At 32.8% G+C, this 102,759-nt stretch overlaps 12 protein-coding genes and 1 non-coding gene across 17 annotated transcripts; 7 read left to right on the forward strand and 6 right to left on the reverse strand.

Moving 5' to 3' along the window:
• The first annotated feature begins 241 nt into the window (after positions 1-241).
• LOC101259508 (protein trichome birefringence-like 19) lies at positions 242-2,112 on the forward strand. The gene is made up of 2 exons (XM_019212099.3): positions 242-817; positions 1,159-2,112. The coding sequence occupies exons 1-2, from the start codon at positions 353-355 to the stop codon at positions 1,849-1,851; spliced, it is 1,158 nt and encodes a 385-aa protein (XP_019067644.1). The 5' UTR covers positions 242-352; the 3' UTR covers positions 1,852-2,112.
• Positions 2,113-3,933: 1,821 nt separating this feature from the next.
• On the forward strand, positions 3,934-6,726 carry LOC101265981 (glucan endo-1,3-beta-D-glucosidase-like). Its single transcript, XM_004232055.5, has 2 exons — positions 3,934-4,225; positions 4,331-6,726. Exon 2 carries the CDS (start codon positions 4,356-4,358, stop codon positions 6,513-6,515), a length of 2,160 nt encoding a protein of 719 aa, XP_004232103.1. The 5' UTR covers positions 3,934-4,225; positions 4,331-4,355; the 3' UTR covers positions 6,516-6,726.
• A 3,066-nt stretch (positions 6,727-9,792) lies between these two features.
• Positions 9,793-13,061, forward strand: LOC101265693 (glucan endo-1,3-beta-D-glucosidase). The gene has a single exon (XM_004232054.5). The coding sequence runs from the start codon at positions 10,747-10,749 to the stop codon at positions 12,853-12,855; it is 2,109 nt and encodes a 702-aa protein (XP_004232102.1). The 5' UTR covers positions 9,793-10,746; the 3' UTR covers positions 12,856-13,061.
• A 2,503-nt stretch (positions 13,062-15,564) lies between these two features.
• LOC101265387 (proline-rich receptor-like protein kinase PERK8) lies at positions 15,565-20,977 on the forward strand. The gene is made up of 9 exons (XM_004232053.5): positions 15,565-15,986; positions 16,093-17,164; positions 17,570-17,983; positions 18,277-18,363; positions 18,740-18,810; positions 18,989-19,068; positions 19,599-19,746; positions 20,287-20,448; positions 20,529-20,977. Exons 2-9 carry the CDS (start codon positions 16,276-16,278, stop codon positions 20,715-20,717), a joined length of 2,040 nt encoding a protein of 679 aa, XP_004232101.1. The 5' UTR covers positions 15,565-15,986; positions 16,093-16,275; the 3' UTR covers positions 20,718-20,977.
• Positions 20,978-22,904: 1,927 nt separating this feature from the next.
• LOC101264879 (cinnamoyl-CoA reductase-like SNL6) lies at positions 22,905-28,450 on the forward strand. Of its 4 annotated transcripts, none has more exons than XR_011214955.1 (8): positions 23,037-23,425; positions 23,513-23,685; positions 25,253-25,435; positions 25,594-25,747; positions 25,886-26,256; positions 27,043-27,328; positions 27,528-27,567; positions 27,812-28,450. XR_011214955.1 is itself a non-coding variant. In XM_069293927.1 (5 exons), exons 1-5 carry the CDS (start codon positions 23,215-23,217, stop codon positions 26,197-26,199), a joined length of 1,032 nt encoding a protein of 343 aa, XP_069150028.1. In that variant the 5' UTR covers positions 22,905-23,214; the 3' UTR covers positions 26,200-26,526. The 4 variants fall into 4 exon arrangements, 2 of the variants coding, with proteins under 2 accessions (XP_069150028.1, XP_010316191.1); XR_011214956.1 differs by having other exon boundaries at positions 23,043-23,425; positions 23,516-23,685; XM_069293927.1 differs by lacking the exons at positions 27,043-27,328; positions 27,528-27,567; positions 27,812-28,450 and having other exon boundaries at positions 22,905-23,425; positions 23,516-23,685; positions 25,886-26,526.
• A 3,715-nt stretch (positions 28,451-32,165) lies between these two features.
• LOC101259213 (probable histone acetyltransferase HAC-like 1) lies at positions 32,166-42,960 on the forward strand. Its single transcript, XM_010317888.4, has 17 exons — positions 32,166-32,312; positions 33,251-33,462; positions 33,582-33,681; positions 33,909-34,080; positions 34,241-34,477; positions 34,607-35,919; positions 37,136-37,423; positions 37,509-37,781; positions 37,887-38,015; positions 38,290-38,490; positions 38,597-38,739; positions 39,801-40,104; positions 40,719-40,858; positions 41,362-41,440; positions 41,632-41,874; positions 42,137-42,360; positions 42,442-42,960. Exons 2-17 carry the CDS (start codon positions 33,272-33,274, stop codon positions 42,500-42,502), a joined length of 4,098 nt encoding a protein of 1,365 aa, XP_010316190.1. The 5' UTR covers positions 32,166-32,312; positions 33,251-33,271; the 3' UTR covers positions 42,503-42,960.
• A 265-nt stretch (positions 42,961-43,225) lies between these two features.
• LOC101264275 (nuclear matrix constituent protein 1) lies at positions 43,226-50,281 on the reverse strand. 2 transcript variants are annotated; one of them, XM_004232049.5, is made up of 9 exons: positions 49,975-50,281; positions 49,683-49,865; positions 48,705-48,914; positions 47,599-47,852; positions 47,216-47,486; positions 47,049-47,132; positions 44,606-46,632; positions 44,186-44,333; positions 43,226-43,826 (listed from the first exon to the last, which is right to left on the reverse strand). In XM_004232049.5, exons 2-9 carry the CDS (start codon positions 49,728-49,730, stop codon positions 43,608-43,610), a joined length of 3,261 nt encoding a protein of 1,086 aa, XP_004232097.1. In that variant the 5' UTR covers positions 49,731-49,865; positions 49,975-50,281; the 3' UTR covers positions 43,226-43,607. The 2 variants fall into 2 exon arrangements, with proteins under 2 accessions (XP_004232097.1, XP_010316189.1); XM_010317887.4 differs by having other exon boundaries at positions 49,683-50,257.
• A 1,399-nt stretch (positions 50,282-51,680) lies between these two features.
• LOC101263957 (translation initiation factor eIF2B subunit delta) lies at positions 51,681-56,640 on the reverse strand. The gene is made up of 7 exons (XM_004232048.5): positions 55,813-56,640; positions 55,594-55,716; positions 53,741-54,090; positions 52,629-53,373; positions 52,424-52,520; positions 52,280-52,334; positions 51,681-52,171 (listed from the first exon to the last, which is right to left on the reverse strand). Exons 1-7 carry the CDS (start codon positions 56,291-56,293, stop codon positions 52,109-52,111), a joined length of 1,914 nt encoding a protein of 637 aa, XP_004232096.1. The 5' UTR covers positions 56,294-56,640; the 3' UTR covers positions 51,681-52,108.
• Positions 56,641-57,049: 409 nt separating this feature from the next.
• Positions 57,050-59,695, reverse strand: LOC101258917 (proteasome maturation factor UMP1-like). The gene is made up of 4 exons (NM_001329870.1): positions 59,502-59,695; positions 59,324-59,424; positions 58,383-58,480; positions 57,050-57,290 (listed from the first exon to the last, which is right to left on the reverse strand). Exons 1-4 carry the CDS (start codon positions 59,625-59,627, stop codon positions 57,190-57,192), a joined length of 426 nt encoding a protein of 141 aa, NP_001316799.1. The 5' UTR covers positions 59,628-59,695; the 3' UTR covers positions 57,050-57,189.
• A 12,174-nt stretch (positions 59,696-71,869) lies between these two features.
• Positions 71,870-72,920, reverse strand: CYC1 (transcription factor TCP7). Its single transcript, NM_001246868.2, is given in 2 exon segments — positions 71,870-72,102; positions 72,185-72,920. Coding segments are annotated over 2 exon segments (726 nt in total). The 5' UTR covers positions 72,870-72,920; the 3' UTR covers positions 71,870-72,061.
• Positions 72,921-88,067: 15,147 nt separating this feature from the next.
• Positions 88,068-88,456, reverse strand: LOC112940992 (small polypeptide DEVIL 3-like). The gene has a single exon (XM_026029767.2). It carries the CDS (start codon positions 88,358-88,360, stop codon positions 88,214-88,216), a length of 147 nt encoding a protein of 48 aa, XP_025885552.1. The 5' UTR covers positions 88,361-88,456; the 3' UTR covers positions 88,068-88,213.
• A 1,795-nt stretch (positions 88,457-90,251) lies between these two features.
• On the reverse strand, positions 90,252-90,323 carry TRNAD-GUC (transfer RNA aspartic acid (anticodon GUC)). Its single transcript has one exon. It is a non-coding gene; the product is annotated as a tRNA-Asp (tRNA).
• Positions 90,324-96,947: 6,624 nt separating this feature from the next.
• LOC101262879 (calcium uniporter protein, mitochondrial-like) lies at positions 96,948-99,194 on the forward strand. Its single transcript, NM_001329873.1, has 2 exons — positions 96,948-97,593; positions 98,393-99,194. Exons 1-2 carry the CDS (start codon positions 97,006-97,008, stop codon positions 98,867-98,869), a joined length of 1,065 nt encoding a protein of 354 aa, NP_001316802.1. The 5' UTR covers positions 96,948-97,005; the 3' UTR covers positions 98,870-99,194.
• Positions 99,195-102,759: the final 3,565 nt, after the last annotated feature.

Raw genomic sequence — 102,759 nt, forward strand, 5'->3', positions numbered from 1 at the left:
GAGATAAATAAGGAAATACAATTTCCTAGTTAATGAAATTATTCCCAAAAAATGTTTCATTCCCTTAAAAGCTCTGGAAAACTTAATTGTCATTGTGCATGATTTTTATTTTTATTTTTAAAAATAATTAAAATACATTTAATCTTTTCAAAATATAATATAGGTAAGTATTTAAAAAAAGAAAAAATGAGCCATGGACTCAAGTGATGAGTTTAAATAGCCTAGTGGTTAAGATGACCCTAAGTCTATAAAACCAAACATTGTACTAAGTTTTATATAATATGTTTCCTTATATAACTTAATAAGTAATTTGCTGGTCATATAATTTTGATCTTTGAAACATCAGTTGCAGATGAAGAGTGGTCCAGCAGAGCTGTTTAAGAGCTTTAGAAAAATTGTTTTACCAATCTTAACGTTACTGTTGTTACTCAAAATCAATTTCTCTTCATTTGATACCAACACTTATTCTTTGCTTCAAAATATTAATGATAATGCCATTACCCAACTACTCTCTCCAGACAATTCAGAGAAAACAGGGCAAGTGTGTAACATCTTTGTGGGAAAATGGGTGCCAAATCCAAAGGGACCATACTATACAAATGAAACAAACTGTGTGATCGATGATCGACAGAATTGTATGAAATATGGAAGACCGGATAGTGATTTCTTACACTGGAGATGGAAGCCAAATGATTGTGAGCTTCCACTTTTTAATGCTACTCAATTTCTGCAAATTTTTCGTGGAAAGACTTTGGCTTTTGTTGGGGACTCCGTAGCAAGAAACCAAATGCAGTCACTTGTGTGCCTTCTATCTAGTGTACGTAAGCATTCATAAAACTTTCATTACTCAAATGCAAATCTCTATTGATCAGTCCACAATATATACATCTTACATAAACATAGGGTCCGGTGAAAGGCAAAACTCTAAGGAAGTGTGTAATCTAGAAAATCTAAACAAATGAAAGGATTCATCATTCACGGCTCGAACCAATAACTTATAGTTGTAATAGATAACAGAATTGGCCAAACCAAATGACTTATAGATAAGAGAATTGGCAAAATCATAGTTGTAATATATATATATATATATATATATATATTGAACTTGTTTAATTTTCCTACATTATTGTTAAACAAAATATCATGTTTACGTCTCAGGCGGCCATTCCTGTTGACGTATCAGAGACTCCGGACACAAGATTCAGGCGATGGTTGTATAAAGATTACAACTTCACAATCATGGCCCTATGGTCTCCACTGTTGATCAAATCCCATGAAACTGATCCTAGTTACAGTCTCATGAATCTGTATCTGGACAAGGCCGATGATGCCTGGGCAAGTCAGGTTGACAAAGCTGATATTGTCATAATCTCTGGAGGGCAATGGTTCTTTAGGCCATTTTTGTACTATAAAAATGATCAGCTCATTGGATGTTACCTATGCAATGATAAAAATGTTACAAAACAGAGCCATTTTTATGGATACAGAATGGCGTTTCGTACAGCTTTCAAGACCTTTTTAAACCTGAATAAATCAAAGGGTCGATTGGTAATGCTAAGGCCATACTCCCCTTCACATTTTGAGAATGGGGAATGGAATAATGGAGGGAATTGCAATAGAACAAGTCCCTACAAGAATGAAGAAATGAAATTGGAGGGATATGAATTGAAGATGTATTTGACGCAATTGGAAGAATTGAAGGCAGCAGAAAAAGAAGGTAGAAAAAGGGGTAGTGTCAAATTCAAATTGCTAGATACAACTGAAGCAATGGTAATGAGACCAGATGGACATCCAAGTCATTATGGACATTGGCCAAATGAAAAGCAAATACCTGATTGTGTGCATTGGTGAATGCCAGGCCCTGTTGATACTTGGAATGAGCTTTTGTTAGCAACTCTTAAGATGGAAGGAGATGAATTCATTCAGAGATAGAAACAGAAATATTCTTGGTACCAACCCTACAATAATAAACTTTTTAGATGTATGTGTAATAATCTTACACAAGTTCTAGTACTCCATGCAGTTTTAAGTTTTAACCATGCTTTGCAATGTCAATAATCAAATATTCAATCAATGATATGGCCTTACGAGGCATAAATTCATTCATATAAACTCATGTTCATAAAGGTTTAAGTTTTCTAAACCTTTTCCTGATAAGACAAGTATGCAACTAATGTCCTACGAAATAAAAGTTCTCAAAAAAAAAATTTATCTTAGCGTAATTAAATCATAATTAAAAATAGAGAAAAATTATGTATTGATTTAAAATAAATATCATAGATATAGTTTCTTTTAATTCTAATTCGTAGCAAACATATTGTCATTTTTGCCTCTCCCCTAAGCTCACTCACCACTCTCAAGTCTCTCCATCGCCTCTCTCACTCTTGTACAAAGAATACAAATATTTTGTGTTTGTAAAAAGCGAGACATAGTGTATATACAAATACAAATAAATATCTCTCTGTCCCATACACTTAAAGTTATACTAATACAAAATTTTCTCTTAACATTTATGTTTTGTCTCTTTCTCTCGTTTTATGCAAACACAATGTACAAGAGAGATTTGATATATTAATACAGATCTTTTAACTCAATTCAATTGTATATTAACTTGATTCAGTTGTATATAATTTCAAATTTTATGTAGGTATATAAACGCAATCATTGATACATATACATAGTAGTTAGTAGTTACATATATATCATTATCCAACCGGTATACATATACTATTTACATCTTTCTTCTCTCTCCTTATCTCACTCGCCACGTTATCCTAATACAAAGAACATAAACATATACAAACACAATTTTCATCGAAATAGAAGCCCTATTTATACAAATCATGTGCTCCATAACAAACATAATTTAGGTTTGCTATGGAGCAAAAATGGCAAAACTATAACTATAAAACGCTAAACATAATTTAGGTTTGCTATGGAGCAAAAATAGCAAAACTATAACTATAAAACGCTAACCTAATTTTTACGTTTGTTATTCCAAAAAATTTACTCAAAATACTCTGACTCAAAAAAATTTATCAAAGAAAAATATAAACAAAATTTTTGGGGCAATTCGTGCAAAAGCTTACTATTTACTTGCCAAACCAATGGGTGGATAAAAGGCTAACTTGGTCCATTTGTTATGGGCTAAATTTTCAACCCAGCCCAAGGCTGGTCCTTATTCAAAGTCCAATAAGCAGTAAGCGGGACAGGTGATTCATTGAGAAAATTAAGTTAGCGTTGGTCATAAATTTTTAAGTATTTTTGGCAAATATTATTTGGATCAAATTTTGAGTGAAATTTGACAATATATTTGGTCATAATATTCAAAAAATATAATTTATTTTTTTAGAAAAATATAATTTATACTCGTAAGTTTTAAAAACTATAAACTAACCATAAGTTTGTATTACAAGTCAATTGGATCTTCGTTGCAAAAAATAATAACTAGTGCTCATGTCACTAGAGAATGTGGTAGTTTGGAGTGAGCGCAATAAGTACTTACTTTGTCTACTCCGAGTCAATTGTTATCATTTTCATCAACAAATCATATCATCACTTTCATATTCACTGAATATTTCATCACTACTTTGGTGTTCACAAAAAAATTATATAATACAATGCAAACTATAGTGGGTATTTTTGTGAAAGACAAAAATTTAATGTAAAATTTCAATTTTCAAAAGATTCCAAATAATGAGATTTGACTCCATACTAGAAAAATTTAATATCTAGAATTTTGCTAAAAATATTTATCAAAATGATAACAAATTATATGAATAAAAATTATTTATCATTTTTTTTCCTAAATATTATTTGAAAAATCCATGGGCCAAAGAGTATCTTGATCGGTGAGCTCCAATTCCTTTAGAAATTCCCCCTCCGTAATGTGTTGACTCTCTTACCAGTTCATATTGCCTGTTAAATCGATTTGCTATCACTATAATAATAGATCGACAATAAAAATAAATAATTATGACATAAAAATATATATAAAATAATTTATTTCTCGATAACTCATTTCAACATAATTAATTATGAGATACAATTGTTCCAATCCAAATCAAATGATTGTTGCTTTCTTTGCTTCCTTAATCATCCAATTTTATTTCCTCCCTTCTCAAATGATTTAACTTACACCTACAGATATGTATGACTCTATTCATCTTTACTAGCAATCAAACAATTTCCATTCTTTCCTCTTTGCTGGCGGCTATTCGAACAAGTATGTAAATGCTTCTCAACTACTACTCCATTCTGACGTACCAAAGTTGACATTTATTTATACAGAAATATTAATGATTCAATTTGTATTTTGATAATTTTTCAGATAAGATTAACGCGCTTAAGTTTCGATGAAGAAAATCAAAAGGCAAGTTAAATCCATCATTGAAAAACCTTTTAATAATCCTACCAAACCCTATATAACCCATTCACAGCCAACTTCATCTTCCTCACAATCCTTTGCCATGGCGTCATCTTCACAGCCTTTCATCTTCCCAGGTACCCAATCCACTGTTCTACCTGACCCGTCTCCTTTTTTTGCTCCTCATCTCCTCACACACCCTTTGCCCACTAATTCTTTCTTTCAAAATTTCCTACTCAAGAACGGTGATCAACCTGAATTTATACACCCATATATCATTAAATCGTCCCTTTCATCTCTTACTCTTTGTTACCCATCTCAGTTCCACAATCCGGCTTTCATTTACCAGATTTTTATTGCTGATCTGACCATCAGCGCGTTGAATAATCCCAATCCAAATGCACCCCATGTAATTTCATCCTTTGATGATCTTAGTGTCACATTAGACCTTCCCTCTAGCAAACTTAGGTTCTTTCTTGTTAAAGGTTCTCCCTTTATTACGTGTAGTGTTATTGAAAATGTAGCCATATCGATTTCGACAATTCACGCCATTCTTGAATGTTCACCCAATGGTAATCGTACTAAATATACCATCAAGCTAAATAATGGGCAAACTTGGGTTTTGTATGCTTCATCCCCAATTGATTTGAGCAATGATGTATCGTCTATCACGTCTGGTGTGTTTTCAGGTATTATTAGGATTGCTTGTTTGCCAAGTTCTGATCAAACTAGTGAAGCAGTTCTTGATCGTTTCAGTTCTTGTTATCCTACAAGTGGTAATGCTGTTTTCAAGCAGCCATTTTGCTTGGAGTACAAGTGGGAAAAGAAGGGATGGGGTGACTTGCTTATGCTGGCTCATCCCCTCCATCTTCAGCTCCTTTCTGCTGAAGATAGCTCTGTAACTGTCTTGGAGGGATTTAAGTACAATAGTATTGATGGTGAGCTTGTGGGTGTCGTTGGAGACTCATGGATATTGAAGAGTGACCCTGTTTCTGTAACATGGCATTCCACTAAAGGTGTTAAGGAGGAGGCATTTCTAGAGATAATTGACGCATTGAATAAGGATGTTGCTTCCTTGGATTCGAAGGGAATATCTACAACATCATCTTATTTTTATGGAAAATTGATTGCAAGAGCAGCAAGGCTGGCATTGATAGCTGAAGAGGTTTGTCACCTTGATGTTATCCCTGCAATCTGCAAATTCTTGAAGGATACAGTTGAACCATGGTTGGAGGGGACTTTCCAAGCAAATGGTTTCTTTTATGAATCAAAATGGGGTGGAATTGTGACTAAGCAAGGGGCGTTGGATTCGGGAGCTGACTTTGGTTTTGGGGTCTATAATGATCACCATTTTCATATTGGTCATTTCCTTTATGCGATTGCAGTGCTAGCCAAGATAGAGCCCATCTGGGGGAGGAAGTATAAGCCACAAGCTTATGCACTTATGGCAGATTTTATGAATTTGAGCAGGCGATCAAATTCAAAGTATGCCCGCCTGAGGTGTTTTGACTTGTGGAAGTTGCATTCTTGGGCTGGGGGATTGACAGAGTTTGCAGATGGACGAAACCAAGAGAGCACAAGTGAAGCAGTTAATGCATACTATTCAGCAGCTTTGATGGGTTTGGCCTATGGGGATACCCATCTTGTTGCCATTGGATCGACCCTTTCAGCTTTAGAGATTCATTCTGCACAGACTTGGTGGCATGTGAAAGAGGGAAGCACTTTATATGGGGAAGAATTCACAAAAAACAACAGGGTGGTGGGTGTTTTATGGTCTAACAAAAGGGATAGCGGCCTTTGGTTTGCTCCACCTGAATGGAAAGAGTGTAGACTTGGAATTCAGGTCTTACCAATATTGCCCATTACTGAACTTCTGTTTTCAGACGTGCAGTTTGTGAAGCAGTTGGTCGAATGGACACTGCCAGCTCTGGCAAGGGAAGGGGTTGGAGAAGGATGGAAAGGGTTTGTGTATACTTTGGAAGCAATATATGATAAAGTGGGTGCTTTGAACAAAACTAGGAGCTTAACTGGGTTTGATGATGGAAATTCTCTTTCAAATCTTCTATGGTGGATTCATTCTAGAGATAATGAAGTGGCAGAAGGTGATAGAGGAAGCAAGTTCTGCTGGTTCCGACACTACTCTCATTGATTCTTTTACGGTGTCTTACATTTTGAGTATTCTCAATATGATCTGATGGGAACCATTAAAAAAAAAGGATACTTAGTTTGGTGATTTGGTATTTGTCTTTTCTCTTTCTGTATATAAATTTGGAGCGCTTTTTTGCAGCACAATGCTCTGTGATATGATTGCTGTAATTTTCCGCCAGATTGCTATGAATAAAAGTCCAACTTTGCCAAAATTTTGGTTACTTCAGAATGAAAAACAAAAATAATGCAATGTAATAATAATTTGCTAAGTTGATCAGCGGTTGGTACCTGTAATTTCCAAATTGAGTAGGTGAAGCCGTGAATATTGCTACTGTATTGATCTTTGGGTATCTGAGGTTGATTTCAGACATTTCTAATATTAGATGTGAATTATCAAATCACGTGAGGTGAAGGACTCTGATGTTCGTAGACATGAATGCATAATTTTGACTTCTGCTGGGATACACATTATATAGGAAGAAGAGATATGCTTGTTATGAATGGTGATGTGATCTAACCAACCAAATCTCTTATAGCACTGGAAAATTAAAGACAAATGAAAACTGATTGATCTTCTGGTTTATCTGAAAATTCCAAAGCTGCTGCTTGAAAATCCTTGCTCTTGGATCTCGACATATATGCCTGCCTCCATGTTGCTATATTCTTTGACCCCTTTTCAGATTTTCAACTAGCAGGAAGCTGCTACTCTAAATTTGTCTTGAAATCTGGGAATAGTTGGGGTTTTGTCTGTTCCTTCCCTGTGTTCCTTTAACTCAAATATTCTGTTTGTGGGAATTTTGAAAGTGAAACAATTGCAACTTTTACAATACAATGTTCTTATACATATAAGGCAAGTAAGAGGTTAGAAGCAAAGGAAAATTCATCATCGTTTAAAATGGTGTTGTGAATATGGTGTGCATAAACATGAAAGGAAATGAGTAGGCTGCGTTGAAGTGGATGTTTGAGGGAGTACTGATCTCATCTGTTTTTGGAAGTGCAATAAGAGTATAGTAAGCTGGGAAAATGCCATAAAATGGAAATGTTAAGAGTCATCGGCAAAGAGGGATATAAAGATGTAAAGGAGCTAGGTGAGTATATTCATGCATCAGATATCTGACAACTCAAGTGAAAAACTAAGTCAACTGTTGAATGTATAATTTAAAGCTAGCCTGCTTTTACCAGGCAGAAAGGTTACAATTTTGTAGTTCAAATTTTTTTTGAAGTTGCAGGATAGTTTGATAAATTTTAGAAAATGCATCAATTAGAACCCCTTCAAAGAGAGCCGTTTTGCAGATAAAGATCATTCGTGAATATTTGCTGCAACTTGTTCCACCAAAACATATACTCATAACTTAAATCCAATGTCAAAATTCTCTTCTTTTTTTTCTACGAAAAGTTTAACATTTTGAGATTGGAAATGGAAATAGAAGTATTAGCAACAGAAGTATCCCACTAAATAGTTTTTAATTTTTCTTTATTTACTCACCTCATGAGAAATTAATTATTCATATATTAATTTATGTATAAATATATAACGATTCATAAATAAATAACAAATAAAATTATATATATATATATATATATCAAGTTCTTACTTGTTATCACAACAACACGTACGTTCTGAATCAATCATTGATATCATTTTCCCAAGTGTGAATGATTTATGTAGATTGACCGCAGCCCTGCATGATGGTGACAGATTTGACAGTCAATGAAGCCTCATATTTTTGTTCCACTCTTAATATATATACACACTCGAGTATTAATTATAAATGATCTTTTATGATAAATAAATAAATATTATATGCTATCACACCCCAAGAATTCGGAAAATATAAAAGCACGCCTTCGGTATTTACGATTTATAACCGTAAAGATTACAAATTAAAGGCATGATGCATCTCTAGACTAAAACTGAGACGCCCATTTTATATTGTTTGATTTAGCCCTAACATTACGTACCAGTAAGTTATTTTTCCAGCGCTGGATAAAAAGAAGTGTTATTTTTCCGGTGAAATCTCTTTGGTTCTCAGCTCTTCATGACACCCATTTTATATCTTTATTGATTCAGCAAAAGTTACTCAATTAGTTCCAAATTAGATGTGCATTTTTTTTTAACCACAGCTATAATTATGGCGCTTCAAAAAGGCTTAAATACTAAGGAAGCTTCTGAAAGCCTTTATTAGGTCCTATATTAATAAGGAGGAGTAAATCTTAAAAAACTTTATACCTCGGTAAGGCAAGCAACCCTTAAACCCAAAAAAGAAAAAGAGTCTTTGATTTCCTTTCCTTATTTTGAAGATTTAAGAGTCAAACAACTTTCTTTCCTTTAGCTTGGCGAATCGCATCTCTACACTATGACGCTTGTGCAATTTAAAAGGTGATTAAAAAATTATTAATTATCAATTTTATTGTTCCACCCTTTGTTCGTATTAACAAGCCTCTTGAAAAAAATTCTTAAATCTTTAGAAGGCCGTATTAATTGTAGGATAAATGAAAAAATTTAATTAATATTATCTTAATTTAATAAATAATCATGTAATTTGGGATAGATAATTTTAGTAAGATATTCCATCTGAGACGATTGGGGATAAATTTTTTTCCCTTGTAAATATTCCTTCTGGTTGGATAAAGATCCGGTCAAGTTTAATTAGGTCAAGTAATGTTTAATGACCTTATAGGTTGATGTCATGTGTACTATATAATAATTTATATTAAGATTTACAGGAATTAAATATGCGAATTTCCTGACTTTTTAGCCGCCAAACTTCTTCGAAAATAATTTTACTCATGCTTTCTCCAAATTCAACCTCTAAATAGTAATTCAATTAAAGAACATGATGATACATTTAAACCAAAATTTATTTGGAGGTTTTCAAATAATTATAAAAATATATTTATTCATATTCTTCCAAAGTGTCGAATTCTTTAAAATTAGAGTACGAGGTTTGACAGGTGCCAGTGTTATTTTCTTTTTGAAAATATTAGCTAGGGTATATTTAATTATTTTATTTGATAGTTTTAGAAAATAAAAATAATGGAAGACTTTGTTGTTTTTATTATTAAAATGAGTATATAATTTAAATAAATTTCAATCATAAATTATTATATAATACACATGACATAATCTATAAAGTTACTAAACATTACTTGACCTAATTATATTTGACCGAATCTTTATCTCTCGGTTCCCCAACCCTTCATCATTCTCCCAAAAATAAATGTTACTTTTCTTGGTTCCCCAACCCTTCATCATTCTCCAAAAAAAAATGTTTACTTTTCTTATTTTAGCTGGCTCCCATAAACCCACACAAAAAATAAATAAATAATACTCCTTTTATTTTTCATGTCGTCCATGCTAAGTACTATAAATAAATAGATAGTTTTTAATATTGGTTACTTCGTAAAATTAATATATACATGATATTATTTTTTTTTTTTGTGAATTATTAATTTTTAAAAATATATAAATTAATTAATTAAAATAAATTAATTCATGTTCATAGATTGTTTAAAAATAAATAAAAAAATAAAAAAAAATAATAAACTTAATTTATTAATACATGTGAAAAATAAATGATAACATATAAATAGAAACGGAAGAAGTAACAATTATATAATAATAATAAAGTGGGTGGGTGGGTGATGTTTTGTTTTGTTTTTAGCTTAGCAACTTTGAACTTACCGTTTCTTGAAGCACTTTCTGATCATGATGTGCTAATCAAAATATAACCAACCACCATCTTCACTCTAATAGTATACATTGACCTCAGCAGTCAGCACCCAACGGCACAAAATGTGTACCAAATCTTTGTAACGTTCACTATGATTTGTTCTATTATATCTGCCTCTCATTAGTTAATGTCAAAAACCAGAGAAGTAGGTCAATATGTTTTGTCCTTCTGTAACGTTAATATTCACGTATTAACTTTAATTGCACAAGAAATTAAGCAATTAGAGCCCCTTTTCTCTCTTTCATCTCCTCTTTTTTCTCATTTTTGTTCCCTTAAATTTGCAGAAATCTTGGACTTTTCAGCAACTATTCTTGACGACTTCATTGACACGAAGATGTCACGTTCTGAATTTCTCACTTATTCAAAGTCAACTAGACAATAGAGAATCTCCAGATTCAGATTTTCTATCTATTCCTAATCCACCTTCTCTTTAAATTAAACCAAGTAGCCAATATATTAAAAAGGGTCTTCTAAAAATCTCTTCTTTAATCATCTTGAATGGGAGCTGGTCCTCCAAAACCTCTGTACAGTGAGTATTCAATCCTCAACAGCATGAAAATGGTGCCACTTTTACTGTTTTATGCATTTTCTGTTTTTGTACAGGGTTATAATGCTGAATTAACCTTGCACCAAAGCACTCAGTTTCTCTTCCCTCAAGGAAAATCTTTAGTCTTGCCTGAACCATCAGATTACTTTTCTAGTCATCTTGTATCTACCCCTTTGCCCACTAATTCATTTTTTCAAAATTTTGTACTCAAGAATGGTGATCAGCCTGAGTATATCCAACCTTATCTTATTCGCTCTGCTAACTCATCCATTTCTATTTCTTATCCATCTCAGAACATTACCTCTGATTTCATTGAACAGATTTTTCGACCCGATTTAACTATATCTGCTTCCAACAATCCTAAGCCAAATCATCGCCATGTAATCTCATCATACAGTGATCTTAGTGTTACTTTGGACTTGCCATCGAGTAACCTTAGATTCTTTCTTGTAAGAGGTAGTCCTTATTTGACTTTTGCTGTCAATGGGAGGAACACTTCAATTTCAATCTCAACGGTGGATCCAATTCGCAAGCTCTCCTGTGATAGTTCTTTTACTAAGTACACTATCAGACTCCGGAATCGTCAATCGTGGATCCTATATGCGTCTGCACCGATTCATTTGACTAATAATGTATCCACCATTAAGTCTGGTGGGTTCTCAGGTGTTATTCGTATTGCTCTACTGGCTGATTCTGATTCCCAATTTGAGAAAATACTTGATACGTATAGCTCGGCTTATCCCGTGTCTGGAAGTGCCATTTTGGGGTCTTTTGCTCTCAAGTATAAGTGGGATGTGAAGGGTGCGGGGAAGTTGCTAATGCTTGCTCACCCCCTCCATTGTCGACTTCTTTCAAAAGCAGATGCTTCAGTAACTGTGCTGGAGGATGTCAAGTATAGTAGCATGGATGGTGAGCTTGTTGGTGTAATTGGAGATACATGGGATCTTAAAACAGAGTCAATCCCAGTATCATGGCATTCGATTAAAGGTTTGAATAAAAAATCAATCCCTGAAATTATTCGTGCACTTGGTAACGATGTTAAGACTTTGAATGCATCAAACATATCTGCTACATCGTCTTACTTTTATGGGAAATTGGTTGCTAGAGCAGCAAGATTGGCACTGATTGCAGAAGAGGTTTCTTATCCCAAGGTAACACCGGTAGTTGTTCAATTCTTGAAGGATATGATAGAGCCTTGGTTAAACGGAACATTTGGTGCCAATGGCTTCTTCTATGACAATAAATGGGGTGGACTTGTGACTGAACATGGGTTAAATGACACAACAGGTGATTTTGGTTTTGGAATTTACAATGACCATCATTTTCATTTGGGATACTATATATATGGCATTTCAGTGCTTACAAGATTTGATCCTGCATGGGGAAAGCAGTACAGGAGTCGAGCGTATTCTTTAGTGGAAGATTACACGAACTTGGGACCGAAGAAGAACCAGCATTACACGCGTCTTAGGTGTTTTGACTTATGGAAACTACATTCTTGGGCTGCAGGGCTGACTGAGTTTCCATTTGGAAGAAATCAAGAGAGCACAAGTGAAGCAATTAATGCATATTATTCAGCAGCATTGATGGGATCCGCATATGGAGATGCAGATCTTGTTTCGCTTGGCTCCACTCTAACAGCCTTTGAAATCCAGTCAGCACAGACTTGGTGGCATGTAAAAAGAGATAACAAAATATATGCACCAAGATTTGTGAAGAAGAATAAGGTTGTTGGTATATTATGGTCTAGAAAAAGAGACAGCATTCTCTGGTTTGCTCCAGCTGAGAGGAAAGACATTAGGCTTGGAATTCAAGTTCTACCAATATTGCCAATCACTGAGGTTGTGTTTTCTGATGTTGATTATGTGAAGGAGCTCGTAAAATGGGCATTCACTAGCGTACCCAAAAACAGAACTGAGGAAGGATGGAAAGGATTTGTTTATGCCTTGGAAGCAATTTATAAGCAGAAGCAAGCTCTAAAAGAAGTGAGGGACCTTAGCAGTCATGATGATGGAAATTCACTCTCAAATCTTTTGTGGTGGATTCATAGCAGAAAATGATCAGCTTTAAACTTGAGAATTCACTAATTATGCTTGTTACATTGTTTATTCTTGATGGATTGAACAATTCCATTTGTTAACTTCATATCATACCAATGTGTTTAATAACCAATATGTCACAAAGTTCATGTTTTTACACTGGACCATTATTTGAAGCTCTTTTACATGAATAAATAAATATGCACCATAATCTATTGAGTTCCTAAGTAGAATCTTGTTGCTGCTACATTCTGTTTCTGTTACCTATCTTGAGATACTACGCTATTGACACTTATCCACCTAGCCAAATGTCACTTGAACGACCACCTGTGGAACCAAGTGGGCTGATTCACTGAGTTGCATCAGTTGGTTCGTGCAAACAATGGCATATATGCTAAATGAATTTTTTACACAAGTTGTATCGGCCTATTATTACAACTGTGTCTGTCTTGTATGAATTTAAGTCCGAAAATGTATACGTTAAGACTTCATTTTGTTGTCCCAATTTGATGTTTATTTTACACACATATATATAAAGTAATGTTGGATGATACCCTTTGTAGGAAGGTGTGCATTGCGTGCAAATATGTTGCCTCCATTGAAGAAGACGAGTATATACATATGTTTGATTTTAACCTTTTGATGCAAGAAAAAGTAGGCCTTCAGGGACCTAAACTAAAACATTAGTTGGTGCCTATAGTTTCCTAGCTGTGACTAGGCATGTTATATTGTCAGAGTTCTGGTGCAACTGCCTAGTTTGCTACTATGTCATTAGTTTTTTTTTTTTTCTCCCATACAATAACTTGTAAACCACGAAGGAGAGGTGATCTGTACTATGCAAATTCAATGCGACGAGCTCAATTCAGAAGGCGAACTCTTTACTTTCATTGATAAGGAATTTTAAAATTTGAGATCTCCAACATAAAAGTTCAAGTCCAAACCACTGAACTACTCCGAAGAATTATTAATTTTATATTTTTGGGTGAGATCTTTTCAGATATTCATGTGCTTTGTAATTATATTGTTCTTTGAAGCGTTTGCATTTCAATTTCCTTTTTTAATAATGGTTTGGTGGACAGCGCGTCCAGCGAAGTGACAACAAATAAAAGGGGTGCCATCTGAACTCTTTGTATTGACTCGAGCTATTTTTTTGGTTTTTCTTTTTTTTTCTAATGAAACAAAGATTTTATTGATTAAATATTTGTAAATATAACTTTTATTTACGTTTTTAATTCCTCTCGCTAAATATTCCCCTCGACATGAAAAAAAAATTACTACAGTATTTTTTTGCCAAATGTTCGTTAATTACGAATAGAAAGAAATGTCATGCTACACGCTCATTACCACATTGTTTTTTTCTTATATATTTTTATATTAAGTAGAAAATCTTTGAAAAGGATAGTGAAAATTATTTAATTATGCAAATAATAATTTTTTTTTGGAAGGGAGGGGGGTTAAATTAGATAATTAATAATTATTGATGCAATAACGATAATGGAATAACTTAACGACAAACAAAGAGATAATCTATACAATTAGCATGTATTCATTTTCATAAGCATATTTTTGAAACAATTCTATAGGATGAGGAGTTCAATGATTTCTTATTGCATGAACTATAAATTGGGGCTCGAATGAAAGGTTTCAAACTTTTTGACTAGTAGTTGTTTGATTCGTTCTAACTAAATTTAATAAGTAATTTTCTGTTTCAATTTATTTGTTGTATTTTTGCTATTATTATCTATAAAATTATATAATTAATTTTAATTTTTATATGACACGTATAAAATCACAATATTAAATAATGTTTTGATATAATTCATGACATTTTTAGTTTCTTATTTTTTAAAAAGAATTATACAGAGTCAAACTCAAAAAAAAATCGAAATAAAAGAAAATATTTATAATTTCACGGGGAGGAAGAAGTCATATTTTTTTCAAAAAGTGTAGTATGACAAAACAAAGGTCACCAAAATGGAAATCAACTTTGCCTTTCGCCATCAACCTGCAAAATTCACTCTTACCTTTAATTTGTTCAAGTAAAATCATTATTACTTCTTGTTTGTTCAACAAACTTTTATAGTATTCTGATACGTTAGTTTAGACTTCAAATTTGATATTCCACTTGCCTAAACACAGAGTCTTTTATCACAGGTAGTCCTATTTTATTTTTGGGTTAAAAAGTATTTTCTTTGTTTCAATAAATACAAAATACATATATTAACACTTCTATTATTAAATCATAATTAACTAACATATATAAATTAATTTTAATTTCTTATTACTTAACCATAACATAATTATCATTCAATATAAATAACAAATGTGAATAAATTTTTACACTACTTTTAAAGTTATAATTTCATTTATTACGAATAATATACTACAAATTAAATATATAAATTTTTACCCTACTTTTAAACTTATAATATCATATATTACGAACAATGTACTACAAATTAAAAATAAAAAATACTTATTATTTGACTAATCACTTTCATCGAAGTAAAAAAGAATAAAAGAGAACGGACGAAAAGAAAAGAAAAGTGAAAGACACTAAAGCAGCAAGCGAAAAAGGAAACGTAGCGCAGCAGAGCCGATGTTCACGCGTGCCCGCTAATTAGGGAATTGAATACTACTAATATATACTATTACTAAATTACTGTTAATAGCAACAACGTATATTTGTTGTGGTATATCGATATATAATGACAGTTATAAACTGACAAAGGAATGAAATCGGAGAAGACAATTACTACTACTCTATTTTAATACATGCTTAACTTAGTGTTGATTTAGGGTGTATGATTGTTTGTTAGCAATTGTGTGCAGAGACCACAAAACCATTAGCCTATCTTGAACATGGGCTTCATGATGTTTTCTTTGACTTAGCTTCTTGATAACGTTCTTTCACACACACACATATTAATTTATTTTGTCTGACGTAAATGCTGAGTTCATCAGTTATGTAAACTCTGAGGCCTCCCCATGTTGTTCAAGATTCTGATTTTACTCGCTCTCTTTTGACATTACCAAATCAAGAACCGAAGTGGCAACCACGTTCCCATTACCCCTCATTTCATGCCTGGTTTAGTACAGCTTTACCATTCTTCATGTTCCAACATTCCTACCTGTAACCCACACTCTTTCAGGTAACTTCACTTTTGAATTACTAACATTACATTCCTATGTCTTTTTGTGGGATCTGGGTATGTTTCAACTGCTGACTTTGGTAGTTGTTTGTACTTCTGATTTTAGGGTTTAATTTTGAATAGTTTTGGGCTGATTCCAAGCAACTTCATTTTGAGGATTTAGTTTTTGGGAAGAAGGGATTTTGCATTCTTGGATTTGTGTGCAAATGAGAGGTTTTTGAGAAATTGTAATGTGGGTTTGGGAGGTTTACTGTATAATTCTTGATCAAAATTGAGACCTTTACTGAAAATGGCCTCTCCAGATTCTCCCTCTTCTTTTTTTCCATTCCCATCTTTCCCTACAGCTACACCTTCAAATTCTACTCCTGATTCACCTCCTGCTCCTCCTCCTGACTCTTCATCTCCTCCTCCTCCACCACTTGACTCTTCAGCTCCACCTCCTTCTCCACCAGCTCCAGATTCTCCTCCTCCATCAGAGTCAAAATCACCTCCACCCGCAGAATCTCCTCCACCTCCACCTCCTACACCTGCGGCGCCACCACCTTCAGCGCCTCCTCCAAAGCCATCAGCGTCACCACCACCACCACCTTCTCCTAAGGCTCCTCCACCAGCTAATTCTCCACCTCCAGCTTCATCTCCACCCCCACCATCAAAAGAATCTCCTCCTCCTTCCCCACCTCCTCCCCCTCCAGCAGTTTCACCTTCTCCTCCACCTCCAGTGAAAAATCAATCACCACCCCCTGATTCTCCACCTCCTGCACCTGTTGCAAATCCGCCACAAAACTCCCCTCCACCTCCTGCATTGGCGCCTCCTCCAGCCTCACTGCCATCCGCCCCTCCACCTAACCCCTTAACATCTCCACCCCCTTCTATCTCACCTCCTGCTCCCCCAAATAATACTTCTCCAGCTGGAGCTCCCCCTCCATTGCCTGTGACTCGCCTTCCTACAGAGAAGCCCACTGCTATCCCTAAACCTGCTATCACTGCAGATTCAAGTGCCAGAAATGGTGGGGGAAATAAGGCAGGAAGTGTGGTGGCAATTGGTGTTGTTGCTGGGTTTTTGGCCCTTAGCTTGGTGATTGTTGCTGTCTGGTTTACACGTAGGCGAAAGAAAAGAGAGAGTGCATTTAATCTCAATTACCTGGGACCCTCTCCATTTGCTTCCTCACCAAATTCAGGTATTGCTTTCAAGGTTCTTGAATTTCCTTATTAATTTTGATGTATTGAATTTGTTTATTGCTAGAAAATTCCAATTTTCCAGAGTGATAAAATGCATTCATCCTTTTCCAAAATCAAGCTTGCATGGATTACTGTAGTGATGACAAAGAACTATAGAATGTTAACCATAATGATCATGGAATAAATGTTTAATAAGCTCTATTTTTCGAAGTTACAGATGGCCCATCTGTATTACTGAACTTTAGATGCATACTTTTGTTTCGTTTGAATGATAATTCACACTGCTTCTTTCCCTTTGTCAATTTTGCAAACTTATCTCGAGTATTGTTAATGATTATAATAGAACTATAACAACCTACCCCCTTCCCAGCTTTTGGAGTCTTAATGAAATACTATTTTTCCAGATACATCATTCCTGAGATCAAGGTCTCAAAATTCCACTTATCTAGCTCCAGCTGGCTCGCAAAGCAATTTTATGTACTCTCCGGACCATGGGGGTATTGGAAATTCAAGATCATGGTTCACTTACGAAGAATTATCTGAGGCAACAAATGGTTTTTCTCCTGATAGTGTATTGGGTGAAGGTGGGTTTGGATGTGTCTACAAAGGTGTTCTTAATGACGGAAGAGAAGTCGCTGTCAAACAGCTGAAAAGTGGAAGTGGACAAGGGGAGCGTGAGTTCAGAGCAGAAGTTGAGATTATCAGCCGTGTGCACCATCGCCATTTGGTTTCACTTGTTGGTTACTGTATCTCAGAGCAGCAAAGGTTACTTGTCTACGACTATGTGCCAAATGACACGCTTGACTATCATCTTCATGGTAAGACAGGTTTGAGATAAATGAACTAATGAATTGAAGTACTTGGATTACTGTAGTCCAGATTTTGTTCTCTATGTTGAATTCTCCAACTCCACAATTCCAAGATGAGTTGCATATTTTTCTTATCATGGCTGGTAATGACCATTATGACATGAATAGCTGCTAACAACGGCTACAACCAATTGGCCTTATACTGTGCCACATTTCTATGAACATAAGTGAAACTGAGAAGGATGTTTTCTAGTCTCAGATATGATGCTAACGTAACTTCTATTGGTGATTAAATACTGCAGGTAAAGGCATGCCAACTATGGATTGGGCTACCCGAGTAAAAGTAGCTGCTGGTGCAGCACGTGGACTTGCTTATCTGCATGAAGACTGTAATTTTCTTATTATGTTTATATTTACTCTTGTCCACATTAGTTAAACCTAGGGCTTCTGGAGACTTAATAAAAGGAATAATGGGGACAAAGTGGCTTAAAGACTGGTTGAATTTCTCCAAAGAAGCTCAGATGCAGTATCCAATGTTGTTTTCTTAGCATGTGTTTTCATCAATGATAAAACCATGACTTGTCAATGTAATTGGTAACTGCACTGTTTATTAATGAGAACTAATGCTAAAATGGGAAAATCTTTTCTGTTGTAATGTCGGCAAGCTGAATGGACTTTCTTAGGGAATAGAGCACATTTTAAATGTTTTGCAATTTTCCTTTACTGATTTATCCTCTGAAATTCTGCTAATTATGTTGTTCTCAGGTCATCCCCGCATTATCCATAGGGATATCAAAACATCAAACATTCTCTTGGATATCAATTTTGAGGCACAGGTATATGACAGTATATCCTACCTAAATTTATGTCTGTGACTTGGTGTTTGTCATTGTTTGTTGAACTTAGGCATCTGAACCAAAAAAATCTCATATTCCGTGCTTGTAATGGTGTATAGGAAATTATATGTGTTATGGCTTATAGTTTATGCAATTTGACTATGTTTCGTCCTTTCAGGTTGCTGATTTTGGCCTTGCAAGGTTAGCAGGTGATGCCAGTAGTACACACGTGACAACTCGTGTGATGGGAACCTTTGGGTAGGTCATACATGTGCTAAGTCTTAAATTAGAAGAAATCTTAGTTGGCCTCTTTCTGTTGCAATATCACATTATCTGTCAACATCATCAACACCATGGTCAGTTGCACCATAAATAATCTCCAAAAACTTTTATCCTAAAGCTGCTTTTCCTTCTAAAACTTTTATAGTATTACTTTTTGTCACTTCCATTTCACTTTGAACCTCAGGGGAGAGAGTAAATTGACCTTTATTTAACATATATTGATTCCTCACTTGTAAGAACAACCTTCAGTCGGTATCAGCCTCGAGTTGTGGTAACTTTGTACTCTTGTATGGGGGCAGGATTTGGTCTTCAGTCAAACAGTTGCTTTTATGCAACATCTCAAAACCATAACGTATATGTCAGTCACTTAATTTTCCAATAGCCCTTGTCATCCTACCCACATAAGTGGTTTAAACTGATATTAAATTATTTATCAAAATGACTAATTTTATAGTTGTATGGCATGCCCTTAGCTGATGACTTGACATTGATGTAAACGATTTCAGATACTTGGCACCAGAGTATGCATCAAGTGGAAAATTAACAGAGAAATCTGATGTTTATTCATTTGGCGTTGTGCTTTTGGAGCTTATTACGGGGCGGAAACCTGTTGACCAGTCTCAGCCCTTAGGTGATGAAAGCCTGGTTGAATGGGTAAGTTCAATTTTTTTTGTCGCTTTTAATTGCCTGTAATGATTGATGTTGATGCTTAATCAGAGCTTGTGGCCTAGGCTATGCTGTGTCCTAATCTATATGGGAGAACTGGGTTTCTAGGATGTTTATTTCTTTTGAGGAACAAGAAAGAGGTTGGTTTCCAAATTTTTCTTTGAAGGCTCTGGGCCTTATGGATGGTAATAGTGTATGTTGTTGTTGGCCAGAATATCTGCCGCTAAATGTAACGGCCAGAGTTCCTTACATATTTTAAGGGACTATTTTAAACCTACCCCCAATGTAATGGACCATTTTTGTCATTTTCCGTGAAATGTAGTAACCCAAGCATTCTTATTCATGTACCCCTGAATATTTACATTTAACAGAATGACAGGAATGGGTACGAGATACTGCTCTTAACCTTATCTGACTATTAGCATTGCTATTCACACTAGTGATGGAACCGTTTAAAGTTTTCCATGTTTCTGAAGTCATCCAACTAGTACTTCCATTAAATTGAAGCTGAGAGATATTATCCTGTAGGCTCGACCTTTGCTTGCTCAAGCACTTGAGACTGAAAATTTTGAAGACGTAGTAGATCCTAGGCTTGGAAACAACTTTGTTGCGGGTGAGATGTTCCGGATGATTGAAGCAGCTGCAGCTTGCGTGCGTCATTCAGGCTCTAAGAGGCCACGGATGAGTCAGGTAGTTAGAGTGCTATTGCAGGTCAGGCAGTTCATTATGATTCATTTCGTTGCAGTCCTGATTTTTTCCGCCCATTTCAGGTGGTTAGAGCTCTAGATTCCATGGATGAATTGTCAGATCTGTCCAATGGAGTGAAACCTGGACAAAGTGGAATTTTTGAGTCAAGGGAACAATCTGCACAGATAAGAATGTTTCAAAAGATGGCATTTGGAAGTCAAGAGTACAGTTCAGATTTCTTCAATTATTCCCAAGGCAGCTATAAGAGTTGAGTTCTCAATGGCTCATTACCAAAATAATTGCCCATGAAAAGCGTTTCTTCACAGAGAGATCTGACTTGTAATTAACATTGTAAATCACTGTGCTATTCTTTCTTTTTTTTTCGGCTAGTGTTGAAATATGCATTCTTTTTTACTCCTTTATGGTGTCTTCACACGACAAACAATTGGTTTTGTAGCATTCTGAAATCAACATTCTATTCATACAATGTAGATAAAATGTTAATCAAGGGTCGTTTTGACGGAGTACCAAATGCAGTTACTACCTTATGGAAGCATATAAAATTTGTCGAAGGACAAAAAATTTATTCCATGTAGCTATTTAACCATCCAAAGTTTATTCACAGATTCTTAATTATGTATATTAATCATGTCATTAAATAGCTGATAAAGTCGGATGTTTACTTAACCTGAATTATTATAAAAACAAGTGCTGGATTGACTTATAAAAGCTCATTAAGTACTAGCATCAATTGTATGACTTGTCTTTTGGATGATTTTGCAATCTCCACGTAAGCTGCCTCGGTGCCGCATAAATTTGTAGAAATTGTTGGGCAAAGTTTGATATGGTTGATTTAACATTTCCCATAAAATAATAAACGAAAAAAAAAAACATAAAAATTCCCCCTAAACTATTTGAAATAGCTTATATATGTCCTTAAATTTCTTTTCGACTTGAAATTATCCTTTCCGTCATACTATTGGATCAAAAGTACGCTTCTTATTACGGAAGTTGTTAAATGCTACATGGTACACCAATAAATTTCCATTGACACGTTGACTAAATAGAAAGGGTCAAAAGTATCCTTAAACTATTCGAAATAGTTCATATATATCCTTAAATTATATTTCGGTTCAAAACTATCCTCCCCGTTAAATTATTGGGTCAAAAATACCCTTCTTATTAACAGAATATGTTAAATGTCATATGGATGCTACATTGCATAACAATAAAGTTCTACTACCACATAGACTAAATCCCTAAATCCTAATCACCCCCCTCGCTCCCCCCTTCTCCCTCATTTCGCGGCTAGGATTTCATACTTTTCTTCGTGACTGGATTTCAAAGTGGATATTCATGCTTGTAAATTAGAAAAAAAAATTATTTTATTTTATTGTGTTTTACGATTTCAAAGCATAATAGTTAAGATATCACAACTTTCCCTTAATTTCGCAGCTAAGACTTCGTGGCTTTCTTAGGGGTTGAGTTTCAAAGTGTACATTCATGTTTGTAGGTTAGTAAATATTTTTTCTTATTTTATTATGTTTATGATTTAAAAGTATGATAGCTAGAATTTCACAACTATACCGTCATTTCGCGATCAAGGTTTCATAACTTTTTTCGGAGCTAAGTTTCAAAGTAGATTTTCATGATTGTAAACACAATAAAATAAGAAAATATTTTTACTAACCTACAACCAAAAATATCCACTTTGAAAACCAGCAACGAAGAAAATTGTGAAATCCTAGCCGCGAAATGAGGGAGAATGGATGAAATCGTTCCTGAAAAATAATGATTTGAGGGGAAAATGAATAATTAAGATTTAGGGATTTAGTCAATGTGGCAGTGGAACCCTATTGGCATGCAATGTGGCATCCATATGACATTTAACAACTTCCGCATGAGAAGGTCACTTTTGACCCAATAGTTTGACGGGAGGGGTAGTTTTGAGCCGAAATATAGTTTAACGGTAAATATGAACTATTTCGGATAGTTTAAGGGTACTTTTGACCATTTTCCTTCTAGTCGATGTGGCAGTGGAAATTTATTGGCGTGCCATGTGGCATCCACACGGCATTTAATAATTTTCGTTAATTATAAGAGCACTTTTGATCCAATAGTTTAACGGGAAGAATAGTTTTGAGCCAAAATACAATTTGAAGATATATAAGCTATTTCGGATAGTTTAAAAGTATTTTTGATCCTTTTCCGAATAATAAATGATCCACGAGACAGAGACACTGGCCAATCTTTATCTTAGTTAGTTCTCCCTTTTACAGATCAATAAGTGGATTTTTCACACTATAGCCTTGACTTTGATAATAAGTATCCACTTTCTCGTAATTTGATGAATGACCAATATGCAAGGTAGGTGTAAGTGGGGAACCTGATTGGCTTACAGTAATTAAATATAAATTTCATCTTCTAAATATATTGACGTAGTGCTTCAATGATGGCAAAACTTGAGGTGAAGTTACCTCCACAAACACTACCTAACATTCTAGTTCACACTAAAAGACAAAAACTCCTGCAATTAGTCTTTCACATTTACCATTTTATTTAGTACTTAACTAATTTATTGTCTTTTGGTACGTATAGCTTAAAGAGTTTTAATTTATTTGGTTTCTTATATGCTCGGATGGAACTATATGTAGAGCTTGTATGAGTGTATATAATAAGTAGGCCACTCTCTAACTATGTCAACTTAAGTGGCAGATACCTCTGAACAGAAGACAATTTCATAATTGAGCTGCAGAGAGAGAGAGAGAGATGGATGTCGCGATATCCTTGGAATTGGAGCCACTAAAGCAGAGGAATGATCATGGAATGTTCTTTTCTAGTGGTAATTTTATCTGCAGTTTGAATGCAAGAGACAGGAAAATTGTTTGTGTCACCGGTGGAAACTCCTACTTTGGTTCTCACTTGATCAAGAAGCTTTTGGCATATGGTTACCTTGTTCGAGTTATTATTCAAAATCAAGGTACACAAGCCAGCAACCCTCTTTCCTTATACTTGTGCAGTTCCAATTTGTGTCTTGCTAAAACTTACAAGTTACTCCTGTTTTAAGTAGCTAATCTTGAGGATATGAAGGAGCTAATGAGGGAAGAAATGAAGCAACTGGAGAGTGTTGTGGTGGCAAGAATGGATGATTTAGATAGCCTCTGCAATGCTTTTAGAGGTTGTCATGTTGTTTTCCACACATCATCTTTCATTGATCCACGAGGGATCTCTGGATACACGGTTAGTCATAATATTCTTTCTCTTAGTTTATAAGGAAAAGGGTCAAATATTTAGATATATCTTCCGTTTAAAGTTTGGTCCATTTATACCCTCACCGTCCAACTTTTGATCTACATGTGCCCTTTTGGGCTTTAGTTGGCCAACTCGGAATATCCAACTCATTTTACTTTTATTTAAATGTCAAATGGATTTTCCACGTCAATATTATGTATTATCACTTGACATTCATATTCAAGGGAAAAGGGTCAAATATGCCCCTAAACTATTCGAAAGGTCTAGATATACCCCGTTTAAAGTCTGGTCCATTTATACTCTCGCGTCCAACTTTTAGTCTACATATGCCTTTATGGGTGTTAGTTGGTCATCTCGAAATATCCAACTCATTTTACTTTTCTTTAAATGCCAAATGGGATTTCACATAATTTATATATATTATCACTTGACATTTATATTAAAAGAGAAAGGGGTCACTTATGCCCTAACTATCTGACCCAATTTTAAAACACATATACGACCGTGTTTTAAATGGTTCAATTATGCCCCTAATCCGACTCATATATGTGTGAATTATTTTGTTAGTTATATCATCATCGCCTGTTGCAGCTTGCAGTTGTGTCTGTAACGTTGTTGCGGTAAATTCCTCTGCTCTAGCCCTTGCCTGCCAGGTTTGCACCTCCAGCTCTGCGTTGCGCCAAAACGCTTTTCAAACCTCGACTTCCTTTTCCTTTAGTTGTCGTGCCATTGATTCCTCGGCGGTTCCAATCAGAACACGATAGTGTTCGCCATTTAAATGGTTCAATTAAGCCTTAATCCGACCCATATAGGGTATTTAGAAAAAGGGTCGGGTATGGATTATTTAAAAGACGGTCGTATATGTGTTTTAAAATTAGGTCGGATAGTTAGGGGCATAAAAGACCCCTTTCTCTTTTAATATAAATGTCAAGTAATAATATATAAAAATGATGTGGAAAATCCATTTGGCATTTAAAAAAAAAGTAAAATGAGTTGGATATTTCGAATTGACCAACAAACACCCATAAGGGCATATGTAGACCAAAAGTTTGGACGCGAGCGTATAAATTGACCGAACTTTAAACGGAGGTATATCTAGACCTTTCGAATAGTTTAGGGGCATACTTGACCCTTTTCCCTTGAATATAAATGTCAAGTGATAATACATAAAAATGACGTAGAGAATCCATTTGGCATTTAAATAAAAGTAAAATGAGTTGGATATTTCGAGTTGGCCAACTAACGCACAAAAGGGCATATGTAGACCAAAAGTTGGACGGCAAGGATATAAATGGACCAAACTTTAAACGGAGGGTATATCTAAACCTTTTCAAATAATTTAGGGGCATATTTGACCTTTTTCCCTAGTTTATAAATGATTAACCAATAACTTTTGTTCGAATCATATGATCGATTATGTAGAAGTATAAAATATGAACAGAAATTCCTTTAAATTCCACCTAGTGCAGCAGCTCTGTTTTGAAAAAAAAAACTAGTAAACAAAATTCAACCTGTGTAAATCTCAAAGATATGCTGAGAAGCCGATATGATTCAGGAACGAATGGCATTTATTGAAGCTGAAGCAGCAAAGAATGTCATAGAAGCTTGTGGCAGGGCAGCACATGTTAAAAGATGCGTTTTCACCTCTTCTCTACTTGCATGCATCTGGAAAAATGACCTGCCAAACCTCATAGATGAGAGCTCTTGGAGTGATGAGACATTCTGTAGAGAACACAAGGTATACTTGTTAGCCTTCATTCTTCATTTTCGCCTAAAAGGCAGACGGAATACAAAGAGAATTAAAATGTACAAGTGTAATACAATCATTTACCCTCACTGACTCTAGATTCTGGATTCACCTCTACAATTAATCGTCTCTACTATTTAAAATCTTAGCTTTGGGTAGCATTGGCCAAGACCAGGGCAGAAAAGGCTGCTTGGTGGAAAGCAAGGGAGATGAAGGTGAAACTTGTTACCGTATGCCCTGGACTTCTCATGGCACCATCTTTCCCAAACGCTCACCTTGAAACTTCTGTCCCGTACCTCAAAGGTATTTTTTCACACAATCAATAATCTATAACTTAAAATTTTCCGCGATTGGAAAAGAGATTAGCAATTGCAACTCTATTTTGCATTAAACTAGTAAAATAGATTGAGAATTGATCGATTTGTTAATGTTTAACTGTAGGTGGTGATTTCATGCTAAGACAAGGAACTCTAGCAACTGAAGATGCAAGTAAAGTGGCAGAAGCACATATTTACGTCTATGAAGATATGGATTATGGAGGGTGTGGGAGATATATTTGCTTTGGAAAAATAGTTGGAACATTGGAAGAGGCCATACAACTTGAAAATGGGTTGAATATAGGTGGCCACTTGTCTGGGTATCAAAGCCCTCTTGCAGTAGCAGTTGATAATAATGAAATTCCTCCCAAAATTACTAAGTCAAAGCTCAGTAGATTACTATTCCATGCGTCACAACGCCTTCCTTGCAAACAGTGAATAGTAATATTTGCCTCAAAATACGTATATATAGCAATTAGAGCAATTTATATAAAGGTAACGTTCTAGACAATAAAATTTGCGTCTAAAAAATAATGATAAAAAATTATAGTAATAATCGTATTTACCATTTTAAAGTGTGAGTAGTACAATTTTTATAATTTCTTTGAATTCGTCTTTTCAAATATAAGAGCTTTAAATTTGTTCTTGAATCTCGGATAAACTTAAACTTGAATTTTATCTTTGACTTTTACTTGAATTCAAGGTTTGACTTGTTTGAATTATTAAACTTTTAGCTTTATAGAGAATTTTATGGCCTTTGTATTACAGATTTTCTCTAGCTTTTTGTTTAGAATTTTTTGTCTCCAATTATGAGGATCCTATGTATAGTTTTATAATAGATGAGTTGCGATTGGTACACTTCGGTCAATTAGATATAAATGATATGATATATGAGCTTCATGGAGCGGACTTGTCATCTTTGATGCATGTCATGATTTTATTGATTTCTTATTTGATTTGGCATGCCACATCATTTGTCCACGTGCGATCAAGATGGACCTCAAGATTGAAATGAGATGAAATTGGGCTTATGTATTGTAACTCAAATCAATTAATTTTGACTTTTATTAAATTCATATTTGTTTGCATGAAATATGTTGTTTACCTAAAACACGTAAGATAATATTTCTACTAAAAAGTGTATGTTATTATTATTTAAAAATCAAAATAAAATTAATTAATTTTTAACTGTTTAAAGTTATTATTTTCTTGAAAGTAAGCCATAGCCCATATTATTAATTAGAAACAAATTACTAATAAAAATATATTTCTAATAATTAGACGTGTGAAAGGGAAATTCGAGAAAATTTCTAGGCACTCCACGACTAAACGACTGCAAAGAATTGCAGAAGAGACGACGACTCCACTGAGTTAGCAGAGAGAGAGAGAGATGGGAAAAGAGGCAGAGGATTTACAGAAATTGAAGAAGATAGCGGCGGCGGCATATGACTATGAGAATGATCCAAGATGGGCAGATTACTGGTCTAACATTCTCATTCCTCCCCACATGGGCTCCCGCTCCGATGTTGCTGACCATTTCAAGCGCAAGTTCTACCATCGTTACATTGTTAGTATTCCCTCTTATTCTATTTGACTCATCATACCGAATAAAACGGAACACATATAGCAGACTCCACTTGGTTTTGGATTTGGTGCTTAGTTTGATGAATTACTATATTCCCCAACTGCTCCGGGTGCTTATACTCGTTATTCTTATTGTTCTTCCCATTTTGTGCTTATAGCTTTCCACATCCTTCAAAATGCAGGTAGCAGCGTAACATATTACAAACTTTTATGTACTGGCAGGTATGTGTCCTCCTGTCATTTTCAGTAGTATTTCCAGCTTCTTTTTCTTGCATTTTCTAGATGAATGAGCTCTTTTACTGAAAGCAATGTATGAAATTTCTAGATTTGGGCCTTCTTTGTTGTTTCTTTTTCGATGTCTTTTGCATCTTAGTGATGACAACAATTCTTAATGGAATTTACATGTGTCCCATCATGTAGTTACTATCACTAATTTTCATTGACATATATTTCAACTCTTGTGCAGCTATTAAAGCTTATGTATCATGCTCCTGCTACTGCTAATTACCACCAGAGCATATGGGCTACTATTGGGAGGCATGTAAAAACTCTGGTTCAACGATATGCTCCATTCATGCATACTCCGATCTCCAGTATTCAACGATGGTGGTTAAGGTAGAACTGTAGAGGACAGCAGCAATACATAGAACAGGATTCATGATAACTAGGTTGAAAGTGTTTTTTCAGATTTGTACTTTGCCCTAGACGACGAATATTGACTAGACTTTTACTTTTCTTTTTATAAACATCGTAGTTATAATTGTCTACTGAAACTAGACCTAGTAATAACCATGGAGGCTACTTTCAATTTTTTAACATTTTCTCCCAAGGGGCTATGGTGAAGGTGACTTGTCCCTTGCTTATAAATTAGTTCACGTTGCCAGAATGTAATCTATTGTATTGTCTAAGAATGATGCACTGATAATGGGATTGAAGGGTCTTCTTTACACTGGTCATGCATCAGCATCACTCATGAAACAAAGGCTACTTGTCTGGTTAAGGCCCTTTTATGTGAAAAAGAACATACTCCCTCCTTATTTGTTTGTTTGCCTTAGTTTTATGAAAATAAATACTCTTTGATTTTTATGATTTTAACATAAAGACACATATATTGGATCAAAATGTTGGGTAAAATCTACCCGCATCGGGTGTTTACACCAATTTAATATGTACATGTTATGTCATGTGATTAAATTTATAATTCATTTTATTTAGGCCAAAGTCATATGCGGACACTCAAACTTGTCCCGATTATTCATTTAGACACCTCAACTAGACGTACTACCTATTGAACACTTCAACCATTCTGAATTTGAACCATTTGAACGTTTTTTCGAGAATAAACAAAAAATAGAGGACGTGTGAAATACACTCGCGCTGACATGTCAATTTGACCAATCAAATAATGACATGTGTTATTTTTTAATCCAAAAAATTATTTAAACATTATATTATAAAGTAAAAAAAATAAAATTATTTTAAAGTAAAAAAATGAAAAAAAAAAAGTAAAACCTAAACTTCCTGCCTTCAACTGGAACAAAACATACATTTCCTCTAACTCCATTAATGGCTACCCTCCCCTCCCTGTACAGTTCCATCTTTAACCCGACAATTTTTTTTTCATCAGCTTTTTTATTAATTATAACTTTTTACTTCATCTCGTTTTTTAGGTAGAGAAAGATGGAGAAAAGAATCTCTTCGAAAAATTTATAAATGAAACAAAATGCTAAGAATTTTGAAACCATTAGAATGGTGGGGGAAGAAGATAACCACTGATACTAAAAATTTTGAAATCATTAGAATGATGGGGGAAGAAGATAACCACTGGTGTATGGGTTTGGGGGTTGGGGTGGGGTTGATAGAAATAGGGAAGAAGAAGAAGATAACTGTTCTTCTTCTTTTTTGTTAATTTTTTTACTTAGGAGTATAATTAAGAGAAAAAAAAAAGAAAAATATTATTTTTAATAATTTAACGCGCTCAAGGAAAGTGAATTACACGTTTTTTGCCATGTCAGCATTTTGTGTCTAATAGGAATGACTTTTGAACAAATAAAATGTTCAATTGGCACAAGAATTAGTTGAGGTGTCTAAATGAATTATGCGGACAACTTTGAGTGGCTGGAAATGTCTTAGGCTTTTTATTTAACCTTTATTAATTAATGTGTTTTACTTCATTAAATCACATAATAATGTAAATTGCATTAATTGAATGTAAACATTTGATACGAATAATTATTTTCTCAAAATAATCTTTAATTTTGTAGTTTTCAGCATGTTTGCATGAGACTATGAAATCAGAATCTCAAATCAAGAAAGGGACATTGATTTTTAAGCTAACTATAAAAAGAAAAGCAATAACGTAAGATTTGGTTTGCATGTGATCAGTTGGCATTCAGTGATTCACCAGCAACCTTTTCCAACACCACAATTATGGCCAATGTCTGAAGAATAATAACCACAATTATGGCCAATATCTGAAGAATAATAAAAACTACATACTAAATTGGTCAGTCATCTTCTTTGATAGAATAAAATGGACCGCTACCGTCTTCCGTCTATTACGTAGGGAAAATTACATAATAAAGCAAATTTATACTATTTAATTACTTATCATAGCTATAAATTATTATAATTATCACTCGCAACTAACATTATATATTAATTATATGGGTTGACGAGTTTGTACGATTAGTCATGTTTGTATATTTATAGTTCACCAGAATATACAAATACATATATATAAGATACAACTATTTAACCTATATACATATACATTCACGTCTCTCCCCTTCTCTCATTCGCCTATCTCCTCCCTCTCCCACTCTCGCTAGCCCTATATACAAATTCACATGTATAATATACACTTATATACATATATAATTCACCTCTCTCCCGCTCTATGTCCTCTCTCGCTTGCCTCTCTCCTCCCTCTCCCAATCTTGTTCGGCTCTCTCCTCTCTCTCTCACTCTCGCTTGACATATATACAAATATAAATGTATAATATACAATTATCTAACCGATATACATATACAATTCACCTTTCTCCCATTCTTTTCCCCCTCTCTCTTCTCTCTCTCTCAGTCTCGCTCGCCTATCTCCTCCATATAATATGTAGCTACGATTTATAATTATCAAACTATAGCTAGAGTAATTAAGTTATTTTAAGTGGTTATATATGAAATTTCCCTATTATGTATTAGTAGTTTTTTTTTTACGACCTTATTATGTTAGTTAAATAATGTTGATTTTTCCCTCTTAAGGTAGAAGTTGAAATCCATGAAATTTCGTTTGAGTAATAGAGAGAATAATTAAAAAGCAAAAGTGTTTTTCTTTTTTAATAATTTAAGTTTTTTTTTTTTAATAAGATAGTCATAAGAAAAGGTAAATTTAAGATTTAAGTTTTCTGGGTACCTTTTTAAGTTTTTAGCCTTGAATGTTTTAACCCATTATATTTTTATTGTTATAGAGTCATGTATACTATTTGTTGACAGTTAACACGGAGTTTAAGAATATAAAAAATACTTTTAAATCTTGTGGTTCTTAAAGTTAGGTCAAATGTACAAAATTATCTTTTGATTTTGTGGCCTTACACATACCACATGAAAAACTGAAATTAAAATATTACCAAAAAAAGAAGTAAATCATTATTTTTTAAACAAACTAAGAGGAAGTCACTTTTTTTAAATGGAGGGAGCAGTATTTTACATATAAATTTAGTGTAAATTACATATATTCCATAGTTTTAATACGAAATTATAATCTATCCCTTCTAAGTTTCTAATTATATCAAGCCCTTAAAAATTAAAACAAATTGGATACAATAATTGAAACTTGGATAATGTAGCTCGAACACATTAAATACTGTCTCAGATACATTAATATGTAGATCAAATACATAATATGTAGCTCAGATACATTAAATACTGACTCGAATACATTAATACTTAGCTCAAATACATTAAAAATTAGCTTGCATACATAATATGTATCTCGAATTTATTAAATATTGGCTCAAATACATTAATATGCAGCTTAGATGCATTTAAGAAATAAGAAATTTTGAAGATTTTTAAAAGTAATAGGGGAATAATTGAAATAGGTGAAACAAAATGTATGTATTTATGTAATTTGTCTATAAATTTATGTTTCACAATAAAAGAAATTGAATACGATGTTAGTACTCTGCACCCTCTTTCTTTATACATACTTTACCAAAGCAGACAGAGATGTTGAGTTTGAGCTCGATGCCACTGATTATTCAAAAAAAGATCATGCTCGAATAAAAAAGAATCAAAACCGTGTATGAACATAGGCGAATTCAGGATTAAAAATTTGAGGGTTCTAAATTTCTTTAATAACTGTCAATCAAATTTTTCAGGGATTGACAAATGAATATACATATATATTTGTTTAATTTTCTAGTACAAATATAAAATTTACGAAAAAACTACAAGTCTAAATCAATAAACCCCACCTAGCTCCGACTTGCATATGAAGGGATATTTTAGATAACATTATTTAAATAAATTAAAAAAATGCATTTTCTAATAATTAATATTTTTAGATAAAATAATCTGAGGACGTGTTAAAAAGACATGCTATTTAAAGCAAGTTTCACAACTTACAGCCACGCATAACTATTGGCAATTTTTTTAAAAAAACATAATTATATGATTATGTTAGTTATTTTAATCCTAAATAAAAAAAGGATATTCGCATATTATTATATTTAATAAGTATTAAATATGTGTACATCCCTTTTTATTTAGGATTTGAATAAGTTGGGGCTTATTTAATGGACCTTTGACCCAAGCTGAAACTTATTGTAAGTGGGCTAGAAATAAGTGAAAGATCCGAATCCAACCCAAATTCGTATCCGGTTCAGCCTCAAGTCCTTGCCGCGCTCTTACCCTCTCTTTTTTTCCGAAGCGGACACAAACTTGTATTTACCCGTAGAAATCAATTTGTATGTTCTCTTTTTCTCCATATATATTTTTCTTGCCGTCTCCCTAATTATACCAAAACCCTAATCTTCGTCGAATGAATTATAATGGTAAAGAACGAATTTTGTTAATTGAATTATAATATTTTGTTAGGATATCATAGTTTTTGATGAACTTTTTTTTTGCCCTACAAAATTTACGTTCTTAATTTCGTTATATATGATAATGTCTTGAATTGTAATTAGGTTTACTAATTTGCATGTGAGTGGTATGGATTACTAGTTAATTACGAATAGCTTCCTTGAATTATGTAGTGGCATGCAAGTTGATCAGCATGACAAGCATAGAGTAGGGCTAAATTTAGACTTAAGGATTCTATTGAATATTCCTTTTTAAAATCTCTTTTAACTTGAATAACTTTTCTTGGTGATTAGTTGTTTAGTGTAATGGATGCACTGAACGTTTGAGTTAATTGGTAAATTCTATGTGTAGTTAATTACTCACATTGCGAAGGAATTAGTCCATGTTTATCCTATGGAGATTGTTAAGGTTATCTCAACATAGTTGTCGAATAGAACTTCACGCGGTTGGCGCACCCCTTTCCCAGGGGGCAGTGAGAGGATTAGCATATAAACAAGAGAAAGTACTTCAAATGAACATCTATATAGGATGTCCCCAGAATTTCAAAGGTGTAATTATTTGGTAAAAAGATACAAAGGTTCTAGACATATATATAATTTGGATAGGCACACACGCACACACATATGAGATTTTTATGGATTAATACTTTTCAGAACTGTTCAGAAGATCTTTCTCTTTCTTGAGTTTGCCATTGCTGGCACTTGAACTAAAAATTTCTAACTTGCATAGCGTCAGTATCACTTCTGCAAGTAATATAAACACGTTTGTGTCAGCTGGTGAGTGTAGAAAGCTCCTAATGGGTTTTCAATTTTCATTGCAGGAGGAATGTTTAGAAAGCCAGATGAATTTGAACAGAGTCAATGTTGGGGTACCATTTTGTTCTGGAGGAACCTACTTATTCCAGGAGGCATCAGATCTCCTCCAGCTTAATAGAACAGGTTCACAACAGCGTGAGAAACAAGATGATAATCAGATCGAGAGTACTAATGATCAAACAAGGGTTCCAGTGGATGGAATGATTGGAAATAGAATGTAAGTTCAATATTGGTTTTTGTTTTTTCCATGGAGAAACTAGTTAAAACCTGGACATATGATATCATGTGAATGATACACTTGTCTACTTAACTTTGAAAAATTATTTTCCTTCGCAGCAAGAGTTTTATGTGGAAAAGGAATTTGGACATGGGCAAGCAGGTGTTCAACAATTTGGCTGACTTGAGTAGTCAGTCATCTGCAGATGCAGTTTGTAAGGTCTGTTTCTTTGGTGGTTATTATATTTAACGCCGAGAAACATGTCGAATTCTCTTGTCACGTGATTCTTTAATTGGAATTTTTTTCGAGGATTGTTCATAGTCCATTGCTTTATGAATGAATTCTTCATCACCAGCTAAGAGTTTGCTTTTGTTGGTTGACTAATGTTTCATTTTTGGTCTGAACTGCTTCATTGAGTTGAGCTCATTTGTTTTGAATTAAAACAGCAGGATCATGTGCAGGGGACACCTTCACGTGAATATCAAAACTTATTCCAGCAAGAAGCATGTTATCCACAAGCATGGCAGGATGAGGCACTTTGTTGCAGTTCAAATTTGCAATCTGTACATCATGATCACTTAACGGCTTCTTGTATGACTGACAGCTTACTCCAAACAGGTGAGTTTTTGACAATTTTTTTAGCTTTGAAAGTGGCAAGTAGCTTTGCACCCTCACATGGATCTATCTTTTCTGTTTTCCTCTCTCTCTCTCTCTCTCATTTACGTGTGACATTTGATGCGTTGCAACTTGAAATTCTGAGGTATTACTTTTGATACAGAATTATCAGCTAATAAGCCAGGTGAATTGGGAGAAGTACTTTCCTCGGTCGGTGTGTCATATGTTTCCAAAGAGATTGCTGATTCGCCATTCTCATCTGTTACTGTATGTTCCGAAGGAGAATGGAATGCCAATAAGGAACCCTATGAAGATGGACTAACATATTCAGATAACGGTTTTCTAAGTATTTCCGAGTCAGTATCAAAAAGTCCAATTAAGTCGCAGTATTCAGATGAAGGTAATTTCTATTTCTTATGAACTTTTTTAATGTTTTTAGTTTTTAAATGTACTTACATTCTCCACAACTTGTACTACATATTTATTTTAGTGTTTGTAGTCACTTATTATACTTGCTTGATTTGGTCAGTTGAATTCAATCTCAGAAATTGTGGAAGATACCTGGAGACTAATCAGAATATTCATCATGACAACGTTCCAGCATTACATGGACTAAGTGTAGATTCGTCTCATCTGAATCGTCGGCCTTCAGAATCGGAAGTTAATTGGTTTTCTAAAGACTACACTTTGCCAACTGCAGTGTCTTATCAGCTGCCTAATTCAAGATCATATGGGTATTTGGTGAAGCAAGATGCTACTATGAATAATGTATCAAGACAAAGATCGACTTTATCCAGTGTATTACAGCCTTTCCCAGAGCAGTTACCTAGTATTCAGCAATGTGATTTTCATCAGCTTCATACTGGTTCTTCAAATGGGTCTGACTGTGATGTTCATCCGATCGGTTCTGCAAACCTTTCCAATTCAGATAATTTGTCTTTACATGATATTCTTGCTTTATACATCAATTATGATAGTGTAGTAGTAGATGCTGGGAGAATTCGAATTCCTTTTTTGAATTACTTGCATTTAACTGTATGCAATGTAAAGAGATGTTGGTGTGATTGGAGCTCAGCACTGATATCTCATTTTAAAAACTGTCAATATGCTGGCTGTGGGATGTGCAAGCCTGTCAGAGAGCTGCATCCTAAAGATGTTAAGGAGTCGGTAAAAAATATGGTAGCGATTCTCCATGATGAGGAATGTAGTGGCTTTAGATCTTCTATCAATGAAGCTGTTTTGCCACCATCAAAGCGGAAGAGGATGGAAAATCTCCCTGTGCTTGAATGTTGGTCTTCCAATGCTGATTCTGGCAATCTGCAGTCCCCTGCTGCTGGACATTTATCATTAAGGCAGTTTGTTGAAAGTCCTATTTGCAGCAAGAAGAATAAAACAGAGATCAGTAACGAAATAGCCAGCTGTGTGGAGGACCAGAATACAGCTGGTGAATCTTGCAATATTGCCAACATAGACATCTTGCATGTTGCCAATGGTTCTTTTTCCTCTACAGAGCTCACTAATGATTGTGGACTGCAGAAGACAGTGCATACATGCACTAGTGGAACAGATTATAATGAGATTGACAGTTCTTCCCATATGAGCTTAGATAGGTCGTCTTTTCTTCCTATAGAGCCTACTGATGATCAACAACAGGAGTTACAAAGTGCATCTAAGTATGACCAGACCACTTCATCTGCAAGAATCAATTTAACTGAACCAAAAGCTGATTATCAGATGGAAATGAGATCAGAAGATCCAAAGAGGCTGGGTATTTCATTGACGGACTATTTCACCATTGAGCAGTTGAAGGATCATATCCACAATCTCAGTCAATATAATCAGGTTTGAAATATAACATAGAATTCATATATGTTCAGTGTTTTTTCTCTCATATCAAAACTAAAGAAGACTTAAAGAATAGCAAAATTCAGAAGAATTTGATAGATTATTGTTTGAACTGGTCCAACTGCTAGGTAAAATTTTCTTCAACTTGTTCATTTTGTGATAATATTTTAGTGGTACAATTTATGTATAATTTCTTGTTCTCTTTTATGGTCATCACTCTTATTGTGCTGGTATAAGGTATCAACAATGAATTAGAAGTCGCACATTGGTAGAGATATGTAAAGAAGTGTCTCACATGTATGCATAAATGAGTTCATAAACCTTCTCGAGCTATAAGTTTTTGCACTTGCATTAGCACATACTGTAGAAATAGTTTAAAGTAAAAGAAGCACAACTTAAAGACATTTCTTAGCATTTCCTGTATTGGTACTTTCCTATTAAATTCATGGAGAAGTCCTCCTTAGCAAGGAAAGTATCCTTGCAGAAGAAAAAGAATTAGAAAAAGGGACCTTTCTTCCATTTTGGTCAGTTGCAGTAGGGGTGGGTGGGGATCTAAAAGATTGCACACATTGTAGGGCTTGCAGAAATATAATTAGTTATTTGAAACTTACTGAAGTACATGCATTAGGATAAAAGTCTGTGTTAATCTCCTCAATTCTTTTCCCGTTTTCTTTGTTTTTGGTTACTCTTTTGTTTATATTTATCTTTATTATTTTATTTTTTGTATGTGAGGATCCTTTATGGCTAGTTTTACATTGGTTGTCAACCTACCACAACCTTCTTCTTTATTCAGACTTAGGACTAGAAATATGAGCAAGTTCACTCAGGCGAAGGGAGTTATAAGAGATAACTATTAGTTGAGAATTTGTGCTAGTCAATTTAGCACTTTTACCTTACGTCTTATACTTTTCTAGGAGTTGTTACGCCTTTTAGAGATTTATACGTTAGTAGAAATTCTAAAGAACTTTTGTGATTATTTCTATTATTATTATTTCTATTTTATATGGTATCGGCTTGAGATGAGGTTAAATCGAGTAAAATGGTAAGAGAGGATTAATATAGTCGAGACCAACTTTCTTGAGACTGAGGGGTAGTTGTTTTATCTTCTTATTTTGTGCTTGTGGTATTCCAATGGAGGCTCTCTATATACTAATGTTGGCTCGTCAATTTGTTAATTAGCTTGACAACTAGTTTCCCATTGCATTTTTTTCAGGGATCAACTGGAAATATGACAGTACTTCCTATCTCTGAGAATGTCTGCCAATTATGTGGCACCGATAGGCTTGTTTTTGTCCCAACACCTGTATATTGTTCATCATGTTGTAAGTGTATCAAGCGCAACCTGGTTTATTATTGGGCTGTGGACGAAGCTGGTGGACGGCACTGCTTTTGTACAAAATGTTTCAGGAAGTCGTGTGGTGATGATGTCTCATCCCAAGGACTATCAATTAACAAAAATAAGTTTCAAAAGGCAAAAAATAATGATCAAAACGAAGAATCGGTGAGTTTAGTGTGACTTTCTGTTTCAAGTGTTGGTACTTATTTTTTCTGTTGTCACTAAATTTATCTCATTGGGATATCTGTAGTGGGTACAATGTGACAAGTGTGAAGGCTGGCAACATCAAGTTTGTGCTCTCTATAATGCTAAAAAAGATTTCGAAGGACAAGCGAAGTACATATGTCCATTTTGTTGTTTAAAGGAGATAGAAGCAGGAGAGCATGTGCCTTTACCAGTTTCTATTGGAGCCCAAGATCTTCCAAGAACTATGCTTAGTGATCACATTGAGCAGAGACTATTCAGGCGCCTCAAGCTAGAAAGAAATGAGAGAGCAAAATTGTCAGGACAGGATGCTGATGAGGTAAGCTACTAAAATAGGTAGAATGTAGATGTTCCCGACAAACTTTCACTATGGTTAGCGTCACCCACATAACAAAATACTTTTCTAATATTTAAATTTGAGCAGGTACCTGGTGCAGCAGATCTAATTGTCAGAGTGGTATTGTCTGTTAACAGAAATTTGAAAGTAAAGCAGCAATTTTTGGATCTTTGTCACAATGAAGGTTATCCTCCAGAGTTCCAGTACAAATCAAAGGTGAGAAAATGGAACTTTTGGTATTCTTTCTTGTTACTTAAAAATACAAGATTCCCTTCCTAAAGCTATAATCGCAATCCAAACTTTCGCTATATTGTATCATGAAGTTCGATCTTAGCTTGATATTTTCGACAACACTTGCTTGTTTTTGATTTTGTGGAGTACTAAATGAAATTGCTTAACACTTTGTGGTCCACACCTTTTTCTTTTGTTCATGTCTTCTGAAAATAACTGTATATGTTTTTGAGCTGAATCTAACATAATGTCCAAATAGGTGATTCTATTATTCCAGAAAATTGGAGGAGTAGATATTTGCCTCTTCGGAATGTATGTCCAAGAGTTTGGATCAGAATGTGCCCCTCCGAATAGACGTTGCGTCTACATATCGTATCTCGATTCTGTAAAGTACTTTAAACCTGATATAGAAACTGTGAAAGGGGAAGCTCTGCGAACTTTTGTATACCATGAAATACTGGTAAGTGCAAAATACTCTCCTTTTTATATTTAAATATATATGTTAGTATTATCTGTTGAATCACTAGATTAATGAAACATTTGCTTTTTCTTGGTTATCACATCAGATTGGGTACATGGATTACTGCAGGAAACGAGGTTTTACAACCTGCTATTTATGGGCTTGCCCCCCTATAAAAGGTGAAGACTACATCTTGTATTGCCATCCTGAATCTCAGAAAACACCAAAACCAGAGAAGCTCCGGTCATGGTATGTGTCTTCCTATTGCGCTCCTTTTTTCCTTCCTCGTCCTTCTGCCCCCTTTTCTCGTGTTAGTATCAATATAATCATGTTTTAGTTTTTTTTCATAGATATACATGGACAGATGGGCAATTTTCCTTTTGTAATTTTGATAGCAAAATGGGAACAAGTTCTCACATATATCAGTTTTCTGCTTTCAAGACTTCAAAAGTAAATCACACCATGAAGATCTTGTACTCATAAACAAAGTTTTTGCTTCGACAGTTCAGAAAGTCTGAGATTTTTTTTACTAATATAAAATCCCTCCATTCATGAACTTCTAATTTGTCAAAATCTCAGATTCCGAAATTCTCTGCCCTTCCGGAATTCCTCCAGAGCCTGCTGAATGCTTATGAATTCTGTCAGTTCACCAATTAGTACGAAATATAAAGCTAATGATATTCCTTCTCATTTCCATCTCGCCTGCCAGTCAAATTCATTGTAAGACTTGTGAAGATCCCCTTCTATTCTGGAAGATCATCATATTCATATTTGTGGGAAGGTTCTGTCAACTCAAAAATGTACAACATTTAACCAATCTTTCTAAAGATAGAAAAGAATTCTTCGGATTCCTTCAAATTCTTCTGCTGTACTACCTCCAAAACGTTCACATTAGGGCATGAAGGTGTGATTGCTATGCTTTATCACTTTACCGTCTTTGTTTTTAGTTTGTCCCAATCTCCTGTAAAACTAAATTTGCCCGTGAATCCTTCTAATCTTGATGACTTTCCAGAAGTGGTCCTGTAGAAAGTAGTGACTTGTTGAGTTAACCAATCCTTCTTTTGAGTATTTTGTCTGCTATGACCATTTTCCAACTCCACAAACCCTTCTAGTATCTGACAAAGCACTATTCTAGACAATTCGAGTAAATGATATTACCTTTCTCGATCTGTTGCTTTAAATTCCTAAAATCTGGTTAGACAATATTAACTTTAAGCTTTCAATACTAACCAAATGGTTTCAGGGGTACTTCTTGGTCTCAATGCAGTATTTAAATGGAGTTGAATATATTCTGTTATTTTGGGCTGCAGGTATTGGTCAATGTTAAGGAAAGCCTCTGAAGAGGATATCGTGGTGAACTACACTAATTTATATGACCACTTTTTTGTGCCGAGTACAAGGAATAGTGCCAGGATAAGTGCTGCTCATTTGCCATATTTCGACGGAGACTATTGGTCAGGTGCTGCAGAAGATATAGTTAGGAATATTGAGAAAGAGAGCAGAGGTGATTCACAGAATAAAGTTAAAAAGTTAATGACAAAGAGTACGTTAAAAGCAATTGGACATGACAATCTTTCTGCAGATGCAACTAAAGATATTCTAGTGATGCAAAAGGTATGGCTTCATTATGTGCGCAGTTTGCATACTTCAACTGAAGGATCTTTCTTTTGTTGTTAGCTCCGAGTTATGTCCTTAGTTGGAATAGGTGTGAGAGTAGAAGTGGATCTGTCACATAATTCTTATTGTTGTGTAAAACTACAAAACGAAGATATGAACAGTTAGGAATATGCAAAGAAAGGAGGGGAGTACATGGAGGTTTTCCTTCTTTTCATGGAAGTTCAATGAGCTTTCTTCTTTTTAGATTTTTTTGAAAAAAAGAAGTATAATGGGGATGGAGGATTAGGATAAACCTTAAATATAATCTAAAATGGTTGCAGCATTTAATGAGCATCCTACCATTTTTAAGTAATAGAAAAAACAATTTATTATATCCAGAATGAATGGTGTCATTATCAACAAATGAGAAGCTATGAAATGTGCTGTTAATAAAAGTGATCTCTGTCTGTCTGCATTATTGATGAGACATGCAGAGACATTTATTTACATGTCTGAGCCGGGTGTGTTTATATCTCTCTGCATGTGCGTGTGTTCATCCCAAAGAACTCAAATGTTTTCCAATTGTGTGAATGAATTATAAATTGATTCTTTCCAATTCTTTGAATTGACAGCTGGGGCAAACAATCTTACCCGTGAAAGAAGATTTCATCATTGTAAACTTACATGTTGTGTGCGCAAACTGCCAACAAGCAATATTATCAGAAGGTCAATGGTCTTGTAAGCAGTGCAGAAATTTTCATATATGTAGGAGGTGATATTTCCATCTCTTTTCTTTCTCCTTTTGTTCTTCGAAGAATTTTCTTTTGAACTATATTTGATTTGGGAAAGAGAGGATCTGATTGATATTTTACATCATCCTAATGGTATAATATATTACTCATGTATGCTGCTTTGGACAACTAGAGAGAGACTTAAAACTTCATCGTTTTCCTTCATTTATGGATATTAAGTCATAAAAATTCTCCACTTCCGCTATGTCCCCTGTACCTCCTTTTAAACAACTCAAATGAGTCCTTTCAGCTCCGTACACCCTTTCTGCAGTCAATAATAGGTGTCTTTGGCGCAGACTGGTTGTTACTTCCATGAGAATCATAATAGTAATATTCAATCTATTTTGTAATATCAATGTGTAGAAAGATGTGTAATAGTGAATTTGTTTCTGATGTGTAGAAATGGTGGCTACTTCTGCGAGAATCATAATAGCAATATCCAATATGTTTTGTAATATGAAATTTATATTTTTTCTTATTGCAGGTGTCTCGCATTGAAGGATAACCTTAGTGAGCATAAAACACACACTTCCAGTAGTGGAGAAGAGCATTTACTTTCTGAGGTGAGCTCTCTTTTGCCTTAAAAAGTTCTTCACCAGCTGTGAGATGGGTCTGAGACATGATGGGAAATAAGAGAAGAGTAATACATGATATAATGAATAGAATGGGAGTTACAGAATAGGAAGTTGTTGGTTTACAAATTTTGGATTGCTTACCCTTTTTTTTATTGGATGGTATGGTGAATACCTTGTAGGTTGTGGTGAACGATATACCTGCTAGCACTGAGGACCAAGATGCCATTATTGAAAATGATTTTTTTGAGAATAGGCATTCTTTTTTAAGCTTCTGCGAGAAAAATCACTATCAATTTGATTCCCTCCGTCGTGCCAAGCATTCCTCAATGATGATATTGTATCATCTCAACAAGAACATTCACCTGTCCAAAACTGACTCTGGCTTCGGAAAGGTGCAATTTGAGGGTCAGAGACCATTGAAGGTGTGCATTGCTATATCTCTTATTTGTAAGATCACATAGAGAACTGGCATGTCAGTTATATTAGTTATCAGTGTTTCGGGTGTAGAGTGTCTACTCGTTGTAACTTAATTTTTTGAAAGGTCTACTTAAGTAATATGTTCTGAATGTTGAGTGTTGGGATAAAGTGCTGGTCTCAACTGTTATAGACTTATCACGTTCTTAGTTTTTTGATAGTTCTATTCTGCATTGCTCCGTTCATTTAACAGTATATTTGCTGTTGCAGGTCAAATTAATGGATATACTGGTGCATGCATCACAATGCCGTGCAACCTCAAGTAATCCCTGCTCGTACTCAGGATGCCTCAAAATGAGGAAACTTTTTCAACATGCAAGCCGGTGCAGTGTTAGAGTTCCAGGGGGATGCGCACTTTGTCGGAAAATCTGGTCCTTACTGCATTGGCATTCACAGACATGTCAAGATATCAGCTGCCTAGTTCCCCGTTGCAAGTATGTATAATGTCCTGAACTTTTGCTCAATGTTTTTGCTTCACAATTGATGTAACTCCACTTTCATCAAAAATGATGCAGGGACATTAAAAAGCATGTAGCAAGAAGGAATCCATTGCTTCAGAGAGGTGAACGGGGTTAGCGACTACAGGAAATTACCATTGCCATGATTGTTCAAGTGTAAATTCATGGCAAGTGTACAGCCAGTTCTGTAATTGACAACGCTGATCCGATGCACAGTGACAGGCTCATCAGCTGGTGGCAACGTTTTTGTGAAGATTGCCACAAATCCTGCTCAAAGACCAAGTATATATGTTAAACATGAAATGTTCATACTGACCAACTGTAGTTGATTAACATGGCTTAGGACTTAATTAGCTTGCCTCCTTAGATACCCCTTATGTGGGAGCTCAGGAAGCTTCTGGAGACGAATATAGTAGTACAGATAGTTATTTAGCTAGAGTGCAGTTGTTTGTACATAAATATAAATATAATACAAGTAGTTAATATAGTCGAAGAGTAGGGTCAGTGGCAGAATTTCCTTCTGAACATATAACTCAGACCTCTATAATACAGGCCTTTTTGCCCCCATTTTGTAGATTCTCGTGAGTTTGGTGTTGCTTCATTAAAATATTTATGTTTTTTTCTCTCCAAATTAAAATTGGTGTTTACTATTAGCAAATCAATGTGTTATACAAAAACTAATTTATTTTTTGAAAAATTGAGGAGAAATTAAAAGTTAAGATAGTGGTAACGAATCTAACCACAAGTGAGAAGCCATTTTTCTTCTTACCATGAAACGCATAGAAAATAACATCTCAGATATGTACGCAAGTCCAATTACACGGTCGTCCACAATTTCACCTACTAGGAAAGATCAAAATCAAATGGATTGCAGAATATTATCCACCTATTTAGTGGTTAAACTTACAATAGTGTAGATACAGGAGAGAAGCACACTCTAGTGTTACAGCTGCAATAGTCAACTTAGGGACAGCAAGCATATGGATACTAAAAATTGTTAAACCAATATGCGTGCACCCGGAGTTGGACCAACATTATATGAACAATCAAATTGCCGACCCTAAACTGATTTCTGTTGACTAAACTTTAAGCATACACACTACTGCACATTACTCTAAAATCATCAAATTACTCTACAAGTAGCAAAAGAAACAAAATACCAATCAAGATGCCTAGAGCTACCTCCAATGCACGACCACAAACTACAGTCATTTAGGTCTCCACTATGTTGTGATGAAAGTCCAAATCTTCTTCCCTACAGACACTTCACCGGGATGTTCAATTTCTTCCTCCTCATCATCACTGTCATCAGACCCTTCCTCATCGCTGGATGCTGAAGGTCGTTTTGGTGTTACATTCACCTCTTCACTCAAACCTGTATCATCCAACAGCTCATTTACCTTGTTAGCACTGCTTTCCAGATTGTCCACTGCATCATTGAACTGGCAAGAGAAATATAATAAATGTTAATTAACAGCTGGTTACAAAACACATTTATCACATTGATGAAACTAGCAGTCTATAACAGCAGCACCTAATACTGCTTCACTAGTTTTTCAAACATGAAATTGTAGTAAGAATTTGCTCACACTCCGCAGAGGGTTGCAGCACTTAATGCTGCTTTTGTAAATAATATTTTTTAACTTTTTAAAAGAACACTGTTATATAATCCAGTGGAAAGAGGTGTACCAAGGAATAAAAGAGAACAAGATATGTGCATGCCACACAAAAGTAGCTCAAGCATAAATAACTTCTGAAACATATGTGAAATTATGTATAACAGATGGGAAAGAGTACTAACAGGGCTCTCAGATACCGTGGGATGATCAATGACGTCTTCACTGTTGTTCACCTGAGGAGTTTGCAGGGAAGCTTTAGAGTTCTGATTCTCTTCCTGAGATTTTACGACTGGCTCTGGCAAAGATCCATAGGATGCCGCTGGTGCAGCACTGAGAACAAAAGAATGTGCAAGTTAAATACCATGAATTATCCTAAATAAAATAGTCTCTTGAGCATGTGAATAACAGCAGCTCATAATGCTTGGTGAACATATATATATATATATATATATTTCGAGGGGGGTGGAGGGATGAAAATTTTCCATGTGATTCTTAAGAAAAGTTCTGCAATATCCTAAGGTCCTACTTCACATTGCAAATCTTTTTAGGTGTGAGGGCAGAACAAGTCTATGCATTATTAAGAAGGCATTCAAACAACGTACCTTCTAGGTCGGCGCAGATTGTATCTTCTTTCGGCATGAGCCTGCACACTAGGGGCAGCCTGTTGCCTCCTTTTCCCACGAATGCTGGCTACACTATCCGACTGTCCTTCACTATTATTGCCATCAATCTCACAAGCTGTTCCCTGTGATGTATGACTACGCTTTCTGGAATTTCTCGGTGCTCCACCCAAAAGACCAGATCCTCTCTGGCTCTCCTCGTTCATATTAACTGAAGTCTCCAAACTTCCATTGGTGATATTCTCACCCTCTTTAGAAATTTTCCCAAGAACTGTCATATTTGCAGCTTTTTCTGTTTTACTAGTTCTACCACGCCCTTTCTTGACAGTTCTGCGCTGTCCAGCTTTCATGTCCGAATGATGAGAGTCTTCTACATTGTCTTGGCCTACTTTGACCTCTCTAACACCATCATCCTGTTGAACCCTCTGATCATCAAGAACATTCATGGAAATGGACAGATCCATTGGATTTCCTTCCTTTGATTGTTTATTTGGTGATATGCCTGCACACTTCTGTGACAGAGAAGATTCATCAACCAGACAATCAGAAGCAACATTTCCAATGTTTTTGCTTGGTGAGAATTTGAGAATCTTGGATGTACACTTTCGAAACCAGGACATGGTTCCAGCAGAAACCATGGATGCTGTATCAAGAGCTCCAGGGGACAGCTCATCACTAGCCCTTCCCGGAGATCCTTGTAGACCATCCTTCAAATATTCCTGTGCAACACTTGGCAGAGGAGGGGCCTCAAAAGTCTCTGCTTCAGCTAGAGCTTGAAGGTCAGAAAACTCAATTACATGAATTCCTTCTCCACAAGAGCTGCAGCTCTTCTGCTGCTTGACAAAATCAATAAACCTCTCTCTTTCCTTAATGTAAGCTAACCTCTGATCCTTCAACTTCCTGCTTAAGCCAACAAGCACATCAATATCCTTTTTCATTTCCAACTGTTGTACTTCAAGAATCCCCTTGTTAGCAGAAATTTCCTGTTTTTCTTTCTCAAGACTGACTCTTTCTAATTTCATCTCTTCCATCTCTCTATGGGTGATTTCCTTTATATATTCAATATTGCTGAGCTCCTTCTGGCTCTCTTCCTCAAAGAGTTTCTCTTGTACACGCAGTGCAGACTCCATTTCCTCCTGCTTCCTCTGCATATCACTTTCAAGTTCCCTTTTCTGCTGTTCATAAGCATGAAGCATCTGGCTTTTCTCACTTCGAGTTTCCTCGGCTAATATTGACTTCTCATGATCCATGGTAGCTTCAAATGTTTCTCTTGCCACTCTAAGGGCTTCCAACTCCATCTGGACATAATTGTCTGTTTCCAGCTTCTCCTTGCTTATCCTTTCCTCTTCACTGCGCTTCAGTTTTTCTAAATTCTCTCTCCGTTCATTAAGTTCCTGCAAGTCTATCTTGATCTCAGATCTTTTCTCATCTAGTTCTTCCCATTCTCTCTCAAATCTTTCTTTTTCCTGCTTCAAATCTTCAGCTTCCTTCAATAGATCTTCTCGGAGGAGTCTACACTTAACTATCTCCTGCTTCAGTTCTGATTGTAGGCGAGAATGTTCCATTCTCTCATCTTCAGTTATTTTAAGTTGTTCTGTACCCTCACTAATCTTGATCTGTTGCTTTTCAAGCTCAGCTCTTACATTCTCAAGCTCAGCCTTCAGAGCTAGCAAATTCCCCTTCTCAGAATCTAGTTGCTTCCTTTCAGTTCCCAAAATTTTTTCCTCATTTTTCAAAGATTTCTCCTTTTCCTTCAGTGCTTTTAACTTCAACTCATGATCCTTCTCCTTCTCTTTTACTTTTTCCGTTTTCTTTTCAACGACCTGTTCTCGTTTCTTAATCTTCTCTTCCATGTGATTAACTTCAGCCTCCTTTTTCTCCAGTTCAAGCACCTTACCTTTCAGCTCCTCATCCAATGATGCCCGCCTCTGCCACAGTTCCAATTCAAATTCCTTTTCCTTGGAACGCAGGACACTTCGATGTTCATCCATTAGATTTTGAATACCATCCTGTTTACAATTAGAAAGGACAAGTCTTAAGGTAAATGTCAAACTTTAATGGTATCTTAGATACTTGACTTTTCTTTTTCAAGTTACTCTCTTCCTCAAAAGATTCGGAGGGTGAAAGATGGGGGAAAACCAGAAAATTGAACCACAGAAACTGTAAGGCAGAGGAAGCTTTTACAGGGCAACTCAAAGAATTGGAACAGGTTCAAAGGAAACTTTTCAACAAAAACAATTTGCTAAATTTCAATCTAAAAAGTTCAAGAAAAAAAAGAAGTTAATTACTGATAAATTCGTTGTAATAAATAATTGCCAGACAAAAGTGAACTCAAGAAAACAGAGGCCACCTTCATCAATAATGCCTTAACTTTCAACCATCTGTACTAGACAAACCCAGAAAAGGGAAGGACAAAGGAACTCACTCTCTCTTTAATATTTAGTTTCTCCTGTAGATCTAGCAACTCCCTCTCTTTTATCCCCAAACTCTTTCTCGCATCTTCAAGTTCCTGTATCAAGTGGAAAACTTGTAAGGTAAATATCATACTACACTTTTCCAGCTAGGCACGTGAAGAATTCAAAGGAAACTTGCCTTCTCCTTGTGAGTAAGATCTTCTATCTTGCTGCCCATATCATCTTCTTTCTTCCTCAAAACTGAGTTAGCGGTGACAATTTTCCTCTGCTCATCTTCAAGGTCATTCTGCTTTTGCCTCAAAATTCTATCAGTGTCATTGGCTCGCTTCTCTCTTTGGTTAAGCAATCTTTGGCCATCAGCCAACTTCTCCTCTGCTGCCTGTAGTTTTCTTTCCCATTCTTGTGAGTCCTCTCTTTGTCTGGATAAATTAGTCTCATAAGCTTCACGCCTGACACAACAAGAGAAAAGAGCATAACTATCAAGCAACTGTAAATATAAATGGGAACAGATTAGAGGTGAAATATGGGATAAGAAAGTCTCGTAGATAGCCAATAGCATACTCTGCATTGAAAGATGACCGTTCTCTTCGAAGTGAATTTTCTTGGGCATAGACTTCATTAAGCTTCCTCTCAACTTCAGAGCTCCTTCTGTTCACCTCAGCAAGCTTGGCGTCAGCTGCACGCAACTTTGCTTCTACCTCTAATGATTTCTCTTCAACACTAGTAGCCAGAGCATTTGCCTCTGCCAATTTTGAATCAGCAGTATATTTGATCTCCGCATACTCCAAGCGCATCTCACGCAACTCTTTCTCTAGCTGCACCGAAGGAACAATTATATTTGTTAGTGCACATACCCTCCATGCAAATCCATGGAATTCTAAGGGAGATCTCCATATATCTCGACTTCTTCCTATGTAAGCCTTCCACATTGACAACTTAATGCCACATGGCACCTAAGTATCATGATGATGTTGCGGGTTATCGCATTATTCACCAAAACTAACAGTCATCACAACACGAAGAACTTCAATAGACAGAACCTTACTAGATAGCTAATTTCTAAGAACAACATGGAGGAAGTCATTAAATAATTCATTAAAAATTTGTAATTTATAAGGAAATGAAAGCCGGAATTTTGTGCAGGTTCAACATATAAAATGCATGTTATCAACAAAATCAGCCACTACAACTAAAAGCCAAGCATACAAGTCAATCTGGACTGTTATAAATTTTTTTACTTCAAAGAAATACCAGCATGGATCTATATGCACTTACATCATTATAGGTTAAAATAAAAAATGACACAACATGTAAAAGAATTGTGAGATAACATCTCATATAAACATATGATAGCTTTTAGCAGAAGTGCAGGATATGTCTGCCTATAATTACATGGTCTCATAAACTGTAAGGTGTTAGAATAATAATAATTATCATTATTATAATTATCATGAATGATTTACCTACTTGTCTAAAGGAAACAGGTTTTGGCTTTCCTGATGAAATGTCCCAGAGCAATAAACACAGTAAGTAATCAAGTTATAGTCACCAATTTATTTTTCTGAACCGGAAAAAGAATCTGAAGATCGGGCATGAGATGCCGATTTCTTCGAAGAACAATGAATGTTAAAACCTATGGATGCTTAATAAAGAAGCAGAACTTGTACCTCTCGTGCAAATTGCTTCTCGACTCCAAGCGCCTTCCTTAAATTCTCTTCCCGTTTCTCCACTTCAGATATAGCAATTAAATGAGCTGCTTGTTCTCTTCTATAGGCCTCATTTGATTCTTCTAAGGTTTGCTTGATTTCTTCAAACTTAGAAGACCACTCCTTCTTCTCAAGCAGGATAAGACCCATATTGTATTGGTAGTCAAAAAGCTGCAGAAGAAATAAAGCAGTGTTGCGGTAAACAACTTTGTCGACATAATTGAACGCCCACTGTAAGTATACCAACTGTGAAGCTGATATATTGAGAAAAAATAACATAAAACCCCTAACAAATAAAAAAAAAAAAAGAAGCAGCAATAACTCTTCATTCTACCCTGCAAGGGGCTTCCGCATATTTTTGTGAGCATTTGCGCTTTCTGTCTTTGTCTAGGCCCAACCACAGCTTCTTAATTTATTCTCCTTTTAGCAGGTTGAGCGGGTTGAGGGGTGCAGGCAAAGTTAGGGTAAAATGAAAAACAAACACGGCGTAAAATGAGATTTTTCATTCACAAGCATAACAATCCAAAAACATTAAAACATCAATAATGTGAGCGCAATAGAACAACAATAACACACTTAGTGTAACCCCCACAAGTGAGGAAATAAGGTGAGGGCAATAATAGGTTGATAAACAACATTAACATTACAACAAAGCTCTCTCTTATAAGTACAAAAGATATAAATAAAAATCACTAGTTAACTTGACAAATTGACACACAAAAGAAGAGCCCCAAGATCAGAAATCCTACTCTAACATCTAAGGATGGATTTCCCATTTTACATCAGCTTCACATACGAGTGTAAATTAAATTTGTAATTATCCAATTAGGGGTGGAATCAATAGGCTTATAAAAGTGCAAAGTTGGGTTACTAATATTATTGTCACTAAACTTAACCCACAAGTTTTCAAATAACAACACATATTTAAAGTTTCCTAACCTCATTTTCGAGCTTGGAGACCTTCTCAATTAGCTCTTCTTGATCCATATTTCCGTAATCTTGGCTCGTCAAACTTTTCCGAGCAGTATCACCCGTGAAGGCGATGCCTTTTCCCTTGTCAACCGGTTGGGTTCTTGGTGACAGCGACCACCCGGTCCAAGATTTCCTCAGCCGCGTAGATATCTGGAAGATTCCAAGAACTCAAGAAGAAATTCAGGAATCACAGATTGACAACTTTCGACAAGAACAATGATAGGAAAATCAAGAAATAGCAAAACCGTTAATTTGATACCGGAATTTGAAACCCTCGCCGGAGAATTTCCTAATTTACAAGAGGCTCCTCCGGCTCCCTCGCTTTTTCACAATCACCTCACAACTTTTGTTTTTTATCTATTTATGTACAGATCCACGCCAGACAGTGATTCGGCTATGTGCTTTTACCAATTCAACCTTCCTCTCCCGGTATTTATAACCGTTCGCAGGGGGTCTTTTCCGGAAATTGATAGCTCTAAATTGGCTCCAAAGTGTGTTTCGCGTTGCACTGACGCAATTACCCTCCAATGATAAATAGTTACGAGTTCAGCTTTGGCCTTTGTTTTGCTTATTTTATTGTAGTTGGTATGTTTTTTTTATATAAACTTGTTGTACTAGAGTCGAAAGATATTTAAAATACTATTTATAGCTTCACTAAGTAGCTGTAAAATCTTAATAGTTCAATTTTATTTGTAAAATTTTACGGAATATATTATTTTTATTCGGACTAAGAGGGGGTTGAACGAGTAAATTATAAGGGATCCAAGGATTTATTTTTATTAATAGGGAAGAAAATATGGCGTGCTAATGGAATATGCTGCCTAGGAATGCCACGGTGTCGAGGCATTGGGAATTGGTGAGTTCAACTCATTTCTTTCTGGAAACAGTTGCATTATCCATTATTGGTCAACTTCACTTGAAAAATGTTTAACTCTCACTCATTCATGTGATAGATTTAATTCTATCGAACATTGAGTTTTAGTTAGAGGAAGAAAAAAATAATAAAAAGAAATTTCGTATCATTTTAAAATTAATTTATAATTTTAAATATGTCGTAATAAATTATTATTAATTTAAAATTTTTGAAATTAATTTATAATTTTAAACATATCATAGTAAATTATTAACCATTCTTCTAAATCTTCTAGAAGTAGAAATTACGATATTAAAATATAAATAGGGACCGTGATGTATTGACTATTCCACTGTTTCTCTCAACCAAATATATATGGAGTATATAAAAACAATCCCTACACTCAGTTATCAATTTATATTTTGTTATAAATTCGGAATATTGAAAGTCAAAGGGGAGAAAAATGATATTCTATATAGTACTTATTTATCTGCTGAAAAAATTAAAATATAAAATGCATGACCATTTGTTGTTAGGAGACCGTGTCGACCATATGGAGTAATTAATTAACTTGCTTGCTAATTACGGCAGACTTTTTAATGAAATATTAAAATTTTTTTGTTTTACTCATACAAGGAATTACTTTGGATTCTCATCGTCGTACGGATCAAGGGGATAATATTTTATAACGTATTATTCATCATTAACAAAGATGTGATAGTGATTGTTTTGTGGCCACTAATGAATCGGTTCCCTTCTTCTTTTTTGTCTAATGAAAGAACGAATCAGAACATTTTCTCCCATGCAACTGATTGTCTTCTGTCCTATCCTTGACACTAATTTCACCATTTGTCTACTTTGGAATTGAATGTCACATCGTAATTTTTAGGGCCTCTATTTCCTCAACAAAATTAATCGCCGACTATCATAAGCATTGCAAGTTACATCCATAATTTCAAGTCCTAAATCAGTTGCGTTTGTTAAATCATAAAATGACATTATTCAAAGTGAACAACATCTTTTAATACACCTTGTCTAGTAGATTTAATGGACAAGAATATCAAGTTTCCTCATCTTCTATCAGAAACATAAAAAGATTAAGCATCCTCTACTAGAGTAATAATAAAGTCATGTTATTCAATCACAAAATAAGAATTAGAGATACACCAACCAGAAAAATGATGGAGAGGAGGAAGGTGACTCGCTTAATGAATTTGTTATTCATAGAAAATCACATCACAATTTCACAAATCTATCACATCCCAAAAATTGCCCTGAGAGGCGGAGAAATCGCACTCTTCAATGGGGTCAGCTAAAAATAGAGAACCCAAAACCTGAGGCACATAACTCAAAATCATTATCACAAAAATGAACCCGAGAGAAATAAACTGATGTTACGCAAAGGTACTCAGAACCCATGTCCCTATCTATATCTTTGAGACGCACGTAGCAGGGTGGGACAAAAAACTTGTGCATTAGGTCTCCCTTTGCTTTTCTTGAGGCAACTATCAGATCTTTGCAGTTTTTAGTTATGCTCCTTTCATGTCCATAAATATTCTCTGCGATACTCACGAACTATTACCGGAACACTTGTCGGAGGGATCTGCATATATTCAGATAAACTCCAAGTTATACTAGATGCTTGTTTAGGTAATTACATCAGCAATCATATAGGGAGGAAATGATATAAACAAAACCATTGATTACTTACCATGCCATAATCCGTAATTATCATTGATACATAATCTGAAGGTGTTGCATCGTAACTGTAAGGGTTGAAAATAAGAAGTAAGCTCTAAGAACTTCACTGGTTAGCGAAAACCGAATATATCATCTCTGACATAATGATACTTACATAAGATTCAAAAGTTGAAGATTATCACTGTTAGCCCACCCATCCAAGTGGTTAATTTCCATCCTACCAGGAACCTTAGCTATAGTTTCTGGATCACCTGCACATAAACATAACTGAGCTAGTAAGAAACAGGCTGCCATCCCTGAAGAAAGCTATAACCATAAAAAGAAAGACAGTGGAACAGCGGGTGAGCTGGGACCCATACCAAGTTCATTAGAGCAAATTGAGTTAAGTTGAACCCTTTCATGAAATTTATACGCTTCACAACATATCAGGACAGGAACTCGGAATGAATGAGCAACCATAGCAACACTCGCTGTTCCAACCCTTGAATAAACAGTTCCATTGGACAAAACTGATGAAGCACCCAAAAGTACTCTTGTAACTTCATGCATGATATAAGAAATGGCATTTATATGAGTGTATGTACACTTAACACCCTTCCCCACCAACCGACGAAGTAGTAATCTCCCTTCAAGCTTTGGACGTGAGTCAACTACTATGACACGGAAATCCTTGCCAAGCTCATGCGCATGTAACAGAATCATTTCAACAGCAGAGGAGGATCCATAAGTGAGAAGAACGTCACCATCACTTATTTTAGTTACCGCATGCTTGACTATCACCTTGTCTGCAAGTATTATCTTTTCACTTATGAAGTGATCAATATCTGTCACAAGAGTGGTTTTAGCTTCTGACTCTGACAAAGTCAAAGGCAATTTCGCAATTCTAGTTTTAAGGAACCTAATAGCATTCCCCATGCTGATTGAGAGGGGCCTGCACTCGATCAAAAATGAAACATAACAATTAACTTTTGCAGTCAAGTCTCTTATAAGAGCTTTCTCCGCGGGAGTTGAGTAGTCTTTGATGGACTCTTGGAAAGCTTGAAGCATAGCAATACAGCGGGCATTACCACCAGATATATCTCCAGCCAAATATCTAAGTCCAACCTAATACCAAGTAGAAAATACAAGATCTCAATGCAAGAATTTTTGAAGTACTAGCAGGAAACTAGCTCCTAGTCACCCATATACCCTTGTAGCAAATTAGAGAGAAGCTCTCCTTGATTCTTCAGGAGTCCTGGAGCTACACCGTTCTAATTACATTTTCCAGATTTAACAAAGATGATCAAAGTCCATAACTGATCATGACTCCCCCTTCTTTTGTGTGTGTTTTATGGGGTGGATAGGATTGGGGGGGGGGGGGGGGGGACTACAGTTTACATTAAGTCAATAATGAGTCAAAACACCTTCATCCAAACCCAAATTAGAAAAAAAAAATAGATCGAACAAGAAAAATAATAAGTTCAGGGTATACCTTAAAAACAGCAGGATGAACTGGATCTAGCTGGAAGAACTTTGATTCAAGCTCGGGAAGTCTTGTTCCATGTTCATACTGAGGCAAATGCCTAAAAAGTTCAACCCTGTTTTTGGCTTCAATTTGCTTCACTACTGAGCGCTTCTTCGCCTTCTCCACACGACTCTTATCATCAAATTGCATCCGTGGATGAGGAACATCTTTTTTCCTATCTTTATCTGTAGCACGATCACTGCCCTTTTTTTCAGGAGCTGCAACAGGAGGGCTTTCTTTCTTTTGTAAAGTGCCCTTGGCAATCTTTATTGGGTTTAAATTTTCAGAAGCAGCAGTGGTGGTCTTAGTTCCTTCACCTGACATATAATCATCACGACAACCCTTGATAAATTTTATGATTCTGTGGAAAGGATAAAATACTCGATATGAATCAAAGAACAAACCAAAAACGTTTTCCCTGCAGTAACACTTTTGATACACAGCATATCCCCAATAAGAATGATTTTCAACTTTAAATAATCAAATCCAAGTAAGACAAGAAATTCTGCAAAAAAACAATCATGACAAGTGAGGATGCTATGCAGTAGGCAGAGCAAAGGCATGGAGAAATGCCAGAAGAGAGTTTGGACGTCATAGAATATCAAGATTGTGGAGAGCAGTACATAGAGGTGCCGGAAGTGTAACAAAGTGGTGTGATCTTCCTTAGCCACTCAATGAAGCCGACTGTCTATTCACATGGAAAGAAATGTCCAAGACCCACACTAAATACATTTCTCTTTAATGCATTAACATCATGATTTATCTATTCAAAATAAATTTAGTCCGTTCGGAACACAGAAACCACTATTCTGTCCACCCAAAAGCAAGATGAGGGAGTACGAGCTATGATATGTCCAAGTTGAGCAGAGAAACTTGCATCAACTCCTAAAGTCCCAATGCAGAAACCACAGCAACGAGGTCAGCTGCCCCAACATCTGTTTTTCAACTGCCCCTTCGCTCGAAATGCTTTCTTTTACAAAAAAAAACATGTTTGTATCTGATAATATGACAAATGTGAAATAGCACAAGGAAAACAAAATTCACATGGCTTCAACTAAATGGAAATAATACATTCTTCAAGCAGTAGATCCAAAAATATTCAGATGACAGCCCTACCAAATAGTTCACTTTTTTAACGTATATAAATCTGGCGCAATGCCAAAAAAAACAGCTTTGTGGCACTACACTGCAGGTAGAGAAATAGTATAGAATCATCAATATCAATGCAAAACAACAGCTTTTAGCTGTTACAGCCATTTTAATAGCCCATAAACAAACACAAGTAAGACACTTAAATTTGCAGGGCTTTGTCTATACTCGGAAAGACAAACCTGTATAGATTTACTCTAGATATTTCTCGGCCAAATGGCACCAGGTTAGCAGCTTTACATTTCCCAAAAATTATCATATGTCCCGACAAGGAAAAACTCATATTTAATAGATTGAAAAGAAAAGGCATTGATTAACAAGAGGTTAATCAAATGATCCTCTCTCTAAGGATATGAACTGTAAAACCAATTAGTTGGAATTACAACGCGTGCTGACATGTAAAGGGACCAATATATTGACAAAGGACTAAGATCCCCTTAATTCAAATAATTGGCCTCTACACAGAATATAATCATGGCTTATTCATTGATAAGACAAATAACAACACCATAGTCCACTTCAAACAGAGAGGAAACATATAAAACCTACTTTCTTTTTTTGGTACACAGCAGAGAAACACAAGTTGTAGCAATTCATTTAGGAAAATAAAAGCTTATCAGGAAAAAAAACACACAAAAAGATAACAAAAAATTTAATCTCGAAACATCAACCTTTGGCAGCAGCTTTTGCAGCTCTTTGAGACTCCTGGAGGGCACGCCTCTCGGCCTTGGTTGTTTTCTCTTTCAATGGCTTTGAACTTGCAGTTCGTTCCTTTTGCACTTTTCCATCCTTATCTAAATTTTTTTTAAAACATGGACAATTTTATCAATGACAGCAGTATGAGAAAGAAAAAATAGTAGTAGTATTGACATACAGGACAGAGGAAAAACCTGATAATCCCAAAGTCGCATTCACGTTGGAGACTGTAGTCAATCTGGAGGCAGTAAAGCTGTTCTGCTTGGCAGCAGGCAGCTCAAATCCTGCAGAGGGAAGAGAAGTAGCAAATTTACCAGAACTGCCCCTGCGATGCCAGCCAGGAGAGGAGTTATCATCAGCTAAGTTAGTGGTAGTAGGAGAAGTGAATTCAGATGGATTGTAGCTTCCGACGGGGATAGAATCATGTCGTAGAGGGGACAAGGGTGCCGGATGAAGATTAGCGGGACGGGGTAGGGATACGTCGACGGAGAGATGACGAGGAGGAGGGATCATAACAGGGGAAAGAGAGTTACCGGAAGGGGATAGATCGGAAACAGGAGGGGAAGAGGAAAATGGGATGAAAGGACCCGATTGGGATCGGTCGGGTGGAGCAAAGAACCCGACTTGACGAACCTTAGGGTCGCTCACAGTTCGAGGAACACGGCGAGAATCCATGGAGGAGAGAGTAGCGATGGAAGAAGAAGAAGAAATCTAGGGTTTAGTTAAGGGGATAGAATAGAATCAGAGATGGGGGTTTCAGGTTGGCAGGGTTTGTGCGCTGCGTGAGTTTTACAGTGCTGCTTTCAGCTGGGAATTGGCAGCGGAGTGTTAAAACGGCGTAACTTTTATTTATTTTTCCCCCTTCCCTCTTCTTTTTTTTTAATGGTGGATGCTGTGTGTAGTAATGGAATTTTGCAAAGGGAGCAACGTGCAATGTGTTGTATAAAATACAAAACATTAAGCCATTATTGTTCATCAATAAATTATTACTTGATTTGTCCTAATTACATGTTAACATTCTTATCACTTGTTCATTGCAATCCTATATATGTCCTACTCTTGTTGGACTGAGTCAATTGATAACTAATCACTGTAATAGTGGAAAAGACTTGTTTTTGTTTGTTCATTATTTTATACTTCGAATGTGATTTATAAAAATCATGATCGGTCCTTCATCTTCGATTGGCAGCGAGTGTTTTCTCTCTTGGTCGTTTCCTTCTCTATGGCACTTTGGTTATGCTGCTTCCTTTTACCCTAAAGATGTATATACGATTTAGTTCACGGAAGGAGATGGGATCAATCCTTAGTCATCCAATCGCAAGCCTTTCTTTAATCAAACATGAAAAGATAAGGAAGGGGTTGAGTCTGGCTACTGGTGCTGGTTTTCTGATTAACAGAAGACACAGAAAGAAATAATTGGAAGAAAATAGAAAAGCTAAAAACAACATTAATTACGTGTTTCCAAATCAAGCTGATATTAAAAATACCCAAGACACAAGGCTTATAGGAGACGACAAGTACACAGCAGCAGTATTACAAGTTACAGAGTTTCTCAATCAATTGCAAAGGATTCAAATGAAACTGGGACACACAGGTCCCTTGGAAAGCCCAAGGCGAACTTCCACGCCATGATGCATGTCAACTGGACGAAAGCTCTCAGATTCCTTAGGATCTGTAAGAAGCATCAAGAAACACGTACCAAGTTAAAACCACAAGTATATTACATAATACAGCCATACTCAAAAATGCAAGTCAAGTAAAAAAAAACTAATGGCATGCAACAGCAACCCCCCTTCCTCACCAAAATCTCAAAAATATCTCCTGAAACTCCACAACACAGCTGGTTATTAGAAGCAGAACCTACTGCCAGCAGTCAATTGGCATAAGAAACACATGGAAAGTAACACCCCAAAAATAAAGCTATCAACTGAGATGACGTTAGAGGGAAACTAGTACTTTATGCACTGAAGAACTTAGTGAAAAACCATGGAAATTTTACATTAGCGTCAACAAGTTCCAGGAAGTGGGAGGAATTGGTTGGCACAAGTTATTACATTATTTACAATGGAATCAGCTGGCATCCATCTGATGTCAAATTATCTCAATTAAGCAGTAGATCAGGTCTAATCAGTCTGAGCAGGTTGCCTAATTTCTACTTCCAGAGAAGCAACTCTTACCTTGCATTAGTTCAGAGAAAAACGAGAATAAATTTCTTTGTATATGAGAACTAAGTACTCCGTATGTTTTATTTAATATGACACTCTTTTCTTTTTCATCCATTCCAAATATAGACACATTTCTCTACACACTCTTTAGTTCTGACACTCCTCCTAACCTTTACTGATATGCTTCTATTGGAATGATATAACCATGTTGAAGACATATATTTCAAGGCAATTAAAAATGTTCTGTGCATTTAACTTATATGTCATAGAATTTAGTATCCAGCCTGAGATCGTCATATAAAATTTTACAGAGAGAGTAGATAGTTAGAACTTGCCCATACTAAACAGTTCTATTAGACCTTAGACACGTGCCATAAGCAATCTTGCTCCAATATCTTATGAGTTAATGGCAACCAAACAAAAGCGATATTCATTAAAGGCATCTACCATGGAAAAGCATGGTCAACATGCAACAAAAACAACTCAATCCCAAACAAGTTGGGGTATTATGAGTATTCATCATGAATGGACAAGTTTTTATGTTAGCAGCATGTTAAAAATAATTTTAATGAGATAATATATCATAAGGATTTCAATACCATTCAGGTAGTCCTCAAAAGCAAAGTCCTCTAGACCTCCGGTTAGGGATTCTAACCCAATCATTGAAGATGGTATTGCCCCTGGTGGCCTCTGAAATCTGCAAATTAAGAAGGGAAAAGAAATTCAGCAAAAACGGAACCCACAAACTCTGTGTCAAACAGACTCGCTCCTGCATTAGTACTATTGTCCAAAACCCCAAAAGAAAAGTTAAGTTTCAACAGTTGCACCAAACAAAGAGAGAAACAACATGCAGGAATTTACAGAGAGAATCTGCTAATGAGCTGTATCTAGTCTGACAGAAATCTTCATGGACTTGGAGGATGAAACTAGAAGCGTTTATCAAAGCCTTATATATTTCTAAATGAAGCAAGTTTACACTTGCTTTTTTAGCCCTAACTAGCTTATCTTCCCTCATAAAACCTTTGGCTTTACCAGTTTTCTTGTGAAAGTTCCCATTTATATTCAAAGTAATTGGACTTTATGGGTGAATTACTAACCTCTGCCAGTTTGGCAACTGAATAGACCTCCTTCATTCCCTCTCTCAATTAATCCAAACAAACACCCCTTTCTACCTATACAAAGGGGGAGAACTCCTAACATAATATAACACAAATCAACTTAACAAGGGAATTCAGTTTAATTGGTTGAAATCCAAAGAGGAGAGGAAAAATGAGTCAAAAACCATGAGCATGGAAAACCCCATAAATTTGACCATAAAACGAAAGGTTAAGATTGAGGCATATAAATTAGTTCCGCTCAATTCAAGTCCAGTTTAACTTTCACAATCAAAAAGGACTGAACCCTAGTGAAGCACAAAAAGGGGGTTTCGCAATCAAAACCCTTTCATTCACCACAGAATTCGAACCAAACTAACACTATAGCTAGAGTCTAACAATGCGTTGAGAGATATAAAACTACGAGTAACAAAACAAACACTAACCTCGAAAGAATTTGGCGATCGAGCTCTAACTTCATAGGGAAAGCCGACCCGTAGGTGTTTGCAAGTATCTTCCTCTTCATTTCGTATTGCCTAGCCTTCGTCTGTCCCCAAAGGAGAAATCAGAAACGTACGTGTATAGGCAAGAAAATCAATAACAGTTAGGAGAAAGGAGAATTACAGAGTGATAAGCAGACTCGAGAGGATGAGATCCGACGATGTCGCTCTTAACACCATGAAGCCCGAATCGAAACGCATCGTTTCTCACTCCTCCAATTTCGTGTGCGATCTTCTTTGAATCTTCCATTGCTCTTCTACGTCTTCTTCTTCTTCTTGCTCTGTAAGAGTAATTCAAGGAAACAAATCTTTCTGAACAAGAAAAGGAGCAAGACAGGTTACAGCCTTTTGTTATGGTGTAATTGGGCCTCTTAGTTGTGGGCCGTCTTATTGCTTGTTATGGTGTAACTGGGCCTGTTAGTTGTGGACCCGTCTTATTGTTTGTTATGGTAATTGGGCCTCTCATTGTGTCTAATATTGTCCCTTCTAGAAATGCTATTTAAAGCATAGCCTCAGAATTTCTTTTATAGCCTTCTGACAAAATTCATAATAAATACTAGAAGAACTGTGATTTGGATACTTGTACAGCTATATGGGAAAAAAGAAAAAAAATACGTTTGTGGATTTAATATATTGTATAAATAAAATTAGACGGATGATGAACTTATATGTACTAAACTCAAGATTATCTCCTAGTATTTAGTGAAAGAGGGGTTTAATTTATCTTAAATATACTTAAATAGAGTTATCCACGGCGGATTCATACGGAGCGAGGTTGTGGTGGTTAAGCTCAACCAACCCCACGCCATTATCATCTCTAAGCTTTCACCTGAAACTCCTCGATAAAAGATTACGATATATGTAATATTTTTTTAATTATTATCTATGTGTATATATAATTTTTGAATGTCATGGACACATGACTTAACATTTTGTTTGAATGAATGTTGCAATATTGTTTCATAGTATATCAAATTGTATTGTATCGTATGATATTGTTTTGATATATAAATTGAATTGTCTTGTGTCATATCATAAAGTCACACATCAATAATTTGAATGATAAACCTAAAAGAAAAATAGGGTACCAAGTAAAGTTAATATAAAAAAGTAAGATGAATATGAAATATGATTATTAAATAATAAAAAAAGACAAAATAAGAAGAAGATATTAAGATAACGATACGATCACATCAAATCAGTCATTATATAAAATAGGTTTTTTCATAAAATTTACATACCAATCAAAATAAATATTATATTTAAAAAATAATATAATAGGATAATGAAGTGTAAAAATTGTCTGGATTATTGAAAAGGTTCAACATTCAGTTAGAAATTTCAAACTTAAACCGCAGACACTATCTTTTTAACTTAGAAGCTGTGATTCTAATCCAAGCACTATATGAAAACTTTAGAAGTGATGATGATCGAATCTCGTAGGTATAGTCTGGATGTCGTGTTTCTCTAGATAAGTTTTATAAGATATGAGCGTACAACTCCTCTGTATCCTTGCACGGTGAAGAAGACTGTGTGAACAAAAATAATTACTCTATTTGTTTATCTTTAACTATTATTTAGATATTTTGTTATATTAATTTTATTTAGATATTTTAAGTTGTTATCCCAGTTTCGAATTATTCAAATTCTATTTTTTAATTTAATATATTTTTTTAAAAAATCTTGTTCAACTTTTATATAAATTTTAATTAATTTGACTCTCATACTTTGGATCAGCAATCGTAGGAGGATTCATTCAAATCTAAATATTACATTATTTATACATAGTTGAAATAGTGATTCTAACCTTCTTTGGCTACTTTATATATCTATTTCTAAAATTTTGAATAGCTTATTAAAAATCTTAATTTCACTGTTTAAAAAAAGTTAAAAATAAAATTGAAATTGCGGGAGTATCTCTGATTAGAGCCTGTTTGGCTCAGCTTAAAAGCTGGTCAAACTGATTTAAAAGCTGATTTTTGACTTATTTAGTTGTTTGGCAATACTCAAAATAACTTATTTTAAGTTAAAAAAAACTTATTTTAAGCCAAAAGTTAAAAGCGTGGTAGGGGTGTTTTTTTTTTTTAGCTTATAAGCTGTTTTAAGTTGACCACATTTTTATCTTTTTGCCCTTAATATTTTTATACAATCTCCAAATTACCTACATAACCCTAACTTATCTTTCTTCCATTTTTCCTTTTTCACGTTTGGCATAACAACTTCAGCACTTTTTATCAAACACATAACTGCTTATTTTAAAAATAAGTTTCAACCATATCTTTCTTCCATTTTTCTTTTTTCACGTTTGGCATAACAACTTCAGCACTTTTTATCAAACACATAACTGCTTATTTTAAAAATAAATTTCAACACTTTCAAAAATATTTTTTTAAAGCTACTTTTATTAAACTCATTCAAATGGGCCCTTAGTCTTGTCCAAGGGTACATTTTAAATTGATCTGTAAAACCTAAAGCTATGTGAGATAAAATAATATGATTTGACGTGAGTAAAATAATAGAGTATGCAGGTAACTCATTAAAAATAACCATTGATGGCTAACCTGAGAATAAGCAGCTCCAACGTAAATATTTGTGCATAATATATTCGGTCAATTTTGCAGATTAAAATATTCAACAAAATCCAGAATCCATTAAACTAATTAAACAAATCTCACCTGTCTCATCTGGTCTGCTTTATGAGCATGCTTCAAATTAAATCCAATCATGTTGTACAAGGTTTTAAATATTATAAGAATTTATTTTTCGTGTCTTAAAGTACATTTTAATATTTTTCTATTAAGTATTTTAAAAAATTATAACTTAAATTAAGAAAAATGACTGGATATGAAGAGAATGACTATAAATGTATTAACTAAAAACAGAACTAAAATAGCAGTGACGATAAATATATGAAATAAAATAATCTTTGAAAAAATTATGAAAACCTAAATTTGAAATAATTTATTTTTTTCGATGCTAGTAATTGAGGAAACACTAAATATTTCTTAGTGAACTTGATAATATTAAAATATTAAATGATATGAGTATTTTAAATATTCAATCCTAAAAACAATTTTAGTTGTTGAGATAAACAATTGTTTATAGTACTTTTTTTATTCAATATATTAACATCTTAAGAAAATGAATAAAAAAAAATTATTGAGAGTAGGAAAATAAGAAAATGAAAGAAAAGAGAGGTGAGTGGGAGAGAAATGATAAAGATAAAGAAGCGAACCTATTATCCAAGTGTTAACTAATTAATAGAAGGTCCCAACTATAGTTGAAATTCCTGTTTTTCTGGCCAATATGAGTTATGATGGAATAATTGGAGTTTTCATTCTTAATCAAAACCTGAGGGTTAAAATTCTAAATTTAAAAAATTATATATTAAAAAGCCGTCCTAAAAAATTGATCAAATTTTAATTAGTGAGGCTCGCTCCATATCGAATACCTCGTTGGAAACCAAAAATAATACGTTGCTTCTCTTTACATCTTTAATAGGAGTTATTAACAAAGAGTAGATTTTTCCTTTGGATTCCGGTGCTACTATTTTGTTAATTACACATTTCTTTTCGAGGATATAAGGTACAGGTTAAAACTAGGTAGTGAATCTTTTATTTTGTAGAATCGTATTTGTACAAAAGATGTCATTAATAAAATATTAAAATATATCAACCTGCAGTATTTGTCTATGTTAAAATTAAATATAGGAGTAGTACTCATTACATGTCTGCCTTAATTTGACCAATATATAGAGTAATTAAATAAGAGGATTGTGACTCACGGGTCTCCATCAGAGCATAAGTCTGACCAGCTGACTTAACATTGGTTAATAAACTTAAGGTAACACCTCATAACTTATATTTTACTACTACAACTTTCTCCTAAAATAATAAAGCTTTGATTTGGAAAGGAGATTCATCAGAAGCAACTATTTGAACAAGTTCAAGGTAAGTACATGAATATAATTTCTTTCAATATTATAATTTTTAATATTCTCTTCTACTTCGACATTGGTTTGTATCTATATATGTTCTTTCAATTTTTAAATATGCACATCAATTTGTATTTATATATGTTTTTCAATTTTTGAATATGTAAAAGTAAATATTCACGTTTTAGCATAGCATTACAATTAAAGGACGCCATGTAGGACGTATATTTCTCTGTTGAATGCTGCGTGTTTAATTATCTAATATTATTTCTAATTATTTAAAATTGAAAAATATAAACATCAAGTTCAACAACAAAGTTGTTTCTCATGTCTAATTATGCCGAATAGCATAGTAGCATGTTTGATCCGTGTGGTACATTTGTTGATATCTTTACGTATAGAGAATGAATTCTTGGCTAAAATCATTCCTTAAATATGATTTAAAGATAAAGTATATTCTTATGTTATACAAGTGAACAAAAAATATCTTTGCACTGTACAAAAAGTTGCAAGTTTATTTCTTCTGTCTAAATCTTTTAGAAACCCACATCACCAATAAAAAAAATGTGTCAAGTTGAATAAAAAAATGGTCGCATGGTTAAGCTAAGAAAGTTGGGATCTTTTTTCTTCTAATTTTTACAAATTGAGGGTTTAAATCATATTCAAATCAAATATAGTCAAATTCTAAATATTCTTGGTAAAAAATATGGTCCAAATACAAATTCCTACTTCAAAATTTTCAAATGAAGTAATTTTTATTTTATTTTCATAACAAAACGCTATATAATTTCATTAAATTTCCAGCATTTATATACATTGTATGAAATGTGAATTACATTGTATAGAACGTTGATACGTACTAAAATGGTCTCGGGGGCTCAGGCGGCGCATAGCCCCCAAATGTGTATAAGCTGAATAATTGTATGTCTCATAATAAGCTGAATTTTTCCTCCCAAATATACTGTAACTGAAAGTTACTGCTCATATTGCTAACTACAGCGATCAAGGGCTAAAATTGGTTTATTCACTTGACTCTCTACCTACTCTTACTTTTGATCAACTCACTACTTTTTCGTACAATATTCTTTAGAGTAATATTTTACTATCAACATTCAAAATAAGAGCTATGGGGAGTGGATTGTGTGCTTGATTTTTTAATCAAAGTTGAGGATCATTAACTTCATTTTATTTTAATCAAAGTTCCAGATCCATTAACTTCACGCTAAACATTTTAATTTTATTTTTTATACTCTAATATAAAGATCTTGTACGGAATCAATATTAAGTATTATCGATCTTAATATTACAAGTGCAAAAATAATGTAGTACGTAGTCAAAGAAAGAGCAAGCAAACTTTATGAGGGCCAAATGATTTGTATTGAAATTTTGTTGTTTAGTTAACTGGGAGAGGATCAATAAAAAAAAAGGTTTTGTAGGAGTTTCAGTGAAACTGAATAGGACATTGACACATTTACATTAATGAACAGTATTGCCACATACAACAACAGTAGCTAATCAACGAGGTAAATATCCCTAAATATGGGGTGATAAAATTAAAATATGTAATTACAATTTACAAGCCATTTTATGAAAAAAGATAAATGAATCTTTATACCATTAGAAGTGGTTTAGTAGTTGGTTAGGAAGTAAATTATTCGTAAATAAATAACAATATCATGTTTGAAAATTGGTATAGAATTTTAGGTGTCTTATACTCCATTCCTCCATTTTAACTGTTATAGTTTCTTAATTTAAAGTCAAACTATATAAAAACTTTGTTTGATATTTTGCCATGTATTTTCTCATTATAGTGATATGCAAAAATTGCAATTAATAGTATTTTTTTATAGTTTTTGAATATCTAAATTTTTTATTTAAAATATTTGATAAAGGTAATCTAATTTAACTTTGAAATTAGTTAAATTAATATTCATAAAGCATTAACATAACAAATAAAAATAGGCGTATAAATTTCTAACACATAAAGTACCATGTTTATCTTATAATCACACATAACTAATACTAATAGTACATGCAAGTATCTATTTCTTATTTTATTAGGATAGAAAATAGAATGACTTATACTTCATAAATATATATATATATATATAGTCTTATCTCTTGAAAAATAATAATTATCTTTTGTTGTTACGATAGAAGTGATAATTAAAAATCTACATTTAGCGTTTGGTCAGAATTTCAAAATGTTCTTGGCATATCATATTTGGGTGAAGATTCACTATATTTTTTGCCCCAAATTTGTTCAAGAATTTCTAATCATTTTTAAAATATGATTTATACGGAGAAGTTGTAAAATTTATTATAAATATCTATAAATTTGTATTTCATTTTATAATGAATATATTTTGTCAAAAAATAATCTTATAACATAATGAGAAAATGGTCAAAAGCCCCTCTAATCTATATTCGGATTTGCAACTACAAACCTTAACTTTACGGGAGTCTTATCACCCCTCTGAACTGTCTAAAACTGAAATAGTTACACCCTTGAAAAGGCACAACCACATCTATACTGATCTGTGAAATTCACACATTCGACAGTGGAAATTTAATTAATTTTTTTTTTAATTTTCTTATAATTCCTTCCCTTTTTCCTATACTCTTTCAATTTCTTCAAATCCTAAAGCAATTTCTTTCCCAATTCATTCAAATTTCTAAAGTAACTTCACAATTACTTTAAAAACCAAAGTCCATCAAAATTGGATTATGAGGAATAAGAGAGAGATGAGAGGAGATGTGGGGGGTTTTTTGCTGGTGTTTTGAGTTTCGCTGGAGGAGATGACAATGGTGGCGCTCCGTCGGACACAGTGACAATGTTGGCGTTTCGTCGGAGGCAACGACAATGGTTACATTTCGTCGGAGGAAGCAACAATAGTAACTTTTCACTGGTAGTAGTGGAGAGAGGAAAACAAAAAAAAGTGAGGGAGCGAAATAGAGAGGAAGAACAAGTGCGAATTCTCTCCGGAAAAATGAGGAAGAAACTTGTAATTGGTTGCTTGAGATATGAGATTGATAATTAAAGGATCCATCAAATTAAAAAAAAACTTATTTGAGAGTTCAGTTGGGTTTGATATAAACCTAAATTGATTTTTTTTTAAAAAAAATATGATCCAAATCCCATTTTTAGGTGATATAAATAGATCTCATTTTACTTTTAATTGATTTGAATGGTTTATAAAAAGTTCTTACATGAGATTTTAAAAGCTTGTGTGAAATCAACTATGGTGAATCCGGTGAAGATGGTGGTGGCAATGATGATTTAGAGATGGTGAATGGTGGAGGAATTTGATCTTTATTGTTATGGGGAAGAAGACAATAAAAAAACACATATATTCTTAAAAATAGATATTAAAAAGAGAAAAGACATAAAGTCACTCCTAAAGTTGTCCCGAATTTTCATAAAGATACCTTGACTTCGAAGACGTCCTATTACCCCATAAAAATATTGAATATCTTTGTAAAAGAGTCATTTTGACTAATTTTCTCTACTGCAAACAGACGCGTGGTGCTCACTCTTTTTATTAATTTTATTTTAATTAATTTCTTCAAACCCGACCCGACCAAAATCGTTTCAAAAAAGAAAACTCTTGTTCTCTATTGTTCATTTCTTAGTTTCTCTCATCATTTTCTTCAATTATAAGCATTGTTGAAAATCATCTCTTACAATTTTGATCTTTGTTGATCAAATTTCTTGGAAAACTAGTGGAGTACAGAATGAACTGAACAATACGTGTTAGAATAGTAAAAATAGCATATTGATTCAGCTGCAAATTAAACCCTCATCGGCATGTATATCAGAAAATTTGCTTGTGGTTTCAATGAGGAAGAACAATTCGTTGAAATCGATAGTAATGGTATTCAGAGCCATGTCTTTTGAGTGGCTGGCGATTGGGTTTGTTGTCAAACCATGGCTTGATAAAACGTAAGTTTCCAAGGACAAGTCTTGGAAACATCTTGCGACCCTGACGATGACGCTGCCGATAAAAGTTCAGAAGTTGGCAAGTCCCAGGTCGATGTTGATCCTCCCGAAAAAACAACTAATCAGAGTTTGGTTTGATTTATGAATTTTCAAAAATAAATGAAATTAAGAAGAAATGAAACCTCGGAAAACTTCAAACTAGCTTTTTGGATTGAAATTAAATTTAATTCATACCTTATCGAGTTGATTTCATCAGTTCTAATAGAGTACTTGACTCTTTCGTTAGGGAAGAAGATGGATTGGAATGAAATAAATAATTAATAAAGAAAATAATTTAGATGTGACAGTTTTTAATTTGGTTTTGGCATTAAAAGAGATCTTCACGCGCATCATGTGCATGTTCTCAAACATAATGAGAAAATGGTTTAAAATGGTCCTTTTATAAAAAATATTCAATACTTTTGTCGGGTAATAGGAAGTTATCAAAGTTAAAGTGTCTTTTTAAAAATTCGAAACAACTTCAATGGTAATATTATGTCTTTTCTCTATTAAAAATAAAGTTTTAATATTAAATTTTGTGCTCACTCTCTCAAAGAGAGTGAGATACACTCACTTTGTCAGCTAAACATTCAAGGAGGTAGCAATTTCAGTTTTACAAAATTTAGGGGGTGATAGGACCCCTGTAAATATGAGTGTGTAGTTGGGAATCCGGCTATACATTGAAAGGGGAGGGGGGCTTTTGATCATTTTCTCTAACATGATTGATAATAATCAACAAAAAAAAGTATGGACAAGAGCAATACAATAATCGCATACTCAAACTTGTCACTAATTCAATTAAAATTATAACCCATTTAAAACAAATAGTTCTTATTTTTCAATCTTATCACTCAAATTAGAACTCCTATTTTTTTAAGGAGGTAACATAAGAAATATTAATTTGAATTAATAAATGACAAACATTTTGTTATAAAATATAAAGTTAGGGGTAATTTTTGAATTTTTTTAAAAAAATTCAAATGTTAGAACTTGGCCAAAATACTATTTTTTTCCTAGTATTTTGGAACTTAAGATTCTTAGATAAATAAATTTGCCAAGTTATATAGCCAAACACCATTTTTCAAGTTTTTTCTCAAATTTTCTTGGAATCAAACAAGTCCTTACATTAGTAAACGAATAAAAGAAAACAAAGAGTGTACATGAAAAACTTTACGGTGGATACTTCCGAATAGCAACAAAACAACCCCTTAGTGCATGTAAAAGTAGGGCGATTTAATACTTTTGAGGAACTGAAGTCGCGTTCCAGTGAGACGCTTTAATTATTATTTGTTGTAAAAGAACATTCATATATATATATATAGATATAGATATAATTCACTTGAAGTTTACTTTTTAATGATCTAAGAGCATCTTTCTTTCGTAAAATAAAGACTCATGTTTCTTTTTCTTTTCAGAATAATCGGATTCATATTTTCTAATTATTGACATATTTTTTATTCTAATAAATAATTTAAAAGATAACAAATGAATATATACATAGTAAATAACTAGCCTAACAACATAGACGAAAACAATACTTAAAAAGTAGGGATATACAAAATTGAACCACAAATCGAGTCAAATCGGGAAAAAAATTCGACTAATGGTTTGATTTGACTTGGTTTGGTGTTGGAAAAATAAATCCGACTATATTTGGATTGGTTTAATTTCAACTAAAAAAAATCAACCCGAGACCAAACCAACCCGACATTATATATATAATTTTAAAATTTTATTTTATATGTAGAAATACTTACTTTGATATACTTTTTAAGTATCCTTTATACTTTTTCATAGTTTTAATTTTAATATATTTATTTCATGTTTGGAAGTTAAAATTCTTAATGATCTAATAAAGATTATAGTTCATACATGTTGGTAATTATAATAAAGTTTAAATAAAAATCTAATAAATACTAATGCTACAAGAAAATCAATTCAACACTAAGAATGACAATAATATTGAATATTTGTTTTTTAGTTTTAGATAGATTTAAACAATTATAATACATGATCAAATTTTACTTTGTTTTAATATTTAGTCATGTAACTAATACTTACTAAACTTATTTTAGCATTATTTTGTACTTAAATTATGATCAATTTCACTATGACTTATTGATTGACAACATTTGTTTTACGCAATTTTATTATAATTTTTTTGTTGGATATTTTAGTGTCATTAATCATATCATATTTTTTTGTTATTTTCTTGAGAAATAACTTAGATAATTGCATTTTGGTAGGATTAAAGAAATATTTGAAGTATAAGTAAATTATATGTTTGTATGAATACTTTATCGAAAGAACCTGAAATTGAAAAACCCGAGTATTATAGGTTTGGTTTGGTTAATAAATTTAAACGCCCGATACAAATGGTTTGGTTTGATATCTGAAAAATCCGAACCAACCCGGTCATGTACACCCCTACCTACTTAAAAGAATGAAAAAATAAAACCTAATTTTAGTAAGTAGATAATTTGATTTGAGTGTAGTGGTTTGATGGTTGATTGTTGAATATGCTTTTTGAAATACTTGTTTGATGGTTCAATATACTTTTCTACACTGTAGCAGTGTATTTCGTCTTTAAGAACAATTTAGTCAAACAATCTCTTATAGAAACAACAAGAAATATTGAAGTATACTAATGACTTAGAAAGAACCATTAAAAGTATAGAGAAACCAATGCAAGATTGTTAGGTCACAAAAAAAAAACTATTGATGAAATGTAGGCCTCAAAAAATGAAGGTACCCTTTTGCACCATCAATATATAGAAGTTAGATCCTTATCCTAAAAAGAATAGAAAAAAATAAAATTCAATCACCTAGTATAAAAGGTTAAAATTTTAGTTACATTATTAAATATTTTAAATTGATCATGCAATGGAAATGGCACAAAGAATGGAGAAAGTTAAAATTTTTAGTTGTTTGATCATTTTTAAACCATAAGTGTATGTATGTCGAAGAATACTTTTTGATAGTAGTATTATAGTGAAAAAACGCTCTGCGGGTATAGAAAGAAGAGAAGGAGAAGAGGAAGTAGGACGAAAAGGGTATGAAATAGGTTGCTTGTAGAGATTGCGTGACCAAAGAATATGAAGAAGTATTACTTTAATAGTACTATATATAAGAAAAATGGAGAAAGTTTTTTTGAGAAAAGTGAACAAAATTGGGATAAATAAACACAGAAAGAAGAACAGTTAACTTGAAACAGAAAAAGTATGAACCTTGGCATCTTTAATTTTTAAATAATCTCTATCTGGTTCTGCTGGTGCAGCAGAGTTCCAGGTTCTTAAAACTATACATCTAATGAAAATTGTACTATTGTTGGTGACGGTTTAGTTGAACTCATAACTTTCAACGCAGAACGATAAAATTTCTATGAGCTAGCTCTCACTACAACTTAAATAAGCTCTTAATTTGGACTATAAATCAACCCTACTATCCATACGCATCTAAAGAAAATCAGAAAAAGGCCAACTTACAGAAAAATAAAGGGATAAAAATTGTTCTGTAACTTGATCAATCACAACAACAGAATGTTACTAACATGTTTCTTATGACTAATTGAAACTTTGAGCAGACAAAATATGCATTCTAGCTAGGTTAGATATCAGATTGGAGTATAATAGATTGAATTAATATCCAATCTTGATCAGTTGAGCTAAGTTGATTAAAATTATGAATTACAATAGCTAGGGTTAGTATGCTGTAAGCAATTGTTGAACTTAATTATCAGAGAGAACATTGTGACTAAATGATTGCACCAGTTCTTCCAGGGTTAAGTTATCACTCAGCTTAAAATTTTACTTAAGCTGGGTTTTATACTTAAATTATGGTTTATTATATTTTCTTTGTCAAGATGGAAAATTACTGGACCTCCACCTAAAATGATTTCTATTAAGCTGAAGTTAAACATAATTTTTACCCTATGTCTTTGGAATAAAGAAAACTTACAAGTGATGTATCTGAGTTAGGGAGTCTCACCATGGATTTGTGCCCAAAATCTAGTTCATATAAGGAGACCATCCATCCTTTTTTTAATCCCACGGGACTCTTCATTCACACCTAGGCTAGACATTTGGTGCGTGAACAACTTAATCTAGGGGGGCCATCATTGGTAAACATTAACTGGAATAGGTATTAGCTTTGATACAATGCTCAAGTCCATATAAATAGACCACCTATCCTTTTTCTTTTATCCCAAATAAGGACTCTTCAACACTCACCCTATGCCCAAGATTGTACACCTGGTGGATGGACAATTTAATCTTGGGCCCATCATCGGTAAACATTAACTGGGATGAGTCATATTTTGATACCAAGTAAAAAAAATAACTCTTGGATCTAACTAAATTCCAAAAAAAGTAAATGATTAAGGATGGACTACATCAACCATCCTTTTTCATACCTCTTCAAAATCCAACTTAGGAGAAAATTAGACTTCGAATTGATTTCAGTTCAATGGACTGACTACCTGTTGATTCCCCAGATCGAATTCCAGGTAATGTTCTCTCTGGTTGTTTTTTAACTTCAACCAGTTATTATTTTGCTTGTAATTATACAGCCCATTAAAAACTTGTAAAACTTTTGGTGTACTGGTTGATGCATAGATATAAAGTTGAGTTACAAAAACAAAGTTTACAAGTAAGTACACAAAGACTTGGAGAGAAATTGGAAAAACAAAAACACATAAAGGGCACTTTTATAGTTGTACCAAACCTAGAAAATTAAACAGGAATGCTTAATTAGCTAGCTTACGCTGTTCCCTTCAGATTTGGCTTCCGTGGTATGAATCCCATGCTTTCTGAACTGCAAATTAATGGGGAAAAAATATAAATATCTGAATGTCAATTAAATTGTGGAATTTATAAGTAGTATTTTAGTTTTTTACCTATCGGTAATGAGGTACAACAAATGGTAGATGCATCCATGGAACTCATGATTGTTGGATTAACATCGTCATGATTCCAATTTCGTGTCGAATTATTGTAATGTGAAGCTGTAGCTTCTCTATTCGGAGCAATTTGGGTCCAAATTTTCTTAATAGTTCTTTCTCTAGCTCTTGCTCTAGCCTTTGCCCTTGAGTCTCTCTCTTGCTTTGCTTTTTTTGCAAGAGGAACAATCATATCCTCATCACATTCCGAATTGTTATTATTATTATTATTATGAATAGATAAAGGAGTACTCTTCTTTGACACATCGTTGATGAGATCTTCAATGGCTAATTTAGACTTGGTGAATAGCCAATCAAGGGTTTTACTTGGTTTATCGTAACCAAGCATGTCTTGCAAATCAAAGAACTTACGAGCAACCCCTATCGACAACCTCACCCTCCGATCCCTATGCCCTTGTGATGTCAAAATCTTAGTGTGCCGATCCTTTTTCACTTGTTTTTTACTCTTGTTGTTGATGACGACATTGTTAGTTGCATACGAGTCGATTGAGTGACCATTTGCGGCTGCTAAGTAATGATGATGAGTAGGAAGGTCATGTTGATGAAGAAGTATTTGGTTGTTAAGAAAAGAGGAGTGAAGAATAGGGTTCCCACCATTACTACTGTTTCCAAAAGGGAACATTTTTTTCTTTTATTTATTGTTGAAGAACAAGTTTACAGCTCAACTAAATACGAGTAACTAGTAGTACACACTACAGCATTATATTGGCCTTTCACAAGCTTGATGGGAGTCTATACTGTTAGAAAGAAAGCGATGAAGGAAATAATTTGAATGGCTGAGACTACTCTTTTTTCTTTTTTTGTACTTGTGTTTCTATTTTTCTATCTTTTAAAGAACGTCACATTTATGTTCACATATCAACATCTACTAAGATCAATCCTTAGAAAATGTGTAGTACTGGAAAAAAAATTAATTTTAGCCCTCATCCACTTTTAGGCATGGAAAGTGATGGAAATCATAAAAATTGGCAGTGGCCACTGATGAAGAGCCTAAGGCAAAACATTTATGGACAAACACAAGATATTAATTTGATGGAACCAACAAAAGCTCGGGGATACAAAATATTTCAATATTATTCCTTTCGTCTCAATTTATGTAACATAATAATTTTCTTAATAACATATTTATAACAAAAGCTTGGGGATACAAGATATTTAAATATAAATTATTTTTTATATTTAAATAATATTTTTTATAAATTCTAAATATCAACTACTAGTTAAATTTTAATTTTAATATATCATATAAAAGGAAAGGAAAATTCAGGGGTGGGAAGGGTTAAAAGGGCAGCAGTAGGTATAGGTGTATACGTTTTAAGTTTTAAGGCGGTGAGCTTTTTATATTTTGGAGTGTGTGAATAAATTGTGGATAGGTACTCGTACTTTTGTCTGTCATCCTAAGCAAACCGACAATTTTATCACTGTTTCTTTTTAGTAGTGTGGTTCCGTCAGAGTTCATTCAATTTACCATCAACCAAACCCTAATTTTATACATCTTCCTCAACAGTAAACCTAAAATACTTTTTTAAAAAAATTATCTTAAAAAATCCTCTCTTAAGATTCTAACCTCTCCTAGATCCTAGAACCGTTAAATATTGAACTAAGTAAATAAAATTGTAATGTTCTTTAATTAGCGTAACTAGGCTAATTTTGTATGTTGCGCTACAAACATCCACTTTTGTCAAAAAGAGTTCAATTAATAGTATTTTCTAAAAATGTATAATTAGGTCAGAAATAACTGTATGTTACTGTGCATAAAAGGTGAAACTAACAACTTAAAAAGTAAAAAAATGTCAGTATAGCTGCGATAAGAGGTTAAAATACTTGTACTAAGGAATTGTTTGGTTAGGACAATTTATAATAGAGACTTTAAATTCCAAATCACTCTTGCTTCAAGCTTATTGCCAAAAATGGGTTATGTTTTTTCTTAATCGCTAATTGTTCAACCTTATTATACCCAAAGTTGTAGTTGTTTGGATCTCAAATCGTGCTTAGATTACAAATGGGTGGTGAAAATCATATTTGAAAACCTCACCTTATTATTGAACAAGTTTAATTGAAGAAGTCACCCTGAATTTTAAATATATTTTTTGTTAGAGAATTTGAAATGGATTATGGATGGTATTGTCACGGTCCACGGCGACAAAAAAGATATTTATATATAGTGTTAATTGATAATACCTTATTTATTATTATTGCTAGATATTTAATTATAATGATAATAATATTATTATCACTAAATTATAGCCGCAAAATTAAGTATTTGTTGTTGTGTGATTAAGACTCGCAGAAAATCAAAGCCATTTTATGGAGCCTTGTACCGAATTCGAACAAGAATAGCATATAAAAGTTCGCTTTTATAGCTAGCAAACATGTTATACACATTTATTCAAGATTTTATACATGATCGTATACTCTTATATAATGTAGATATATTTATATGCTTTTAAGGTGCATACTGTTATTATATTATTTAAATTTATAAATAGGTATATACGACACTGTTGAGGAAAAAAGTTAATTGTGCAAACTTTAAAATATTACTATGTGGATGTAAATAGTTGTGTAGGCCAGCTGTATTTTTTCCACATTATAATCCCATGATAAATGTGTGTAAATATTCTGTCTCACGTTTAATTAATTTTTAATTAGCAATGTAGAGATCAGTTACATCACAATTATGATATTATTTTTATCACACAGTCTATGTACCCTTCTCGGTATAAAATAGCAAAATGACGTATTTGCCCTTCTCCTTAGTTTCTCTCAAGTTCCAGTTTAAATCAAAGACTTGTTTATATGAAAAATGTAGCATATAGTATGTAGTTTTCCTTGCAATTTTTTTTATATATAATATAGAAGTTAGCACTATATCTTATTAAGCAAAAGAATTGGACAATAATATTAAAAAATACTTATAGCAATTAATGCTTTTAAATTTACACTACAAGAAAATCGTGAATTACATGGAAATTTTTCTGAAAATTAGTATGAAAATTTGAGGAAAATAAGTTTCCTGCAAATTTTCATACTAATTCCCAGGCCAATCTCCATATAATTCACATTATTTTAAGGGGAAAGGCTCAAATATGTCATTGAACTTTCAGAAAAGACTAATTTATGCCATCTGTTAAAAGTTTTGCTCATCTATGTCATTACCGTTCAAGAAATGACTCATTCATGCCATTATTTTTTAACAATGGTCTTGCAAAACTATATTTTGACATGTGGCCAATTGTAATTTGGCCAGTCATCAATTTTTAAAATAACATTTTTTAAAATAAAAATCAATTCAATTTTTATTCAGAATTTGAATGATTTTTTTTTGATTTTTTAAATAAAAAATCAAAATTCTGAATAAAAATTGAATTAATTTTTATCAAAAAAAATTATTAAAAAAATTGATGATGTGACAGAATTATAATTAGTCACGTATCAAAAATGATTTTGCAAAATCATTGTTAAAAAATAATGGCATGAATGAACTTTTTCTTTAACAGTAATGATATAGATGAGTCAAACTTTTAATGGATGACACAAATGAGCCTTTTTTGAAAGTTCAATGACATATTTGAGCCTTTCCCTTGTTTTTTTCAATGACATATTTGAGCCTTTTCCCTTATTTTTATAGTGTTTTTTTTTAGTATATTATGGAAAGATATTCCAATCACATAATTATTGTATGGTAAAACATCAACAAAAAAAAGTAAAATTGCTCAAGCTAGAACATAGAAGAGGTTGGAAGATAGGAATCGTGAATAATACCATGTCAACTTATCTCAATGAAGACATGACTTGATTCGAAACACCAGTGTCCTATCTACTTTAGAGGGCAATGATGGAGAATATAGAAAACCTTTTTAATTTTTTCTCATTGTTTTATTATTGTGATTATTTTTTCTTTAAAATCAATAAATTTAATAGATAAAATATCAGGTTTGGCCTCAAGGGTTAGCCTAACAAGCCTCCTGAACCATGGCTGACAACTCCAAATATACATCATTAGTATAAAAAGAAAGAAATAAAAAAAAATTTATAATACCACATCATATCTTGATCGTTTGTATCAAATAATTAATTCATACTATTCTAAATTACACTTTTCACTCTTTAATAAAATCGCTCTTCGATATCTTTCGCATGACCTAATAACACAATTAGGTTTTCTTTTCATTTGTTATGCACCTGTCAATCATATCTAAATGAAAAAATAGAAAAAAGTGTTTAGTTTTAAATTGGATATCATTTTTTTCATGTTCCAAATACAAATCAAGTTAAAATTAACAAAACAAAAAAGCAATTCTTCGTTCTCATTCTCCGTGCGTGTCTCCTATGATATAGAACCGTAATCATTGTTATCATAGATTATATTTAAAAAAAATGAAAGTTGTTCAATCATCTTTTGTCCATTTCAACAAAAAATAAAGGGAATTTAGTTGTATTTGTATTTAGTACGTACCTACTAATTAATACATAAATTTCATGATTGGGAGCAGATGGGGTCTTTGAAGTTGTATGGTTTCGAAAAAGTTATGGAACAATCAACCCTTTGCATGTGTTTCTTTTTATCATAAAATAGGAAATTTTTACTAAAGTATACATACTATCCTCCGGAGCTTCTTATTACTATTATTATTATGGTACTATATAATATAATAATAATAATTATAAGAGGGGGTCTTCAATCATTGTCAAACAAATATATAAATATAGATAGATAGAAAATCCAATTCTATCGCTCTCGTACACTTTTCTTCATGTGTAAATGTCTCTGCGTCCTTTTTTTATTTTTATCGTTATAGAATATAATAATATTACTAAAATAAAAAAATTGACATGTGTGATTTTGTTACAATCCTTAAAGTAACAACAATTTTCACTTTTAAGCACATGATTTTGTTTGTGATTTTTATAGGACATGCATGTTTGTTCATGTTCTTTAATTAATCCTTGTTATTTTTTTCTCTTGATATTGAATTTTATTCGTGGTAAAATAAGTGTCTAATCATATTGTAGGGGGAGAATATATAGTACATGGAGAGGAGGTAACTTTTTGGTCAATACTTTTATTATTTTGATTTTCTTTTGTGGTTCATGTACAATTTATTCAAAAATGAAATAGTAGTAATGCTTTTTGGTGAAAATGACATTAATAGTTGCATATTATTAATAGTGATGTCATTTCACCTCAACGATGTGTAGTCATAGCCTTCCTGTCAGATTTGTCTAATTATGATAGGAATATTAGGAGTATTATACAAAACTATTTGGAAAAGGCAAAAAATACTTTTGACGATTGTAGTTAAAAATACTTCATTCATTTTTTTGTTTAAATATATTTCAATTTTAATACTTTTCTCAAGAATCCCCTCAAACTAAACTACCCAAACTTCGACTCGATGATTGTAGTTAACTCAAGTACGTTAACTCGTTTCAATTATTAAAAATATTTTGATCATCAATACATTTTCCCCCTATTAGAAGTGGAAAACATATTCTAGAAACAAATAAAAAAAAAAGAAGTATTAGACAGATGCTTTACATAACTTATAATTAGCAAGTGATATATAACAATGATCAATCGTGTTCTTGCAGTAGTCTCAGTGTCACTGGCCCTAAAATGTTAGTATAACGAAAATAATTGTTAGCGATTATAAATATGTACATTAATAAAAAATGTTAAAAAATTCATATTAATATTAGTAAGTGTTATTAGATCGAATGTTGCTAAAGACTATAAGAATATATATAAAGAGTGTTAATTACCGCTAAATATATATAATTTAGCAACAATTGATTGAGCTATTACTATTAATTTATCGCTGTTAAAAAATATTTTTGATATAATGTACAGCAATGGAGTTTTGAATTTTGCGGTTAAACTGTCTTATAAATTAGAATGAAAAAAGTATGTAATTATGCTGGATATTGCAATTCAATGTCATTCTCCCTATGGAATAACTAGGAGAGCTTTTGATTTCTTTTTTTCTGTTTAATTCTTTGTTTAGAATTTGTTCTGCTGTTATGGACTATCTCATCAATTGATTCTTGCGGAAGCAATATATGTCAGTCGAATAATTGTTATGTTATATTTAATATCAATTATAAGTTTTAAATTTTAAAAATTTAAATTACAATAACAATAATATATCTTGTGAAATCCAATTGATCGGATCTGAAAAAGATAGATCATGTATGCAAAACTTATCGTTGCTTTATTAGGTAAAGAGGTTATTTTAAAAAAATCCTCGGTTCAAGTACATAACCCAAGAGGAGGACAATGAAGAAAGCATAGCAGTTAACTAAAAAAAAAAAAGCAATGTAAAGGCTACAAACTATAAGAAAGAAATAACAATACCATATTTTGATAATCAAAATACAATAACAACATATGACAAGAATTACAAGAATATGCTAATACTACAACAAAAATAACTTTGATTTTTATTTTTTAATGGATTTTTACTCTAAATAAAAATAACAATGCAACAAAATTCACAACTAAAAATAACTTTAATCTTTATTTTTAAAAAAAAATTTAATCAATATTTCGTATATAATTGATATATTTATGTATATAACCAATTCATTACATTTTTTTATAGAATCGAGAAGACAACGGGGAAGTGCTCATATTTTGCAATAACTTTTATTTGTACAACTAGTATTTATTTTCTTTGTTTACTTTTAAAAAATCTAATCACTACACAGCAAGATATTAAAAGGAAGAAAAGACGATCGTACGTTTGTAACAACATATTAATAATACTATATATATTCATGTAAAAATGTTTGTCACTTGTCTTCTAGTTATAGCAGATCTACTTCAATCAATCTACAGAACTTCTTAATAGTTTTATATAAAAATATAATTTATTTAATTACCTACAAAATGTCTCTTTTTAATAAATACTTAGACAAATTAAACTTATTTAACAATTAATTTGACTTACCTATCAAAATTTTCGTGTTGAATTGATTATATCATAATAAATAAATAAATAAATAGATTTGATTAATAGCATGCCTAAATTTTAGACGGGTTGTGCCGTCATAATTTTTAGGCTAATATTATCATCCCTAGCCATAAAAATAGTTTTACGCTTGGGTAGAAATTAAGTTGATAACTTTTAATATATTTATAACACATTTTTAATTCATATTACAAAACATAATTTATTATTAATATATAGTACAAATTTTATTGATAGATAATATATTTATAACCCATGTTAATACACTTAGAATATAATGTGTCAACTTCTTACCGATAAGTATAATATATTCGTAAAAAATAATTATAATATATATGTATTGCATACTTAATTCACTTTTAGTATTACTATAAATGATAATAAATAAAAATATCATTAAAATTAATAATTATTTATTAAAAGACATTCGTCCAAGTAATTGTTCCTTACGTTAACAAGTTAAGAAGCCCATTGGATCCTATGGCCCATCAATTTACAGATTTACATGCAACACTTTATGGGCCTCAAAATATTTAATGGTGCCATATGACAGAAATCACATATTTTTAAGGTAAAATTATTATTTGTCCCTTATAAGTTTATAATTATAAACATTCTTCAAATACAATAATATAAGAATTGATATAATAATCTGATTCGCGAGATACATTAATCGTGAAGTGAGATACTGTTAGGATATACTATTAACCATGCGTTTTGATATAGTATTAACATTGAACAATTATTTATTTATTTATTCAATTCAATAAAGTGTTACATTAAATAGATCAATTGTTATATATGTGTCCTTAACTTATATAGTAGATGATTTGGTGTATAGAGTTTAAGCTTATACACAGAAGATTAAATCATCAGTTCTTATAAGTTAAAATTTATAGTTCACAATCATAGATGAAAATTTGGACAAAATCATCAGAAAGATTGTAGCGCGAGATTAAAGGTAATTTATCTTGATTATGAGAATGGCATAGTTCTAACTTCTCGTGCTAGTGCATTTGGTATGTATTGAACGGGACCAAACAGAGATAGTTGTTTTAGACTGACTGATAAAAACATATTCTCTAAACTATTAAATGTACTTATATTCTTAATCTTAATATAACGATTATGATCTGTATATATTATTTATCATTTTGATTTATTAAAAGGTGAAATTCTGAGATGGGTCAATATGCCTGATAGATTGGATGATAATAATATATATTGGTGAAATAATTAGTTAATTGATGGAATCCATGTCTCAGTATAGAGATTGATGATACACCTTTTGTAAGAAGCTTGTAAGTTTTCATGTGTAAATCCGACCGGTAGATTTATGAATCCGGCACATGAAATAAGTTAAGTATTGCTCTAAAAGAAGTTAATCATTGAATTAAATTCGTCAGTAATTTAATTTATTGATTAGTATCGGTAATCTTAACATGGGGAATCAAATAAGTGTTTAGTGGTGAATTTCGAAATAAATAGAGGAGTTCAATTACGAATTTTTAGTGGAATGACTTGTAATTTATTATGGTAAGAATAATTCAAATTAATTATTTAGAATTATTTCCATAATAGGAAGCTTCATAATAAATTTTGTGGTCCCTCCAGTGCCCAATTTAACTAGAACTCAGAATCCTATTTTCTAGTAGAAGATGGAAAAGCAGCGTGAGTTTTTTTTAAAGGGAAGAAACGTGTGTTTCAATTTTTCTTGAAAAAAAAAATTTGCTTTCTTCTCCTCTTTGGACTAGGAAGACATCTCTATAAATAGGGATTCTTCTAACCTATATTAGACAGAGTATTCTATACAATACTTACCCCACCAAGTATTGAGTGAGTTCAATTGTTGATTGGGATCACTGTAGACGCTTCAAGAGGTAATCCAGATATCTGCACACGCTTCAAGAGGTAATCCTGAGTTAATTTTCAGCATACTTTGTATGTGATAACTATTTGTGATTATTATTTATATTCATGCAAGATGTATGATTCTGGAATGCTTCCGCTATGTATGTTAGTTTCCTACAGATACATTATATTTTATACATGATACCCTAATATAATGTACATTTTATATATGATATGTTAATTTGATGCGCAAAATACACTAATTACTGATACATTAATTTAATGTGTGAAAATAAGAAATTTTGAAAATTTATAAAACTAATAGAAAATAATGATAATAAAAGTGCTTAAAGTGAATTTATGACATTTATCCCATATTTAATCCATTAAATTGCGGCGCTATTCAAATCTATTCAAAGCCCATTAGTTGATTCCTTTTTTATTTGGAATCAGAATAAGAATTAGAGATTCGCATTCCGTAAATAAGCAAGCATATAGTTTAGCTAATTTATAATTTTTCATTAACATTTAGCCTTAATAATGTGGGTTTAGGTTTGAATTTGTATAATTCGTTAAAAGTTGTGTAGTATATCACTAACACTTATTCCTTTAATTTCTATTTGTATATGATGGTTTCTGTTTGTAGATGGTTGTGGTTTTTTTTATTTTTCAGTTATCATCAAATGGATTCAATGTTTTCTGTACCACTTTTTAAAATTTTGTATAAATCTGTAGTTTTCGATATTTGTATAATGACATAATACATATATTGGACTTTGAACTTGGATTCAAATTTTAACTTTAACCTCCAACTTTTATAATGCACAAACAGACACTTTAACTATCCAACTTTTAAATAAATAAACACATGAGTCCTACATGGAACAATACACCTACGACACCATGTAGGACAAAAAATGACATGTATGATGATATGTGGGACATGTGTGTCGATTTGTTCAACTTATACAAGTTTAAGTGTCTATTTGTGCATATCCAAAGTTGAAGGGCATATATGTAATTTGAAGTTAAATTAAAGGGCACATTTATGTATTGTGCCTTGTATAATTTTTGTATGATGCAATTTGTACAGTATAATTTATATAACTATTTAAAGTTAAGATGTTTGTGTTTGTATTAATTCATATCACTACTTCTATCATATTTGTATAAATCTGGAATTCATATTACTCCGAGATATAAATTCAATTTAAGATATACGATCGTACCTATATTTATATAATTCATTAATTATATATGTAGGCAGTGAAGTTTTATTGATAAAATTATATTAAATTTTGGTTAAATCTTAAATCATCATATGTTGACCAGTGAAATTACTGTTGATAAAGTCTGATTAATATCTAAATCAAAATTGTATGACTTAAATCAAGTCCAAATCACTTCGGCCATCTATTAAGTTGACAAGATGAGTTAAACTCATGTTCTTTAGGCCCATGGATAAAAAAAGAATTGCTTAGACCAAAATATCCCTAATGTCCTAACTCAAGCCTATATAAAGAGGTCTTCTTCTGACCACAAGACATAAAAAAAGAATTGCTTAGACCAAAATATCCCTAATGTCCTAACTCAACCCTATATAAAGAGGTCTTCTTCTGACCACAAGACACACAAATACATGCATACAAAAATACATAGTTGCTCTTCAGTGATGATTTGCAAGTCTTTCGCATCAAATCAAGATCATTCGTGAAGAGAAAAATCAGAGGATTACATCTTATTAAAGATTTCATAAAGATTGTAACCTTCGCATAAATCCAAATTCAAAGACTATTGTTTGCTTGATATTTTTTCTTTCTTGTTTCCTGGAACAAAACTTTATACGCATATAGTATATAGTTATTTTAATTGTGTATTTTTATATTTTACTTATATAGAATATGTAAGTACAAACGTCTGCCAATATTATTGTATTTTTACTAATATAGATAAAAACAATTTAATTATACAAATACACGTAAACTATATAAATATACCTTCAAATTATAGAAACGAAAAACTATAACTACAATTCGTAAAAACATTGAAACTACTAAGAAGCCTAAGTAAGTTTATTATAATTTGTGAAATTTCCCCAAATAGATATTATTATCTACCTTTGAATCAGGGGCTACTATTATAAATCTTTGTGAAATAATAAGTTTCTATTTTCAGTACTTGTTTTTCTTTTAAAAATTACACCACTTGAATATAACTAAAAGAATAAGAAGTAAGATTCTAATTTTATGGTGAAAATTTAAAATGGTGAGTACGTTAAATATTCAATATAATATCATAAGTTTTAGTATCATTCAAATAACAAATTTGGGTCCATTATGATTATTAGTTATGTGAACATAATAGCTAAATAATATAAGTTAAGAAATATTAAATAGTGACGCAGAATTTCCAAAGAATACTACTATTAATCTAAAATTCTTGATTGGAATGAGGGTTACTGAAAATTTAATTTGAAGCTCTTCGTATATACCCCTAAGCCATGACTGATACTAATTGTTCCACGCAAAAATGAGGTGGCAAAATCAAATCTTGAGGTAAGTTTGAGGGGTCATTTATGTATTTAATGATTTTGAAAGTATACGGGTAATATATTCTGCTTTAAATCTGGAAAATGATGAAAATATCATATTAATTTCATAATATTAAGAGCTAATTATATTTTTTTAATTAAAAAAAATCTCTTAAATTTAGAGAATCCAAATACATCCCAAACATTATAATACATCATGTTTTGATTTTGAAAATATCTCTTAACGTTTTAATACATCATGTCTCAATTTTGAATATTCAGTCAACGTAACAATGCATCGCATAAAGTGACGTATTCAAAAATATCAGAGGGTAGAGATTTTTGTTAATTTTTCAAATGGTAGAAAGTTTTAAAAAAGAAAATTTTTTCACTTATGGCAAAGAGAGAAAAAAATTAATTAGCCTCCTTAACTACACTTTACATAATTATGCTTCATGGCTATGATTTCATTTGCTATGTGGACTCATGTTTATATACCTCAGATTTTCAATTAAAAATTATACAAATTGTTTTTATTAATATAAATGATGAAATGACGGTAATTTAAGTCAAAAAAAATTGAAAAACAATGCCAAATAAAATAAGATAATTGTGTATGATTTGCTTAAAATGACTTCTTCAATACGGTCGACGAACACCGTATTGAAAAGTAATATAGATTGACTATATAACACTGCATGTGTGGGGCATCCTTGAGATGCTTCTTTAAGTAAAAATCTAAAGCCCTAAAAGATATGTTTGTACATTTTATATACAATTATTTGTATATATTTATATAAATCATTAAAAGTGACAAATAAGTAATTGTATATAAATGTTGAAAAATATACAGTGAATTTCTATATGGTGTTGGGGTGATACTATACATGAAAGTAAAATATACAAACAAAAAAGAAATATATGTATACAGTTGCTTGCATTGCTATTTTGGAATGCAATCAACGAAATTTGTTAATAATTTTTATGTGTTCGTTTGTATTCATTAACAAACTTAGATATATTTTTTGGAGACAATATAAATATTCACTATCAAATTCAATCACCGAAATTCAATACTTTAAAAACTTGTCATAAATTATTATAAATTGAGAAAATCTTAATTCAAGAAATCACTAGATATTGAAATTTTGGGGGAGGAAAACGTTACAAAAATACAAATACGAAAATAAATAAAAAGAAAAAAATCTTGCATCCAACGACAAGATATAAAAAGAAAAAATCTTGCATCCAACGACAAGATAAAGAATGTAAAATGTATCAATTTTTTAAAAATTAACCCAGACAATCAATATAAATAAAATTAGTATGATTTGAGTTACTAGAGAGAGAATTGAAGATTAAGTAAAAAATAATATTAATAATAAAATGGAAAAAGGATCAATAAAAGTATAATTGTTGGGAAATAGAGTGAGAAAATCACGAAAACAAAAACGTGGCTATTTAATGCCAAATAAATATTTTAAAAATATTTTTTTTTGCCAAAAAATTTAACTATTTATTTCAAATTAAATCTATAGGTTGTCATACTATGTCAATTTTCCTATGTTTAACCAAATTGACATTCGTACAACTGGATCGCATAAAATGAAGACTCAAATGTAATATTAGAAAATATTAGATAAATAGAAATCGTATACAAACAAGAAAAAAAACTTTAACAGTGTTTGGGTAGTCGTGTTGAATTATAATGCAACGATTTGGAGGGTAAAAATCGAATTCAACATCGGATGAGAGATTTTAGGAGAAAATTAGTAAGTGGGGAGAAGACAAAGGAGAAATAAAGTTAGATTTGTATAAAACTGTGTACAAATTAGCCTAGTGAATTTATTTTTTTCAAATACGAACCATCTATAGATCCCGCAATTAATATCACGTTTTATTAAACTATAACCACGAAAAATAATTTTTCTGAATGTTGACATTACACCTAATTTTTTGTCTTTCTCTCTTTCTCATTTTATACAAATTCAAATTGTACATAATCGTTCTACACACTTATAATAATACAATTCGTTTTATACACTTCGTTTTTATATAGTTCTCTGCCCAAGTGTCTTTCTCTTTTTCGTTTTATACACTTCGTTTTATACAATTTGCTTCAACTGTATATGTATAGCGAATTATACAGTTTCTATGTTTGCTATGGAGTACAATTATCCAAACTTTGTTATAGCATACAAATATAAATTTTTTATTTGCTATATGTGAAAGTTGCTCAATTATAATTGCCTTGATTGGAGGGAGAAAATTAGATTCAACATCGGATAAAAAATTTTAAAAGAGAAATTAATAAGTGGGGAAAAGACAAAGGAGAAATAAAGTTAGATTTGTATAAAATTGTACACAAATTGGCCTAGTGCATTTATTTTTTTCAAATACGAACCATCTATGGATCCCGCGATTAATAGCACGTTTTATTAAATTATACCCACGAAAAATAATTTTGTGAAACTGTAATTCCATTAAAATAATACTACCAAATGTTGACATTACACCTATTTTTTTTCTTCTAAAAAATATGATACGATAAATTGTATATTTAGATAATTTTTACGAATAATTAAGAGGGGAGGGAGGGATTGCTTGATTTTAGGCAGTCGATGGGCCCGCGGATATATTAGCCCAGCGTTCCATAGCGGGCCATCCCTAAAAACCAAAAGCCCAATTCTTATAAATGGGACTAACATCATAATTAGATTGAATGTGGGGCTCTCCCACGTGGCTGCTGTCCGCAACAAAATAATATCCAAGATTTTTCTTTTGGTTAAATTATTTATTTTTATGATCGAAATATATAAAGATACATTGCTGGCTATTTTATTAACTAGTCATTAGACAGTAATTATCCTCGATATTATAATTAATAATCTATATTCATAAAAAAGAAGATTGTAAGTAACAAATTGATTCATGCACCCGGAATTGAAACTGAAAATTTTAAAATTAAAAAAGAAAATATATAGTCGCTTGGCTTATTTGTTAATCTTGTTGGAGAAAATTCATGGATAAATCATAAAAATAGGTAAGAATTACTTTATTAATAAATTCGATTTAATTGAATTTCACAATGATGAGAAACAAAAGAGATAGAGCATGCTGACAAATTTAGAACGATTTGTACTGTTTTTTGTTACAGTAGTAGATAGTACGTTTTCTTCTTTTTATTTTTAAACTGTAGATTCTTTTCAGTTTTACCAGCAGGGAATTGGAATTTGGAGAGTTTCTGGACCAAAAGAAACAGTAGTGTTACTGTTTGATCTTGACTTATCTCTAAAAAAAAATTAAACAAGTCACCACACACGTACGTGTAAATTAAAACTAAGCTAGATTCCATATGATCCACTTTTGCAAGATATTTGTCACTTGTGTTGCCTCAACAATGCCAAAATTTGTATCAAACTTTGCAGACTTCAATATCCTTTTTGGTTCTCATAGGAATATACTTAATACTACTTTGATAGCTTTATATCGTGTCAAAGAAGATGCCAACGAGTCCATTTAGAGCGTGGGAAAGACAAAATTTGCGTGGAACGATAAATACTTAAGACTTGTTATCTATTTCTACTAGAAAAATTATTTTTCTTTAAAAAAAATATAAAAAAATATTTTTCGATAATTTGACTAAAATTAGAAGAAAAGAATTTCTCATTACCAAAGACACACAAAACTCTACGCGTACGTACTATTCATTTTTTTTTAAAGCTGTATTATTTCTAATAGTAAAGGGATCAATCATGTAGAAGATTGTGACATGAAATAATGAGTCCAAATGGAAATGAAATATTATTAGAGATGACATTTATCGTGTTATTTCCAACGTAACTATGTAGACAAGTGTCCACATGCATTTTCCTAACAATTTTTTCAAAAGAACGTACGGCCGTGGGGTTTAGCAACCCATTAATTCAAATACATTCTTAATTGGAAAATAAGAATGATAACTACACTACATCCATCCATCTTTTTTTTTTAGGCAATCCAGTAATTATTTATGTGTCATCTCACTCATGTATGATGAAATTTTGAGGAGATCAACGATATCATAGAGTATGGATTAGGTTTGCATTAAAATAGAATAATATACAAATAATGGCAGAAACATTATATGGTTGGTCCTTAAATATATTTATTGATACAAATAATGGCAGAAACATTATATGGTTGATCCTTAAATATATTGATTCTTATATTAATTATTAATATATACCATGAATATCATAAATATGTATGGGAGTAGTGCTATTGGGTTACATACAAATCTCTCTTTAAGCTTGAACTTGTTTATCCTATATATTGTCATAGAATTAGTTGAGCAATACAAGATTCATGCATGCTTTATTAATTTATAGATAATATTATGTTATTATCTATAAATGCAAAGTAGGAATTAAGGGAAAAAGAGAAAAGAGTAGATGATAAAGCTAACATGCATAGCAAATTGAGGTAAGAAGAAAGCATCGGTACACAATAATCAAATTCATATTTGAAACTCAAATACTACATTAATTCACCAACTATAATTATATATATTTGCTCTAATGAGCTTACTATTATTATTTCTCTTTGCTATTTACAATTATAGGTGTACAATTAATCATGCCAACAAAGTAGCATAACTACACATCTTCTCACAATGTATAGCCTTCCTCTCTGCTCCTTGAGAAATCTCCCAAGTTTTCCACTGCATATCCTCCTCTTCTTTGACTTTAAGTTAGCTTCATTTTTGCCCTTCATCATCTCTATTTTGTACACAAAATATGATCAACAACGAGAAGCAAATTCTAGCTAGATATAAAAATTGGAAGAATCTTATATGTAATCAAGTGAAAGAAGAAAAATAAAGGTCTTCTTATAGTGATGGAGTACTCTACTACTATAATTAAGTGTACATGTGGTCCAACACATGCAATATTCACCTAAAACGAGCCACACATTACCTTTAAACTGGGACCCTCATTTTTCCATTTAATCATATCGTTAATTTTATTTTTTTCCTTATTATCAATTCTTTTATCATTGTGTTCTCCTTTTTCTAGCCCTTCAATTATTGGAAACTGGAATAACAATAGTCAAAGAGTCACAGGTTAAACTGAGTACACTATGGTCAACAACCAACACGATCAACAATATATTCTACTATTAAAAAAATAAATATATATTTCAGACAGGGAGGAGACACAAAAATATACAAATTTATATTAAATTAGATGATAACTTTCATTCAAACCAATATCAGCTTAATTTAGGAACATGTCACCGCTAACAGGGGAATTGTTAAAACACGTTCCTAGTTTTTTGCTGCTTTTGATAACTTTCACTAAGCGCAGCTTCCACTTCCAATGACTGGCCTACTGTTTGTTTTGTGTTTTGATAGCGGAACATTTTTGTCTTATTTTCGAATAAATTTTATCGTTTTCAAAAAGTAAAATTTACTTAGGTAACCAAACCAAATCACCATTAATTTTGTTATAATTGTAGGGTCTTTTTCATTGTCTTTATTCCCTAACCGAAAAATGAAAATAAAAATCAACCACAGTATTTTTTTTTAAAGGCAAAATAGAGTTGAAATATCTAAGTGAGTATTGTAGACGTAACATCAGTTGATTAGCAAGTCAAATACAAGTCTTTTTCTTATTGTTCTATACTTCTTATGAAGAATAATGACTGCTTTGTCATTGTCTCTTTGTCTTTCTAATTTCCAAATTTGAAACTGTTCTTGATACTAGGTTGAGAGAACAGATGAGATCGCTTACTCGTCAAATACTAACCGGAAGTCTTTTATTATTATTTTGATAAAGGACAAGAGAGAAACAATAATGCTGGTTGATGGACGAAGTCATACCGTAGATATAATAATCTAAGACAAGTGAGTAGCATTTTAATTAAGAAACGGAGTAGTAAATAACGTTTTTGTGGCTAATATTAAAAATAAGGTAGAGAAAAAGAAGGCATAGAAAAGGAAAGATGGTAGATGAGTAGACAATGGAGATTAAATTAGATTGTATAGTCCACACAAGTTTCAAGTAGGGTATGAAAATGTGGGTTAAGTTTTGGTCCAATCTCGTTTTGTTATGTACAGTACAAAGGAGGACATGTTTGCACGTGAGTAGTAGTGACCTCGCCGAGATATTATTTGATTTTGAGCAATCTAACTTTTGTGGATGATTTTGTTAGATCGACACAATAAGAACAATGATTTGTATATTTTCATTAGTTTATATATTTATCTTGTAAATAAGACACGTATATATGAATTTTATATTTAAGCATTTTTAAAACTCTATGTGTATAATTTCGCTTGTCAACAATACATGCAAATATGGCAAAATATTTGTGACTCAGCGTAATCTCCCCATATTTTAGTTCACGGTGTATGTTTTGAATGGTAACAAAGGTCATGACTTCTGTTATTGGTCCAGAAAGCTTATCAAGTGGACAAGTCTTCATCAACGGAGATGGTGGTTAAGTGGATGGGCCACGTTCATAATTGGGTCAAACTTTTCGTTCGGCCCGTTGTGAAAAGTGAAGAACAGAAAAAGTTGATTGGACTTGCTTTTGGGCCACATTCATAACTGGGTCAAACTTCTTTCGGCCCGTTATGAAAATTGAACAACAGGAAAAAAAAAAGCGCCGTTGCCGGGGATCGAACCCGGGTCACCCGCGTGACAGGCGGGAATACTTACCACTATACTACAACGACTTGGTTGTTAGCATACTTCAACAATATTATTTAGTACTTGGTCATGTTTTTTTTATAGAGAAAATTATACCATAGCAAGCTAATAACCTTAAATAAATAGAGTAGTTAGGGTTTGATTTAATTGTACTCCATAGCAAACGTTTGCAAAAAAATTATCAGGCGCCTCTCTCCCAAATATTTGGCTCGCCAACTCGCTCGCTTCGTCACTTGTTATATAAACATAAGTGTATAAAATTGTTTTTAATTGTATAAAGCAGAGAAAATTGTATAAATACATACATTTTTGTTTTTCTCTCTTCCCTCTTCCGGATCTCGCTCGCCACCCTCGCCTTTCTCACTTATACAAACAGAAGCGAAATGTATAAATTGTGTTTCTGTTTGTATAAAGCGTGAGAAAATTGTATATACACATGCAAGTACATATATTTTCGTCCTATACACTTATAATTATACGATAAAAATACTCCCCTGTGCAGTTTCTTTTGCCTTTCTCTCTTTCTCGTTTTATACAATTTTCAAATTGTATCTAATTTCACTCTTTCTCGTTTTATACAATTCGATTCAATTGTATATTCCTTGTCAATTCTCTTTGTCTTTCTCTCTTTCTCATTTTATACAAATTCAAATTGTATATAATCATTCTATACACTTATAATAATACAATTCGTTTCATAAACTTCGTCTTTATACAGTTCTCTGTCCAATTGTCTTTCTCATTCTTGTTTATATACTTCGTTTTATACAATTTGCTTCAACTATATATGTATAGCGAATTATACGATTTTTATGTTTGCTATGGTGCGTAATTATGCAAACTTTGCTATAGCATACAAATATTAAATTTTTTATTTGCTATATGTGAAAGTTATCCTTTTTTAAATAGTAAAGTTTAATTTTTAAGTTCATTTAACCGGAGTTGGAACCCTTAATTTTTGTGGATTCAGAATCATATAGCTGAATATCTTGAAAGTTGATGTGGTCATGATATATCTTCCTACTCATTAGAGAAAATCTCCAGTTTTACAATAATAATATATAGAGCTACGCAATCATTGATAACGATAAAACTTAATAGTAGTGGGCTGGCGGCAAGCTTGTTTTCTTTTTCCTAGTCCTTTAATTAATTTATTTAGTAAATCGTTAATGTATTAATATTAAATCTTTTAGCTGAAGTAGTCCTGTTATATTTCAACTTTAAGAATTCACGGTTGACAGCAAAACTAGACTTTTAATTAACAATTTAATCATTTACATCTTGATTGTTCATATTTTATAGTCCATCCATTCTACTTGCCATGTCTGGAATAATTGAAGGATATTCTTCCATTATTCTCCACTGCACTAAAACCTAACAGAAAATCTAAAAATAATGTGTATAATTGGTATTATTTTTATACATAAAATCAGGGTTGAGTCACCTATAATAAAGGATACAAGAGAAAATATTTCAGTGAATGTTGCTTAATCAATCAATGTATATTATTATTATTATTAAATCACTTTACTAAGATATATAAGTTCTATTGATTTTGAGTAACGTAACACTCGATATTATATTGGTTATTCTTCAAGCGAAAATGATTAAGAAAATTGTTAAATTTGCATAATTCGCGCTAACAATAGTAAAAACACAACTTAACTTCCACTATATACACCCGATTCATGGAAGATAAATTGTCAAAGGCATAAAGAAAATGGATGATAAAAATATTACTTGTGTTACAATCAAATCAGTACGAATAATGTTTGTACATGGGACTAAGGTATTTGATGGGAATATATGCCATTGTAGAAACTAAGCACGTAAAATAGGCTAAGGTTCTATATATACTCAGCAAAATCTGAGACCAGTTAATTAATATTTGTTTTTATGGTACGTATTAATTAACTGTCTCAATCATAGCCCTCTAACACTAATATAGAATGAACAATTTCAAACAGAACGTATATTTGTATTCTCCCTTTGAGAATTTTGATCTTTTTAGATAAACTCATCATATTTGGAGAATTTATTCAAATACAATCAATCATCAATCATCCCATCTTTCTATTCTATTTTAATGGGCTAACTAACTCCCCACCTCGGCCCATCTAGTCAAAATCACCACCACTATTCTTCTCTTTTACTTTGTGTAATAGTGATATCTCTTCACCCAACTCTCACCAAAAAAAAAAGAAAGAAAAAAGATAGTTATAAAATTTATCGATAATTTTCAGCTAATTCATGGATAAAAAATTCCTAAATAATTACATTTTCTTATAATCAATAATAATAATAGCTAAATAGAGAAAGTGATAACTTTCATTTACTAAGTTGATAAAAGAGATCATGTATATCTCAAATACGATGATACAAATACATACATACATATATATATATATATAAGGGGAGTATTTGGGAAAATAATTTATCAGCGAGTAATATAAATAGATTAAAACTTCAACAGAGGTACAATTTATATTTTGAAATAAAATAAATCACGTGGGGAATAATTAATATTCGTTAAGTTTAGGTTAGTTTCTATTTTCAATCCTAATTAGTTTGAGACAAGTTATTAGAAGAGATTGTCCATATCTCAAATACAGTGATACAAACCAAAAAAAAAAGGAATTAGTACTGTTTTATTTGTTATTTAATTACTAATTTTAGTATAACTTAAACACCAAGACTAGTTGGAAGATATTTTTAAAAGGCATAATATATAAACATAATCCTTAACTTGGCATCAATTAATAATTATGATTCTTAATTTTGGGGTTGCACAAATAAACACTTAAATTTGTATAAAATTGAATAAATAGACACATTCGTCCTACATGACATTTTTGTGTCCTGTGTGGCGTCCTATATGTATTATGTCATGTAGGACATGGATGTCTAATTGTTTAGTTTTATATAAGTTTAAGTGTCTAGTTGTACACACCCAAAATTGAAGTGCATTATCTGCTAAAGTCAAGTTAAGAGTCATATTTATGGATTATTTCTTTTTATAAACAAAACTTCTTGAAAAAAATTATGGACTGCATTCCAATATAACTAATTTCACTACTCACAGTATCACAACTAAATTTAAATCTTAGCATTGACCCCTCATATTAGTTTGGTCCTCTTAATACATGCAATCTCCTGATTTTAACGGTGAACATTACCCTATTTTCTTCAATTTATATCACTACACAAGAAAGAGTATTTAGTGATCTTTTATTAAAATAACGTTTTCATAAATATATAGTGAGGCCTTACCTTATAAATTCAAATAACTGGTGCGCATTACTCCAATCAAATGTGATGTATACTGATTGGAAGATTACTTAGATGGGGTATAACTACGTGTTAGGTAAATTTTCAACATTGTTTTAGTTTCATTTTTTTGGAGATAATGGAGGAGTGATCAATTAAAAAGATTATTCCCTATCAATCTAATCAATATGTGGAACAAGTTCTGCGTCATTCCTCTCCCACCATCATTTAAAATATATATTCACTATGAATTTTCTCTTTGCAAGAAATGGTGTGTCGATCTCATCCTTTAATTATTTCCAACGGCTGTTAATCTCCCCATCTTTAATTACTTAACTATGCATTATCTTTAAATAGCTGCCTAGTTATATAGTATGCTTTTTCCTTTATATATATTGAGGATGTGTCTTCCAATGGCTGATGATGCATATGAATTATTCACTTCTTTTTTGAAAGTTTTTCAAAGCAATGAGCCTATTGTTCAAATATAGCTTTGTGCATTGTACATTAATAAATGTATAATAAGTTGACTATTCGACCTCATAATGTTGATATGCACCGTTTGAGTATAATAAATTCAAAGCAGTGGAAGATATTTATAAAAGAATTAAAGTTAATAACGAGGACAATTTGTCTATTGAATTTCTAAACCAATCAAGTAAAAATAGATTAGTATTTAATTTTAGTAAACCTGGGTAAAAGTATGATTTTTCATTTGATATATGGACATGTTTTAATCTATTTATATATAGTCTCCACACGTGTATCTTGATTCATGTACGATGATCGATAGGAAATTAGTCAAAAAAAAATGTTAATGTACATCTATATATTTAAAATTCGAGAATGAATATAGTCCATGACTCCATCTTTTACAATTTCAAACCAAAATAGAAAAACATGTGTAAAAATGTTGAAATTAATAATTGAAAATGGATTATAGTAAACTATTTTTTTTTTCTGTCTAAAATATTGACCTTTTGATTTCTAAATATAGGTAAAATTATTTATATATGAAAAAATTAAAAAAGAATTTAATTATTTGTGTCATATTCGCCCTCGACACATCATCATATTACAATGATAAGTACATCAACCCAAAAATAAAAGAAAATAATAACTAATGCTAACATTTAAATAAATATATTTTAAAATTTTAAAAATAAGTGAATTTCTTGATTCAAGTCTAAGTCTAAAAAAGAAAACGTTGAAGAGAAGAACAAGGCTAGGTTGTATCGTCATTTGTGGATCGTTAAGAATTTAAAGAACACTGACTTACCTTATGAATAGGCTGTAGTTGGTGGAGATTACATTTTGTTTTTTCATTTTACAATAACTTACGTGGCAACTTTTCTTTTTTATCCTATCCTTCCTCATTTTTCGAAAACATTTAATCGATTCCATGCTACCTGCCACCTCAGAATATATGCGGCAATACGCTGATATGTTTACCCTTGACCGGTTTTATTTTCTTCGCCTTAATTTATGTGATAATGGATAAAAAAAAAAGAGTAAAATTTATAAACTAAATAAATAATGAATAATTATTTAAAGAAATTTATTCGTATACTATTTTGTGACACATCATTGCCCAAATATTAAGTGGATGTTTAGACTTTAGATGGACTGTTTTGCAATTTTGCCAAAACCAATAATACGTGTTAACAATGAACTATCTTCTCCTAAAATCGTCATTCCCTTAGCAATTAGCATTACTCATTACTCTAGCCAGCCACATGTGTGGTGAATAGATTACCATTTTGATATTTGCCCTCGTGAACTTCTTGTTTGATTGTACTAATTAATTAGGGGTAATTTCAAATAGAAAATGACTTTTTCTTTTTATAAATGTATCTTAGTCTTCTAAAACTCTCTATATAAAACTATTTCTAAATGTGTTTGAATTGAATAATTGAATTGTGTATAATCAACTCGTTAGTTGAAAAATATAGATAAAAATAATAAGAATAAATATCTGATCCAACTCGAACAATAAAACTTTACCTATGAAAGATTGTCAAAGAAATTAGTGATTATAATCCTTTAAAGTATATAATTTAAATTAAATAGATTAAACATAACTGTGCTGAATTGCTATTAATGTGGTATTTCTAATTCACTTTGACGTGTCATTATTTAATTTTTTTTTACTTAATAGAATACTAATTATCATTAAATAAGGATAGTATGATATATATATAAAATTATTTTTTAATAGATATACCAAGTGAAATAATGACAAATAAAAGTGAATAGAATAGATAGTAATATAGTAAGACCTCACTAAATTAATGTGGGTGAGATCATGAAGTACTTTATTATTTTGTAGATGTACTATTAAATTGAAAGAGTGTTTCTATGACATAAAATTTGTTCAAAATGAAATCTCAACGAATTTGCATGAATCCACTTATGAAAATATCATTTGCCATGAACTTGAGGTTATTGAATAGGTGAAAATGATATATGTTCAAATGTCTAGAGTATAAAACAAATTGTGGATATAATTGGAAAAAAATTATGTCGATGATAAATTTAAATTATACAAAAATTTTAAAAGCGATTAGACGTAAGAAAAAACTAATCGCATCTAAAATTCTTTACAATTTTATGATATAGTCGAAAAAACCACTAAAATATTTGGATGTAATAAAAAAAGTTAGAGTTCTCGCTATGTTGTGCCTAGTAGTACCCGAAGCATTGACATTGAAAGAAGTCGTCAAGCATTTAAAAAAGAACAAAGACAAGGGTTGAATTTCAACAAAAAATTAAAAATAATTGAATTACATTTAACTAAATTGTCTTATATACATTTTTATACTTTTTGAAAAAATTATTAATATATAATATTAATGCAATCATATTTTTATACAGATACCTTCTGAAAATAAGTTTTCTTTCTCTTAATGAGTGATTTTTTCTATTTATCCAAACAGAGATTGAAGAAAATTATTATATTAAAAAAATTATTAATTAATTAAGTATTAATTTAGTAAAATTTTGATGATAATAAAATTTGTTAAACGATAAAACTAAACGACACAGTTGTTACGTCATACCTTGTTTTTTTATCCAAAATTCTTTTTTTTCAAATTTGTTTTTTCCTTTAAACTCTATTTGACCTATTTATGGTAATCAAGTTAAACCGCACACGATATGATACTTTTATCGCTACTTTACGTGGCTAATATTTTGGGAAATATTCATTTTCTCGCCTTTGTGTTATCCTTTCTCGCGATATATAGCAGCGAGTAATTAAAGGAAAGGATAAAATAATCCTAACGCCGTTTGTTAACCCCAAATAAACAAAAAAAAAACTACTAGCGTTTCTTCAACGGCAGAAGGACCTATAAATTGGAGCCAATTACAATGCAATAAGCTGCAACTTTTATCAATTCTCTTTATCTCCGAAAGCTTCAGAGTTAGTTTCTTCGTCTATCAATGGCGTTCAAAAAACTTGTAGCTCAACGTCTTTTCGATTCATACAAAATTAGTCGTCCTTCCCTATCAACATGCCGTATTTGTTCCTCAACCATGACCAAATCGATGGCTTCTCCTAATCCTGAAAGGATAGCCCCAGATCCCGGCGAGGGTGCTTTTTTCCGTCGATCTCTCCACCGAAGCTCTTTGTTCCAATCATTAGCAACCTCGTCGGAGCTCCGGTCTTTTCCCATCGGTGAAAAGCTCCGTCAGGAATTGAGAGGGATGGACATTGGTAGAGATAGGATAAGACTGGATGCACTCATCTCACCGCCGCAACAAAAATTGTTGCCGGAGATTGAGTCAGAAGCCGAGGAGGAGAAATTCACGGTGGCGGATGCAAAGAAGGTTATGAGATTGGCACAACTGGAGGTGGTGAAATCGAGGCTGAGGCAGATGGAGAATGACTGGATTTCTTTTCCGGAATTTTTTCAGATCTGCAATGGCGCTTCTTCAAACTCCGATCAAGCCATAGAATTCGCAAAGATGCTCGATCAATCAGGAATTGTACTTGTTTTGGGAAACGTCGTATTCCTTAAGCCTGATAAGGTTGGTTTTCTATTATTTTTTTTTTCCGATTCATGCTTTTTCCCCTTATAAAATTTTCAATGTGGATTTCCATAACTTGCCATGATACAGATTTTACAAGATGTCTATGTGCATTATTGTACTGCTGAGAAGTATTGATAAGTTGTAACAAATATTACTACTTTTTTTTTTAGTTTGTGCATTACAAGTCTACCGAAAACTGATAGAATTTCATCTATTCTCTATGTTTTTCGACAGGAAAGCCAACAAAGTTATTCCAGATCTCTAAAACGAGATGGTGACTTTTATAAGGGACTGCACCAGTTGGACCATTTCCAAACACCCCAACTTACACCATTGAACACACCCTTTCCTCTTAATTCCAAACATTTGGGAAGAAAATAATGTTTGTCCTAAAAAGTGTTTTTTGCAAAAACTGAAATTGTTATTTACTGAAACTTTTTTAAGCTAATAGTTTGGTGGAGAAGAGGTTCCATAGAGTCCAAAAATTAGTAAATCCTACCCCAGAAGGAAACGAAATACAGCTATTCCCTTTCCACTTTACAGCTCCTCTAGTTGTGTTTTCTAATACTTGACGCAAGTGACAATTTGCCTTCCTTGTCATAGGAATTCAGAATTTTAAGTTTGTGTCTAAGTGCGTGCGTGATTGTGTCTGATAATATAGATTAATTAGCGAATCCAATTTAGATGAATGCTTGCAAATGAGAAGATGTTTCTCATCTCATTATGTGATAAGGCGCGTGAAGTGGAGTTCTATTGTTTTACCCAAGCATTTTGGTCCCTTGTTTTGTTGCTACAGGTGGTGAAAGCCATGGAAGGCTTAATGCCAAGGCCTTTGGCTCAGCCAAATGACCCACAAATGATGAAAGAGTTTCAACAAATGGATGAGAAGAAATCAGCTATTGACAAAAAGGCAGAATCCTTGGTGCAAAGGGAGTTATGGTGTGGGCTAGGATTCTTTGTGATTCAGACTGCAGCTTTCATGAGGCTCACTTTCTGGGAGCTAACATGGGATGTAATGGAGCCAATTTGCTTCTATGTTACATCCTTTTACTGCATGGCTGGTTATGCTTTCTTCCTTAGGACATCCAAAGAGCCTACTTATGAAGGATTCTTCCACAGCCGCTTTAGCGCAAAACAAAAGAAGCTCATGAAGATTCACAATTTTGATCTTCAGAGGTACAATAAACTCCGCAAAGCTTGTGATCCGCACTCGTCCATACCCACTGGAAATACTTTAACACTTCACTCAACACCCATGATGTCCACAACATAGAATGTGGCGATTTTACATGAAACATGTTGTGGTTGAGATGGATTTTGTTTAGGAATACTGGGAACCTAAAGTTGGAAAGGACAGATGATATACTTTGCTTCGTTTTTTTTTTTTCTTTTTACTTGTTTTACTTTTAAGTTAGTGTCGAATGGATACAGGGGATACTTCGAGCTGATCCCAATTGATGTGGGACTGAGGCGGCGTTGTTGTTGTTTACTATTACTTTGGACCTAGACTAACTTTGAGTTTTTCTATGTCACGGCTAATGTATTTTAAGTGAAGAGGGCTCTAAAAAATTATAGAAATTTCAAACTTGGTTTGCTCACGTAACATGACTTGCGCATTAGGGACCCAAGAATCATGGTGCATTCAACTAACAATCTGATTAAAATATTAGATTAGATGGAGTTAATGTCTACCGAATTCATGTCTGTGTATCTGGAAAGGAAAAGATTAACAAATATTATCTCACAAGCAGAGTCATTGTTTACCCATTCATCTCCCTGGATTGTTGGGGAATCTAATCTGATGATATAAGAATAGGACAAGTATCAACTTGCACCACAATACTACTATACGTAACACATTTTCCGATTCCTAATATACTAATGAATGTAATTCACCTTTGTCAAAGAGCACCAAATATTGTTTGAAATACATTTACACAAGTGGTTGGGCTACTGCAACTTGTCTGTACTTCCTAGTAAGCTGGAGTTGGCTTTTTACATGCTGATAAGGAAGAGGAATAGGGGATGGGTGTTTTCTAGGCAGGCTGATTCACATTAAATGGCTTTGGACTATGCTTGTTTCAGCAAATCAATAATAATGTCATAAGATATTGTGTTGTTAAGTCTAAGGTCCCATGTTCACATTACGTGAAAAATAGGACAATGTTCAACTTTTCTGACTCTCAAAACAAATGGAGGCGCTCCAAGTTGTCAAGGTTTCAAAAATCAGGATTTTAATTAGGCCGTGAAGACCTCTTACTTCTAGTTAAATTCCATCTCAAAGATTGGGGCACTAATCGGGATCTCAACACAAACATGATTACGGAGTGAAACTGTACATATATGTATAGAGAGAGAGACTTTGGGTAATTGGAGTAAATATATTGCAGTAATAGAAGAATTAAAACAAAAAAGTAACAGCAAGTCCCATGCCAAAACCAACGTCCAACTAAACAAGTATTTGTTACTTGTCCTATCCCTTCATTAAAATATCGATTTTGGTGCAATTCATTTTTACCGAATGCAATATGACTAATGCCTTACAAACTTATTGAAAGAGACATTACAAATTAACATGCATGACCAAGTGCATCGATCGGTTCGGTTCGGTTTTACATATAACTTTGTTCAGTTTATCGGTTTTCAGTTTTCAAATATGCTAACCCAATAACAAACCAATAAGACATTTTTTATCGGTTTATCGGTTTTTGATATTATCGGTTCGGTTTCGGTTAACCCAATAAGAAAATGTAGATCAAATAATATATAATCGTACGTATGTTATAATTACATGTTACCAACTTACCGCCAAAACATAATAGAAAACTTTGAATGTTGATTAAATTACTAACATTCACAAACTTGCAAAAGCTATCGCCTACAATTACGAACTAGAATTAAAACTAAAATAAAATATTTCAATGAGACAATCTTGAACAGTTGCTTGATCCACCGGATAATCAACAAAGTTCTCACCAATTTCCTAACAAAAAAATCATATAGCCTAAAAAGCTAATATTGAATCTATTTATGTATTAAATTATGTATATTTAATATTGAGGAAGGGTAAAGTAGTAAATAACTATCGTCTTATTGGGTTATCGGTTTACTCAATAATCCAATAGGAAAAATCGAAACCGACCCAATAACCCAATAATTATTTTTTCTAAACCCATTAAAAACCCAATAACCCAATAACAACAACCCAATAACATTTTATCGGTTCGGTTTACTGGTCGGTTCGGTTTTTGCACACCCCTAGTTTCATGTGCCTGCATGATGTAGGGTGGCAAAATCAAATTCCACCGATCCAGGATCGGTCATTGATTCGCTTATTTGTTATATCAGTTCATTTCAACCAATTAAAAATTTGGTTGATATGTAACTCAAATTAATTTTGAGAAATCTTGTCAAAATATTTTAATTTTTGTTTTGTTTTTATGTGTTATATATAGTTATAATAAAGAAAAAAAAATAATTTTAGTGGGTACGGAAAGCTTATAAAATAACATATAAAACAATTAAAACTTAGTAAAAATTGAGCGGGTTGAATATAGGGATAATTGTAATGAATGACAAACTAATAATATAAAATAAATATAGTAGCTTCCCTTTGATTTATTTGGGTTCCATAGCAAACTATTTGTCAGTCTCTCTCTCCCTCATATTCTCGCTCGCCACTCTCCCTCTCTCGCTCGCTGATTCTTGTCGCTCGCCTCTCTCGCTTTATACAATTTTTTGTGTTTCTAATTGTATAAATCGAGAGAAAATTGTATAAACGTATGCAAATACATATATTTTCGTCCTATCCACTTGTAAGTATACAATACAAATATTTTCTTGCCCAAGTCTCTTTTGCCTTTCTCGTTTTATACAAATTTAAATTGTGTATAATTTCTCTCTTTCTTGTTTTATAAAATTCGATTCAATTGTATATTTCCTGCACAAATCTCTTTTTGCCTTTTTCTCTTTCTCGTTTTATACAATTCAATTCTGCCTTTCTCGCTTTCTCGTTTTATACAATTCAATTCTGCCTTTCTCGCTTTCTCTTTTAATACAATTCAATTCTGTCTTTCTCGCTTTCTCGTTTTATACAATTTAAATTGTAAATAATTTCTCTCTTTCTCATTTTATACAATTCAATTCTGCCTTTCTCGTTTTCTTGTTTTATACAATTCAAATTGTATATAATCTCTCTTTCTCGTTTTATACAATTCGCTTCAATTGTATATGCATATCGAATTATACATATATAAGTTTGCTATGGAGCACAGTTATGCAAACTCTTCTATAGCATACAAATATAAATTTTATGTTGGCTATATGTGAAAGTTACCCTTAAATATAATTGTTACTAACCCGTTTGACCCTACCTATTTTGGCTCAAACAAATTTCGATTAGGTCTTGACCTGTTAATTGTCTTGGCCCATTTTGATCTACCCAAATTTAACCCAACATGCCCAATTGTCGCCCCAACATGATCCCCCTCCCAAGGAAAGCTTTCTTTTTCATTCAACTTCGTGTTATCTTATCTTCGTTTTATTAATCACCTTGTCTATCTCAATTAATCTCACAAGATATTAACTACCTTCCACCAACAACATATACCATAAAACATTGTCCACCAAAGCTAGTGTGATCTTTATATCATCGAAAACTACGAAAATAAATCATTCATACATCATACACGATTAGTTATACTGAAAAGACTACTCTTACGAAATACGAAGATGAAAAATAAAATGTCTTTATATTTGTATAGCATGTTGATCAAGATTTTTAATAAGGGGATTTAAAGTCTGAGAAGTAAATAGATGAACTACTTAAAGGGGGTTCGACATTTATTATATATATCTAAAAAATAATTATACGCATATATAAATATTAATATTTTTTTTGAATGAACACCTAAATATATGCTGCCTTAATCATAATACGTGTGATAGCTTTACAAAAGGTTCAGGTCAATCATGCATGCCATGTGATATTAGCATTATATGTCTAAAATTATCTAAGATACTTTGATTAAAACATATAATAATTTCTTCTTCATTCTTCTTTTTTACAAATTAAGATTGAGCATGTTTCTATCGTTGTACAGAAATTAGAGACATGACCAGTGAATTACGAAGAATCTAAATAATTTTAATTATTAATACACC

The sequence above is a fragment of the Solanum lycopersicum genome, chromosome 2, assembly GCF_036512215.1.
Source record: "Solanum lycopersicum chromosome 2, SLM_r2.1".
Taxonomy (NCBI): domain Eukaryota; kingdom Viridiplantae; phylum Streptophyta; class Magnoliopsida; order Solanales; family Solanaceae; genus Solanum; species Solanum lycopersicum.

Coding starts and splice junctions, on each gene's coding strand:
- LOC101263957 (XM_004232048.5), bottom strand. CDS start 56,293: ATGGATTCTCGCCGTGTTCCTCGAACTGTGAGCGACCCTAAGGTTCGT. Junction 53,374..53,740: donor TTCATCCTGCTGTTTTTAAG/GTATACCCTGAA, acceptor ACTTGGTATTAG/GTTGGACTTAGATATTTGGC. Junction 52,521..52,628: donor AATTTGCTCTAATGAACTTG/GTATGGGTCCCA, acceptor GTTTATGTGCAG/GTGATCCAGAAACTATAGCT.
- LOC112940992 (XM_026029767.2), bottom strand. CDS start 88,360: ATGATGAAGGGCAAAAATGAAGCTAACTTAAAGTCAAAGAAGAGGAGG.
- LOC101259508 (XM_019212099.3), top strand. CDS start 353: ATGAAGAGTGGTCCAGCAGAGCTGTTTAAGAGCTTTAGAAAAATTGTT. Junction 818..1,158: donor TTGTGTGCCTTCTATCTAGT/GTACGTAAGCAT, acceptor TTTACGTCTCAG/GCGGCCATTCCTGTTGACGT.
- LOC101259213 (XM_010317888.4), top strand. CDS start 33,272: ATGAATTTGAACAGAGTCAATGTTGGGGTACCATTTTGTTCTGGAGGA. Junction 34,081..34,240: donor TGACAGCTTACTCCAAACAG/GTGAGTTTTTGA, acceptor CTTTTGATACAG/AATTATCAGCTAATAAGCCA. Junction 38,016..38,289: donor AGTTCCAGTACAAATCAAAG/GTGAGAAAATGG, acceptor ATGTCCAAATAG/GTGATTCTATTATTCCAGAA.
- LOC101262879 (NM_001329873.1), top strand. CDS start 97,006: ATGGCGTTCAAAAAACTTGTAGCTCAACGTCTTTTCGATTCATACAAA. Junction 97,594..98,392: donor TATTCCTTAAGCCTGATAAG/GTTGGTTTTCTA, acceptor TTGTTGCTACAG/GTGGTGAAAGCCATGGAAGG.
- LOC101265693 (XM_004232054.5), top strand. CDS start 10,747: ATGGGAGCTGGTCCTCCAAAACCTCTGTACAGTGAGTATTCAATCCTC.
- LOC101265981 (XM_004232055.5), top strand. CDS start 4,356: ATGAAGAAAATCAAAAGGCAAGTTAAATCCATCATTGAAAAACCTTTT.
- LOC101265387 (XM_004232053.5), top strand. CDS start 16,276: ATGGCCTCTCCAGATTCTCCCTCTTCTTTTTTTCCATTCCCATCTTTC. Junction 17,984..18,276: donor GCTTGACTATCATCTTCATG/GTAAGACAGGTT, acceptor TAAATACTGCAG/GTAAAGGCATGCCAACTATG. Junction 18,364..18,739: donor TGCTTATCTGCATGAAGACT/GTAATTTTCTTA, acceptor TGTTGTTCTCAG/GTCATCCCCGCATTATCCAT.
- LOC101264275 (XM_004232049.5), bottom strand. CDS start 49,730: ATGGATCAAGAAGAGCTAATTGAGAAGGTCTCCAAGCTCGAAAATGAG. Junction 47,133..47,215: donor ATCTTACTCACAAGGAGAAG/GCAAGTTTCCTT, acceptor CACTTGATACAG/GAACTTGAAGATGCGAGAAA. Junction 46,633..47,048: donor AACTAAATATTAAAGAGAGA/GTGAGTTCCTTT, acceptor AATTGTAAACAG/GATGGTATTCAAAATCTAAT.
- LOC101264879 (XM_010317889.4), top strand. CDS start 23,215: ATGGATGTCGCGATATCCTTGGAATTGGAGCCACTAAAGCAGAGGAAT. Junction 23,426..23,512: donor AGTTATTATTCAAAATCAAG/GTACACAAGCCA, acceptor TCCTGTTTTAAG/TAGCTAATCTTGAGGATATG. Junction 25,748..25,885: donor TTCTGTCCCGTACCTCAAAG/GTATTTTTTCAC, acceptor GTTTAACTGTAG/GTGGTGATTTCATGCTAAGA.
- LOC101258917 (NM_001329870.1), bottom strand. CDS start 59,627: ATGGAAGATTCAAAGAAGATCGCACACGAAATTGGAGGAGTGAGAAAC. Junction 59,425..59,501: donor TCGAGTCTGCTTATCACTCT/GTAATTCTCCTT, acceptor CTTTGGGGACAG/ACGAAGGCTAGGCAATACGA. Junction 57,291..58,382: donor TTTTGAGGACTACCTGAATG/GTATTGAAATCC, acceptor TGCTTCTTACAG/ATCCTAAGGAATCTGAGAGC.